At 49.6% G+C, this 144,179-nt stretch overlaps 2 protein-coding genes across 6 annotated transcripts; both read left to right on the forward strand.

Annotated features, from left to right (window-relative positions):
• The first annotated feature begins 17,232 nt into the window (after positions 1-17,232).
• On the forward strand, positions 17,233-22,284 carry LOC140069081 (guanylyl cyclase-activating protein 2-like). The gene is made up of 4 exons (XM_072114403.1): positions 17,233-17,555; positions 19,277-19,426; positions 19,596-19,704; positions 21,800-22,284. Exons 1-4 carry the CDS (start codon positions 17,361-17,363, stop codon positions 21,925-21,927), a joined length of 582 nt encoding a protein of 193 aa, XP_071970504.1. The 5' UTR covers positions 17,233-17,360; the 3' UTR covers positions 21,928-22,284.
• Positions 22,285-31,151: 8,867 nt separating this feature from the next.
• Positions 31,152-88,945, forward strand: LOC140071400 (uncharacterized). 5 transcript variants are annotated; one of them, XM_072119089.1, is made up of 30 exons: positions 31,152-31,334; positions 37,677-37,736; positions 37,817-37,963; positions 38,286-38,432; positions 39,234-39,356; positions 40,221-40,385; positions 40,702-40,878; positions 53,429-53,551; positions 54,214-54,327; positions 54,457-54,727; positions 55,640-55,749; positions 55,935-56,052; positions 56,859-56,950; positions 57,770-57,920; positions 63,696-63,805; positions 65,001-65,121; positions 66,468-66,604; positions 66,789-66,830; positions 68,217-68,326; positions 68,694-68,862; positions 69,363-69,467; positions 70,926-80,858; positions 81,493-81,644; positions 82,282-82,426; positions 82,510-82,647; positions 82,812-82,964; positions 83,734-83,831; positions 85,708-85,806; positions 86,840-86,951; positions 87,717-88,945. In XM_072119089.1, the coding sequence occupies exons 2-30, from the start codon at positions 37,692-37,694 to the stop codon at positions 87,873-87,875; spliced, it is 13,566 nt and encodes a 4,521-aa protein (XP_071975190.1). In that variant the 5' UTR covers positions 31,152-31,334; positions 37,677-37,691; the 3' UTR covers positions 87,876-88,945. The 5 variants fall into 5 exon arrangements, with proteins under 5 accessions (XP_071975190.1, XP_071975191.1, XP_071975194.1 ...); XM_072119090.1 differs by having other exon boundaries at positions 65,001-65,088; XM_072119093.1 differs by having other exon boundaries at positions 55,640-55,665.
• The last annotated feature ends 55,234 nt before the right edge of the window (positions 88,946-144,179 follow it).

Raw genomic sequence — 144,179 nt, forward strand, 5'->3', positions numbered from 1 at the left:
CCAACCACCGCAAAGATACAGACCCCAGACCCAAGCACCCCAAAGATACAGACCCCAGACCCAAGCACCCCAAAGATACAGACCCCAGACCCAAGCACCCCAAAGATACAGACCCCAGACCCAACCACCGCAAAGATACAGACCCCAGACCCAACCACCGCAAAGATACAGACCCAACCACCGCAAAGATACAGACCAAACCACCGCAAAGATACAGACCCCAGACCCAACCACCGCAAAGATACAGACCCCAGACCCAAGCACCCCAAAGATCCAGACCCAAGCACCCCAAAGATACAGACCCCAGACCAAAGCACCCCAAAGTTAGACCCCAGACCAAAGCGCCAAAAAGATACCGACCCCAGACCAAAGCGCCAAAAAGATACCGACCCCAGACCAAAGCGCCACAGAGATACAGACCCCAGACCAAAGCGCCACAGAGATACAGACCCTAGACCAAAGCGCCACAGAGATACAGACCCCAGACCAAAGCGCCACAGAGATACAGACCCCAGACCAAAGCGCCACAGAGATACAGACCCAAGACCCAAAGCGCCACAGAGATACAGACCCCAGACCAAAGCGCCACAGAGATACAGACCCCAGACCAAACTGCCACAAAGATATAGACCCCAGACCAAAGCGCCACAAAGATATAGACCCCAGACCAAACTACCACAAAGATACAGACCCCAGACCAAGCTCCTAACACATATAAAACAGCCATATCACATCTAAGACCAGGCTCCTAAATATATATATATATATATATAGAGCTCAGACCAAGCTTTCAAACAAAAACAGACCCCATATGGGACTCCCAAACAAATAAAGGGTCCTAAAGGTCTAATAGATGCAGACCTTTTTCAATGAAGTGGTTGAGTGACACGAGATTGTCGCTTAAGAGTTCCCTGCTTTTTACATCTCTATATTGGGGATCTTTGATGCAAGGAAACACCAGGCTGCTGCCGCCGAAGCGATCCAAGTTTGGTTGCAGCTGACCTCTATGGGTCAAGAGACTTTAGTTTTTGACTCCAAAGGGATGAGCAAAGATGTGGTCAGTGGACAAGCCAAGGTCAGGGCAGGAGCATATGTGGTATACAGGCAGGGGTCAGGGAAGGTATACATATGTGCTATACAGGCAGGGGTCAGGGCAGGAGCATATGTGGTATACAGGCAGGGGTCAGGGCAGGATGATAGGTGGTATACAGGCAGGGGTCAGGGCAGGATGATAGGTGGTATACAGGCAGGGGTCAGGGCAGGATCATATGTAGTATACAGGCAAGGCTCAGGGTATGATCATATGTAGTATACAGGCAGGGGTCAGGGCAGGATCATATGTAGTATACAGGCAAGGATCAGGGTATGATCATATGTGTTATACAGGCAGGGGTCAGGGCAGTATGATAGGTGGTATACAGGCAGGGGTCAGGGCAGTATGATAGGTGGTATACAGGCAGGGGTCAGGGCAGGAGCATATGTGGTATACAGGCAGGGGTCAGGGCAGGAGCATATGTGGTATACAGGCAGGGGTCAGGGCAGGATGATAGGTGGTATACAGGCAGGGGTCAGGGCAGGATGATAGGTGGTATACAGGCAGGGGTCAGGGCAGGATCATATGTAGTATACAGGCAGGGGTCAGGGCAGGATCATATGTGGTATACAGGCAGGGGTCAGGGCAGGATGATAGGTGGTATACAGGCAGGGGTCAGGGCAGGATCATATGTGGTATACAGGCAGGGGTCAGGGCAGGATGATATGTGGTATACAGGCAGGGGTCAGGGCAGGATCATATGTGGTATACAGGCAGGGATCAGGGCAGGATCATATGTGGTATACAGGCAGGGGTCAGGGCAGGATCATATGTAGTATACAGGCAGGGGTCAGGGCAGGATGATAGGTGGTATACAGGCAGGGGTCAGGGCAGGATCATATGTAGTATACAGGCAAGGCTCAGGGTATGATCATATGTAGTATACAGGCAGGGGTCAGGGCAGGATCATATGTGTTATACAGGCAGGGGTCAGGGCAGGATCATATGTGGTATACAGGCAGGGGTCAGGGCAGGATCATATGTGGTATACTGGCAGGGATCAGGGCAGGATCATATGTAGTATACAAGCCAAGGTCAGGGCAGGATCATTTGTGTTATACAGGCAGGAGTCAGGGCAGGATCATATGTGGTATACAGGCAAGGGTCAGGGCAGGATCATATGTGGTATACAGGCAGGGGTCAGGGCAGGATCATATGTGGTATACAGGTAGGGGTCAGGGCAGGATCATATGTGTTATACAGGTAGGGGTCAGGGCAGGATCATATGTGTTATACAGGCAGGGATCAGGGCAGGATCATATGTGGTATACAGGCAGGAGTCAGGGCAGGATCATATGTAGTATACAGGCAGGGGTCAGGGCAGGATCATATGTGTTATACAGGCAGGAGTCAGGGCAGGATCATATGTGGTATACAGGCAGGGGTCAGGGCAGGATCATATGTGGTATACAGGCAGGAGTCAGGGCAGGATCAGGCAGGGGTATACAGGCAGGGGTCAGGGCAGGATCATATGTGGTATACAGGTAGGGGTCAGGGCAGGATCATATGTGTTATACAGGTAGGGGTCAGGGCAGGGTCATATGTGGTATACTGGCAGGGGTCAGGGCAGGATCATATGTGGTATACAGGCAGGGGTCAGGGCAGGATCATATGTGGTATACAGGCAGGGGTCAGGGCAGGATCATATGTGGTATACAGGCAGGGGTCAGGGCAGGATCATATGTGGTATACAGGTAGGGGTCAGGGCAGGATCATATGTGGTATACAAGGAAGGGTCAGGGCAGGATCATATGTGTTATACAGGTAGGGGTCAGGGCAGGATCATATGTGTTATACAGGTAGGGGTCAGGGCAGGATCATATGTGGTATACAGGCAGGGGTCAGGGCAGGATTATATGTGTTATACAGGCAGGGGTCAGGGCAGGATCATATGTGTTATACAGGCAGGGGTCAGGGCAGGATCATATGTGTTATACAGGCAGGGGTCAGGGCAGGATCATATGTGGTATACAGGCAGGGGTCAGGGCAGGATCATATGTGGTATACAGGCAGGAGTCAGGGCAGGATCATATGTGGTATACAGGCAGGGGTCAGGGCAGGGTGATAGGTGGTAAACAGGCAGGGATCAGGGCAGGATGATAGGTGGTATACAGGCAGGGGTCAGGGCAGGATCATATGTGGTATACAGGCAGGGATCAGGGCAGGATCATATGTAGTATACAAGCCAAGGTCAGGGCAGGATCATATGTGGTATACAGGCAAGGGTCAGGGCAGGATCATATGTGGTATACAGGCAGGAGTCAGGGCAGGATCATATGTGGTATACAGGCAGGGGTCAGGGCAGGATCATATGTGGTATACAGGCAGGAGTCAGGGCAGGATCATATGTGGTATACAGGCAGGAGTCAGGGCAGGATCATATGTGGTATACAGGCAGGGGTCAGGGCAGGATCATATGTGGTATACAGGCAGGGGTCAGGGCAGGATCATATGTAGTATACAGGCAGGGATCAGGGCAGGATCATATGTAGTATACAAGCCAAGGTCAGGGCAGGATCATATGTAATTTACAGGTAGGTGTCAGGGCAGGATCATATGTGGTATACAGGCAGGAGTCAGGGCAGGATCATATGTGGTATACAGGCAGGGGTCAGGGCAGGATCATATGTGGTATACAGGCAGGAGTCAGGGCAGGATCATATGTGGTATACAGGCAGGGGTCAGGGCAGGATGATATGTGGTATACAGGCAGGAGTCAGGGCAGGATCATATGTGGTATACAGGCAGGGGTCAGGGCAGGATCATATGTAATTTACAGGTAGGTGTCAGGGCAGGATCATATGTGGTATACAGGCAGGAGTCAGGGCAGGATCATATGTGGTATACAGGCAGGGGTCAGGGCAGGATGATATGTGGTATACAGGCAGGAGTCAGGGCAGGATCATATGTGGTATACAGGCAGGGGTCAGGGCAGGATCATATGTGGTATACAGGCAGGAGTCAGGGCAGGATCATATGTGGTATACAGGCAGGGGTCAGGGCAGGATCTTATGTGGTATACAGGCAGGAGTCAGGGCAGGATCATATGTGGTATACAGGCAGGAGTCAGGGCAGGATATGTGGTATACAGGCAGGGGTCAGGGCAGGATCATAAGTGGTATACAGGCAGGGGTCAGGGCAGGATGATATGTGGTATACAGGCAGGGATCAGGGCAGGATCATATGTGGTAAACAGGCAGGGATCAGGGCAGGATTATATGTATTATACAGGTAGGTGTCAGGGCAGGATCATATGTGGTATACAGGCAGGAGTCAGGGCAGGATCATATGTGGTATACAGGCAGGGGTCAGGGCAGGATCATATGTGGTATACTGGCAAGGGTCAGGGCAGGATCATATGTGGTATACAGGCAGGGGTCAGGGCAGGATCATATGTGGTATACAGGCAGGGGTCAGGGCAGGATCATATTTGGTATACAGGCAGGGGTCAGGGCAGGATCATATGTGTTATACAGGCAGGAGTCAGGGCAGGATCATATGTGGTATACAGGCAGGGGTCAGGGCAGGATCATATGTGTTATACAGGCAGGAGTCAGGGCAGGATCATATGTGGTATACAGGCAGGAGTCAGGGCAGGATCATATGTGGTATACAGGCAGGGGTCAGGGCAGGATCATATTTGGTATACAGGCAGGGGTCAGGGCAGGATCATATGTGTTATACAGGCAGGAGTCAGGGCAGGATCATATGTGGTAAACAGGCAGGGATCAGGGCAGGATCATATGTGGTATACAGGCAGGGGTCAGGGCAGGATCATATGTGGTATACAGGCAGGGGTCAGGGCAGGATCATATGTGGTATACTGGCAGGGATCAGGGCAGGATCATATGTAGTATACTGGCAGGGATCAGGGCAGGATCATATGTAGTATACAGGCAGGGGTCAGGGCAGGATCATATGTGGTATACAGGCAGGAGTCAGGGCAGGATCATATGTGGTATACAGGCAGGAGTCAGGGCAGGATCATATGTGGTATACAGGCAGGGGTCAGGGCAGGATCATATGTGGTATACAGGCAGGAGTCAGGGCAGGATATGTGGTATACAGGCAGGGGTCAGGGCAGGATGATAGGTGGTATACAGGCAGGGGTCAGGGCAGGATCATATGTGGTATACAGGCAGGGGTCAGGGCAGGATCATATGTGGTATACTGGCAGGGATCAGGGCAGGATCACATGTAGTATACAAGCCAAGGTCAGGGCAGGATCATATGTGGTATACAGGCAAGGGTCAGGGCAGGATCATATGTGTTATACAGGCAGGGGTCAGGGCAGGATCATATGTGGTATACAGGCAGGGGTCAGGGCAGGATCATATGTGGTATACAGGCAGGGGTCAGGGCAGGATGATAGGTGGTATACAGGCAGGGGTCAGGGCAGGATGGTAAGTGGTATACAGGCAGGTGTCAGGGCAGGATGATATGTGGTATACAGGCAGGGGTCAGGGCAGGATCATATGTGGTATACAGGCAGGAGTCAGGGCAGGATCATATGTGGTATACAGGCAGGGGTCAGGGCAGGATCATATGTGGTATACAGGCAGGAGTCAGGGCAGGATCATATGTAGTATACAAGCCAAGGTCAGGGCAGGATCATATGTGGTATACAGGCAAGGGTCAGGGCAGGATCATATGTGGTATACAGGCAGGGGTCAGGGCAGGAACATATGTAGTATACAGGCAGGGGTCAGGGCAGGATCATATGTGGTATACAGGCAGGAGTCAGGGCAGGATCACATGTAGTATACAAGCTAAGGTCAGGGCAGGATCATATGTGGTATACTGGCAGGGATCAGGGCAGGATCATATGTAGTATACTGGCAGGGATCAGGGCAGGAACATATGTAGTATACAGGCAGGGGTCAGGGCAGGATGATATGTGGTATACAGGCAGGGGTCAGGGCAGGATCATATGTGGTATACAGGCAGGGGTCAGGGCAGGAACATATGTAGTATACAGGCAGGGGTCAGGGCAGGATGATATGTGGTATACAGGCAGGGGTCAGGGCAGGATCATATGTGTTATACAGGCAAGGGTCAGGGCAGGATGATAGGTGGTATACAGGCAGGGGTCAGGGCAGGATCATATGTGGTATACAGGCAGGGGTTAGGGCAGGATCATATGTGTTATACAGGCAGGGGTCAGGGCAGGATGATAGGTGGTATACAGGCAAGGGTCAGGGCAGGATCATATGTAGTATACAGGCAGGGGTCAGGGCAGGATCATATGTAGTATACAGGCAGGGGTCAGGGCATGATCATATGTGTTATACAGGCAGGGGTCAGGGCAGGAACATATGTAGTATACAGGCAGGGGTCAGGGCAGGATCATATGTGGTATATAGGCAGGGGTCAGGGCAGGATGGTAAGTGGTATACAGGCAGGGGTCAGGGCAGGATCATATGTGTTATACAGGCAGGGATCAGGGCAGGATCATATGTAGTATACAAGCCAAGGTCAGGGCAGGATCATATGTGTTATACAGGCAGGGGTCAGGGCAGGATGATAGGTGGTATACAGGCAAGGGTCAGGGCAGGAACATATGTAGTATACAGGCAGGGGTCAGGGCAGGATGGTAAGTGGTATACAGGCAGGAGTCAGGGCAGGATCATATGTGGTATACAGGCAGGAGTCAGGGCAGGATCATATGTGGTATACAGGCAGGGGTCAGGGCAGGATCATATGTGGTATACAGGCAGGGGTCAGGGCAGGATCATATGTGGTATACAGGCAGGGGTCAGGGCAGGATCATATGTGGTATACAGGCAGGAGTCAGGGCAGGATCATATGTGGTATACAGGCAGGGGTCAGGGCAGGATCATATGTGGTATATTGGAAAGGGTCAGGGTGTGATCATATGTGTTATACAGGCAGGGGTCAGGGCAGGATCATATGTGGTATATAGGCAGGGGTTAGGGCAGGATCATATGTGGTATACAGGCAGGGGTTAGGGCAGGATCATATGTGGTATACAGGCAGGGATCAGGGCAGGATCATATGTGGTATACAGGCAGGGGTCAGGGCAGGATCATATGTAGTATACAGGCAGGGGTCAGGGCAGGATCATATGTGGTATACAGGCAGGGGTTAGGGCAGGATCATATGTGTTATACAGGCAGGGGTCAGGGCAGGATGATAGGTGGTATACAGGCAAGGGTCAGGGCAGGATCATATGTAGTATACAGGCAGGGGTCAGGGCAGGATCATATGTGGTATACAGGCAGGGGTTAGGGCAGGATCATATGTGGTATACAGGCAAGGGTCAGGGCAGGATCATATGTAGTATACAGGCAGGGGTCAGGGCAGGATCATATGTAGTATACAGGCAGGGGTCAGGGCATGATCATATGTGTTATACAGGCAGGGGTCAGGGCAGGAACATATGTAGTATACAGGCAGGGGTCAGGGCAGGATGATATGTGGTATATAGGCAGGGGTCAGGGCAGGATGGTAAGTGGTATACAGGCAGGGGTCAGGGCAGGATGGTAAGTGGTATACAGGCAGGGGTCAGGGCAGGATCATATGTGTTATACAGGCAGGGATCAGGGCAGGATCATATGTAGTATACAAGCCAAGGTCAGGGCAGGATCATATGTGTTATACAGGCAGGGGTCAGGGCAGGATGATAGGTGGTATACAGGCAAGGGTCAGGGCAGGAACATATGTAGTATACAGGCAGGGGTCAGGGCAGGATGGTAAGTGGTATACAGGCAGGAGTCAGGGCAGGATCATATGTGGTATACAGGCAGGAGTCAGGGCAGGATCATATGTGGTATACAGGCAGGGGTCAGGGCAGGATCATATGTGGTATACAGGCAGGGGTCAGGGCAGGATCATATGTGGTATACAGGCAGGGGTCAGGGCAGGATCATATGTGGTATACAGGCAGGAGTCAGGGCAGGATCATATGTGGTATACAGGCAGGGGTCAGGGCAGGATCATATGTGTTATACAGGCAAGGGTCAGGGCAGGATGATAGGTGGTATACAGGCAGGGGTCAGGGCAGGATCATATGTGGTATACAGGCAGGGGTTAGGGCAGGATCATATGTGTTATACAGGCAGGGGTCAGGGCAGGATGATAGGTGGTATACAGGCAAGGGTCAGGGCAGGATCATATGTAGTATACAGGCAGGGGTCAGGGCAGGATCATATGTAGTATACAGGCAGGGGTCAGGGCATGATCATATGTGTTATACAGGCAGGGGTCAGGGCAGGAACATATGTAGTATACAGGCAGGGGTCAGGGCAGGATGATATGTGGTATATAGGCAGGGGTCAGGGCAGGATGGTAAGTGGTATACAGGCAGGGGTCAGGGCAGGATCATATGTGTTATACAGGCAGGGATCAGGGCAGGATCATATGTAGTATACAAGCCAAGGTCAGGGCAGGATCATATGTGTTATACAGGCAGGGGTCAGGGCAGGATGATAGGTGGTATACAGGCAAGGGTCAGGGCAGGAACATATGTAGTATACAGGCAGGGGTCAGGGCAGGATGGTAAGTGGTATACAGGCAGGAGTCAGGGCAGGATCATATGTGGTATACAGGCAGGAGTCAGGGCAGGATCATATGTGGTATACAGGCAGGGGTCAGGGCAGGATCATATGTGGTATACAGGCAGGGGTCAGGGCAGGATCATATGTGGTATACAGGCAGGGGTCAGGGCAGGATCATATGTGGTATACAGGCAGGGGTCAGGGCAGGATCATATGTGGTATACAGGCAGGAGTCAGGGCAGGATCATATGTGGTATACAGGCAGGGGTCAGGGCAGGATCATATGTGGTATATTGGAAAGGGTCAGGGTGTGATCATATGTGTTATACAGGCAGGAGTCAGGGCAGGATCATATGTGGTATATAGGCAGGGGTCAGGGCAGGATCATATGTGTTATACAGGCAGGGGTCAGGGCAGGATGATAGGTGGTATACAGGCAAGGGTCAGGGCAGGATCATATGTGGTATACAGGCAGGGGTTAGGGCAGGATCATATGTGTTATACAGGCAGGGGTCAGGGCAGGATGATAGGTGGTATACAGGCAAGGGTCAGGGCAGGATCATATGTAGTATACAGGCAGGGGTCAGGGCAGGATCATATGTGGTATACAGGCAGGGGTTAGGGCAGGATCATATGTGGTATACAGGCAGGGGTCAGGGCAGGATCATATGTGGTATACAGGCAGGGGTCAGGGCAGGATCATATGTGGTATACAGGCAGGGGTCAGGGCAGGATCATATGTGGTATACAGGCAGGGGTCAGGGCAGGATGATAGGTGGTATACAGGCAAGGGTCAGGGCAGGAACATATGTAGTATACAGGCAGGGGTCAGGGCAGGATCATATGTAGTATACAGGCAGGGGTCAGGGCAGGATGATAGGTGGTATACAGGCAGGGGTCAGGGCAGGAACATATGTAGTATACAGGCAGGGGTCAGGGCAGGATCATATGTAGTATACAGGCAGGGGTCAGGGCAGGATCATATGTGGTATACAGGCAGGGGTCAGGGCAGGATCATATGTGGTATACAGGCAGGGGTCAGGGCAGGATGGTAAGTGGTATACAGGCAGGGGTCAGGGCAGGATCATATGTGGTATACAGGCAGGGGTCAGGGCAGGATCATATGTAGTATACAGGCAGGGGTCAGGGCAGGATCATATGTGTTATACAGGCAGGGATCAGGGCAGGATCATATGTTGTATACAGGCAGGGGTCAGGGCAGGATCATATGTGTTATACAGGCAGGGGTCAGGGCAGGATCATATGTGTTATACAGGCAGGGGTCAGGGCAGGATCATATGTGGTATACAGGCAGGGGTCAGGGCAGGATCATATGTGTTATACAGGCAGGGGTCAGGGCAGGATCATATGTGTTATACAGGCAGGGGTCAGGGCAGGATCATATGTGGTATACAGGCAGGGGTCAGGGCAGGATCATATGTGGTATATTGGGGAAGGGTCAGGGTGTGATCATGTGTGTTGGGTCAGGGCATGCGGTGTAGATCCGGATATGAGTAACCAGGAAGAAGTTAAGAAATGATTAGATGAACTTTTGCAAGAATTTCGCTAATGCTCTTGGAAGAGCAACCACTTCCCCATTCGCCGCAGACCTTAATCCGGCCCCAGTTTCCCACGCGTCTCGCATAAGGGAGGTGGCCATTCACCTTAAGACGTATACAATGTAAACAGTGATACATTTATTGCCCAAGTTGTAAATGATTGATCTTGCTTCTTGTATCGCTGGATAATGTCTGGATTGTATATCATCTTCGACTTTGAGCTCTGCTGCCCACATTGCGCCATAAAAGTTCTCCTAACATGGTGACGCGTGAGGTCCGAGACTCGTGGAAAATCACCGGAATCTTCCAATTATCCCAAATGATGCCGAAAGTCTGGATATTCTTTATTCTTCAGAACTTTCTGTGACCAGTCAAGGCCCAAAGAGAGCCAAGGGCAGAAAAGAATTGGTTCTGAAAAGTTTACCCATCTACCGGTTTACACATTGGGGGTCATTTACTAAAGGCCCGATTCGTGTTTTCCCGACATGTTACCCGAATATTGCCGATTTGCGCCGATTTTCCCTGAATTGCCCCGGGATTTTGGCGCACGCGATCGGATTGTGGCGCATCGGCGCCGGTATGCAAGCGACGGAAATCGGGGGGCGTGGCCGAACGAAAACCCGACGGATTCGGAAAAACCGCCGCATTTAAAAAAAAAAATGTGTTGCGAAAATTGCACTTACCTTCACTCAGCCCGGCTCGGTGAACTCTAGCGCGTTCCGATGCTCTTCAGCGCAGCAGCGCCACCTGGTGGACGTCGGAGGAACTACCTTAGTACATCCTGACAGGACCCTAATCCAGCGCAGAGAATGCGCCGCTGGATCGCGAATGGACCGGGTAAGTAAATCTGCCCCAATATGTGATGCTTTCTGCCTCCAGACTGGCATTGAGCTTCCTAAATTGTAGAAATCGCTGACCAAAATCCTAAAACTTTTGATTGGCTCCAAACGTAATATTCTAAGATTATGCCAAATGTCAACCAGAATGTCTTCAATCATCAGTAAAGCAAATACATAGTTGTATCAACATTTGCTGGGATTCTCCAGTATCTTCAGTGACCGGTTCTGATCCGAAAGAGGGATGAGAGGGTTCGTTAATATGGTGGATAGGACGTGGTTATTGGGCAGGGCTTGTATGGTTTGTATCTGTGAGTAAATGCTGTAAATGTTCTACAGATTGTGTCATACTTTCTGGCTTTACCCGCCTCCAGACTGGCATTGAGCTGCCTAAATTGTAATAATGTTGCTACTAAAGAAGTTTTCATTTTGTATCTGTCCAGCCTCGAAAGGAAGTCATTTTGTGAGATGATGATTGTTATTGATATGGTTTATACGGCTTGTAAGGTCTCAGTGATTGTTATATACTGTGTATACGCAGCCTCTAGCGCAAGAGATCGTAAAACATGTCCTACCCTTCTGCAGTAAAACCCATCCCTATGGCCCGGCCAATCCCACAGGTCATAATATCCACCTTCTGTACACAGAATCAGGGGGGTAATGTAAAGCTCATGTACCCCCTAATAAAATCTGTATCAGGGACCCCCCCTACTATGTGTCATACAATAGAGTATGGGTCTATCCAATGCATAGAGAGTAAGACACGACATATGAAAAGGTGTCCATGATGTGGGATTAGCTCTTCATTAATCATTTTTATTAATTAGGGAAAACATAAATCCACATTCTTCCAAATACATCTCCGTCTTTAATCTTCCAGGTTAATATTAATACATAGACGCCAACCTGTTCTCCCGAATCCTGGAATAATCAGAGTAATGGGCTCAGCTTATCACTACGAGACAATAGCGAAGGTGAAGGAGATTAGTGATCCAAGGTTAATGAGCTGATGCCTAAGAGCCGAGCGGGAGTCATTCTTATCAACTTCTCCTGGAATATCATAAGGTCGAGCCGGACACACTACATTATTGTCTGCTCAACTCTTGTCTGATGGTCAATATTGGACAAAGGATCAGACTGATTGAGGAGGAGGACAGAGGAGTCTGGAGGAGGAAGACAGAGGGGTCTGGAGGAGGACAGAGGGGTCAGGAGGAGGAGGACAGAGGGGTCAGGAGGAGGAGGACAGAGGAGTCAGGAGGAGGAGGACAGAGGAGTCTGGAGGAGGAGGAGGACAGAGGAGTCTGGAGGAGGAGGACAGAGGAGTATGGAGGAGGAAGAGGACAGAGGGGTCTGGAGGAGGAGGAGGACAGAGGTGTCTGGAGGAGGAGGACAGAGGGGTCTGGAGGAGGAGGAGGACAGAGGGGTCTGGAGGAGGAGGACAGAGGAGTCTGGAGGAGGAGGACAGAGGAGTCTGGAGGAGGAAGACAGAGGGGTCTGGAGGAGGAGGAGGACAGAGGGGTCTGGAGGAGGAGGACAGAGGAGTCTGGAGGAGGAAGACAGAGGGGTCTGGAGGAGGACAGAGGAGTCTGGAGGAGGAGGAGGACAGAGGAGTCAGGAGGAGGAGGACAGAGGAGTCTGGAGGAGGACAGAGGAGTCTGGAGGAGGAGGACAGAGGAGTATGGAGGAGGAGGAGGACAGAGGAGTCTAGAGGAGGAGGAGGACAGAGGTGTCTGGAGGAGGAGGAGGACAGAGGAGTCTGGAGGAGGAGGAGGACAGAGGTGTCTGGAGGAGGAGGACAGAGGGGTCTGGAGGAGGAGGAGGACAGAGGTGTCTGGAGGAGGAGGACAGAGGGGTCTGGAGGAGGAGGAGGACAGAGGAGTATGGAGGAGGAGGAGGACAGAGGGGTCTGGAGGAGGAGGAGGACAGAGGAGTCTGGAGGAGGAGGAGGACAGAGGAGTCTGGAGGAGGAGGAGAGAGGAGTCTGGAGGAGGAGGACAGAGGAGACTGGAGGAGGAGGAGGACAGAGGAGTCTGGAGGAGGAGGAGGACAGAGGGGTCTGGAGGAGGAGGAGGACAGAGGAGTCTGGAGGAGGAGGACAGAGGAGTCTGGAGGAGGAGGACAGAGGAGTCTGGAGGAGGAGGAGGACAGAGGAGTCTGGAGGAGGAGGAGAGAGGAGTCTGGAGGAGGAGGACAGAGGAGACTGGAGGAGGAGGAGGACAGAGGAGTCTGGAGGAGGAGGAGGACAGAGGAGACTGGAGGAGGAGGAGAGAGGGGTTGGAGGAGGAGGAGGACAGAGGGGTCTGGAGGAGGAGGACAGAGGAGTCTAGAAGAGGAGGAGGACAGAGGAGTCAGGAGGAGGACAGAGGAGCCTAAAGTAGGAATACGAGGACAGAGGAGTCTGAAGGAGGAGGACAGAGGAGTCAGGAGGAGGACAGAGGAGCCTAAAGTAGGAATACGAGGACAGAGGGGTCTGGGGGAGGAGGACAGAGAGGTCTGGAGGATGAGGACAGAGGAGTCTGGAGGAGGAGGAGGACAGAGGGGTCTGTAGGAGGAGGAGAGAGGAGTCTGGAGGAGGAGGACAGAGGGGTCTGGAGGAGGAGGAGGACAGAGGAGTCTGGAGGAGGAGGACATAGGAGTCTGGAGGAGGAGGAGGACAGAGGAGTCAGGAGGAGGACAGAGGAGCCTAAAGTAGGAATACAAGGACAGAGGGGTCTGGGGGAGGAGGACAGAGGAGTCTGGAGGAGGAACAGGACAGAGGAGTCTGGAGGATGAGGACAGAGGGGTCTGGAGGAGGAACAGGACAGAGAGGTCTGGAGGATGAGGACAGAGGAGTCTGGAGGAGGAACAGGACAGAGGAGTCTGGAGGATGAGGACAGAGGGGTCTGGGGGAGGAGGACAGAGAGGTCTGGAGGATGAGGACAGAGGAGTCTGGAGGAGGAGGACAGAGGAGTCTGGAGGAGGAGGACAGAGGAGTCTGGAGGAGGAGGACAGAGGGGTCTGGAGGGTAGAAATTGGACTGAAGTCCTGAGTACTGGTTGTGATGAGGAACACTAGTGTCTAGAAGTCACAGTAGACTGTGGGGAGGTCAAAGGAGTCCAGGGAGGAGAGAGGGGGCAGAGGAGTCTCAATGGGGCAAAAGGGTCTGGAGAGGAGAGAAAAGTCTGGAAGGAACAAGAGTTTGGAGGGGACAGTGACATCTACAAGAGTCCAGAGAGACGTCTTTATTGGGACAGAGGAATGTGGAGGTGCAGAGGTGTGAGGAAGAGGATACAATACGACTTTATTGAACCCCTGGTTTAGGGAAATTATTTTGTACAAGTGTTCCAGGGGTTGGGGGGCCTAGTGTAAGGGGCTATCCAAGCTCTTTGTCCTACAGTAGAGGCCAATGCTCTGTTATACAGTTCCATTGTTTTGGGGATAAAGGAGATATGGACTCTGGCAGTGTGACAGAGGAGTCCAGTGGGTTCTGGATAGGGACAGAAGTTTATTTCAGGAGCACATACTTACCCACGCTAAGCAAGCATGTGTATGGGAAGGGCGATCATGGACTCACCAAACCTAAAGCGTTATCAGTACAGTCCATCCTGAGATATGGGGTTGGCAAGTCCTTTGGCTCAATCCAAATCACATATTACTATTACAATTGGAACCAGCATCCGCTTTGTTGGATATGGCAAGGTAAATCCTGTTAAATCCATGTTGGTTCCTGCAAATCTTGCCATGAGGTGCACCTTAAAACCCAATTTGAGTATTTTGACCCAAATTTTAAATACGCTATCTCTACCACCCCAGTATGAGATCTCCAGTTATTCCACTTCCTTAGTGATGTCTAAGCATCTCCAAATATAGCACCTAAGCCCCTTCATCCTAGACATCTGTGATGGACACTTCACAGAACATTAAGAGTCATTTTTCAAGAGTCATTATTCCCAATCAGGATGCCGGTTGGTGAAGCTTGGGACACCAATGTCTATTCTGAACCTACACAAGCCTTGAAGACGTCTTTGGAAGGTTCAAAGGTTCATAATAATAATAATAATAATAATAATAATAATAAACATCCAGAGCGGCTGCCCAAATTATGAAGAAACCCCGTCCACGGAAACCCTCGACCTCTGGGCGGACGCGTTACTCTATACAGTCACTATAGGCTACACATCTCTCCATCAACATCTCTTATCATACGGACAACCCAATGGACTGAGTACTAGACGCCCCCAGCCCACCGTGCTGCCGGATCTACCTCTCCACCTATTTCTAGTACTAGACGCCCCCAGCCCACCGTGCTGCCGGATCTACCTCTCCACCTATTTCTAGTACTAGACGCCCCCAGCCCACCGTGCTGCCGGGTCTACCTCTCCACCTATTTCTAGTACTAGACGCCCCCAGCCCACCGTGCTGCCGGATCTACCTCTCCACCTATTTCTAGTACTAGACGCCCCCGGCCCACCGTGCTGCCGGATCTACCTCTCCACCTATTTCTAGTACTAGACGCCCCCAGCCCACCGTGCTGCCGGATCTACCTCTCCACCTATTTCTAGTACTAGACGCCCCCAGCCCACTGCGCTGCCGGATCTACCTCTCCACCTATTTCTAGTACTAGACGCCCCCAGCCCACCGTGCTGCCGGATCTACCTCTCCACCTATTTCTAGTACTAGACGCCCCCAGCCCACCGTGCTGCCGGATCTACCTCTCCACCTATTTCTAGTATCAGGATATAAATACTTTACTGGCTACTAATTATATAGGGCAGTCTAAGCAGGAGAGGCGGCCATGCTGTCCCGCCCAAAACTGAAGACCCCACTTTCTAATCTGTAGCCTCTGTACCAGGTCCTGAGTAATGGTGAGTGGACCTGCACCCACTGGACCACCACGGACCATGACGTAAGTTGACACCTGGGACCGGAGTCTAAGTGGCAACTGGTTTTCACCAGAGCCCGCCGCATAGCAGGTTGTGGCGTGGTTCCACCAGGTACCACCAGGTCGCTCCACAGGCACGACTTTGTCTGCTGTGGTGGCCAAGGTGTAGTGCAATGTTGTAGGGCATGGTCGTGGTTGGGGACAGGCAGGAGGTCAGGACAGGCAGCACGGGATCAGAGTCGGGACGTAGCAGAAGGTCAGGACAGGCAGCACGGGATCAGAGTCGGGACGTAGCAGAAGGTCAGGACAGGCAGTGCGGGGTCAGAGTCGGGACGTAACAGAAGTTCAGGACAGGCAGCACAGAATCAAAGTCGGGATGTAGCAGAAGGTCAGGACAGGCAGCACAGGGTCAGATTCGGGGATGTAGCAGAAGGTCAGGAAAGGCAGCACAGGGTCAGATTCGGGACGGAGCAGAAGCTCAGGAAAGGCAGCACAGGGTTAGATTCAGGGATGTAGCAGAAGGTCAGGACAGGGAGCACGGGATCAGAGTCGGGACGTAGCAGAAGGTCAGGGCAGGCAGCACAGGATCAGAGTCAATAATGGAACCATGGTCACAACAGGAAATCACAATAACAGCACAGGGCATAGAAACACAGCTTTCTCTAGGGCACTAGGCACGAAGCTCCGGCAGGGTGTGCAGGGAGAGGCTGGTTTATATGGAATTCTGGGAAATGGCCGGCGCCATTTAACGATGCACCGGCCCCTTAAATCTTCTGAAGCCAACGTATGTGTCCTAGAAGACGGGGATGCGTGTGCGCGGCCAGAGGAGCAGGAACAGGAACAAGTAAGAGGTGTGGGCGCCATGCTTGCAAACAGAGAGGGGCACGGGTGAGCCAGAGTGTGTTCATGCTCACTACCGATTGGGAGTGTTAACTCTTTCAATGCTGGCAACACATCCCTGCCACCATTGTATCTAGGATTGTTGCTTCCCTGGACATCACAAGCGACGATCCATCTATTATAAGGGGCATCAATAACCCCATTAGTGCAGAATCCATGCCCAATATTGTGCCACCTATTTCTGGCCACGTCTATCACCATCAGTGACCACAGAGGGTCTAAAGGCTGAAGTCTTGGAGGATGTGGTGGGACACAGGTCCCTACATCTCAGGACACGGGTGCTGCCCCTGACACATATTGCAGAGACCCCGAGGATTGAAGCTGTAAATCTGAGTAATTTTTGTAAATGTCCTGAGCGGCGGCTAAGCCTCAGTCTCCAGGTAATGATGGAGGATGTGTAATCTCCGGGGGCAGATGCCTCCTACATCCCGGGATCACACAGGTAGGAGACGGGATTATGGGCAGATAATGGAATGAAGCTGGCCACGCGCACATGACACCCGATTGTCTCTATAATAGTCCTGTACCGGGAGGCCGCCGTGTATTAGAGGTCATGGCGGTCCGCAGAAACTGACCATCCTGAAACACAACAGAATGGGTCAGAACCAGAGCAGCGCCAGGGAGGAAATCGATATCGCGGACCTGCAAGAAATGTACAAGAAGTTTGTGACGGAGTGTCCCAGCGGCGCCCTCTATCTGCACGAGTTTAAGAGGTTTTTTGGTGTTTCGGTAAACAACGAGGCGTCGCAGTTTGTGGATCGAATGTTTACTTCATTTGACAGGAATGGGGTAAGTAAGAGGGGAATCTACAGGAGGGGCAAATGGTATACAGTATATACACTCAGGGGGTACCAGGGCTGAGGGGCAGGAACACAGGGGATAATACACTGCTCAGGATGGGGCAAAGAGTCTGCACCCCGAGATGGAAATCTTTCTATCTATTAATCCATCACCTCTTATCTAATATCTAATCCAGATTTATCTATCTATCTATCTCCTATCTATCTCCTATCTATCTATCTAATCCAGATTTATCTATCTATCTCCTATCTATCTCCTATCTATCTCCTATCTATTTATCTATCTATCTATCTCCTATCTATCTATCTATCTATCTCCTATCTATCTCCTATCTATCTATCTCCTATCTATTTATCTATCTATCCCCTATCTATCTATCTATCTATCTATCTATCTATCTCCTATCTATCTATCTATCTATCTATCTATCTATCTATCTCCTATCTATCTATCTATCTCCTATCTATCTATCTTCTATCTATTATCTATCTATCTATCTCCTATCTATCTATCTTCTATCTATTATCTATCTATCTATCTATCTATCTATCTATCTATCTCCTATCTATCTATCTCCTATCTATCTATCTCATATCTATCTATCTATCTATCTCCTATCTATCTATCTCCTATCTATCTATCTATCTCCTATCTATCTATCTCCTATCTATCTATCTATCTATCTCCTATCTATTTATCTATCTCATATCTTTCTATCTCATATCTATCTATCTATCTATCTATCTATCTATCTATCTATCTATCTATCTATCTATCTATCTATCTCCTATCTATCTCCTATCTATCTATCTATCTATCTATCTATCTCCTATCTATCTATCCATCTATCTATGTATCTATCTCCTATCTATCTATCTATCTATCTATCTATCTATTTATCTATCTCATATCTATCTCCTATCTATCTATCTCATATCTATCTCCTATCTATCTATCTATCTATCTATCTATCTATCTATCTCCTATCTATCTATCTATCTATCTATCCCATATCTATCTTCTATCTATCTATCTATCTATCTATCTATCTATCTATCTCCTATCTATCCATCTATCTCCTATCTATCTATCTATCTATCTATCTATCTATCTATCTATCTCCTATCTATCTATCTCCTATCTATTTATCTATCTATCTATCTATCTCCTATCTATCTATCTCCTATCTATTTATCTATCTATCCCCTATCTATCTATCTATCTATCTATCTATCTATCTATCTATCTATCTATCTCCTATCTATCTATCTATCTCCTATCTATCTCCTATCTATCTATCTATCTATCTATCTATCTATCTCCTATCTATTTATCTATCTCATATCTATCTATCTATCTATCTATCTCCTATCTATCTCCTATCTATCTATCTATCTATCTATCTATCTCCTATCTATCTATCCATCTATCTATGTATCTATCTCCTATCTATCTATCTATCTATTTATCTATCTCATATCTATCTCCTATCTATCTATCTCATATCTATCTCCTATCTATCTATCTATCTATCTATCTATCTATCTCCTATCTATCTCCTATCTATCTTCTATCTATCTATCTATCTATCTATCTCCTATCTATCCATCTATCTCCTATCTATCTATCTCCTATCTATCTATCTATCTATCTGAATATTGGTTATATAATATCTGTATCTCACTGTCATCTGGACTCTCCATTTGTAGGATAACACTATAGATTTTCTGGAATATGTGGCTGCCCTGAATCTTGCTCTCCGGGGGAAGCTGGAGCATAAGCTGAAGTGGTCCTTTAAAATCTACGACAAGGACGGCAATGGCTGCGTAGATAAACGGGAGCTGAGGGAGATCATACAGGTGAGGGGGGATAGTGATGATGGAGACCCCTCTGATCTCATTGTGTAGTCACTCACCCTGATGCCAGCGGGATGGGGTCCCTTCTCTTGTGGAGCCCATAGCAGCTGCCTGGTCCGCCTCTATGTGACATATGTCCTAGTTCACATGACCCATTTCCGTAATTTTTTAGTCTGTTTACAGTATCAAGAAAGACTGGAAAAGAGAAGCGGACGCATCACTGCTGAGCCCCGAGGAAGTGTGTGACAGGATCTTCCAACTCGTGGATGAGAACGGAGATGGTGAGTGTCATAGAGTGTATCCACAGCTCCGTACAAGATATAACCAGTAACTGCTTATAACCAGAGCTCATAAAGAACCTGTCAGCAGCTGTGACCATGCAAAATGTAGCCAGTGTTATCTATTGCCCCTGAAGATGTGTAATCACACCTCACACTGCTGTGCTCTGTGCTCTCTGCAGCCAGTGTTATGTATTGTCCCTGGAGAGATGTGTAATCAGACCTCACACTGCTGTGCTCTGTGCTCTCTGCAGACAGTGTTATGTATTGTCCCTGGAGAGATGTGTAATCAGACCTCACACTGCTGTGCTCTGTGCTCTCTGCAGCCAGTGTTATGTATTGTCCCTGGAGAGATGTGTAATCAGACCTCACACTGCTGTGCTCTGTGCTCTCTGCAGACAGTGTTATGTATTGTCCCTGGAGAGATGTGTAATCAGACCTCACACTGCTGTGCTCTGTGCTCTCTGCAGCCAGTGCTATGTATTGTCCCTGGAGAGATGTGTAATCAGACCTCACACTGCTGTTCTCTGTGCTCTCTGCAGCCAGTGTTATGTATTGTCCCTGGAGAGATGTGTAATCAGACCTCACACTGCTGTGCTCTGTGCTCTCTGCAGCCAGTGTTATGTATTGTCCCTGGAGAGATGTGTAATCAGACCTCACACTGCTGTGCTCTGTGCTCCCTGCAGCCAGTGTTATGTATTGTCCCTGGAGAGATGTGTAATCAGACCTCACACTGCTGTGCTCTGTGCTCTCTGCAGCCAGTGTTATGTATTGTCCCTGGAGAGATGTGTAATCAGACCTCACACTGCTGTGCTCTGTGCTCCCTGCAGCCAGTGTTATGTATTGTCCCTGGAGAGATGTGTAATCAGACCTCACACTGCTGTGCTCTGTGCTCTCTGCAGTCAATGTTATGTATTATCCCTGGAGAGATGTGTAATCAGACCTCACACTGCTGTGCTCTGTGCTCTCTGCAGCCAGTGTATATATACAGGTGGGTATATTCCCACCTAAATAGTCCAATGGCTGCACAATTGGACTATGATTTGTCAACCGTGGTTTGTCATACAAATTGAGACGTTTGTGTGTGAGAGTGATAATACTATTATGGAATCGTTAGATCTTGTGATGTGGCGCTGATAACAAAATGCATCATTTATGTCCTGGTACTAAAGTCCACGAGTCTCAGGAACATTCCTGCTAAGGTTAACATAACCTGTCTGTGACATCACAAGGTGTTATATATATGCGGGCGGCCGTATACTTGGCTTCCTGGATCCTCCACTTCATTTACGTCTCGGGGTGGAGGCTCGGCTATGGAGGTTAATAACCTCACGGTGGGAAGCCTTGGGGAAGAGTTTGGTCTCAAGAACTTGTTATGAAGCGGATACATAGGTGGCCATCAAGGTGGTCTAGGACCTCACCAAAGAGGTGGGCTGAACCCCGAAAGATAGAAGCATTACACCACCGCTGTGTGGTCCACTGGAACAAGTCTACTGGGGCTAAAGAGATCGGTGGCTCTGTTGGAGTCTCTGTTGGGACGGGTGAACACATCCTTCAAGAGGAGGCTGTAGAATCATGTAGGATCTAAAGAAGATTCTTGTGATGGACCACGAGACGGGTTGTCCCATTGGCTCGAACACTGACTCACACCTTAGAAAGTTCTTGGAAGACCAATCATTTAGTAGGCACCGTCCCGACACACTTCAAATCTCATATCTACTCCTCAACAATCCTGAGCAAAAGTGATAATAGTTTCAGCACCCAAAACGCTTATTAGAGTCCCTACTGTCAGGTGGGTGGTCCTAGACTACTCCACCCCAGTACTGTCCATTTGATAGTCCATTTGACTAATAACAATATTCGAAAATAACCCCAATCGGTGGGAGACAGCCAAAACAAATTTCAACTGCGCCCAAATCAGTGGAATGATGGTTATTCAAAGATGTATTTCTGTCTCGGAGCTCCTTGGGCAGTTCCTCAGACCTTATGATTCTCATGTGCTGTGAGATGTGGAGGTAGAGTTCCCCTTTAAGTAGCCTAATAAAAAAATAACGTTCTCTCATCTGTAGTAAATTCCTGCTTTCCTCTTTCCTTCCAGGTCAACTTACTCTACAGGAGATTTTAGAAGGGGCCAAAAAAGACCGATGGGTGTCGAAGATGCTACAGCTGGACACCAACCCCTGCAGTTGGGTGATGGAACAGAGGAGAAAGAGCGCCCTCTTCTAGACTGAAGACGTTGTCCTTGTGTTCTGTATTTCTGTAGGATTCCTCTATACATCTCCCAGGACTGTGCTCTACCCCTACAAGTCATAGACTCCTCACCATCTCCAAAACTCGTGTTAGGGGTCCGATTTACCGATTCTTAACATTTTCTCTAGCCCCCGCTGCTCCTGAGCCATCACTGCTTTTAGTTTTGGTACCTAATATGCTAATTTGGTTGTCTGTCTATTGGGTGGTCCAAGGTTTTATAGTCCTGACATTATGACTACCGTGGCACAATGTCGCTCTCTCACACCTCGAGGATTGGGTTGGGCAGAAACAAGATGTTCCCAGAACAAATAAATCAGCGGGATGTGATAGAAATGTGATCCGACTCCGATGACTTTATGGGGCAGATTTATCAAGCTGTCTGAAAGTCAGAATATTTCCAGTTGCCCATGGCAACCAATCGCAGCTCAGCTTTCATTTTACCAGTTCTCATGAATATTTTAAAGGGGAGCTGTGATTGGTTGCCATGGGCAACTAGAAATATTCTGACTTTCAGACAGATTGATAAATCTGCCCCTATGTGTATTCTCTGAACATGAGACAGGATATCATCTCCCCTTAACTCTTTTGTGACTGACCTACATAAACCTACATTCTTCTCTGTACATCTAGAGGCTGGAGGTTCCCCCATTCTTCTCTGTACATCTAGAGGCTGGAGGTTCCCCCATTCTTCTCTGTACATCTAGAGGCTGGAGGTTCCCCCATTCTTCTCTGTACATCTAGAGGCTGGAGGTTCCTCCATTCTTCTTTGTACATCTAGAGGCGGGAGGTTCCTCCATTCTTCTCTGTACATCTAGAGGCTGGAGGTTCCCCCCATTCTTCTCTGTACATCTAGAGGCTGGAGGTTCCTCCATTCATCTCTGTACATCTAGAGGCTGGAGGTTCCCCCCATTCTTCTCTGTACATCTAGAGGCTGGAGGTCCCCCCATTCTTCTCTGTACATCTAGAGGCTGGAGGTTCCTCCATTCTTCTCTGTACATCTAGAGGCTGGAGGTTCCTCCATTCTTCTCTGTACATCTAGAGGCTGGAGGTTCCCCCCATTCTTCTCTGTACATCTAGAGGCTGGAGGTTCCCCATTCTTCTTTGTACATCTAGAGGCTGGAGGTTCCCCCATTCTTCTCTGTACATCTAGAGGCTGGAGGTTCCCCCATTCTTCTCTGTACATCTAGAGGCTGGAGGTTCCCCATTCTTCTCTGTACATCTAGAGGCTGGAGGTTCCCCCATTCTTCTCTGTACATCTAGAGGCTGGAGGTTCCCCCATTCTTCTCTGTACATCTAGAGGCTGGAGGTTCCCCCATTCTTCTCTGTACATCTAGAGGCTGGAGGTTCCTCCATTCTTCTTTGTACATCTAGAGGCTGGAGGTTCCTCCATTCTTCTCTGTACATCTAGAGGCTGGAGGTTCCCCCATTCTTCTCTGTACATCTAGAGGCTGGAGGTTCCCCCATTCTTCTCTGTACATCTAGAGGCTGGAGGTTCCCCCATTCTTCTTTGTACATCTAGAGGCTGGAGGTTCCCCCATTCTTCTTTGTACATCTAGAGGCTGGAGGTTCCCCCATTCTTCTCTGTACATCTAGAGGCTGGAGGTTCCCCCATTCTTCTCTGTACATCTAGAGGCCGGAGGTTCCTCCATTCTTCTCTGTACATCTAGAGGCTGGAGGTTCCCCCATTCTTCTCTGTACATCTAGAGGCTGGAGGTCCCCCCATTCTTCTCTGTACATCTAGAGGCTGGAGGTTCCCCCATTCTTCTCTGTACATCTAGAGGCTGGAGGTCCCCCCCATTCTTCTCTGTACATCTAGAGGCTGGAGGTTCCCCCATTCTTCTCTGTACATCTAGAGGCTGGAGGTTCCCCCATTCTTCTCTGTACATCTAGAGGCTGGAGGTTCCCCCATTCTTCTCTGTACATCTAGAGGCTGGAGGTTCCCCCCATTCTTCTCTGTACATCTAGAGGCTGGAGGTCCCCCCATTCTTCTCTGTACATCTAGAGGCTGGAGGTTCCTCCATTCTTCTCTGTACATCTAGAGGCTGGAGGTTCCCCCATTCTTCTCTGTACATCTAGAGGCTGGAGGTTCCTCCATTCTTCTCTGTACATCTAGAGGCTGGAGGTTCTCCCCATTCTTCTCTGTACATCTAGAGGCTGGAGGTTCCCCCCATTCTTCTCTGTACATCTAGAGGCTGGAGGTTCCTCCATTCTTCTCTGTACATCTAGAGGCTGGAGGTTCCTCCATTCTTCTTTGTACATCTAGAGGCTGGAGGTTCCCCCCATTCTTCTCTGTACATCTAGAGGCTGGAGGTTCCCCCATTCTTCTCTGTACATCTAGAGGCTGGAGGTTCCTCCATTCTTCTCTGTACATCTAGAGGCTGGAGGTTCCTCCATTCTTCTCTGTACATCTAGAGGCTGGAGGTTCCCCCCATTCTTCTCTGTACATCTAGAGGCTGGAGGTTCCCCATTCTTCTTTGTACATCTAGAGGCTGGAGGTTCCCCCATTCTTCTCTGTACATCTAGAGGCTGGAGGTTCCCCCATTCTTCTCTGTACATCTAGAGGCTGGAGGTTCCCCATTCTTCTCTGTACATCTAGAGGCTGGAGGTTCCCCCATTCTTCTCTGTACATCTAGAGGCTGGAGGTTCCCCCATTCTTCTCTGTACATCTAGAGGCTGGAGGTTCCCCCATTCTTCTCTGTACATCTAGAGGCTGGAGGTTCCTCCATTCTTCTTTGTACATCTAGAGGCTGGAGGTTCCTCCATTCTTCTCTGTACATCTAGAGGCTGGAGGTTCCCCCATTCTTCTCTGTACATCTAGAGGCTGGAGGTTCCCCCATTCTTCTCTGTACATCTAGAGGCTGGAGGTTCCCCCATTCTTCTTTGTACATCTAGAGGCTGGAGGTTCCCCCATTCTTCTTTGTACATCTAGAGGCTGGAGGTTCCCCCATTCTTCTCTGTACATCTAGAGGCTGGAGGTTCCCCCATTCTTCTCTGTACATCTAGAGGCCGGAGGTTCCTCCATTCTTCTCTGTACATCTAGAGGCTGGAGGTTCCCCCATTCTTCTCTGTACATCTAGAGGCTGGAGGTCCCCCCATTCTTCTCTGTACATCTAGAGGCTGGAGGTTCCCCCATTCTTCTCTGTACATCTAGAGGCTGGAGGTCCCCCCCATTCTTCTCTGTACATCTAGAGGCTGGAGGTTCCCCCATTCTTCTCTGTACATCTAGAGGCTGGAGGTTCCCCCATTCTTCTCTGTACATCTAGAGGCTGGAGGTTCCCCCCATTCTTCTCTGTACATCTAGAGGCTGGAGGTCCCCCCATTCTTCTCTGTACATCTAGAGGCTGGAGGTTCCTCCATTCTTCTCTGTACATCTAGAGGCTGGAGGTTCCCCCATTCTTCTCTGTACATCTAGAGGCTGGAGGTTCCTCCATTCTTCTCTGTACATCTAGAGGCTGGAGGTTCTCCCCATTCTTCTCTGTACATCTAGAGGCTGGAGGTTCCCCCCATTCTTCTCTGTACATCTAGAGGCTGGAGGTTCCTCCATTCTTCTCTGTACATCTAGAGGCTGGAGGTTCCTCCATTCTTCTTTGTACATCTAGAGGCTGGAGGTTCCCCCCATTCTTCTCTGTACATCTAGAGGCTGGAGGTTCCCCCATTCTTCTCTGTACATCTAGAGGCTGGAGGTTCCTCCATTCTTCTCTGTACATCTAGAGGCTGGAGGTCCCCCCATTCTTCTCTGTACATCTAGAGGCAGGAGGTTCCCCCATTCTTCTCTGTACATCTAGAGGCTGGAGGTTCCTCCATTCTTCTTTGTACATCTAGAGGCTGGAGGTTCCCCCATTCTTCTCTGTACATCTAGAGGCTGGAGGTTCCTCCCATTCTTCTCTGTACATCTAGAGGCTGGAGGTTCCTCATTCTTCTCTGTACATCTAGAGGCTGGAGGTTCCCCCCATTCTTCTCTGTACATCTAGAGGCTGGAGGTTCCCCCCATTCTTCTCTGTACATCTAGAGGCTGGAGGTTCCCCCATTCTTCTCTGTACATCTAGAGGCTGGAGGTTCCCCCATTCTTCTCTGTACATCTAGAGGCTGGAGGTTCCTCCATTCTTCTCTGTACATCTAGAGGCTGGAAGTTCTCCCATTCTTCTCTGTACATCTAGAGGCTGGAGGTTCCCCCATTCTTCTCTGTACATCTAGAGGCTGGAGGTTCCTCCATTCTTCTCTGTACATCTAGAGGCTGGAGGTTCCTCCATTCTTCTTTGTACATCTAGAGGCTGGAGGTTCCCCCATTCTTCTCTGTACATCTAGAGGCTGGAGGTTCCCCCATTCTTCTCTGTACATCTAGAGGCTGGAGGTTCCCCCATTCTTCTCTGTACATCTAGAGGCTGGAGGTTCCTCCATTCTTCTCTGTACATCTAGAGGCTGGAGGTTCCCTCATTCTTCTTTGTACATCTAGAGGCTGGAGGTTCCCCCCATTCTTCTCTGTACATCTAGAGGCTGGAGGTTCCCCCATTCTTCTCTGTACATCTAGAGGCCGGAGGTTCCCCCATTCTTCTCTGTACATCTAGAGGCTGGAGGTTCCCCCATTCTTCTCTGTACATCTAGAGGCTGGAGGTTCCCCCATTCTTCTTTGTACATCTAGAGGCTGGAGGTTCCCCATTCTTCTTTGTACATCTAGAGGCTGGAGGTTCCCCCATTCTTCTTTGTACATCTAGAGGCTGGAGGTTCCCCATTCTTCTTTGTACATCTAGAGGCTGGAGGTTCCCCCATTCTTCTTTGTACATCTGCAGATTTGTGGTGGACAAGGGTCCCTGGATTTCTTGTCTGGGCTGTCACAAGGCAATGGTTACTGTCCGGGCGATACATTTCGGAGCAGGTCCTATTCCTGCCTGTGTCCGCGGATCAGTCCTGTCACCGCTGGGTCAGTGAACCACAGATCCCGTGTTTGTGCCCTGAGAGCAGTGGAAGGTGGTGAGCAGGTAGAGTTACAATACTAGAGCGCCACCTAGTGTTGTATAGAAGAACAGCCCAGGATGTGTGCGCTGCAGTCTGGCATAGTGTGTAATGTAAACCAGCACATTATAAGATAATTGCACACTGTAGACGCAGGTCACGGGGGGGGGGGGGAACCGAGGGCAGACGCAGGTCACGGGGGGGAAACCGAGGGCAGACGCAGGTCACGGGGGGGAAACCGAGGGCAGACGCAGGTCACGGGGGGGAAACCGAGGGCAGACGCAGGTCACGGGGGGGAAACCGAGGGCAGACGCAGGTCACGGGGGGGAAACCGAGGGCAGACGCAGGTCACGGGGGGGAAACCGAGGGCAGACGCAGGTCACGGGGGGGAAACCGAGGGCAGACGCAGGTCACGGGGGGGAAACCGAGGGCAGACGCAGGTCACGGGGGGGAAACCGAGGGCAGACGCAGGTCACGGGGGGGAAACCGAGGGCAGACGCAGGTCACGGGGGGGAAACCGAGGGCAGACGCAGGTCACGGGGGGAAACCGAGGGCAGACGCAGGTCACGGGGGGGAAACCGAGGGCAGACGCAGGTCACGGGGGGGAAACCGAGGGCAGACGCAGGTCACGGGGGGGAAACCGAGGGCAGACGCAGGTCACGGGGGGGAAACCGAGGGCAGACGCAGGTCACGGGGGGGAAACCGAGGGCAGACGCAGGTCACGGGGGGGAAACCGAGGGCAGACGCAGGTCACGGGGGGGAAACCGAGGGCAGACGCAGGTCACGGGGGGGAAACCGAGGGCAGACGCAGGTCACGGGGGGAAACCGAGGGCAGACGCAGGTCACGGGGGGGAAACCGAGGGCAGACGCAGGTCACGGGGGGGAAACCGAGGGCAGACGCAGGTCACGGGGGGGAAACCGAGGGCAGACGCAGGTCACGGGGGGGAAACCGAGGGCAGACGCAGGTCACGGGGGGGAAACCGAGGGCAGACGCAGGTCACGGGGGGGAAACCGAGGGCAGACGCAGGTCACGGGGGGGAAACCGAGGGCAGGCGCAGGTCACGGGGGGGAAACCGAGGGCAGGCGCAGGTCACGGGGGGGAAACCGAGGGCAGACGCAGGTCACGGGGGGGAAACCGAGGGCAGACGCAGGTCACGGGGGGGAAACCGAGGGCAGACGCAGGTCACGGGGGGGAAACCGAGGGCAGACGCAGGTCACGGGGGGGAAACCGAGGGCAGACGCAGGTCACGGGGGGGAAATCGAGGGCAGACGCAGGTCACGGGAGGGGAAACCGAGGGCAGACGCAGGTCACGGGAGGGGAAACCGAGGGCAGACGCAGGTCACGGGGGGGAAACCGAGGGCAGACGCAGGTCACGGGGGGGAAACCGAGGGCAGACGCAGGTCACGGGGGGGAAACCGAGGGCAGACGCAGGTCACGGGAGGGGAAACCGAGGGCAGACGCAGGTCACGGGAGGGGAAACCGAGGGCAGACGCAGGTCACGGGGGGGAAACCGAGGGCAGACGCAGGTCACGGGGGGGAAACCGAGGGCAGACGCAGGTCACGGGGGGGAAACCGAGGGCAGACGCAGGTCACGGGGGGGAAACCGAGGGCAGACGCAGGTCACAGGGGGAAACCAAGGGCAGACCAATGTCAGGGGGGGTGCAGAATTAAGCCACAGGGCCGAAAATCACGGATATATGCAAGTCACGGGGCTGAAAACCGCAGGCAGATGCAGGTCATGGGGGGAGAGGGAACTGTGGAAAGACGCAGGTCACGGGGAGGAAAACCATGGGCAGACGCAGGTAATGGAGGGGGTGGAAACGCAGGTCACAGGGTGAACCATGGGCAGACGCAGGTCACGGGGGGAACCACGGGCAGACGCAGGTCACGGGGGGAACCACGGGCAGACGCAGGTCACGGGGGGAACCACGGGCAGACGCAGGTCACGGGGGGAACCACGGGCAGACGCAGGTCACGGGGGGAACCACGGGCAGACGCAGGTCACGGGGGGAACCACGGGCAGACGCAGGTCACGGGGGGAACCACGGGCAGACGCAGGTCACGGGGGGAAACCAGGGGGAGACGCATGTCACGGTAGGAAACCACGGGGAGACACAGGTCACGGTAGGAAACCACGGGGAGACGCAGGTCACGGGGGGAAACCATGGGGAGACGCAGGTCACAGGGGCGGACCACGGGAAGACGCAGGTCACAGGGGGGGACCACGGGAAAACGCAGGTCACAGGGGGGGACCACGGGAAGACGCAGGTCACGGGGGGGGGGGGGACCACGGGAAGACGCAGGTCACGGGGGTTGACCACGGGAAGACGCAGGTCACAGTCACAGGGGACGACGACGGGAAGACGCAGGTCACAGGGGGGGACCACAGGAAGATGCAGGTCACAGGAGGAAACCATGGGGAGACGTAGGTCACGGGGGTAAACCACGGGGAGACGCAGGTCACGAGGGGAAACCACGGGGAGACGCAGGTCACGGTAGGAAACCACCGGGAGACGCAGGTCACGGTAGGAAACCACGGGGAGACGCAGGTCACGGGGGGAAACCACGGGGAGACGCAGGTCACAGGGGGGGACGACGGGAAGACGCAGGTCACAGGGGGGGACCATGGGAAGACGCAGGTCACAGGGGGGGACCACGGGAAGACGCAGGTCACAGGGGGGAAACCGCGGCCAGACGCAGGTCACGGGAGGAAACCGCGGCCAGACGCAGGTCACGGGAGGAAACCACGGGGAGACGCAGGTCACAGAGGGAAACCGCGGCCAGACGCAGGGCACGGGAGGAAACCACGGGGAGACGCAGGTCACGGGGGGAAACCACGGGGAGACGCAGGTCACGGGAGGAAACCACGGGGAGACGCAGGTCACGGGAGGAAACCACGGGGAGACGCAGGTCACGGGAGGAAACCACGGGGAGACGCAGGTCACGGGGGGAAACCACGGGGAGACGCAGGTCACGGGGGGAAACCACGGGGAGACGCAGGTCACGGGGGGAAACCACGGGGAGACGCAGGTCACGGGGGGAAACCACGGGGAGACGCAGGTCACGGGGGGAAACCACGGGAAAACGCAGGTCACAGGGGGGGACCACGGGAAGACGCAGGTCACGGGGGGGGGGGGGACCATGGGAAGACGCAGGTCACGGGGGTTGACCACGGGAAGACGCAGGTCACAGGGGACGACGACGGGAAGACGCAGGTCACAGGGGGGGACCACAGGAAGATGCAGGTCACAGGAGGAAACCATGGGGAGACGTAGGTCACGGGGGTAAACCACGGGGAGACGCAGGTCACGGGGGTAAACCATGGGGAGACGCAGGTCACGGTAGGAAACCACGGGGAGACGCAGGTCACGGTAGGAAACCACGGGGAGACGCAGGTCACGGGGGGAAACCACGGGGAGACGCAGGTCACAGGGGGGGACGACGGGAAGACGCAGGTCACAGGGGGGGACCATGGGAAGACGCAGGTCACAGGGGGGGACCACGGGAAGACGCAGGTCACAGGGGGGGACCACGGGAAGACGCAGGTCACAGGGGGGAAACCGCGGCCAGACGCAGGTCACGGGAGGAAACCACGGGGAGACGCAGGTCACGGGAGGAAACCACGGGGAGACGCAGGTCACAGAGGGAAACCGCGGCCAGACGCAGGGCACGGGAGGAAACCACGGGGAGACGCAGGTCACGGGGGGAAACCACGGGGAGACGCAGGTCACGGGAGGAAACCACGGGGAGACGCAGGTCACGGGGGGAAACCACAGGGAGACGCAGGTCACGGGGGGAAACCACAGGGAGACGCAGGTCACGGGGGGAAACCACGGGGAGACACAGGTCACGGGGGGAAACCACGGGGAGACGCAGGTCACGGGGGGAAACCACGGGGAGACGCAGGTCACGGGGGAAACCACGGTAAGACGCAGGTCACGGGGGAAACCACGGGAAGACGCAGGTCACGGGGGAAAACAATTCACAGGGTGGAACAACAAGCAGCTCAGGAGCGGAAACACGGAAAGACGTAGATCGTTAACCATATAAAACTTCAAGTACAGATAAATGCGGGTGTCAGCCTCTGGGCACATCCATCACCTCCTGTAATGAAACCTTCATACACATAAGGACCTGCAGCACAAATCTTCACCATAACAGGTGAGGGCAGCTCTGTGCGCCGCCATTTTGGGTCCTGGCAGCCAGCACACGTCATGGCCGCCGTAGAGCTGCGCAGCCTCGGCGTGTGACGTCAGCGCTCAGCTGTGCTGCGGATTATCCCACTCCAAGATGGCGGCCGGAGCATAGCTGCAGCCTGAGGGGAGCGAGTGTCATGGCAGCGGAGAGCCGGGGACTGAGGGCCTTACCGTGAGGACCCGGGGCGGAGGATGAACACCGGGGACGAGTGAAGAGACTGCGGCGCCTCATCCAGGTGCGGTACCGGGAGTGTCCCTCCCCCTCCATTCACACGTCACCCCCTGGTGCAGGTCACCTGTAGCGGCCAGACTACAAGTCCCAGCATCCCCTGCCCGCGCCGCCAATGCCAGGCATGCCGGGACTTGTAGTTCTTTTATGTTCTATGGCCAAATGCACTTTTTCCTTTACTTTTTCTATTATTTTCCAAAGTAAATGACCCCGAGTGATCAAAACTGAAGTAATTCTACAACTTTACAAACTATTTCTTAAAAACTTTCCATCATTATTCTTGACACAAATGGCAGTGATAAGACCCTGTTCACCCTGAGGCTTCATAAGTGTTTTCAGTCCTGAGCTGGGGATTAGAATGGGCCAGAAAGAAAGAAAAAAAAACAATAAAAATATTTGTTAGGTAAATGTACGTGACGTCTTGTGACGGGTTATCAGGTCATGTGACGTTGTCATGTGATTGTGGCGGGTTATCAGGTCATGTGACGTTGTCCTGTGATTGTGGCGGGTTAGTAGGTCACGTGACGTTGCGTTTCATGACCTCATTCTCCAAAATTTTGGAGGGGGACTCGATATACGATAATCCTGAACATCATATACTACGGATCCTCTACAAGGGGATAATTTCCGAAAGACTGCACACATCCATACCATCTGTGGGGTGTATAGAAGTCTGATGAGCGACCTCTTCCTCGAAGCTTAAAGGGGTTGTCCACAGGTTAAAAACATGGCTGCTTTCTTCCTAAAACAGCGCCGACCCTGGTCTGTGCTGGTACTACAGATGATTGGAGCTTAGTTGCGATACCACGCGCTATCTATGGTCAGGGGTGGCGCTGTTTTTGGAAGAAGGCAGCCATGTTTTACCCTCCTCCAGACGACCCCTTTAATTCAGCCATATTCAGTGAAATCCCTTTAATTCAGTGTCCGTTAGAGCAGACTGGAGTCAGTCTTGTCCTGGACACCAGTCACATGGACCACATTGCCTTAGATATTGTCACGTGGCCCCTGCCAGTGAATTAAACGTGAGATCCGGCGTTATTTTGTAAGTACGGCGCCGGATTATCAGATCTCTGGATTATCAGACGCACATCGGATCCTCTGGAATGTGGCGATGGCCATAATTAGACTCTTCTTGATGTAGCGGAGGTTATTCCTGCTCCTCGTGGCTTCCTCCATCCTTGTGTCCGGGCAGCTGCAGAATAATCCGCGTCCCCCAGGCTCCGCTCAGCTGTCGCTGCGGGGGAGAGGACGCTGCACGTGACTATACTACAGATCTGGGCTGGTGTCACCGTCCCTTTAAGTGCTGGTTCTGACCCAGAATCTATAGTGAATGTATAAGATGCCACTCTCTTCACCCGTGTGCAGTTACAGGGGCACCCATGGGTGTCCTAGTTTCCTCCAGCGTCCCTCCCTGTATGGATATAAGGTGCGCACACCGCCAGATACTCACATCCTGGAACTGGCAGCGCTGCTTCCTGCACTGACACAACTGGTCTGGTGACTTTCTTAAAGGGATTGTCTCAATCCTTCCCATTCCTTCCCCTGTGATGTCGGAGAAGTCTATGGCAGCGTCGCCCCCGTTACTTGTCACTACATGTACAGGCCTGGGAGCGGAGCATCCGGGTGCATTAAAGGGCTTGTCCAGTTTACAAGAGTAACGCACACATTGTTAGGGAAGGGGCGAGGACCCTCAGGTCAGACAAGGTCATATGGAGGTCTCTGTGCTGGAGGAGCTGCCCTGGATTATGCTGATGACCCACTGAAATTTGTTGGCAGGGTGTAATACTTTGTTTATGCTGTGGAGGCGCTGCAGGAAGACGAACATAAGGAGGGGTCAGATATCAAGTACTATTGTAACAGCGGCACTGCTGGGGCTACTTACAGCAGAATGCCCCCTCACCAGAGCACTTACCACAGTTCCCCCTCTGTACCCCAAAGGTCCGCTGTGCCCCTCCCCCACCCCTCTATACCCCAGAGGTCCGCTAGTGCTCCTCCCCACTGCTCTATACTGCAGAGGTCCGCTGTGCCCCTCCCCCACCCCTCTATACCCCAGAGGTCTGCTGGTGCCCCTCCCCCACCCCTCTATACCCCAGAGGTCCCCACTGCTCTATACTGCAGAGGTCTGCTGGTGCCCCTCCCCACTGCTCTATACTGCAGAGGTCTGCTAGTGCTCCTCCCCCTCCCTTGTATACCCAGAGGTCTGCTAGTGCTCCTCCCCCCACCCCTCTATACCCCAGAGGTCCGCTGGGGACAACCCCCCCCCCCGCCCTTCTATACCCCAGAGGTCCGCTGGGGACCCCCCCGCTTTTCTATACCCCAGAGGTCCGCTGGCTGCCCTCCCCCACCCCTCAATACCCCAGAGGTCCGCTGGCTGCCCACCTCCACCCCTCTATACCCCAGAGGTCCGCTGGTGCTCCTCCCCCACCCCTCTATACCCCAGAGGTCCGCTGGTGCTCCTCCCCCACCCCTCTATACCCCAGAGGTCCGCTGGTGCCCCTCCCCCACCCCTCTATACCCCAGAGGTCCGCTGGTGCCCCTCCCTCACCCCTCTATACCCCAGAGGTCCGCTGGTGCCCCTCCCTCACCCCTCTATACCCCAGAGGTCCGCTGGTGCCCCTCCCTCACCCCTCTATACCCCAGAGGTCCGCTGGTGCCCCTCCCTCACCCCTCTATACCCCAGAGGTCCGCTGGTGCCCCTCCCTCACCCCTCTATACCCCAGAGGTCCGCTGGTGCCCCTCCCTCACCCCTCTATACCCCAGAGGTCCGCTGGTGCCCCTCCCTCACCCCTCTATACCCCAGAGGTCCGCTGGTGCCCCTCCCTCACCCCTCTATACCCCAGAGGTCCGCTGGTGCCCCTCCCTCACCCCTCTATACCCCAGAGGTCCGCTGGTGCCCCTCCCTCACCCCTCTATACCCCAGAGGTCCGCTGGTGCCCCTCCCTCACCCCTCTATACCCCAGAGGTCCGCTGGTGCCCCTCCCTCACCCCTCTATACCCCAGAGGTCCGCTGGTGCCCCTCCCTCACCCCTCTATACCCCAGAGGTCCGCTGGTGCCCCTCCCTCACCCCTCTATACCCCAGAGGTCCGCTGGTGCCCCTCCCTCACCCCTCTATACCCCAGAGGTCCGCTGGTGCCCCTCCCTCACCCCTCTATACCCCAGAGGTCCGCTGGTGCCCCTCCCTCACCCCTCTATACCCCAGAGGTCCGCTGGTGCCCCTCCCTCACCCCTCTATACCCCAGAGGTCCGCTGGTGCCCCTCCCCCACCCCTCTATACCCCAGAGGTCCGCTGGTGCCCCTCCCCCACCCCTCTATACACCAGAGGTCCGCTGGTGCTCCTCCCCCACCCCTCTATACCCCAGAGGTCCGCTGGTGCCCCTCCCCCACCCCTCTATACCCCAGAGGTCCGCTGGTGCCCCTCCCTCACCCCTCTATACCCCAGAGGTCCGCTGGTGCCCCTCCCTCACCCATCTATACCCCAGAGGTCCGCTGGTGCCCCTCCCTCACCCCTCTATACCCCAGAGGTCCGCTGGTGCCCCTCCCTCACCCCTCTATACCCCAGAGGTCCGCTGGTGCCCCTCCCTCACCCCTCTATACCCCAGAGGTCCGCTGGTGCCCCTCCCTCACCCCTCTATACCCCAGAGGTCCGCTGGTGCCCCTCCCTCACCCCTCTATACCCCAGAGGTCCGCTGGTGCCCCTCCCTCACCCCTCTATACCCCAGAGGTCCGCTGGTGCCCCTCCCTCACCCCTCTATACCCCAGAGGTCCGCTGGTGCCCCTCCCTCACCCCTCTATACCCCAGAGGTCCGCTGGTGCCCCTCCCTCACCCCTCTATACCCCAGAGGTCCGCTGGTGCCCCTCCCTCACCCCTCTATACCCCAGAGGTCCGCTGGTGCCCCTCCCTCACCCCTCTATACCCCAGAGGTCCGCTGGTGCCCCTCCCCCACCCCTCTATACCCCAGAGGTCCGCTGGTGCCCCTCCCCCACCCCTCTATACCCCAGAGGTCCGCTGGTGCCCCTCCCCCACCCCTCTATACCCCAGAGGTCCGCTGGTGCCCCTCCCTCACCCCTCTATACCCCAGAGGTCCGCTGGTGCCCCTCCCTCACCCCTCTATACCCCAGAGGTCCGCTGGTGCCCCTCCCTCACCCCTCTATACCCCAGAGGTCCGCTGGTGCCCCTCCCTCACCCCTCTATACCCCAGAGGTCCGCTGGTGCCCCTCCCTCACCCCTCTATACCCCAGAGGTCCGCTGGTGCCCCTCCCTCACCCCTCTATACCCCAGAGGTCCGCTGGTGCCCCTCCCTCACCCCTCTATACCCCAGAGGTCCGCTGGTGCCCCTCCCTCACCCCTCTATACCCCAGAGGTCCGCTGGTGCCCCTCCCTCACCCCTCTATACCCCAGAGGTCCGCTGGTGCCCCTCCCTCACCCCTCTATACCCCAGAGGTCCGCTGGTTCCCCTCCCTCACCCCTCTATACCCCAGAGGTCCGCTGGTTCCCCTCCCTCACCCCTCTATACCCCAGAGGTCCGCTGGTGCCCCTCCCTCACCCCTCTATACCCCAGAGGTCCGCTGGTGCCCCTCCCTCACCCCTCTATACCCCAGAGGTCCGCTGGTGCCCCTCCCTCACCCCTCTATACCCCAGAGGTCCGCTGGTGCCCCTCCCTCACCCCTCTATACCCCAGAGGTCCGCTGGTGCCCCTCCCTCACCCCTCTATACCCCAGAGGTCCGCTGGTGCCCCTCCCTCACCCCTCTATACCCCAGAGGTCCGCTGGTGCCCCTCCCTCACCCCTCTATACCCCAGAGGTCCGCTGGTGCCCCTCCCTCACCCCTCTATACCCCAGAGGTCCGCTGGTGCCCCTCCCTCACCCCTCTATACCCCAGAGGTCCGCTGGTGCCCCTCCCTCACCCCTCTATACCCCAGAGGTCCGCTGGTGCCCCTCCCTCACCCCTCTATACCCCAGAGGTCCGCTGGTGCCCCTCCCTCACCCCTCTATACCCCAGAGGTCCGCTGGTGCCCCTCCCTCACCCCTCTATACCCCAGAGGTCCGCTGGTGCCCCTCCCTCACCCCTCTATACCCCAGAGGTCCGCTGGTGCCCCTCCCTCACCCCTCTATACCCCAGAGGTCCGCTGGTGCCCCTCCCTCACCCCTCTATACCCCAGAGGTCCGCTGGTGCCCCTCCCTCACCCCTCTATACCCCAGAGGTCCGCTGGTGCCCCTCCCTCACCCCTCTATACCCCAGAGGTCCGCTGGTGCCCCTCCCTCACCCCTCTATACCCCAGAGGTCCGCTGGTGCCCCTCCCTCACCCCTCTATACCCCAGAGGTCCGCTGGTGCCCCTCCCTCACCCCTCTATACCCCAGAGGTCCGCTGGTGCCCCTCCCTCACCCCTCTATACCCCAGAGGTCCGCTGGTGCCCCTCCCTCACCCCTCTATACCCCAGAGGTCCGCTGGTGCCCCTCCCCCACCCCTCTATACACCAGAGGTCCGCTGGTTCCCCTCCCCCACCCCTCTATACCCCAGAGGTCCGCTGGTGCCCCTCCCTCACCCCTCTATACCCCAGAGGTCCGCTGGTGCCCCTCCCTCACCCCTCTATACCCCAGAGGTCCGCTGGTGCCCCTCCCTCACCCCTCTATACCCCAGAGGTCCGCTGGTGCCCCTCCCTCACCCCTCTATACCCCAGAGGTCCGCTGGTGCCCCTCCCTCACCCCTCTATACCCCAGAGGTCCGCTGGTGCCCCTCCCTCACCCCTCTATACCCCAGAGGTCCGCTGGTGCCCCTCCCTCACCCCTCTATACCCCAGAGGTCCGCTGGTTCCCCTCCCCCACCCCTCTATACCCCAGAGGTCCGCTGGTTCCCCTCCCCCACCCCTCTATACCCCAGAGGTCCGCTGGTGCCCCTCCCCCACCCCTCTATACCCCAGAGGTCCGCTGGTGCCCCTCCCCCACCCCTCTATACCCCAGAGGTCCGCTGGTGCCCCTCCCTCACCCCTCTATACCCCAGAGGTCCGCTGGTGCCCCTCCCTCACCCCTCTATACCCCAGAGGTCCGCTGGTGCCCCTCCCTCACCCCTCTATACCCCAGAGGTCCGCTGGTTCCCCTCCCCCACCCCTCTATAACCCAGAGGTCCCAGCAGTTCCTTTCTTAGCAGTACCTTGGCGCTCGGTGGTAAGTAGGGGGCTGCAGGTACTTTTGGGTAATTGGAGGGATGTACAGGGAGTAGGGGGCTCTGCAGGGGGAAAGGGATAGGCCATCATTGGAAGGTTGGGTGCACTGTTTTGGGGAATCGGTACTGGGAGGTGAGTACCGGAACACACATTGTATTGACCACATGCCCTCTACTCGCCTTGCAGTGCCCGTCTGACACCATGTGGAATTGGTATTCGGGGGACGAGTCCCAGCCCTCCGGAGCAGTGAGTACCTGGTATCCCCTTAATCCCTTATATTTTCTATACTCAGAGAATTGTCGTCTGATTGCGTCTTGTCTTTTCAGGCTCCTGCAACCCAGGGGGGCTCTGGCGCCATGTCAGTGGCGGATCTGACGGAGCAGCTGGCGCACACTCAGCAGCTGGTGGCACAGCTTAAAGATCTCATCCGAGAGAAAGACAATGAGCTACGCAAGAAAGATCAAGATCTCAAGGTCTGTAGAAACACTTGTATTGACATGTCCTTGGCTGCTCTAGGGTCCTGCACATGGCTCCTGGTGCCAGCCTTGTGCGGCTGCAGGGCCTGTGGTTCTGGCAGTGCCAGGCTCTTTGCACTGTGCATGCCCAAGAATGGCCCTGGTGCATGTGCAGTGTAAACCCAATCCACAGCCTTGTATCTACTACTCCAGGGGAGCCGGAGACCTCCTGCTCTCTTAGAGGGTCCTAGAAGTAGAACTGTCTGTCTACTTCCAGCAGTGTCTTCACCTGGACTCCTCGGGTTGTTCTTATCTTTTGAATTATTCAATGACTTTGCAGGAAGAAAAAGAATCTTCGGAATCCAAGATCTCGAAAGCCAAACTCCAGAACAAGGCCAAGATTGCGTCACTAACGTCTCAGCTGGAGGACCTGAAGAAGCAGCTGGGGTCCTCCGGTGCTCAAGTCAAGAAGCCTGAGAGCAAGAAGGTAAATGTCCGCCCAGAGCGTCACCTGTTCTGTGGGGCCCAACCTTATCTGCGATGTTCTGCAGCAGAGGTGCAGCCCTCGCTGGATTACATTAAGTACTTTGTCAGACTACCGCCATGTCGTAGTCTGATGGGCGTATTCACACACACAATGTTTGTTGCAGGAAGTAAAAAACAAATTCATCATCATCACATGAGTAAAAACTGAAAAAATCAATAGTTCTGAATTGGAAAACGATGCTGAATTGGCTTGAATTTTTTTGTTATCACTCCAAAATAATGCAGATTAGGGGTTAGGATTTCTCAGAAACAACAGCGCCCCGCAACTCAGCAGGTTGTGCCTTGTATTACAGCGCAGTTTCATTTAAACCGATGCAGCTGAGCTGCAATACCTGACACAACCAGTGTGCAGGTTTGGTGCCGTTTCTGTAATAAAGAAGTTATATTTTTGTAACAATGACTATAGACAATCGGACACGATGTTTACAATCGGGTTCGGCGCTCGCCGCCCGGACATATCGCCGGATCGAAGCCTCCAGCTACGAGCCATGGCTATTATTGGCCAGGGTGCTAGTTGCCAGGGGTGTCAGTTTGCTGCATTGGCTGTTCGGTCGCAAATCTGACAATATATTTGGGTCGTTCAGACTGAACCCGAATGGAAACCTTGGGTCGGCTCCTCTATAGGACACTCTGCCGTGTTCAGTGTACACATTGCACAGACTGGGATACAGGGTCGTCTCCATTTATAGCTGCATTGTGCTGCTCTGTGACCTGCACCCCCTGACCCTGCCTTTCATTTCAGGGTTCAGGAGATGTCGACCAGGAGAATGCGTCTGCAAACCGAGGCAAAATTCTGGTACTGAGAAAACGTGTGGAAGAATTGGAATCACAGTTATCACTGAGGAATGAGGAACTCAAGAAAAAGGTACAATGTACACTGTCAGGGTTATAGGGGGTCACGGGGGAGGCAGCAATGGCCTGTACCCTGCATAGTAATCCTCCAGGGTTAATCCCGTCTGCCTCCGCTGTGACTGCTCCTTTGTCTGTGTGGAATGCAGGAGAGACGCTTACACAGAAGCTTTCATTACAGTCTATTGTTCTGTTATAATTATCTTCTTTACAATATCTCTGCTTGTTGAGGGTTTGCAACTCTATAACATAAAATAGAATAATACTCACTTTAAGAATTACTTGCTGACCCCTTGCCGACACTTCCTGGTCCCCCCCACCTGCCTCTGCGGTGTCATATCACCTTGAGGCTGTGACCTCCTTGGTGTGTGTCCCCACTACAGGCAGTCTTTGGCTGCAGCATTTAGGTGGCATAGCACCAGGTCATTGCTGGGGACCAGGAAAGCTTGGCAGAGGATTTGTATAGGGAGTGTATCAGTGTAAGGCTACATTCACATGAAAGTGTACACGTGGTACTGTAGCATGTCGGGCACACGTCGCCGCCCGAGAGAGGAGGAGGGGTGGGAGCTGCTCGCCCCCACCCCTCTCCATAGCGATGTATGGCACACGGTGACGTATTCCGGGGAAAGATAGGACATGTCCTATCTTTCTCCCGGCTACGGGATGGTACAGTGCCGCACGGCTTTGTGCACCAATTGCCGTCTACGGGGGTTGTATATACATTCCCCGTATGGTCGTATGAATGCAGCCTTATACAGTAGTGCTTATATAGATATTTTACATATGCATGAAGCTGCTTAGAGTCCCGTCCAGACGGATGGGCCTGCCTACCGCATGGGGCTTTGCCTCTGGTTTGAGCATGTGACTACTTACTTTCCAGGAGGTGGAGCTGGAAGCTCAGCGGCTGCGCGGCTCTGAACTGGACGTCATGCTCGCCGAAAAAGAAGAGAAACTGGTGAAAAAAGAGGCTTACATTAAAGATCTGCAAATGTCATCTGCATCCAACACCCCAGGACAGACCACCAGTGCCGAAGCAGCAGCTAAGGTACCTCAATGAGATCACACATTACATGGATTATTAGAGTGTCGTGTGAATTGTGATGTGGATCCTCCCAGCTTCCCTATGATATGAATGATAATATCTGAGTTTAGAACCTGAAGTTTTGTCTTGGAATGGAACAGAAATGTAATAGATCAGCCCCCCCCCCCCCCCTCCTTTGCTGTGTGCATTGTAGGGGACATAACGCTGAGTATATAATCAGTCACATGGGTCCCAGTGAAGTGGTCTGGGGTCTTCTATATACTGGGGTCTCCTATACATCAGGAGCAGCAGTGAGTATTTTTTGTTTTTGTTGACTTAGACGAGCGCACATGATACAACCCAGGACCTGCAGGTTATAATCCAGCATCTGACCAGGAAAGTAGAACAAAGCGAAGAGAAGTACAGCCTCCTCCACGAACAGACCGAGAGCCTGAAAGCCTTTCTAACCAAGGAGAAGAGCGGCTTCCAGGAGAAGGAAGCCATGTATACAGAAAACGTGAGTCTCCCCCCCCATTGCAGAACAAACAGCTGCAGAAATCATTGATCTGCTGCCTACAACCCGCAGCACAAGTCACTCTGCTCTGTAGCTTTGTGCTCTCTCTGCCTATAAAGACCCAGGGGACGTGTCATACTGTGTGTGTGTGTGTGTCATACTGTGTGTGTGTGTGTCATACTGTGTGTGTGTGTGTGTCATACTGTGTGTGTGTGTGTGTCATACTGTGTGTGTGTGTGTGTCATACTGTGTGTGTGTGTGTGTCATACTGTGTGTGTGTGTGTGTCATACTGTGTGTGTGTGTGTGTGTCATACTGTGTGTGTGTGTGTGTGTCATACTGTGTGTGTGTGTGTGTGTCATACTGTGTGTGTGTGTGTGTGTCATACTGTGTGTGTGTGTGTGTGTCATACTGTGTGTGTGTGTGTGTGTGTCATACTGTGTGTGTGTGTGTGTGTCATACTGTGTGTGTGTGTGTGTGTCATACTGTGTGTGTGTGTGTGTGTGTCATACTGTGTGTGTGTGTGTGTGTGTGTCATACTGTGTGTGTGTGTGTGTGTCATACTGTGTGTGTGTGTGTGTGTCATACTGTGTGTGTGTGTGTGTGTCATACTGTGTGTGTGTGTGTGTGTCATACTGTGTGTGTGTGTCATACTGTGTGTGTGTGTGTGTGTCATACTGTGTGTGTGTGTGTGTGTGTGTGTGTCATACTGTGTGTGTGTGTGTGTCATACTGTGTGTGTGTGTGTCATACTGTGTGTGTGTGTGTGTCATACTGTGTGTGTGTGTGTGTGTGTCATACTGTGTGTGTGTGTGTGTGTCATACTGTGTGTGTGTGTGTGTGTCATACTGTGTGTGTGTGTGTGTGTCATACTGTGTGTGTGTGTGTGTCATACTGTGTGTGTGTGTCATACTGTGTGTGTGTGTCATACTGTGTGTGTCATACTGTGTGTGTGTGTGTGTGGCATACTGTGTGTGTGTGTGTGTGGCATACTGTGTGTGTGTGTCATACTGTGTGTGTGTGTGTCATACTGTGTGTGTGTGTGTGTGTGTCATACTGTGTGTGTGTGTGTGTGTCATACTGTGTGTGTGTGTGTGTGTCATACTGTGTGTGTGTGTGTGTGTCATACTGTGTGTGTGTGTGTGTGTCATACTGTGTGTGTGTGTGTGTCATACTGTGTGTGTGTGTGTCATACTGTGTGTGTGTGTGTGTGTGTCATACTGTGTGTGTGTGTGTGTCATACTGTGTGTGTGTGTGTGTCATACTGTGTGTGTGTGTGTGTCATACTGTGTGTGTGTGTGTGTGTCATACTGTGTGTGTGTGTGTGTCATACTGTGTGTGTGTGTGTGTGTCATACTGTGTGTGTGTGTGTGTGTGTGTGTCATACTGTGTGTGTGTGTGTGTGTCATACTGTGTGTGTGTGTGTGTGTCATACTGTGTGTGTGTGTGTCATACTGTGTGTGTGTGTGTGTGTGTCATACTGTGTGTGTGTGTGTCATACTGTGTGTGTGTGTGTGTGTGTCATACTGTGTGTGTGTGTGTCATACTGTGTGTGTGTGTGTGTGTCATACTGTGTGTGTGTGTGTGTGTGTGTCATACTGTGTGTGTGTGTGTGTCATACTGTGTGTGTGTGTGTGTCATACTGTGTGTGTGTGTGTGTGTCATACTGTGTGTGTGTGTGTCATACTGTGTGTGTGTGTGTGTCATACTGTGTGTGTGTGTGTGTGTCATACTGTGTGTGTGTGTCATACTGTGTGTGTGTGTCATACTGTGTGTGTGTGTGTGTGTCATACTGTGTGTGTGTGTGTGTGTGTGTCATACTGTGTGTGTGTGTGTGTGTGTGTGTGTCATACTGTGTGTGTGTGTGTGTGTGTCATACTGTGTGTGTGTGTCATACTGTGTGTGTGTGTGTGTGTGTCATACTGTGTGTGTGTGTCATACTGTGTGTGTGTGTGTGTGTGTCATACTGTGTGTGTGTGTCATACTGTGTGTGTGTGTGTGTGTGTCATACTGTGTGTGTGTGTCATACTGTGTGTGTGTGTGTGTGTGTCATACTGTGTGTGTGTGTGTGTGGCATACTGTGTGTGTGTGTGTGGCATACTGTGTGTGTGTGTGTGGCATACTGTGTGTGTGTGTGTGTGTCATACTGTGTGTGTGTGTGTCATACTGTGTGTGTGTGTGTGTGTCATACTGTGTGTGTGTGTCATACTGTGTGTGTGTGTGTGTGGCATACTGTGTGTGTGTGTGTGGCATACTGTGTGTGTGTGTGTGTGTCATACTGTGTGTGTGTGTGTCATACTGTGTGTGTGTGTGTGTGTGTGTCATACTGTGTGTGTGTGTGTGTGTGTGTGTGTGTGTGTGTGTCATACTGTGTGTGTGTGTGTCATACTGTGTGTGTGTGTGTGTCATACTGTGTGTGTGTGTGTCATACTGTGTGTGTCATACTGTGTGTGTGTGTGTGTGTCATACTGTGTGTGTGTGTGTGTGTCATACTGTGTGTGTGTGTGTGTGTGTCATACTGTGTGTGTGTGTGTGTGTCATACTGTGTGTGTGTGTGTGTGTCATACTGTGTGTGTGTGTGTGTGTCATACTGTGTGTGTGTGTCATACTGTGTGTGTGTGTCATACTGTGTGTGTGTGTCATACTGTGTGTGTGTGTGTGTCATACTGTGTGTGTGTGTGTGGCATACTGTGTGTGTGTGTGTGTCATACTGTGTGTGTGTGTCATACTGTGTGTGTGTGTGTGTGTGTCATACTGTGTGTGTGTGTGTGTGTGTCATACTGTGTGTGTGTGTGTGTGTGTCATACTGTGTGTGTGTGTGTGTGTGTCATACTGTGTGTGTGTGTGTGTGTGTGTGTGTGTGTGTCATACTGTGTGTGTGTGTGTGTGTGTGTGTCATACTGTGTGTGTGTGTGTGTGTGTGTGTCATACTGTGTGTGTGTGTGTGTCATACTGTGTGTGTGTGTGTGTGTCATACTGTGTGTGTGTGTGTGTGTCATAGTGTGTGTGTGTGTGTGTGTCATACTGTGTGTGTGTGTGTGTGTCATAGTGTGTGTGTGTGTGTGTGTCATAGTGTGTGTGTGTGTGTGTGTCATACTGTGTGTGTGTGTGTGTGTGTGTGTGTCATACTGTGTGTGTGTGTGTGTGTGTCATACTGTGTGTGTGTGTGTGTGTCATACTGTGTGTGTGTGTGTGTGTCATACTGTGTGTGTGTGTGTGTGTCATACTGTGTGTGTGTGTGTCATACTGTGTGTGTGTGTGTGTGTCATACTGTGTGTGTGTGTGTGTGTCATACTGTGTGTGTGTGTGTCATACTGTGTGTGTGTGTGTGTGTGTGTGTCATACTGTGTGTGTGTGTGTGTGTGTCATACTGTGTGTGTGTGTGTCATACTGTGTGTGTGTGTGTGTGTCATACTGTGTGTGTGTGTGTGTGTCATACTGTGTGTGTGTGTGTGTGTGTGTGTGTGTGTCATACTGTGTGTGTGTGTGTCATACTGTGTGTGTGTGTGTGTCATACTGTGTGTGTGTGTCATACTGTGTGTGTGTGTCATACTGTGTGTGTGTGTGTCATACTGTGTGTGTGTGTGTCATACTGTGTGTGTGTGTGTGTGTCATACTGTGTGTGTGTGTGTGTGTCATACTGTGTGTGTGTGTGTGTGTCATACTGTGTGTGTGTGTGTGTGTCATACTGTGTGTGTGTGTGTGTGTCATACTGTGTGTGTGTGTCATACTGTGTGTGTGTGTCATACTGTGTGTGTGTGTCATACTGTGTGTGTGTGTGTCATACTGTGTGTGTGTGTGTGTCATACTGTGTGTGTGTGTGTGTCATACTGTGTGTGTGTGTGTGTGGCATACTGTGTGTGTGTGTCATACTGTGTGTGTGTGTGTGTGTGTCATACTGTGTGTGTGTGTGTGTGTGTCATAGTGTGTGTGTGTGTGTGGCATACTGTGTGTGTGTGTGTGGCATACTGTGTGTGTGTGTGTGTCATACTGTGTGTGTGTGTCATACTGTGTGTGTGTGTGTGTGTGTGTCATACTGTGTGTGTGTGTGTGTGTGTCATACTGTGTGTGTGTGTGTGTGTGTGTCATACTGTGTGTGTGTGTGTCATACTGTGTGTGTGTGTGTGTGTCATACTGTGTGTGTGTGTGTGTGTCATACTGTGTGTGTGTGTGTGTGTCATACTGTGTGTGTGTGTGTGTCATACTGTGTGTGTGTGTCATACTGTGTGTGTGTGTCATACTGTGTGTGTGTGTCATACTGTGTGTGTGTGTGTGTGTCATACTGTGTGTGTGTGTGTGTGTCATACTGTGTGTGTGTGTGTGTGTGTGTGTCATACTGTGTGTGTGTGTGTGTGTCATACTGTGTGTGTGTGTGTGTGTGTGTGTCATACTGTGTGTGTGTGTGTGTGTGTGTGTCATACTGTGTGTGTGTGTGTGTGTGTGTCATACTGTGTGTGTGTGTCATACTGTGTGTGTGTGTGTGTCATACTGTGTGTGTGTGTGTGTCATACTGTGTGTGTGTGTGTGTCATACTGTGTGTGTGTGTGTGGCATACTGTGTGTGTGTGTGTGGCATACTGTGTGTGTGTGTGTGTCATACTGTGTGTGTGTGTGGCATACTGTGTGTGTGTGTGTGGCATACTGTGTGTGTGTGTGTGTCATACTGTGTGTGTGTGTGTCATACTGTGTGTGTGTGTGTCATACTGTGTGTGTGTGTGTGTGTCATACTGTGTGTGTGTGTGTCATACTGTGTGTGTGTGTGTCATACTGTGTGTGTGTGTGTGTGTGTCATACTGTGTGTGTGTGTGTGTGTGTGTGTGTGTGTCATACTGTGTGTGTGTGTGTGTGTGTGTGTGTGTGTCATACTGTGTGTGTGTGTCATACTGTGTGTGTGTGTGTGTGTGTCATACTGTGTGTGTGTGTCATACTGTGTGTGTGTGTGTGTGTGTCATACTGTGTGTGTGTGTGTGTGTCATACTGTGTGTGTGTGTGTGTGTGTCATACTGTGTGTGTGTGTGTGTGTCATACTGTGTGTGTGTGTCATACTGTGTGTGTGTGTCATACTGTGTGTGTGTGTGTCATACTGTGTGTGTGTGTGTGTCATACTGTGTGTGTGTGTGTGGCATACTGTGTGTGTGTGTGTGTCATACTGTGTGTGTGTGTCATACTGTGTGTGTGTGTGTGTGTGTCATACTGTGTGTGTGTGTGTGTGTGTGTCATACTGTGTGTGTGTGTGTCATACTGTGTGTGTGTGTGTGTGTCATACTGTGTGTGTGTGTGTGTGTCATACTGTGTGTGTGTGTGTGTCATACTGTGTGTGTGTGTGTGTCATACTGTGTGTGTGTGTGTGTCATACTGTGTGTGTGTGTCATACTGTGTGTGTGTGTCATACTGTGTGTGTGTGTGTGTGTCATACTGTGTGTGTGTGTGTGTGTGTGTGTCATACTGTGTGTGTGTGTGTGTGTCATACTGTGTGTGTGTGTGTGTGTGTGTGTGTCATACTGTGTGTGTGTGTGTGTGTGTCATACTGTGTGTGTGTGTGTGTGTGTCATACTGTGTGTGTGTGTGTGTGTCATACTGTGTGTGTGTGTCATACTGTGTGTGTGTGTCATACTGTGTGTGTGTGTCATACTGTGTGTGTGTGTGTGTCATACTGTGTGTGTGTGTGTGGCATACTGTGTGTGTGTGTGTGTCATACTGTGTGTGTGTGTCATACTGTGTGTGTGTGTGTGTGTGTCATACTGTGTGTGTGTGTGTGTGTGTCATACTGTGTGTGTGTGTGTGTGTGTGTCATACTGTGTGTGTGTGTGTCATACTGTGTGTGTGTGTGTGTGTCATACTGTGTGTGTGTGTGTGTGTCATACTGTGTGTGTGTGTCATACTGTGTGTGTGTGTCATACTGTGTGTGTGTGTCATACTGTGTGTGTGTGTCATACTGTGTGTGTGTGTCATACTGTGTGTGTGTGTGTGTGTCATACTGTGTGTGTGTGTGTGTGTGTGTGTCATACTGTGTGTGTGTGTGTGTGTCATACTGTGTGTGTGTGTGTGTGTGTGTGTGTGTGTCATACTGTGTGTGTGTGTGTGTGTGTCATACTGTGTGTGTGTGTGTGTGTGTGTCATACTGTGTGTGTGTGTCATACTGTGTGTGTGTGTGTGTCATACTGTGTGTGTGTGTGTGTCATACTGTGTGTGTGTGTGTGTCATACTGTGTGTGTGTGTGTGGCATACTGTGTGTGTGTGTGTGTGGCATACTGTGTGTGTGTGTGTGTCATACTGTGTGTGTGTGTGTGTGTGTGTGTCATACTGTGTGTGTGTGTGTCATACTGTGTGTGTGTGTGTGTCATACTGTGTGTGTGTGTGTGTGTGTCATACTGTGTGTGTGTGTGTCATACTGTGTGTGTGTGTGTGTCATACTGTGTGTGTGTGTGTCATACTGTGTGTGTGTGTGTCATACTGTGTGTGTGTGTGTGTGTCATACTGTGTGTGTGTGTGTGTGTCATACTGTGTGTGTGTGTGTGTGTCATACTGTGTGTGTGTGTGTGTGTCATACTGTGTGTGTGTGTGTGTGTGTCATACTGTGTGTGTGTGTGTGTGTCATACTGTGTGTGTGTGTGTGTGTCATACTGTGTGTGTGTGTGTGTCATACTGTGTGTGTGTGTGTGTGTCATACTGTGTGTGTGTGTGTGTGTCATACTGTGTGTGTGTGTGTGTGTCATACTGTGTGTGTGTGTGTGTGTCATACTGTGTGTGTGTGTGTCATACTGTGTGTGTGTGTGTGTGTCATACTGTGTGTGTGTGTGTCATACTGTGTGTGTGTGTGTGTCATACTGTGTGTGTGTGTGTGTCATACTGTGTGTGTGTGTGTGTGTCATACTGTGTGTGTGTCATACTGTGTGTGTGTCATACTGTGTGTGTGTGTCATACTGTGTGTGTGTGTGTGTCATACTGTGTGTGTGTGTGTGTGTCATACTGTGTGTGTGTGTGTGTCATACTGTGTGTGTGTGTGTGTGTCATACTGTGTGTGTGTGTGTGTGTCATACTGTGTGTGTGTGTGTGTGTCATACTGTGTGTGTGTGTGTGTGTCATACTGTGTGTGTGTGTGTGTGTCATACTGTGTGTGTGTGTGTGTGTCATACTGTGTGTGTGTGTGTGTGTCATACTGTGTGTGTGTGTGTGTCATACTGTGTGTGTGTGTCATACTGTGTGTGTGTGTCATACTGTGTGTGTGTGTCATACTGTGTGTGTGTGTGTGTGTGTGTGTGTGTGTGTGTGTCATACTGTGTGTGTGTGTCATACTGTGTGTGTGTGTCATACTGTGTGTGTGTGTCATACTGTGTGTGTGTGTCATACTGTGTGTGTGTGTCATACTGTGTGTGTGTGTCATACTGTGTGTGTGTGTGTGTGTGTGTCATACTGTGTGTGTGTGTGTGTGTCATACTGTGTGTGTGTGTGTGTGTCATACTGTGTGTGTGTGTGTCATACTGTGTGTGTGTGTGTGTCATACTGTGTGTGTGTGTGTGTCATACTGTGTGTGTGTGTGTGTGTCATACTGTGTGTGTGTGTGTGTGTCATACTGTGTGTGTGTGTGTGTGTGTGTGTGTGTCATACTGTGTGTGTGTGTGTGTGTGTGTCATACTGTGTGTGTGTGTGTGTGTGTGTCATACACTGTGTGTGTGTGTGTGTGTGTGTCATACACTGTGTGTGTGTGTGTGTGTGTGTCATACACTGTGTGTGTGTGTGTGTGTGTGTCATACACTGTGTGTGTGTGTGTGTGTGTGTCATACACTGTGTGTGTGTGTGTGTGTGTGTCATACACTGTGTGTGTGTGTGTGTGTGTGTCATACAGTGTGTGTGTGTGTGTGTGTGTGTGTCATACACTGTGTGTGTGTGTGTGTGTGTGTGTGTCATACACTGTGTGTGTGTGTGTGTGTGTGTGTGTCATACACTGTGTGTGTGTGTGTGTGTGTGTGTGTCATACTGTGTGTGTGTGTGTGTGTGTGTCATACTGTGTGTGTGTGTGTCATACTGTGTGTGTGTGTGTCATACTGTGTGTGTGTGTGTCATACTGTGTGTGTGTGTGTCATACTGTGTGTGTGTGTGTCATACTGTGTGTGTGTGTGTCATACTGTGTGTGTGTCATACTGTGTGTGTGTGTGTGTCATACTGTGTGTGTGTGTGTGTGTCATACTGTGTGTGTGTGTGTGTGTGTGTCATACTGTGTGTGTGTGTGTGTGTCATACTGTGTGTGTGTGTGTGTCATACTGTGTGTGTGTGTCATACTGTGTGTGTGTGTGTCATACTGTGTGTGTGTGTGTGTGTCATACTGTGTGTGTGTGTGTCATACTGTGTGTGTGTGTGTCATACTGTGTGTGTGTGTGTCATACTGTGTGTGTGTGTGTGTGTGTCATACTGTGTGTGTGTGTGTGTGTGTGTGTGTGTGTCATACTGTGTGTGTGTGTGTGTGTCATACTGTGTGTGTGTGTGTGTGTGTGTGTGTGTGTGTGTCATACTGTGTGTGTGTGTGTGTGTCATACTGTGTGTGTGTGTGTGTGTGTCATACTGTGTGTGTGTGTGTGTGTGTGTGTGTGTGTGTGTGTGTGTGTCATACTGTGTGTGTGTGTGTGTGTGTCATACTGTGTGTGTGTGTGTCATACTGTGTGTGTGTGTGTGTGTGTCATACTGTGTGTGTGTGTGTGTGTGTCATACTGTGTGTGTGTGTGTGTGTGTCATACTGTGTGTGTGTGTGTGTGTCATACTGTGTGTGTGTGTGTGTGTCATACTGTGTGTGTGTGTGTGTGTCATACTGTGTGTGTGTGTGTGTGTCATACTGTGTGTGTGTGTGTGTGTCATACTGTGTGTGTGTGTGTGTGTCATACTGTGTGTGTGTGTGTGTGTCATACTGTGTGTGTGTGTGTGTCATACTGTGTGTGTGTGTGTGTCATACTGTGTGTGTGTGTGTGTGTGTGTCATACTGTGTGTGTGTGTGTGTGTGTGTCATACTGTGTGTGTGTGTGTGTGTGTCATACTGTGTGTGTGTGTGTGTGTGTGTGTGTGTGTGTCATACTGTGTGTGTGTGTGTGTGTCATACTGTGTGTGTGTGTGTGTGTGTGTGTCATACTGTGTGTGTGTGTGTGTCATACTGTGTGTGTGTGTGTGTGTGTGTGTCATACTGTGTGTGTGTGTGTGTGTGTGTGTGTGTGTCATACTGTGTGTGTGTGTGTGTGTGTGTCATACTGTGTGTGTGTGTGTGTCATACTGTGTGTGTGTGTGTGTGTGTGTGTCATACTGTGTGTGTGTGTGTGTGTGTGTCATACTGTGTGTGTGTGTGTGTGTGTGTCATACTGTGTGTGTGTGTGTGTGTGTGTCATACTGTGTGTGTGTGTGTGTGTGTGTCATACTGTGTGTGTGTGTGTGTGTGTCATACTGTGTGTGTGTGTGTGTGTGTCATACTGTGTGTGTGTGTGTGTGTGTCATACTGTGTGTGTGTGTGTGTGTGTCATACTGTGTGTGTGTGTGTGTCATACTGTGTGTGTGTGTGTGTGTGTGTGTCATACTGTGTGTGTGTGTGTGTGTGTGTGTGTGTGTGTGTGTGTCATACTGTGTGTGTGTGTGTGTGTGTGTCATACTGTGTGTGTGTGTGTGTGTGTGTCATACTGTGTGTGTGTGTGTCATACTGTGTGTGTGTGTGTCATACTGTGTGTGTGTGTGTCATACTGTGTGTGTGTGTGTGTGTGTGTCATACTGTGTGTGTGTGTGTGTGTGTGTGTGTGTCATACTGTGTGTGTGTGTGTGTGTGTGTCATACTGTGTGTGTGTGTGTGTGTGTCATACTGTGTGTGTGTGTGTGTGTGTGTGTGTCATACTGTGTGTGTGTGTGTGTGTGTGTGTGTGTGTCATACTGTGTGTGTGTGTGTGTCATACTGTGTGTGTGTGTGTGTGTGTCATACTGTGTGTGTGTGTGTGTGTGTGTCATACTGTGTGTGTGTGTGTGTGTGTGTCATACTGTGTGTGTGTGTGTGTGTGTGTGTGTGTGTGTGTCATACTGTGTGTGTGTGTGTCATACTGTGTGTGTGTGTGTGTCATACTGTGTGTGTGTGTGTCATACTGTGTGTGTGTGTGTGTCATACTGTGTGTGTGTCATACTGTGTGTGTGTGTGTCATACTGTGTGTGTGTGTGTGTGTCATACTGTGTGTGTGTGTGTGTGTGTGTGTGTGTGTCATACTGTGTGTGTGTGTGTGTGTGTGTGTCATACTGTGTGTGTGTGTCATACTGTGTGTGTGTGTGTGTCATACTGTGTGTGTGTGTGTGTGTGTGTCATACTGTGTGTGTGTGTGTGTGTGTGTCATACTGTGTGTGTGTGTGTGTCATACTGTGTGTGTGTGTGTGTGTGTGTCATACTGTGTGTGTGTGTGTGTGTGTCATACTGTGTGTGTGTGTGTGTGTGTGTCATACTGTGTGTGTGTGTGTGTGTGTGTGTCATACTGTGTGTGTGTGTGTGTGTCATACTGTGTGTGTGTGTGTGTGTCATACTGTGTGTGTGTGTGTGTGTCATACTGTGTGTGTGTGTGTGTGTCATACTGTGTGTGTGTGTGTGTGTCATACTGTGTGTGTGTGTGTGTGTCATACTGTGTGTGTGTGTGTGTGTCATACTGTGTGTGTGTGTGTGTGTCATACTGTGTGTGTGTGTGTGTGTCATACTGTGTGTGTGTGTGTGTGTCATACTGTGTGTGTGTGTGTCATACTGTGTGTGTGTGTGTCATACTGTGTGTGTGTGTGTCATACTGTGTGTGTGTGTGTGTGTCATACTGTGTGTGTGTGTGTGTCATACTGTGTGTGTGTGTGTGTCATACTGTGTGTGTGTGTGTGTCATACTGTGTGTGTGTGTGTGTCATACTGTGTGTGTGTGTGTGTCATACTGTGTGTGTGTGTGTGTCATACTGTGTGTGTGTGTGTGTGTGTGTCATACTGTGTGTGTGTGTGTGTCATACTGTGTGTGTGTGTGTGTGTGTGTCATACTGTGTGTGTGTGTTTGTGTCATACTGTGTGTGTGTGTGTGTGTCATACTGTGTGTGTGTGTGTGTGTGTGTCATACTGTGTGTGTGTGTGTGTCATACTGTGTGTGTGTGTGTGTGTCATACTGTGTGTGTGTGTGTGTGTCATACTGTGTGTGTGTGTGTGTCATACTGTGTGTGTGTGTGTGTGTCATACTGTGTGTGTGTGTGTGTGTCATACTGTGTGTGTGTGTGTGTGTCATACTGTGTGTGTGTGTGTGTGTCATACTGTGTGTGTGTGTGTGTGTCATACTGTGTGTGTGTGTGTGTCATACTGTGTGTGTGTGTGTGTCATACTGTGTGTGTGTGTGTGTCATACTGTGTGTGTGTGTGTGTGTCATACTGTGTGTGTGTGTGTGTCATACTGTGTGTGTGTGTGTGTGTGTGTCATACTGTGTGTGTGTGTGTGTGTGTCATACTGTGTGTGTGTGTGTCATACTGTGTGTGTGTGTGTGTGTCATACTGTGTGTGTGTGTGTGTGTGTGTGTGTGTGTGTGTCATACTGTGTGTGTGTGTGTGTGTGTGTGTCATACTGTGTGTGTGTGTGTGTCATACTGTGTGTGTGTCATACTGTGTGTGTGTCATACTGTGTGTGTGTCATACTGTGTGTGTGTGTCATACTGTGTGTGTGTGTGTGTGTGTGTGTCATACTGTGTGTGTGTGTGTGTGTGTCATACTGTGTGTGTGTGTGTGTCATACTGTGTGTGTGTGTGTGTCATACTGTGTGTGTGTGTGTGTGTGTCATACTGTGTGTGTGTGTGTGTCATACTGTGTGTGTGTGTGTGTCATACTGTGTGTGTGTGTGTGTGTCATACTGTGTGTGTGTGTGTGTCATACTGTGTGTGTGTGTGTGTCATACTGTGTGTGTGTGTGTGTCATACTGTGTGTGTGTGTGTGTCATACTGTGTGTGTGTGTGTGTCATACTGTGTGTGTGTGTGTGTCATACTGTGTGTGTGTGTGTGTGTGTCATACTGTGTGTGTGTGTGTCATACTGTGTGTGTGTGTGTGTCATACTGTGTGTGTGTGTGTGTCATACTGTGTGTGTGTGTGTGTCATACTGTGTGTGTGTGTGTGTCATACTGTGTGTGTGTGTGTGTGTGTCATACTGTGTGTGTGTGTGTGTGTGTGTCATACTGTGTGTGTGTGTGTGTGTGTGTCATACTGTGTGTGTGTGTGTGTGTGTCATACTGTGTGTGTGTCATACTGTGTGTGTGTGTCATACTGTGTGTGTGTGTGTTATACTGTGTGTGTGTGTGTCATACTGTGTGTGTGTGTGTCATACTGTGTGTGTGTGTGTCATACTGTGTGTGTGTGTGTCATACTGTGTGTGTGTGTGTCATACTGTGTGTGTGTGTGTCATACTGTGTGTGTGTGTGTCATACTGTGTGTGTGTGTGTGACATGTGCCCAAACCTATTGTAGTGTAAGGCTGCGGGTCCTGCTGCAGCACAGACTAATGGATCCAGGTCATGGTCCTTCTGTAATATATTACTTCTTTCCTATAGATCCGTGTCTATCAGAATATGATTTTGGAGAAGGACAAGGAGATGAAATTGCTGGCCGAGAAACACGACCAGGAGCTCTTTAAAATTGCAGCCAAGTCAGATTCCACTGCGGAGCTTCACCAGGTAACAGAGAAAGAGAGGGAAACCTACCATCCTACAATCCTTCATGATCCAGGCATTGGGACTTTAATTTGTTATCCATAGCCTCCTTCGTTCTAAAATCAACTTTTAAAACTTTGCCAATTGATCATAGAGCCTCAACAAGGGCGTTACCTCTGTGATTCAGATTCACAGGCTGTTACACTGTGCTGGAACATTCCCTTAACTTGTTAGATTTAATCAGGCAGGGGGAGGAAGTGACAGTGTAATAGCTTGTGAAGCTGCAGCATGTAAGGGCTCTGGTAATGCCCTTCTGGCTCACTAGCATAATTGTAAATTGTAAAAGTTAATTTTAAGAAGTAAGGAGACGATTATTACAGTCACAGAGCCTGGATCTGTGAGTGTCCCTGGTTTATCATGATGGTATCCGTTGTATCTGCTGTGACTTCGCCTTCCTGTTTCATTCTATCGCTTCTTCCTATCATGTTTCACTAAAACTTTGGGGTAAGGAGCCTGCAGCTGCATCCCCCTCCTTCCCCTCACTGAACAGTAGTTGCAGTTTTACACCAGGTTCTTGATCCTGTGCTGCTGTTAGTACATATATTGGCAGGAAAAGGGGGTTACTGGTTGCAGGATTAACTCATTTGCCACTAAAACATAAACTTTTCCTACCTCTTTATTTCCAGCTTCTAAAAGCCCTGAAGCAGAAGCTTCACGAAGACGAAGAAGTTTTGTCGGGAAAGAATCAAGTGATTGACATCTTGCAGAAGGAGCTGGATAATAAAGATCAGCAGATCACCGTAAGTTACTACATGCTGAGGATCAAGCGCAGGATCAGACTACACACGGCGTTTGTAGTCTGTAACCATGGAGACGCATAGATCTTCTGGTACAATTTTTTTTTTAAAGAATTTTTTTCCTTTCTGCAGGAAGTGGCTGAGAAATGTCGGCTGCTCCAGTCTGAAAAACAGAACCTGCTGTCAAAGCTGGAAGCGGAGAAGCATGTGATGAGAGCGCAGCTGAAAGATATGATGGAGAAACACCAGAGCGTGATGCAGGAGGTTCAGCAGCAGCATGAGGGGGAGATGCAGAAGAAATCTCAGACTATACTACAGCTTCAGAGCCAACTACAAGGCCTGGCGAGCCCCGGAGACGCCAGGGACACGTCTGCCACAGACCCTGCAGTGACTAAATTACAAGGTAATAAAGTGACCCGTACGGGGTGTGAGCACAACCATCATTCTGAGACATAAGGGCTGCGAAAATGTGTCCATATGACTCCCAATGATGCCGTCCTGGGAATACCAGATGTGACAATGATGGAGATAGTTGTACAATAATCCAGCATGGGGACAGGGATCACTATAGGGGTTGTATTCACTTATACAATTTATGCACTATCATCATGATTGGCGGTGGTGGGACCTGATCATGACAATTAGGTGTCCCACTTCTCCCTCTTCACTATGAATTATTACTCAGCAATCTCTAGCAGTCCCATAGAGGAGACTGGATCTTTGTTCTTGTGATCAGTGAGGGTCCATCTCTCCACAGGTGAGCTGCAGGGGGATTCTCCATCATCAGGGGATCAGGGAGTGTTCAGTGCAAACATGCTGCACCTATACATGCCAGCAGAGGGCGCTCTAAGAATGTCACATAGCTGGTGCTGGCTGATGACATAAGATGCACAATTAGATCAGTATTATGCATCAGTACAGGCGGTCCCCTACTTAAGGACACCCGACTTACAGTCGACCCATAGTTAAAGACGGACCCCTCTGACCTCTGGTGACCTCTCTGGATGTTACTATAGTCCCAGGCTGCAATGATCAGCTGTAAGGTGACTGTAATGAAGCTTTATGGATAATCCTTGGTCCAATTACAGCAAAAAATTTTGAAACAAACTTAAGAACAAACCTTATGGGAGCCTATCTTGTACGTAACCCGGGGACTGCCTGTATAGGAACATCCGGGGATATAGTAGCTGTACACGTTTTGCAGTAGCTGCAAAGAAGTAAATTATAACTCTGCACCGATGCGTTGTGGTGTTCAGTGCACGCACTTGTCGTGTCGCCTAATATTTGATTATAATGAATCATTTCTTTCTTTCAGATCAAGTGAAGTTGAAAACCGAAGAGGCAAGTAAATCCGAGGCGAAATTCCTAAAAATGAAGGCTTGGTCAAAATCCAGAATCAGGCAGTTGGAAGAAGAACTAAAAATTGTACAAGTACCGCTCTCCTACCGCCTGTCTCTGACCGCTCTCCTGCCTGATTCTACACAATGGCTATCCTCTAATTTCCTGCCTCTGCCTGTCCATCTGTCTTCCATCATTGTCTGGGGGATCAGAGAATCCACGTACATCTTCTCTTTCCTGTCTAATGTTTGCATTATTCTCTTTTTTTGTAGTCTGAGGCAAAGAATCAGGAGCTTTCCGCCTTAACCGCACGCGTCTCTGAGCTGGAAGAGGAGAAGAAAGATCTGGAGATGAAGCTGGAAGCGGTTGCAGATTTGCAGTCTATTAATGGTAAAAAGCGGCGGCTTTGTCACAGTGTCACGTAATGAAGGGTTAAAAAATATCAGAACCATCTCAGAGATAAGTCGCCCCGATTCTCACATCCACTAATTTAGTCTAAAAATGCCAGGTATGTGAAATGAACCGAGATGGATATGGTTAGGAAAGTGCAACTATGCAGCGAAAGGTCACAGGCCCCTTGAATAATACTTAATGGGTTTGTCTGACCCCACATACTGATGACCTATACTCAGGATAGGTCATTAGTATGTGATCAGTAGGGGGTCACTATGGGGTCCGACAGTCTCCAGGTGCAGAAGTCAAGCAGTCCCTGTAACTCGTAGCTGAACTGAAACTGCTAAAACAGCGGGTCAGTGCAAAAATAGGGTGTTGGACCCCCTGATCACAAACATGACCTATCCTGAGGATAGGGGTCTGACAACTAATGAATAGGGCAATCTAAATCTGTTTTATACCTCTGTGTCTCTATGATGTCATCCGAAAAGTGACCTCATCAGGCGGTACCTTCTCCTGTTCAAAATTTGAGCTCCTGCTTACTCGGCACCAGTGTAGTAAGGAATTGCAGGCAATTTTCGCCCAGCAATAAGAACTTAGTGCTTTAACCCTTTTGCTGCCATATTAGTTTTCCCAAATTAAAATAAAAATTAAATCTTTTTTCCCTTGGCCATAGGCAGACACTCGCTACAGTGTGAGAATGTCAATCGTGTCGTTTGTCAGTGAAGTGAATGGTTGTCTAATGGGTGGAAATGACTCTGCAAAATGACGATTTTTTTTCTTATGTTCTTGCCTCTTTGTAGAACAACTGCTGACCAAGCTAGTGGTGTATGAAGAGCAGCAGAGGATACTGCAGGCCGATCTGGAGCAGGTCGCCAAAAGAGCTGATTCACAGGTAAACACCATCCCATAAACTGCTTATACACTACTAGGCAAAGTGCACACACACATATACTGCAGCGTCCTACTACGGAAGCTGCCGCAGCAGACATTTGTCTTTTGGTGATTCCTGCTGCATCACATCTGTAGACATCACTGCAATGCTCCTGCAGCTTCTCACACCCATAGTAGTAACAACATAGAATTGCTCTTATCAGGTCGTTTGCAACAAAGACATAATGGTCTATCAGTCCTACATAACGGTGCATCCTGAGAAGGAAGCGGCTACAATGGTCATTTCATGCAGTGATCATTGTAGTTCTGTATCACCTAGAACAGTGGTGGCGAACCTACGGCACGGGTGCCAGAGGCGGCACTCCAAGCTCTTTATGTGGGCACCCGGGTCATCACCCCAGCACACCAGACAGGACTCAAAGAAATTTCCTGCATTTCAAGCAACTTAAAAGATGCTGTAGAATGTGTAGAATTATCTTTGGAGGACCTCCCGCTGGCCCCATGATTCTCTGTGTACAGAGGGACACTGGAAAGAAGCTACAATGATGCAAAGTTTCCCTCCCTCTTTCTACTGTGTTGATGTCCTAAGGAGGCCAACATGATTGAACGTTGTTGAAGAACAGGAAGCAATATGTTACTGCTATAATTTTTGGTTGGCACCTCGTGATAAATGAGGGGGTTTTGGGGTTGGCACTCGGTCTCTAAAAGGTTCGCCATCACTGGCCTAGAAACATGCTGGAAGTTTAGTGGGTAAAAACCTGATGACATGTTCTTCTGAATTCCTCGCTCTTTAAACATAACCCTTGTGCTATGCTTTCAGACCAGTGAATCCGGCAGCGTGGATGAGCTGCAGAACCCTCTCCTGGAATGGAGCGAGATGAGCCAGGAGACGGACCTACCTCCGGATCAGGAGAGAGGGGACACCTCCAGCATGGCCATGAGGATGGCACAGATAGAAGAGGAAAGAGAAGGTAAGTTCTCCTGTTACCATCAGCAGATGATATGTCTCATTACAGCGTCTGGCATGGCGCCACGCACTCTCATTATCTGGGGTTGGCATTGTGCTGGGTATTGAGTTCACTATGAGACTTCCAATCAGCTAATTGTAGAGAGGAATCATCTGCAAGTAGCTGTAAGGGAAGTGAATGTGCACCCTGGCAGCACTAAGAACATGCACTAAGCACCCGCCAGTCATAATGATGGCATTTAAAGGGGTACTCCAACATTTACAAAGTATCCCGTATCCTCTGGATAAATGATGTGCTCTTTGCAGTCTTTATGGTCCAACCTGCTGACTGGTTCCATATGCAACGTGAGGCCCCTGATACTTGTTTCTTGTGACTGTCGCATTGCCGCCCCTTGAGGGGTCCCTTATTATGGACATGCAATGTGGGGGCACCCCACCCTCTTTTATGCATTTCCAAGAGGGGGTCACTTAATGACATGTTCAAGTGGCTTCTTTTGTCATGAACATTTCTACGTTCTGCTGTTGCACAATGGGATTTGCTTTTATTGACCAATTTTAACTCACAAATATAAATCATTGGTGGTGGGGGCGTCACGGTCAGGGGTTTGATCGGTGGGAGGTCTATCTAATCACAGTAACATCCTCCAGACCAGTTACTTGGGGATGGTTACCCTCTGCTTGGTTTCTCTCTGCATGGATTAGGGGGAGCCCTTTAATTAGGCACTAACCATATAGAGAGACCTTGAGGGGTCCTTGTATTATAGTGAGCGACGTGTAATCTAATGACTGACGGTCACTGCAGATTCATCCCCTCTCAATGAGAAATCAGTGAATGTGAATTTGATGTGGATTTCGGTGCAGATACCATCCGGACCTTGAGTCTGACGCCCTTTTTACACTGCGTAAGAGCTGTTTAGACACTAGAAAAACGTATATTTTTCCCTCTTTAGGCTCGGGCCACGCAGTAACATGTGGATTTCCTATGGCGGTGGCAGCTGTGACCACATACGTTATCATTTCTTAGTCAGGCCACACTTACTCGGTCCCCACTCTGGCCACTGAGGCCTCCCATATAGTCCAGCTTGCCTGGAGGGAGTCAGTGTAAGGGCTCTTTTGCACAATCATGTAAATGTGCCGTATGGTGGTCCGTTCCCATATACATAATATAGACTGTTACTGTTCCATCACGGTTGTTTGGCCGGCAGACGGGTCATCCTTGCATTGTATTTCCATATAAAGCGGATACACCTATCCACTGTACTATGTGTACGGCCTGTCTCCACGGGCTGCACGCTTTCGTGTGAAAGAGCCCGCTTGTCTATAGGGACCACACTTGATCAGTGCGATAGACTCCCCCCCCACCTAAGTCCTGTTGGAGGCCTCCCTTACGCTATACAGTCCTGCTCTCCTATAGTGACCCCCGCTGCAGTCTTGTTGTTTCCGTTGTGCTCGGAGCATGATCCCGTTTTTCTTCCTTTTGTTTCTCTCCGCCATGCGATGAGCTGTCCGCGCTCGGCGCTCCTCCCCATCACTCCTCACACTGCGATTCGATCAGCCACGAGAACATAGTTTCCCATCAGTTTTGTGCATGCAGGTTCCTTTGTGCCGGTCTGATCCGTACCGCTGCCTCGTCCCTTTCCGGAGCTTTATCCTGCGCTGGGAACAGGCAGCGGTAGGGTCCTGTCCGGATTTAGATTTTCTGGTTTCCTTTTTTTTTTTTTTTTTTTTTTTAACATGGTAACCCATTTCATGCTTTTTTCATAATTTTGCCCTTAATTCTGATTTAACCCACTCATCCCTCCTGTTTCTGTGCCTGATCCGAACCTGCTGAGAGAAGAGAACGAGCTAATATTATACACAATGAAGTCACAAGGAACTGACCATGTCACGTTGGGTATCCGTAATATATCTGTATAGCCGAAACAATGACCATGGGGCAAAAAATAAGGCAAACCCGTTAGTATAGCTACATAGCAATATGACTGCGTTCACACATGGAGAAGCTTGGGGCTACAGAGGAGAGTGTAACTACACACTACCCCCCCTTAATAACTGGGTTTTATTAAGGCCATATGATAGAACTGTATACAGACAGGCTTGAAGCGCCCCCCTGTGGCGACTGTCAGTTTTTATCACTGTTCTAAATGGGTTGATAGTTGCCCAAACATGGTGCTAGGCTGTATTCTGCCATCCCATAGGCTCTTGATATAGGACATTGTGTCCCCAGTGATCAGATCCCCATCTTCTATACTGGTGTTATCGAGACCCCATAATCTTTTAGGGGGTCCTGATTTATAGACCACGTGTGATGCTACTTGTCATACGTGACGTCATCGGTTCCTTTTGATTTCATGGCTTGTATTGTGTGTGAATGTCTCCTGCACTGGATATAGGGAACATGCAACAAGTGCAAAGTGCATGTTCTCTCCAGATCTTCTAATATAAGAATCAGATATTAAAGGGTCACACATCAGTATAATCTGTGGTGGCTTCTAGACCTGATTGTACTAAACCAAGCTTTGTACTAGAGATGCAGACTGATTCTTCTATCTCTAAGCAAAAGTGAGAGCATCCTAAAAACCAAGGCCAGAAAGAGAATAGTGAGTGCAGCTCTGGGGTATAATACAGGATGTAACTCAGGATCAGTACAGGATAAGTAATGTCATGTATGTACACAGTGACTGCACCAGCAGCAGAATAGTGAGTGCAGCTCTGGGGTATAATACAGGATGTAACTCAGGATCAGTACAGGATAAGTAATGTCATGTATGTACACAGTGACTGCACCAGCAGCAGAATAGTGAGTGCAGCTCTGGGGTATAATACAGGATGTAACTCAGGATCAGTACAGGATAAGTAATGTCATGTATGTACACAGTGACTGCACCAGCAGCAGAATAGTGAGTGCAGCTCTGGGGTATAATACAGGATGTAACTCAGAATCAGTACAGGATAAGTAATGTCATGTATGTACACAGTGACTGCACCAGCAGCAGAATAGTGAGTGCAGCTCTGGGGTATAATACAGGATGTAACTCAGGATCAGTACAGGATAAGTAATGTCATGTATGTACACAGTGACTGCACCAGCAGCAGAATAGTGAGTGCAGCTCTGGGGTATCAGGATCAGTACAGGATAAGTAATGTCATGTATGTACACAGTGACTGCACCAGCAGCAGAATAGTGAGTGCAGCTCTGGGGTATAATACAGGATGTAACTCAGGATCAGTACAGGATAAGTAATGTCATGTATGTACACAGTGTCTGCACCAGCAGCAGAATAGTGAGTGCAGCTCTGGAGTATAATACAGGATGTAACTCAGGATCAGTACAGGATAAGTAATGTCATGTATGTACACAGTGACTGCACCAGCAGAATAGTGAGTGCAGCTCTGGAGTATAATACAGGATGTAACTCAGGATCAATACAGGATAAGTAATGTCATGTATGTACACAGTGACTGCACCAGCAGCAGAATAGTGAGTGCAGCTCTGGGGTATAATACAGGATGTAACTCAGGATCAGTACAGGATAAGTAATGTCATGTATGTACACAGTGACTGCACCAGCAGCAGAATAGTGAGTGCAGCTCTGGAGTATAATACAGGATGTAACTCAGGATCAGTACAGGATAAGTAATGTCATGTATGTACACAGTGACTGCACCAGCAGCAGAATAGTGAGTGCAGCTCTGGAGTATAATACAGGATGTAACTCAGGATCAGTACAGGATAAGTAATGTCATGTATGTACACAGTGACTGCACCAGCAGCAGAATAGTGAGTGCAGCTCTGGAGTATAATACAGGATGTAACTCAGGATCAGTACAGGATAAGTAATGTCATGTATGTACACAGTGACTGCACCAGCAGCAGAATAGTGAGTGCAGCTCTGGGGTATAATACAGGATGTAACTCAGGATCAGTACAGGATAAGTAATGTCATGTATGTACACAGTGACTGCACCAGCAGCAGAATAGTGAGTGCAGCTCTGGGGTATAATACAGGATGTAACTCAGGATCAGTACAGGATAAGTAATGTCATGTATGTACACAGTGACTGCACCAGCAGCAGAATAGTGAGTGCAGCTCTGGGGTATAATACAGGATGTAACTCAGGATCAGTACAGGATAAGTAATGTCATGTATGTACACAGTGACTGCACCAGCAGAATAGTGAGTGCAGATCTGGAGTATAATACAGGATGTAACTCAGGATCAGTACAGGATAAGTAATGTCATGTATGTACACAGTGACTGCACCAGCAGCAGAATAGTGAGTGCAGCTCTGGGGTATAATACAGGATGTAACTCAGGATCAGTACAGGATAAGTAATGTCATGTATGTACACAGTGACTGCACCAGCAGCAGAATAGTGAGTGCAGCTCTGGAGTATAATACAGGATGTAACTCAGGATCAGTACAGGATAAGTAATGTCATGTATGTACACAGTGACTGCACCAGCAGCAGAATAGTGAGTGCAGCTCTGGGGTATAATACAGGATGTAACTCAGGATCAGTACAGGATAAGTAATGTCATGTATGTACACAGTGACTGCACCAGCAGCAGAATAGTGAGTGCAGCTCTGGGGTATAATACAGGATGTAACTCAGGATCAGTACAGGATAAGTAATGTCATGTATGTACACAGTGACTGCACCAGCAGCAGAATAGTGAGTACAGCTCTGGGGTATAATACAGGATGTAACTCAGGATCAGTACAGGATAAGTAATGTCATGTATGTACACAGTGACTACTCCAGCAGCAGAATAGTGAGTGCAGCTCTGGAGTATAATACAGGATGTTACTCAGGATCAGTACAGGATAAGTAATGTCATGTATGTACACAGTGACTGCACCAGCAGCAGAATAGTGAGTGCAGCTGTGGGGTATAATACAGGATGTAACTCAGGATCAGTACAGGATAAGTAATGTCATGTATGTACACAGTGACTGCACCAGCAGCAGAATAGTGAGTGCAGCTCTGGGGTATAATACAGGATGTAACTCAGGATCAGTACAGGATAAGTAATGTCATGTATGTACACAATGACTGCACCAGCAGCAGAATAGTGAGTGCAGCTCTGGGGTATAATACAGGATGTAACTCAGGATCAGTACAGGATAAGTAATGTCATGTATGTACACAGTGACTGCACCAGCAGCAGAATAGTGAGTGCAGCTCTGGGGTATAATACAGGATGTAACTCAGGATCAGTACAGGATAAGTAATGTCATGTATGTACACAGTGACTGCACCAGCAGCAGAATAGTGAGTGCAGCCATTACTTGTAGTATTATTGCTCTCACTTCTGCTCCGGTCCTCGCTCTCCTCTTTGCATGATAACAATCGCTGGATCTTTGTGTCAGATCACAAAACCGATGGGAATGCTCTTCCTCCTTGTGTAGCGATGATCTCCTGTGATGTTGTATCCTGTGGCTGTACATGATCTTCCCTCCAGTGGTCGGAGATTTCCCGGTGTCTCCCGCACTAAACCTCGATGCTTCCGTCTACATCCTGGCTGTGTAATTCCCTGTATTGATCTCTTGCGCCCCCTTTAAATTGATGATTAACTTGCACGTTGTAACATTGTATAACACGGACCCCCTGGTCCCAGTTTGGGATCACTCCGGTCTTGTTTAGGGTTTTCCTGTATATTTGGGGGGGGGGGGGGTGTATGTGGTGGTTTGGTGGAGCTTTTATGTAAACTGCTTTCCTGTGGCACAAAACTGATTGAGGATGACTGGTTCTTTCCTGGCTGCTCCGATCCAGCCATGGACTCAGGGCAGGTGGAACTGGAGGAGGAGCTGAGCGCAGCTCGAGGACTGGGGAAGCTGAGGAGCGCCCGGAGGAAGGGGAGCAGAGGAGCCGCCAAAGTACAGGTCAGTGCACATACACCATCACTCCGTCTCTTATACCCAAATGCAAGGTATTCCATTATAATCCATTCCTTTAGCAGGGGACAGTAGTCAGAACCCAGAAAGCCATAAAAATTCTCCCCCAAATTGAGGCAAATGTGACTTTCAGATGACAGAAGTCAAATTTAGAGGCTGCAAGTGTAGCATCACTTAAGAAGCCTCCATCTTTGGTTCTGTAGCACCAATGGTGTTTTATTAAAGATAAGGATCTCATCTTTCAGAACACATCAGGCTTATGGCTTTAGGAGCTACAGAACTAGAGATAAAAGCCGCGACAGACATAGTTTGAAATGCACGATGCAGATAAAGATCCAGTTCCTTGACCAATATTTAACTATGTGCAGGTCTGTAGCTTATAGAATAATAAGTCGTCTGATTCTAATCTTTAATATGACACCAGCACCATGTTTCTAGGTGCTATAGGACAGCATGTAGGTGCATATGAAGGGACCCTCTAAACTTGACTCATGGGGAAATTAGCTGAGAAGAGTCATATTTGCCTGACTTTTGGGGGAGATTTTTTACATATAAACAGGTGAGATTTCACATTAAACAAGGAATTCTAGATATTTCATTCCCGATCTGAGGGGCATTAGTGGGGTAAGATTCTCTTTAAAGGGTATTCCTTTAGTATAGTGTCTCCACTCTTGTGGTCTCGGCCATGACGTTCAGGGGAGTCCTGTCTCTCTGCTGCGCTGCAGATGTTGCACTAGGCTTCTCCTGTGTGACTGAGCCCCAGTGAGATGGAGCTACACAGGACCTTCATACTAGCGATCACTGGTCATGGGGGTGATCGGACCTCTAGATATCGGACACCAATATTATATATAATGTATTCTTTATAGGAGAACTTATGAGAAAGTTATGACCTCATTGAAGGGCCCTAAGCACTAAGGTTCTGTCCCTTGGTATTGGATTGGGTTTGCTTGGTACTGAGGCTGCAGTTTTTAGATCCATATGCAGTCTGTACATATCACTGGCGACTCTCTCCAGAGAGCGAAGCTGCACGACGTAAGAATATTCAGCGTCCGCCACATGCAAGGCTTAAGGGATTGATGGAAGCCGCAGGACTACGGCACATTTAGGATTATGGTCCATTTGCTACTTGTGGTACCGGTGCAGGTAACCGTCTGATCTCCCCCCATTATGTTCCCACCAGGATGCGTTCAGCTACAGCGACAAGAGCTACGAAGAGCAAAACCTGGCGTCGGAGAGCAGCGAAATAATAGAGGGCGAGAACATGGGAGGTTGGTGGCCTGAATTCGGGTCTTCGAGCTCAGGTGTGACCCCACTAGACAGTTTATGGACCCCCCCTGCCTGATCCGCCCGGCAGACAAGGGGTGAAGCATGCACTGCATCACATTTTGCTCCCATCTTTTGTGCCACAATTTTTTCGTTCTCCCTCCAGGCACCATTGTTGGCTCCTTACACGTGGATGACGTATTATTTGTCCCTCATTTGTACTCATCTGTGTGTTTTTTTTATGTTTTTGAGGCATGTGCAAGCTGGATGAACTGCCTAGTGCTGCGCTTGGGCTTTGTGCACCCGGTGTTGTGTCACCTTTGCTATTTATATATGTGTAATGCTCCCCTTTAAGGCCGGGGATACTGGTGTCCGGGCTGCTGCAGGGTTTCTGTAGGGGATGTTCTGCAGCAGACCGGACCCCATCATTTCATTCTCTGCATTGCAATGGATCTAGGCTGCAGCAATAGTTCACGACCCACAGGGGGCGCCATGTTCCAGGTTTTTTTTTTTAGTTATTCCTTGCAGTCTCTACCCCGTGATGACTCGACACTCGTGTCCCCGGCCTTGGGGATTTTTTCATCAACACTTCACCTTTATATATATGCATCAGTAAGACACTGGGGCAGATTTACTTACCCGGTCCAGTCACGATCCCGCAGCGCGTTGTCCGACGCTGATTCGGGTGTGCCAGGATTCACTAAGGTCCGTGCCCCCGATATCCAGCAGGTGTCGCTGCTGCGCCGAGGTCCGCCGGAGTTCACCTTCTTCGTCCTGGTGCATGTGAGTGCTGATCTTGCGACACAAATTCTTTTTTTAGTTTTTCCGAATCCGTCTGGTTGCCCGACGGCCATGACCCCCGATTTCTGTCGCGTGAAAGCCGGCCCCGATGCACCAAAATCCGTTCGCGGTTTAATTTGGAGCAAAACGGAAACCAACAGGAAACCCGACAAAAGTGCGCGATTCGGACACTTAGTAAATGAGCCCCATTGACATCATAGGGGGGCGGGATACAGCCAGATCAGGAAGCAAACCCTTCCATATAGATTAGTAATTCCATTGGGGCTTACAATTTGGGGGATATTTACTATGCAATCTCCAGCGAATGTATTATAAGCCCCATCTCCACCAGGGTGGGCAGAAGGCGGCCGAATGTCCTGGTCCGTTGTGTCTACTAACCGGCATAGACCATGACTAAACAGATCCGACCAGGCAGAGATCTCCTCCGGATCTACTCATATTGCAGGACACATTTTGAGAACGTTGGATGCATGCAAATCATTCACCACATCTTTAATGCCGGAATTTTTTGTGCAAATGCAAAGTTACCGCTACACGTGTTATTGTAACGCCATCGCATTGACTCTCTCTCTGATACATTCAGGAATGGGGTTACGAGCGGTGGTGGATGAGCTGGAGATGGAGAGGAATCAGCTGCAGGAGCAGATCATGAGCCTGGAGGAGCGATGTCAGGAGCTGGAGGATCGCCTGCAGCTGCAGCTCCGCATCGAGTCCTTGCAGGTTTGTCTTTCCCATGTATTGCTGGGCACCGGGGTGATTGCAGGGCACTGGGGGCATGTAGTATATTAACTGCTATTAATCATCCAGCACTTGTACAGGGCGCTGATCTGTGCATAGTAGTTATGATGATGTATGACACATTATGCTCCATTATCGGGTCTTGTAACCGAGCCTTTTAACACAGGTAACATTTGATGTAGATGAAGAGTCTCCGTCCTATCCCCAGGTGTGTGCGGCTTGTTGAGGGTCACTCACGTGTGAGGTTTGATCCCGGGGGGGGGGGGGGGGTATAACACTGCTGTGCTGTGTTACTTACATCTTACTGTCGTGTTTGAGGTGTCTCTAACATAATTATTATTACTTGATAGTCAGAAGGGAACTAGCGCAGGCTTATAACCCTGAGATCATGATGCTGCGGAGCTGGTGATCACAACATCATAGACCACCATCACCCACTATCATGCTGCGAGGACATGGCTGCAGAGCTGCACTCGGTCACTATCATGATGTGAGGACATGGCTGCAGAGCTGCACTCGGTCACTATCATGCTGTGAGGATGTGGCTGCAGAGCTGCACTCGCTGACTATCCTGCTGCGAGGACGTGGCTGTAAAGCTGCACTCGGTCACTATCCTGCTGTGAGGACGTGGCTGCAGAGCTGCACTCGCTGACTATCCTGCTGCGAGGACGTGGCTGTAAAGCTGCACTCGGTCACTATCCTGCTGTGAGGACGTGGCTGCAGAGCTGCACTCGCTCACTATCATGCTGTGAGGATGTGGCTGCAGAGCTGCATTTGGCCACTATCATGCTGTGAGGATGTGGCTGCAGAGCTGCACTCGCTCACTATCCTGCTGTGAGGATGTGGCTACAGAGCTGCACTCGGTCACTATCCTGCTGTGAGGATGTGGCTGCAGAGCTGCACTCGCTCACTATCATGCTGTGAGGACGTAGCTGCAGAGCTGCACTCGCTCACTATCATGCTGCGAGGACATGGCTGCAGAGCTGCACTCGCTCACTATCATGCTGTGAGGACATGGCTGCAGAGCTGCACTCGCTCACTATCATGCTGCGAGGAAGTGGCTGCAGAGCTGCACTCGCTCACTATCATGCTGTGAGGACGTGGCTGCAGAGCTGCACTCAGGCTGGTCACAGAATCATAAGTGGACTATTATGCAGTGAGGTTACATGATAGTGGATAAATATCTGAACACAAAGGGTCCGGCTGTTAAAACAACCTTTCCTATGCGGTACGGAGACTTCTGGGGTCAGCCATCCCAGAGTTCCTATAATAATTACAATGGGAATTTGGGAATTGCTTACAAGACGGCTGATCATCTTTCCCGTGTTATGCCTGGTGTATTATAGAGCATGATACAGATGCAGAACATCACCCAGTACATGAGTCTCCTGGACTCTGCCCCTTTACTTTATCTTCATGACAATCCAAATGCTTTTGTCTCACATTGGTGATGGATTTCGCCTGTACATCACACCCTCCCCATTACATAGTTGCCCCGTGCAGCACCGGTTGGTGATGTGTGTTAGAGTTTTGGAGCAACAACTTAGTGGGTTTTTATTTTACTGAGATGTTTTCCCGTGATCCTTTGTTACAGAGTGAAAATGAGCGGCTCCAGACCCAGATGGCCCAGATCCGTCAGCAGCAGAGCCAAGAGGCTGAGAAACACCAGGACCTCATGTCCACCCTGAACGATCAACTTAAAGGGTATTGTCTGCATCCAGATAACAGGGGAGGGGTTAAATGGGATATTTATTCGGGTTGAGGGCGGCCACGTGTCCGATACACACTGGACAGAGCCGTCTGCTTATACCCTCTGTATCCATAGTGTGACAGCCCCCTGATATAACTGCAGGGCCGCTGGGGAGTGCATTGTGCACCCCCCACCATAGATATTCTGTGCTCATTAATAGGAGAGGAGGGAATGGCCAGGGAGCTGCGGGTCCTGTATGTATCCCATACTGGAGGGGGCAGATATTTGGACCTCACTGCAGTCCATTCTATGGGATTCCTGGGAGAATCGTATGTGTAAAATTTGACGCTCACCGCCATTGGTCTGTCCCACATTTCACAGCTTGACAAACAGAAACGCTTTTCTTGAAAATTCGATTGTGGAAAAGGAGGAAACGATCCTGGAGGTAACGGAGAAGCTGGAGAAGCTGAGGAGAGTCTCCAAAACCCTGCAGGAGAAGGAGGCCCAGAACAAGGAGCTGCTGGAGAAACTGGATCAGTACGAGCATCAGGTCAGTACGCCAGCCATCTATACAGGGTGACCTCATCACAAGAGCTTACAATCTAGCAGTAGATGGGGGGGGGGCACAAAAGGAGTGAGGGTCCTGATCACAAGAGCTTACAATCTATGGGGGGGGCAGAGGAGAGAAGCCATGCACTCCTTCTGTCTCTCTATCTATGAGGAGATAGAGACAGAAGGAGTGCATGGCTTCTCTCCTCTGCCCCCCCCCATAGATTGTAAGCTCTTGTGATCAGGGCCTTCCCTCGTCTTGTGCCTTCCATATTTCCTAATAGATTGTAAGCAAGCGCTAACAGTTTATGAGGATATAGAGGGACACAAGAGGATTGAGGACCATTAACCGATAACAAAGTAGGTTCAGAATAGGGAGGATGTTAGACCCAGATATAGTTGGTGTAGGAGATGCAGACGTGTGTGTAGAGCTTTAGTATCTATCAGGATATATAGTGTAACAACATGTTCTCATTGCTGTGTTTTATGTTCTGTTTGTAGCTGGAAGAAGTCACAAAGAAGCAGCAGGCGTCGGAGTCTGAGAACGCGGCACTGAAAGTGAGCAACGCCGAGCTGTCCGAGAAGGTGTCCGCGTTCAAAGAGAGGGTAAGTCAGACTTATACAGAGACATCAGTGATATCTACAGGATATATCTCATCCTCATCTCCCCCACCTCCTGGATGGGATTGTGGACCCTCATTGCTGTAAGTAGACAGGTCCTCGTGCTTCCCGGTGGTTTTCAGAACTCTCTTTGAAGTATAGAGAGTCACGTGTGCCTGGCTCTCTCTCCATTCACATCCCTTGTTTCCGTCCCCCGTCTCCCCCGTGTCCCTCGTCTCCCCGTGTCCCTCGTCTCCCCGTGTCCCTCGTCTCCCCGTGTCCCTCGTCTCCCCGTGTCCCTCGTCTCCCCGTGTCCCTCGTCTCCCCGTGTCCCTCGTCTCCCCGTGTCCCTCGTCTCCCCGTGTCCCTCGTCTCCCCGTGTCCCTCGTCTCCCCGTGTCCCTCGTCTCCCCGTGTCCCTCGTCTCCCCGTGTCCCTCGTCTCCCCGTGTCCCTCGTGTCCCTCGTCTCCCCGTGTCCCTCGTCTCCCTCGTCTCCCCGTGTCCCTCGTCTCCCCGTGTCCCTCGTCTCCCCGTGTCCCTCGTCTCCCCGTGTCCCTCGTCTCCCCGTGTCCCTCGTCTCCCCGTGTCCCTCGTCTCCCCGTGTCCCTCGTCTCCCCGTGTCCCTCGTCTCCCCGTGTCCCTCGTCTCCCCGTGTCCCTCGTCTCCCCGTGTCCCTCGTCTCCCCGTGTCCCTCGTCTCCCCGTGTCCCTCGTCTCCCCGTGTCCTCCCCTGTAATATTCTGGGTATACCATGACATCTAAAGATTGGTGGACTGTCATGTATCTTGTTCAGACTCGTCATTTATCTGAGCTGATATTGTATTATTTAGCAGTGATGACAGATGTGCAGACTGTAACACAATTATATCTGAAGCCACTAAACCTATTACAAGGTTATCTGGACGGATCACGATCTGATGTATGGAGGGGTCTGAGGCCTACAAGGTGACCGCTGGAGTCTGTGGTGGATAATAAGATGTGGGGTTTATAATTAGATTAGCATATTCGGCTCTTTTCAATGAGCCTCTGCCTTTATAAGATACAAAATGTCAATATTTTTGTACACCTACATTTCCCAGCATGCTTTGAAGACCTACTACTATGGGGTTCTAGTTTTGTATCGTTTAGTATTAAAAAGAAATCTGCCTAAATAGGACAAAAATACTTATCCTTCTTCTTATCCCTCATAAACAAAAATTTTTTTAGGGGAATATATTTGTGTTGGATTTTTCATTTGAAAAATAAAATTTGTGCAATTTTTCTTCTGGATTTGCTACTTGATGAGCCTTGTTCATTTTGCATGTTGGTTTCCACCTCAGTAAGGGACTTGCCACTTTTGCACCCCCTTCTTTTGAAAACTTATATTAGAGATAGATTTCAATAAGCATAAGACTAAACATAACTTAAAGATCCTGTATTCTGGCATCTCAAATATCTGTAATATTCATGCTTTCCTCTCCTACAGGTATCTGCCCAAGATTCCTCTTTGGAAAAGCTCCAAGTGGACCTCGACCAGACGAATGACGATCTGGATCGTCTTAACACGGATCATCTGGAGAAGCAGGCGCAACTTCTTCACGACTTGCAGAGATGTGAGAGGGAAATAGATGTCCTTAAGGAGCTGTTACAGGAAAAGGACAAAGAAATGTCCTCACTCTCAGCAAGTCTGACGGAATATTCGGAGCAGGTCACGATCTTAAAGGAGACGATCGACTTCAAGGAACAGCAGATGAGCGAGATGTCCAACGCACTCGTTAAAATGGAGAGAGATCTGCACCACCTGAGAGAAGCACAAACCTTAGACGTCCAGGAAAGCGGCACCAAGATCTCTTCTCTGTCGGAGCAACTTGGCGAGATGGAAGCGGAGTTAAGAGAAGCGAAACTTGTCAACGAGAGTAAAAGTAAAGAAGCCGAAGAGCTAATTAGACAGATAAACGAGAACGACACGACAGTCAAAAACCTCCGTCTGGAGATCCAAGCGCAGGCAGTAACTCACAATAATCACCTTACTGAATGCTCGGCACAGATTGCGTCCCTTAAAGAGCATTTGAATGCATCTGTTGCGAGACTCGACGAGACAGAAATGAAGTACAGAAAAGAACTTGAGAGCTTAAAATTACAGTTAGAGGAAGATCGCTCGGAAAAACAGAGGCTTTCCGTTTCGTTGGAAGAAAAGAGCTCTCAGGGGCAGAGCTTCCAAGACGAGCTGAAAACCACAAAGGAACAATACAACAAATTGGTATCCGAAGTGTCCAAAAAGGACGAAGATATACGGGCACTGTCACATCAGCTCTCAGAACACAAAGACCGGATCGGCCAACTGGACAAAGAGCTGAGCACTAAGAACGAGGAATTGTCAACTGCGCAACTTCAATTTGCAGCTCTGACAAAGAGTAAGGAAGATGCAGTGAAAAATTTGGAAGAGAAGACGGGAGGATTTCAGAAACAAATAGATAAAAAAACAAAAATCATAAATACCCTGCGTTTAGAAACAGAAGCGCTCCGAGCACAAACCAAAGATTTGGAAACGTCTCTAGCGGAAAAAGAGACTTCTCTGAAGTCCGTGATGAGTTCTGTCGAGGAACTTGAAAGAAAAGTTCACGGCCTGGAGGACCAAAACAAGCATCTATCCAACGAAAAGGAAAATTTACTTACTCAAGTTACCCAAAAAGAATCTGAAATATCGTCTCTGGCGCAGACCCTGCAAGATTACCAGAAAAGGTTATCCGACAAAGAACTGGAGCTGTCCGATCTCCAGAAGACCACAAGCAGCCTTGAACGTGAGAAGGAAGATCTTCAGAAGAAAATTGAGTTAATCTCTGCCCAAAGTGTGCAGAGTAATAATACAACCACTGCTCAGTTAGAAGAGAAGACTAAAGAGTGCCACAACCTAGAGACTCTACTACGAGAAGAGCAAGAAGCTGGCCAAAAGTTACAGACTCGTATTCAGTCTCTGGAAGAGGATTTGAAGGATTCCAGGGTTGTGGAGCAGCAGAAAGATGAGGCCCTCAAGTCACGGACCTCTGAGTATGATGCGGCATGTGAACAGTTACGACAGCATGAGGAGAAGAATCTGGCATTGCAAAAGCAACTGGAAGAGTTGCATGAATTGGTAAAGAGCGAAAAACGGGTAATGGATGAGAAAGAGACCCTTCTTACGACCCAGGCTGCTCAGATTGAGGATATGAGGAGCAATCTAGAGAAGTTGCAGAGTGATGGACAGGCTCTTAGAGAGGTCAATCTAAACCTGACGGAAAAGGTAGAAAAATTAAACATGGATCTCGGAAAAATGCAGCAGGATTTTGATAAGAAAGTTGAAGAAAATAACACTTTGAGGGGGACAATAGAGGTCAGTAGTCAAGAAATTGAAAGGTTAACTCATGAGAGGGAGTCCTGCTTGCTATCTATATCTAATTTAGAAACTCAGCGAGAGTCGCTCCAGTCCCAAGTGATGCAAAGTCAGTCAGCGGTCGACTCCTTAGGTCAGCAGCTCAACATGTTAACGACGGAAAAGGAAAAATTGAGTTCTGATATCGAGCTGCTGAAGACCACGTTGTCCAGCAAGGCTGAAGAAGTCGATGTTCTGAGCTCTCACTCGTCACAACAGGGTCACACTATTTTGTCTTTGAAGGATCAGATGGATTTACTACAAGTGGAGAGACGTGATCTGCTTCGTAGCGTGGAGGAGAAGGACACCCTTCTTCTCCAGAAAGAAGAACTTATTCGACAAACTGAGAAGAAGTTAGAAGGAGAAGGATACTATCTCCAGACTATTTCTGCCCTTCAGAATGAGTTGCAAAGCTCGATTTCCGACTGTACTCAACAGCGGCAAAGAATCGAGGACCAGGAGCAACAAGTGCAGAAGTTGAGTCAGGAGATGCAGTTATTGAAAAATAAAAGCGAGGAAGCCGAGTTATTGAAAACTCAATTAGCAGAACACGTGGTAATCATTTCTGATCTCCATTCCCAGCTCAATAACTTGAAGGACAACGTAGAAGAACTGAATACGTCTTTGGCCAACAAAGATGAATGTCTGAAGGAGAAGGTTGACGGTTACGCAAATCTGAAGGCTCAGTTGTCCGAACTTGAAGACTCTTTAGACGAGCAGAGGAAGACTATCCACCTATTGCAGCGTGATAATGCTCAATATAAGGCTGCTGTATCCGAAAAAGATTCAACCATCAGGAATTCCTTGTCGGAATTAGAAGAGCTTAAGGTGAAACTCCAAAGCAAGGAAGAGCAGTGCAATGTGGTGGTAACACAAGTGACGGCTTTAGAGGAGACTAATACGAACCATCTTGCCTACATACAGACATTGACTGCTTCCTTGAAAGAGCAAGAAACTTTACATGGTAAGAAGGAGGAAGCCCTGAATGCTGAATTAGAGAAAAACAGAAGTTTAATTTCTGATTTTCAGAAATCTGTGGATGATTTAAGTAATAAAGTTCTTGCTTTGGAGCAGTCTGTCTTGGAAAAAGAAAACACGGTGCAAAATCTCCAGGAGAAGTATGCCACGCTCTACGAGCAAAAGCAGGAGCTGGCGGAGTCTTATAGTCTTAAAGAAGTAGAACTTTCCAAACTTTTGAGCTCGGCAAGTGAAAAAGACTCCAAGCTTCAAATGTTGGAGAGCAACGTTCAAGCTTTTAGCAGCGAGGTTAATCTTCTAAGGGAAGAACTAGACAAAGGTAACTCCGATGTCCAAAACATATCCGAGGCATTGACACTAAAGGACGATGTCATATCTCAGCATCGGAACACAGAAGAGGCTTTAAGGACTGAACTGCAGACTCTTAAGGTGGAGTATCAGGAGAAAGATGTCCAGCTGAAAACGTTGATAGCAGGACGAGAAGAGGCTAAAGCCCTGGTTCAGAACCTACAGGATAGTTGTACGTCGCAAAATCAATACATTGAAAATCTGAAGCAAGAGATGGACAAGTTAAATTCAAGATTATTGCAGGACCAGCAGACTTTTGCACTCGACAAACAACAGATAAGCCAACAATTAGAATCCGCCGTTCAGGAAAAGTTGCAACTTGCAACATTTTTGCAAACGTTACAGGGAGACCGAGACGCCGCCATGGCCACCCTGCAAAACGAGTTGATGGATAAAATCACGGTTATAGGAAATCTCCAACGTCAAGTCCAGGAAGCAGAAGTGCGTATTTCCTCCGACGCTCAAAGCCTGAATGTATTGGAAGCCCAGAACGCTGATCTTCAGAAGCAGGTTAGTGCTCAAGCTGAGGAAAACTCCGCTTTGAAAATAAATATAGAAAATCTAAGGCTCAATCTTAGCGAACTGCAGCAGAAATCTGAAAAACAGGTTACGCAATTGAACGAGGAATATGGGAAGCTTAGAGAACAGACTGAAAGGTTAGACCATGAACTTAAAGTAAAGGAAGAAGTGCTGCAAAGTTTGCGGAAAGACTTGCATTTTGTAGATAATCGGTTATGTGCGTTGTGTGATGAGAATTTCTCCGAATGGGAGGAATCTGACCTGCAGGATGGTTATAGGAGCAAGTTAGAGAAGTTCTCATCCATGCTGTGTGTAGCATTGGACTACAAGTCAAAAGTAGCGGAGTTAAAGGAAGTTCTGGTGCGGAAAGACAGAGAAGTAGAAGAGAAGACTGAAGCGGTTCTGTCTTTCGAGAAAGAGAGAGACCTTATGATTAACGAGTTACAGAAGGTCAAAGAACAAATGACAGGTAATGAATCATTAATGGAAGAACTTGAAACCTCGAAAGTAGCCTGTTCTCATGTCCAAAGCGTCTTGCAAGAAAAAGAAAATGCTGTTATTGAGTTGAACACACGTGTATCGGTCCTGGAAGAAGAATTACTAGTGTCTAGAGAAGATCTACAAACAACCCATACATTGCTGAACGAAGAGAGAACGAAGATCGCCGAACTTGTAGAAGATGCTAAAAACAAAGATTCTCTTGCCCAAGAACTTGCAGTTCAGCTGAGTCAGCAGAAAGAGTTAATATCCACCCTTGGCGATCAAGTAAAAGACAAAGATGCTTCTCTGATGCAGGTCATGGAGTCTATGTCAAGTGAAATGGTTAAGTTTTCTGAAGCTAAAAATCGGTTGAGCTCAGAAATATCTGAACTATCTGAGAAACTTGAGGCCTGTGAGAAGAAATTACAGCTATCGGAAGAGGCATTGATCGAGAAGGAGACCCATGTCAGCAAATTGACCAATGAGAAAGATCTCCAATCGGAGAAATTCAGTAAAGAAAGGGAGAACTTGAAGAGGAAACTTCAGGCGGCCTTAGTGATTCGAAAAGATTTGATGAAAAAAATCGACAAACTCGAACAGAATAGACAAGACGAGTTGAATGAGGAGCAGCTGAAAACCTCTGAACTTGGAAGAACGGTGGAAGACTTGAATGCCAAATTAGAATCCTTAAGGATGGAGAATGAGGAATTGCAGTCTTCTGTACACATCGCTAAGAAAGATTTACTTGAGAAGGAGGCAAAGATAAGTGATCTCTGCAGTGCTCTCACCGAGAAGGAACAGCACCTGGTACAGCTCCAGAATAACGTGTCTGAACTGCAACAAAGCTTCTCCGAGAAGGACAGCATGTGCCAGGAATATTCAAGAAGCATTCAGGAAAAAGAACAAAATCTGCAGCAGACCAAAAATACACTCAAGGAGAAGGTAAAGAGTCTCGAAGAAGAAAATCTACACTTGTTGGAAAATCTCGAAAACCTGAAAATATGCCTTGAGAAGGTCCGAGGTCAGGCGGGCTCCACATCCAACGTAGAACTCGATTCGACTTCTACTGAAGCTTCATTTTCCCAAGCCGAAAACTCTATTGTTCATAATAACGTCCATGCTTCGCTTTTATGCAGCCAAGGAAATTCCGAGAATACGGAAAAACATGGCGGACTTTTACAAAGCCTTAGTAAAAGCATCAAAGAGCTTGAGCTTCTACAGAAGGCACATTTAGACTTGCAACACTCGTACAGTGCGATACGTGCCGAATATGAGCAACAAAGAGAACAATTGGATACTCTGCAGCAGCAAATCCAAGCACAGCAAGAACTTCTGTTCCAGAAGGAGTCTGAGCTGAATAGTAAAGAGCTGGAAGTAGAAGATTATAAAAAGAGGTCGGAAGAAATCGCATACGAATTGAAGGAGCACAAAAAAGTTACTTCCGACTTGACCACTTCTATCAACGAGAAGGAAGCTGAGCTTTCGAGACTAAACTCTGATCACTCGCAGTTACTTAGTGAAATGCAGTTATTGAAAGGCGAGAGAGAAAACTTGTCGAGGGATATTCAACATAATCTAGAGCAAATCCACTCTCTGAATAGTGTGGTAGCATCTAAGTCATTGGAGCTAGAACATTGCGGAAGCAAGATTTCCTCATTGCAGAAAGAGGTGGCTGCAGCTCAAACCATGATCGAAAGTAGCCAAGCGTCCATTCAGCAGTTAGCCAAAGAAAAAGATTCGTTTTTAGAAACCTGTAAGGTTGGTCAGACAGAAATTTCCGAGCTGAAGCACCGCCTTGAGCTAAAAGTGTTTGAATTGTTAGAAAAGGATAAAGAAATTGCTGCGTTGAAAGATTCCCTTCAATTGAATGAAAAAAGCCATAAAGAAGACATGGAGAAGATGCTTCGCCAAGTAAGAGGGTATGAAGAAGAATCCGATCAGATGAAGGCCGATTATAAGCAAATCAAAAAAGACCTCGAAGAATCTTTGTCGAAATTAGAAAAAGCTGAAACTGAACTATCGGAGTTTAGAATAAAGTTCAGAGACTCCAGAAAAGATGAAACCTTGATGGTTCAAACAAATGGCCAACCTTTGCACAGCCCTGGTCTTAACCAAGTGGTTCCTGAAGCCAAATTAGCTTTTGACAATCTTCAAGGAGAAAGTTGCGAGAGTCCGTCGGTTTGTTTACCTTGTTCAAAGAAGCAGGCCGTGATTGAGGATCTTGAGAAGAAAATTGTAAGCGCTAGCAAAGCAATCGAGCAGCTCAAGGAGGACCATGAGAGGAAAGTCTCAGAAGAAAGCAGCTCTAAAGAGCAACTTCAGAGAAAGCTGCAGGCGGCTCTTGTATCGCGTAAAGATTTGATCAAGGAAAACAAAATGCTAAAACAAAACATTGAATCCTTAACTCTGGAAACGGAAGACCTTAAAAGTTCACTTTCTGAAATCCGGGAAAACCAACTCTCGGAGATCTCATTGCTCACGGAGAAGAATAACGATCTCCATTCGGAGAAAGAACGCCTTTTACTCGTCAACGAAAATCTTTCTGCGGCTTGTGAAAGCCTGAAATCTACAATGGAATCTATTGTCCAGGAAAAAGAAGCATTTTCTTTCCAGTTGAATTCCTTGCAGGATTCCCAGACGGTTGAATTGACCGGATGGAAAGCCAAGCACGGCGAATTGAATAAAGAGTACGAGTCCCTCCTTCAAGCGTATGAAAACATTAGCGATGAAATTGATAAGATGCGACATGTCATAGAATTGACGAAGAAGGAAAAAAGTGATGTTTTAATGAAGTATCATGACCTTCAGACTGAAAATCGAGGCCTGGTGAAGCAAATTGAAGAGAGTGACGCAGAGATGGACCAACTTAGGACAACGCTGGAATCTAAAGAGACTGAGATACAGAAATTAAAATTAGAAGCCGAGGGGCTCATGGATACGGTGGAGAAAGCTTCTCTTTATGCTGAACTCTCCAGCGAAAACGTGAAGTTATCAGAAGAAAATACACGCCTCCGAGTAATGTGTGAGAACCTGAAGATCACACTTGAGAGTAAAGAGAAGGAAAACAATAGCATATCTGTCATTAAAACGGCACTGGATAAGTTGCAGGTGGATATGAGTATGTACAAGTCTGACATGGAGGTGAAAATGTCCAGGCTGAGCTCCGAAAATGAGACTCTGTCCAAAAATGTAACGGAGTTAGAAGCCAAGGTTTGCGAGACGGATCAAAACTTGGAGAAGAGTGAAATGGAACGGCTTAACATCTTAGACAAATTAAATAGTTCGGACAAGTTTCTAAAACAGGAAAAGACAACGGTTCTGAAATTAGAGTCTGACATCAGCAGCATCGAACGAGAAAAGATGAACTTGAATGAAAAAGTGAAGATTTTGGAGGATGATAAAGCCCTTCTTCAAGAGGAGATGGAAAATATACAAGAGCAATTCTGCAAAGTGAAAAACGAGAGGGAGAACTTGGAGATGGAGTTACTTAAGGTTGTCAAAAACAACAGCTTGCTCTCCGACAAATTTAAGACGCTCCAAGCTCAGACCAATACCCTAAGCCAACAAGTAGAGGCTCTCCGGGCAGAGAAGAACACCATCGTGCGTGAAAAGGAAGAACATCAGTTACAAGTTCTTAGGGATTTAGAAGAAAGAATTAAATTTGCTCGAGATGATAGCAGAGGAACCAAGACCAAATCCAAAGAGTTGCAAGAACTGCTCAAAGAGAAGCAGCAGGAGATCAATCAGCTTCAGCGCGATTCCATAAGATTTCAAGAGCTCATATTGGACCTTGAAGGAGCCATGAAGGAATCAAGTAGCCAAAATGAAAGTGTTAAAAAAGAGCTTGACCACACATCCACTCAACTCGCCCAAGCAAGAAGTGACATATCGATTTTGAATGAGAGAATTGCAGAGATAAAGGGTAAGAAGCAGATGGATCGAAAGCCCTCGTCCCCCAATGACTTCGTTAATAGAGGGTCACACAACGAGTTACCACAAAGTATAAGAGATGAAAGAAATGGCATAGAGAGTTACAAACTTAAAGAAATTGAACCGAGTTATCGAGCCAAAGAAGTAGCACTACAGAATATGAGTTCGGAAGAGTGGTCTCATCCGGATCTCTCCAAACGCCCTACAGATGTAGAGCTGAAGGCGTTAAAGGACATAATAACAGAAAATGAGCAGGAGATCCAAAAACTAAAATTGGAAAGTGAAAAAGTCAGAGCCGATATACAGAAGCAGGTCACTCTGTCTCAGCATATGAAACAAATAATTGACAGCAAAGACAAGGAGATTTCATTGTTAATCTCCTCCAAAGATGGAGAAATATCAAGCTACTTGGAACAAATACAAAGTCAGTATCGAAAACGAGAGGAAGATTACGAGCATCGTCTTTCTTCTGCTGAGGCTGAGAAGACAAAGTTTGATTTGCAATATCGAAATATTGAGAGAGAATATCAAGACCTTAAAGCGAAGTATAAAAAAGCAGTAGACGAGAAGGCTTTGATGTCTAGTGAAGTCGAGGCCTTCAGGAAATCAATGTCTTCACTGCAAACCGATCGAGATCAACTTAGTTCAGAACTGCAAACAATCCATCAGCGCAACGAACGGGTCCACGGCCAAAAAGACACCATCATCATCTCTGCCGTCAATGAGAATGGAAGCCTCAAAGAAGAACTCAGGAACGCCTTAAATAAAATCGATGACCTCAATGCTGAAAACGCCATGTTGGGCGCACAACTCATCCGTTATCGAGAAGATCTGAACCAAGTGCTGTCTCTGAAAGACGAACAGTTGAAAGAATTACTCAAACAGAAACTGGAGCTAATTAAAAATCTTGAGCAACAAAAATGTGACCTCGAGAAGCAGTGCAGGGAAATGCAAAGCATCAACATAACCCTACAGAAGTCGACGGAAGCTGTAGACCTGGAGAACCAGAAGCTAAAGTCTAAGGTTAAAGATCAAGAAGATCTCATTGCTGCCATCAACAAAGAAAAGATATTTGCTGAATCCAGGAAGAAGGAGGACAAGGACGATTTGCTGAAATCCGATGAGGATCTGATGAGTTTCGAACAGATTGACGATGAGGGGGGCAGTGACGACAATAAAGCAGAAGAAAACTCTGACGCAGCTTATTGGAGCCTTTTCCTTGAGAATAAGCAGCTGAAATCCCAAAATGTGTCTTTCGGGAAAGCAATGGCGGCCCTACAGGACAATAGGGACTCCTTGATCGATGATTTTAAAGAACTGCAATGGCGGTACGCATCTGAGCTGAAAACTGAGAAGATCCGGGGAGATGATCTTGAAAGACAGCTAGGCAGCTTCAAATCCCAGATCTATAGTACGCTCAAGAACAACTCCCTGCTCAGCGAGCATCTCCTAACCATCGTAGACCAGGTCACTGTGGAGCAGCTGGTTCTCGCAATAGACTCTTTATGCAATTCCTTAACCAACAAAGGTTTGGAGGTCACCAGCCTCTCCTCCGAGTGCGCAACTTACGCTCAACAGATCGATGCCATCTCCAAAGCCATGGCAAGCCTGCAGCATGACCGTGAGAGATTACTCCAGATGCTTAAGGAAGGAACTGTAGTGGAAAAGTCCAAGCATGGTGGCACTTCCATCCAGAAGGTCATCACCGAGCATGAGCTTGACTTGAGTTTCTCACAGCCAGACAAATTAACACAGGTATGTTTTATCTCTGGGCATGTACAAATCATGTTTCATGCATGGACTGCGGATGAAATTGTGCATAACCATAAGGCAGAAGTAAAGCTGTCCAACATCATCCGCCAACATCCACTGGTAGATAAGGGACCTACAAGATATACCGTAATGACAGTAGTGATAGACTATATCAGGTCAGAGTTAGTTCTGGCTCTTGGCCCCCTCCACCTATCAAGGTTTGAAGGCCCTTAAATGGCATTGACTATGCATATAGTCTCAGCTTGTGTCCGGTTAAAATACGTGTATCCAAACAAGAGCGTTCCTCAGATATCGATTGCAGTGAAGGTTCACGTAGATGTCTTTAGCCGAGTTTCATCTAACGTGTATGGGCAGCTTTAGGATCTGCACACATCAGTAATGCAACATCTTTCATACATTGTATATCATAAAATATGGTCACGGTGCATTGATTTCTGGCATGTTGCAAAGCCTTCCGTGGTGCACGTCTATGGAGTCTGTACTGGTTGATGATGGTGTCCCGTCTGGTTGAATGTATCTTGGTGTCATCTTCACGCATGGTCCCGTCTAGAAGTTTCTGTGTTTCACCCAATGAGGATCTGCTATTCATGGGACATTTTTCTTTTCGTTTTGCAAGGTAACAGAACTGATCAACAATTCGGCATCCGAATCCCTAAAACTGAGGACAAGGATCCAGGAGTTGGAGAAATTACTCGTTGAAGCCAAAGCCACACAGGAGAAGCTGGAGAAAGACATCACGGGATACCAGTATGAACTGTCAGAGCTCAGGTATGTGTCATACGTGTACGAGACATGGATACATGTACATTAGAGTGTCGGGTGAGGGTGCATGTCCTAGGAGGAGTCATTGCACTTTAGGGGCTCATTCTATGTGGTTTTCTGATGAGAGAAGCTGTGACTTTTTTAAGCACCAAGGACTACAAAGTGGGTCCTGGGCTGTATAGATCTGGTGTCCACGTGGTTAATGAACCATTGGGGAGGTCCACCTGAGGACTTTGTGGTTGAGGACCCCTTTAAAGTAGTTATATTAAGATGAATGTGGATCCCCTATGTACAGACTGTCAGGGCTGCAGAACATTGGACTGCATGACCCCTGGCCCATACCAGTAGATGCTCCAGACCATCGATGAGCTGCTATGGAAGTCCTATAGACGTCAACGGAGAACAGAATGGGGCTGTGTCCTACACTCCATTGGCTTCTATGGGTTTCAGATGTCCCACAGGTATGAAGCAAGTTAGGGGAACCTGTGGTTCTCTGTTTTGGGGATTGAGAGGGGGTCCTGGCTGTTGGACCCCCTTTGAACATACATTTATCTCCTATCCAGTGGATAGGGGTTAATGCTGCTCTTATGACTATATAGTAGTAGATCGCTTGAGTTTTTGCCTTTACAATTTCTATGTTAAGGTCCGAAAAGAACGTCCTTGTGTCTGAGTCCCAAGCTCTTCGACATCAGTTCAGCGCGGTCATCGCAGAGAAGGAGCGACAGATTGGAGAACTGCAGAGAATCCAGGAAACAGTAAAGCGGAGCGACACATTGTATGGAGAGAAGGTGAGGATGGAGGATATGATGTTACCTATGGCCAGGGATGTCCTATCGGAGAAGGCTTGACTTCTGTCTCATCCGTTACTTAGGGAGTGGAGAGAATGGCGCTGGTGGGGGGTCCGGTGCCCACGACTGTGGGAGATAAAGAAGAGATGAAGAATGAAACGCAGAGATACCTTCATGAAATCCGACAGCGAGACCTGATGATACAACAGCTGAACACGAAGGTGAGAGCACGGAGGACCGTGGGGCTGCTGTGCGGATGGGGGGGGGGCCTCATTCCCGGGGTGTGACGTCCGCTGCCCGGCCTCCATAGACACCCCGGAGCTGTAATCCTTCTCCACTGTCTGCAGGGGTCTCCCTTTCCCAATGCATTGTGTCTTCTCTTTAGGCCATGGAATCCGTGGAGACGAATGCTGCGTTGTCTGCGCAGCTCAAGAGCGTATCGCAAGGACTGAAGGATACACAGATGAGATACACAGAACTACAGAACCAGTACTATAAGATCCAGAGAGACCTGCAGGTGACACGGGTCTCCAGACAGGTGCGATCTCATTACACACATCATATCCCGCACTCCGTTACTAGTCACCTACCTTATATAACCACTGCTGCCTGTAAGTGACAACCTACAGATGTCAGTGGCTCAATAGAGGAGGTAAATTAACACCATCTCGGCATTCACATTTACTTGATTTAATCTCCCCTACATATACATTTCTTTAATTGCATGTTATTAAAAAAAAAAATATGTTCCTGTGAAGATAAATTCCCATAAAAGTGGCCATGTTGTCCTTTAGAAACGCGATAGCTGTCCTTGGATACGACCATCCCACACTCTTCCAGTAGTGGCCAGGCTTGCACTATTGATGCTTTCCAGACCACCTGGATTCAGCGTTCATTACCACCGGACGGCCGGGGAACTGCAGAAGCTTCTAGGTATATCATATGCAAAATCAATTAGTCTCTTTGTGCAATCACTCCAGCAATGGTGGTTGTATCCAAGGACAACAATCTTGTCTCTAAGGGACAACATGACTACATTGATCATATATATGAGTAAAATTAGATAAGCGGGAGGTGAGCTGCAGTAACCCCTTCCTAAGTATAGGTCTTTAATAACCATGTCCCGGACCTCCCCTTTAAGCAGTGTATTTCTTTGTTGCTTGTATTGTGTCTAGTAATGGCTGCGTCTGTCCTCCAGTGCGTTCATTCCCTTCCCTATAGATAAATGGAGGAGCAGCGTCTATTGATTTCCGCCTCCTCGGGCCGCTGTGTCTTGTGAATCGCTAACCTCTCCCTGTCTCCTGCAGAATGACATCTTGACTGAGGTTCCCCCCGGAGCCCCCCAGGAGAGGGCCAACGTTCTGGTAGAAATCGACAACGCTGAACTGTCCGACCTGCGGAGAAGGTTTGTTAATGTCTCCGGAGAGACTCCTTATTGTAGCAGTCGCTGCGCCGTCCTTGAGAAGGATAAGGTCCTGTCAGGAGGCTCCTGGAGAGATGAGAGGAGGGGTCCGGCCTCTTCCCGGGAGATTCCGGCAGGAGAGAGATTTCCATTTAGACATGGAGAGAGGGACGCGGCAGATAATGGCCGGGGCCTGCGGGGGACATGGAGAGACAATGGTCTTGCTGTGACACGAGATTTCCTAACCAGATAGTGTAGAGCACGAACATCCCGGCAGGACATGGACCTGTACACTGAGTATCACGCCCCCGCAGCTTCTGCCCCCCTTTGTCGCCGCAGCTTGTGCCCCCCTTTGTCGCCGCAGCTTGTGCCCCCCTTTGTCGCCGCAGCTTGTGCCCCCCTTTGTCGCCGCAGCTTGTGCCCCCCTTTGTCGCCGCAGCTTGTGCCCCCCTTTGTCGCCGCAGCTTGTGCCCCCCTTTGTCGCCGCAGCTTGTGCCCCCCTTTGTCGCCGCAGCTTGTGCCCCCCTTTGTCGCCGCAGCTTGTGCCCCCCTTTGTCGCCGCAGCTTGTGCCCCCCTTTGTCGCCGCAGCTTGTGCCCCCCTTTGTCGCCGCAGCTTGTGCCCCCCTTTGTCGCCGCAGCTTGTGCCCCCCTTTGTCGCCGCAGCTTGTGCCCCCCTTTGTCGCCGCAGCTTGTGCCCCCCTTTGTCGCCGCAGCTTGTGCCCCCCTTTGTCGCCGCAGCTTGTGCCCCCCTTTGTCGCCGCAGCTTGTGCCCCCCTTTGTCGCCGCAGCTTGTGCCCCCCTTTGTCGCCGCAGCTTGTGCCCCCCTTTGTCGCCGCAGCTTGTGCCCCCCTTTGTCGCCGCAGCTTGTGCCCCCCTTTGTCGCCGCAGCTTGTGCCCCCCTTTGTCGCCGCAGCTTGTGCCCCCCTTTGTCGCCGCAGCTTGTGCCCCCCTTTGTCGCCGCAGCTTGTGCCCCCCTTTGTCGCCGCAGCTTGTGCCCCCCTTTGTCGCCGCAGCTTGTGCCCCCCTTTGTCGCCGCAGCTTGTGCCCCCCTTTGTCGCCGCAGCTTGTGCCCCCCTTTGTCGCCGCAGCTTGTGCCCCCCTTTGTCGCCGCAGCTTGTGCCCCCCTTTGTCGCCGCAGCTTGTGCCCCCCTTTGTCGCCGCAGCTTGTGCCCCCCTTTGTCGCCGCAGCTTGTGCCCCCCTTTGTCGCCGCTGCTTGTGCCCCCCTCTGTCGCCGCTGCTTGTGCCCCCCTCTGTCGCCGCTGCTTGTGCCCCCCTCTGTCGCCGCTGCTTGTGCCCCCCTCTGTCGCCGCTGCTTGTGCCCCCCTCTGTCGCCGCTGCTTGTGCCCCCCTCTGTCGCCGCTGCTTGTGCCCCCCTCTGTCGCCGCTGCTTGTGCCCCCCTCTGTCGCCGCTGCTTGTGCCCCCCTCTGTCGCCGCTGCTTGTGCCCCCCTCTGTCGCCGCTGCTTGTGCCCCCCTCTGTCGCCGCTGCTTGTGCCCCCCTCTGTCGCCGCTGCTTGTGCCCCCCTCTGTCGCCGCAGCTTGTGCCCCCCTTTGTCGCCGCAGCTTGTGCCCCCCTCTGTCGCCGCAGCTTGTGCCCCCCTTTGTCGCCGCAGCTTGTGCCCCCCTTTGTCTCCGCAGCTTGTGCCCCCCTTTGTCGCCGCAGCTTGTGCCCCCCTTTGTCGCCGCAGCTTGTGCCCCCCTTTGTCGCCGCAGCTTGTGCCCCCCTTTGTCGCCGCTGCTTGTGCCCCCCTTTGTCGCCGCTGCTTGTGCCCCCCTTTGTCGCCGCTGCTTGTGCCCCCCTTTGTCGCCGCTGCTTGTGCCCCCCTTTGTCGCCGCTGCTTGTACCCCTCTCTAATAAAATGATTCTTTGTCTTTTAGGCTCACGGAGGCCGAGCTCCGGCTCAGCGCCACACAGCGGGAACTGGCGGAGGAGAAGACCCAGCGCGAGGCTGCGGAGGAGGCGCTACACCATAAGAGGTGAGAGGTCCCAGCAGGAGGACGCTCTGCCGCACCAGGGCGGGGGATACCTCTGCACTATAGCAGTCGCTTTTTTATTGCTTCATTGCATCTAAACTACAAGAAAGAAAAAAGCCTCATCTCCGTAAAAAAAAAAATATATATGTCCTGTCGCTTTGTGTACGCAGCTCCTGTGCACGTCATCTGCCTGACACCTGTAGTCAGATCTGCAGACCTACATGGTGCACAGGAGCTGCGTACATCAGGCATTAGGTAGTCAAGACTATCGCTGAACCTTTCTTTTGTATCGCTGGATCTCAGCAGGATCTGGTGTTACATCCTATGTGACCCCTACACCCCAGCACCAGCTGAGATACATCACATGTGACCACCACACTGTATCTCATCTGGTGTTACATCCTATGTGACCTCCGACCCCCCCCCACCACCACCACCAGCCCCCTGCACCAGCTGAGATGCATGACATTGAACTCCTACTCTGTGATACAGTGTGGTGGTCACATGTGATGTATCACAGAGTAGGTGTTACATGTCATGTATCTCAGCTGGTGTCAGAGTGGGGGTTACATGTCGTGTATCTCAGCAGTGTATCTCTGTGGGGGGCCACGTGTGATGTATCTCGGCAGTGTATCTCTGTGGGGGGCCACGTGTGATGTATCTCAGCAGTGTATCTCTGTGGGGGGCCACGTGTGATGTATGTCAGCAGTGTATCTCTGTGGGGGCCACGTGTGATGTATCTCAGCAGTGTATCTCAGCAGTGTATCTCAGCAGTGTATCTCAGCAGTGTATCTCAGCAGTGTATCTCAGCAGTGTATCTCAGCAGTGTATCTCAGCAGTGTATCTCAGCAGTGTATCTCAGCAGTGTATCTCAGCAGTGTATCTCAGCAGTGTATCTCAGCAGTGTATCTCAGCAGTGGCCACGTGTGATGTATCTTTGCTCTCCGTCTGCTCCGTCGTTCTGTGTTTTCCTCCCTATTATCGGTGCTGGCAGAGCTGGAATCACTCCCCGCCATGTTGTGTCTGTCTCCTGCAGGCTGGAGGCAAAGTCTTCTCCCGGAGACTACGAGTTTTCTCTCCAGATGGAGTCTGAGGATGAGAGAGAAGCCTTAATCATCGATCCCACTCAGAACATCGCGCTGCGCACAGTAAGTGTCCAGGAACCTACAGTGTTCTCCGTCTATGGGGTGGGGTCTCCACGGCCTGCACATGGGGCCGGTGTACGGAGCAGGGGTCCCTCGGGCCCGGTATATGGGGTGGGGGTCTCCCGGCCTGCACATGGGGCCGGTGTAAGGAGCAGGGGTCCCTCGGGCCCGGTATATGGGGTGGGGGTCTCCCGGCCTGCACATGGGGCCGGTGTACGGAGCAGGGGTCCCTCGGGCCCGGTATATGGGGTGGGGGTCTCCCGGCCTGCACATGGGGCCGGTGTAAGGAGCAGGGGTCCCTAGGGCCCGGTATATGGGGTGGGGTCTCCCGGCCTGCACATGGGGCCGGTGTAAGGAGCAGGGGTCCCTCGGGCCCGGTATATGGGGTGGGGGTCTCCCGGCCTGCACATGGGGCCGGTGTACGGAGCAGGGGTCCCTCGGGCCCGGTATATGGGGTGGGGGTCTCCCGGCCTGCACATGGGGCCGGTGTACGGAGCAGGGGTCCCTCGGGCCCGGTATATGGGGTGGGGTCTCCCGGCCTGCACATGGGGCCGGTGTACGGAGCAGGGGTCCCTCGGGCCCAGTATATGGGGTGGGGTCTCCCGGCCTGCACATGGGGCCGGTGTACGGAGCAGGGGTCCCCCCGGCCTGGAATGTGGGGTAGGGGTCCCCCCGGGTCCGGTGTCGGGGGTGGGGTCGGCAGTTAGCAGCACTGGGTGCCAGGATATCCTCGGACCTTACTACTTCCTGTCTCTTCTCCTCTCACAGATGAAGGGATGTAACGTGGCCGTACGTCGGTGGCTGCACGGCCGGAGCCTTTACTGCTCGAAGCTGCTGACCTCCAGGTCGAAGTCTCGCTACTTGTTCCTCGCATACCTGTTAGGGCTCCACGTCCTCACACTGCTGTGCCTGAGCGGAGCCCTATAGCAGGAGGAGGAGTCATAGACTGACATGGGAGCAGCAGGTGATGAGGAGGGTCTGGAGACCTGTATACTCCACCTTGTATACGGCCGGTGATGTAAGGACATAGGAGGACTGTGCACTGTCATAAAGCGAGGTCCTCGTAGACTGGGTGCATGTCCAGATGCCCATAAATGTGTCGCTACTACTGAGCCCCCATCATACCCCCGGAGTAACACTGGTAATGGGCGAGATATAATGTGGCTGGGGTGGTCCGGCGTCCTGCTGTATGGGGGGATCCCGGGGTAGGTACCTGCACCCTCCACTGGCTGCACTCGGCACTGATATATGTAATAACTGTACATAAATATTATATATGACACTAAGAGGAAGACGCTGAAGAGCCAAGAAGCCTGATGGTTGCTGACTACATACATACCTGCAGGCAGAGGGTGCAGATAAGGAACCTGTCAGCAGCTGTGACCACACAGACTGCAGCCAGTGTTATGTATGGGCCCTGGAGACTTGTGTCCTCACACTGCTGTGCTCTGTGCAGCCAGTGTTATGTATTGTCCGTGGTTTGATGTGTAATTGGACCTTTTGGGTATGTTAGTAGCAGCGGGACTGTGATATATGGGGGGTAGGGGGGGGTCGGGTATACTCACACTGCTGTACATTGTGCTCTCTGATCCAGAACAAAGAAAATGGCAGTAGGGCGTGTGCTGCAGCTTAGTGTAGAGACCTAAGAGCACAGCAGTGTAAGTACACGCTCCTGGTGTATAGTACTGCTAATAACTTCCTTGAGAGATGCGTATGAACGGGACTTTACACTGGCTGCACAGAGAACAGAAGTGTGAGGACACACACACCAAGTGTAGTGGAAGAAGCTTCAATTCTGGAATATAGATCCGTATATCACAGTCCTGCTGCTACTAACAACATACACGAAGGTCTGATTACACATCTCACCAGGGACATTACAGAACACTGCCTGCAGAGAGCACAGAGCACAGCAGTGTGAGGTCTGATTACACATCTCTCCAGGGACAATACATAACACTGGCTGCAGAGAGCACAGAGCACAGCAGTGTGAGGTCTGATTACACATCTCTCCAGGGACAATACATAACACTGGCTGCAGAGAGCACAGAGCACAGCAGTGTGAGGTCTGATTACACATCTCTCCAGGGACAATACATAACACTGGCTGCAGAGAGTACAGAGCACAGCAGTGTGAGGTCTGATTACACATCTCTCCAGGGACAATACATAACACTGGCTGCAGAGAGCACAGAGCACAGCAGTGTGAGGTCTGATTACACATCTCTCCAAGGACAATACATAACACTGGCTGCAGAGAGCACAGAGCACAGCAGTGTGAGGTCTGATTACACATCTCTCCAGGGACAATACATAACACTGGCTGCAGAGAGCACAGAGCACAGCAGTGTGAGGTCTGATTACACATCTCTCCAGGGACAATACATAACACTGGCTGCAGAGAGCACAGAGCACAGCAGTGTGAGGTCTGATTACACATATCTCCAGGGACAATACATAACACTGGCTGCAGAGAGCACAGAGCACAGCAGTGTGAGGTCTGATTACACATCTCTCCAGGGGTAATTCATAACACTGGCTGCAGGGAGCACAGAGCACAGCAGTGTGAGGTCTGATTACACATCTCTCCAGGGACAATACATAACACTGGCTGCAGAGAGCACAGAGCACAGCAGTGTGAGGTCTGATTACACATCTCTCCAGGGACAATACATAACACTGGCTGCAGAGAGCACAGAGCACAGCAGTGTGAGGTCTGATTACACATCTCTCCAGGGACAATACATAACACTGGCTGCAGAGAGCACAGAGCACAGCAGTGTGAGGTATGATTACACATCTCTCCAGGGACAATACATAACACTGGCTGCAGAGAGCACAGAGCACAGCAGTGTGAGGTCTGATTACACATCTCTCCAGGGACAATACATAACACTGGCTGCAGAGAGCACAGAGCACAGAAGTGTGAGGTCTGATTACACATCTCTCCAGGGACAATACATAACACTGGCTGCAGAGAGCACAGAGCACAGCAGTGTGAGGTCTGATTACACATCTCTCCAGGGACAATACATAACACTGGCTGCAGAGAGCACAGCAGTGTGAGGTCTGATTACACATCCCCCCAGGGACAATACATAACACTGGCTGCAGAGAGCACAGAGCACAGCAGTGTGAGGTCTGATTACACGTCTCTCCAGGGACAATACATAACACTGGCTGCAGAGAGCACAGCAGTGTGAGGTCTGATTACACATCTCTCCAGGGACAATCCATAACACTGGCTGCAGAGAGCACAGAGCACAGCAGTGTGAGGTCTGATTACACATCTCTCCAGGGACAATACATAACACTGGCTGCAGAGAGCATAGAGCACAGCAGTGTGAGGTCTGATTACACATCTCTCCAGGGACAATACATAACACTGGCTGCAGAGAGCACAGAGCACAGCAGTGTGAGGTCTGATTACACATCTCTCCAGGGACAATACATAGCACTGGCTGCAGAGAGCACAGAGCACAGCAGTGTGAGGTCTGATTACACATCTCTCCAGGGACAATACATAACACTGGCTGCAGAGAGCACAGAGCACAGCAGTGTGAGGTCTGATTACACATCTCTCCAGGGACAATACATAACACTGGCTGCAGAGAGCACAGAGCACAGCAGTGTGAGGTTACAGCCCCCAGTGGACTTGGAGAAGCTACACTCCTGGAATATAAATCCATATATCACAGTCCTGCTGCTACTTACAACATACACAAAGGTCTGATTACACAACTCTCGAGAGACAACTCATAACACTGGCTGCACAGGGCACAGCAGTGTGAGGACAGATCTCTCCAGGGACAATACGTAACACTGGCTGCTGACAGGTTCCATATAAGACAGGCAGGGCTGCTGTGTTGCTGCTGTTGTGTACAAACCCGGGGCCGGTCTATACTGTATATTGTGTTGGTTGTGTAATATAAGGATATGATATATTTTCTTCCTGTATATTTCCCGCTGCTGCAGATGATTATCCGCGATGGAGACTTGAATTGCTGTAAATTGGGGTCTTTTCTATGGAGATGTTATTTTATCAGTTTGGGTCGTGTAGCGTCGTCCTGCGCTTCATGGGGTGTGGAAGCTTTAAGTGCAATAAATGAATGCAATACTCATGGTGGCTCCTTACCTCCGGGGTCATACTTACCCCCGCAGTCTTCCTACCAAGCTCACTACATGGATGTGCTGCTAGCACCAAGCTCACTACATGTATAGGGTGCCTGCACCAAGCTCACTACATGCATAGGGTGCCAGCGCCAAGCTCACTACATGCATAGGGTGCCAGCGCCAAGCTCACTACATGCATAGGGTGCCAGCGCCAAGCTCACTACATGCATAGGGTGCCAGCGCCAAGCTCACTACATGCATAGGGTGCCAGCGCCAAGCTCACTACATGCATAGGGTGCCAGCGCCAAGCTCACTACATGCATAGGGTGCCAGCGCCAAGCTCACTACATGCATAGGGTGCCAGCGCCAAGCTCACTACATGCATAGGGTGCCAGCGCCAAGCTCACTACATGCATAGGGTGCCAGCGCCAAGCTCACTACATGCATAGGGTGCCTGCACCAAGCTCACTACATGCATAGGGCGCCAGCACCAAGCTCACTACATGCATAGGGTGCCAGCACCAAGCTCACCACATGCATAGGGTGCCAGCACCAAGCTCACCACATGCATAGGGTGCCAGCACCAAGCTCACCACATGCATAGGGTGCCAGCACCAAGCTCACCACATGCATAGGGGGCCAGCACAAAGCTCACCACATGCATAGGGTGCCAGCACCAAGCTCACCACATGCATAGGGTGCCAGCACCAAGCTCACCACATGCATAGGGTGCCTGCACCAAGCTCACCACATGCATAGGGTGCCTGCACCAAGCTCACTACATGCATAGGGTGCCTGCACCAAGCTCACTACATGCATAGGGTGCCTGCACCAAGCTCACTACATGCATAGGGTGCCTGCACCAAGCTCACTACATGCATAGGGCGCCAGCACCAAGCTCACTACATGCATAGGGCGCCAGCACCAAGCTCACTACTTGCATAGGGCGCCAGCACCAAGCTCACTACTTGCATAGGGCGCCAGCACCAAGCTCACTACTTGCATAGGGCGCCAGCACCAAGCTCACTACTTGCATAGGGCGCCAGCACCAAGCTCACTACTTGCATAGGGCGCCAGCACCAAGCTCACTACTTGCATAGGGCGCCAGCACCAAGCTCACTACTTGCATAGGGCGCCAGCACCAAGCTCACTACATACTGTGCAGATACTAAGCTTACTTACTTCGATATCGTACCAAGACCAAGCTTAATCCAATTATATATTACAAGCACAAAGCTCACTATATAGATACAATGCCAGCACCAAGCAGCCTGGAATCTCTTCTGATGGATCAGAACAAGAGATATTCATCAGCCGTGTGACCAAGCCCAAAAGTAACAATGTCTCCAATGGAAAACACCAGAAAGATGCTCCTCACACAAATTCCTCATTTGGATCTTCCGGGCCGGCGCTGACAAACTTTTGGGTTCTTTGGAATTTTCCCATTAAAATCAATAGGCCGTGGATGGTGCGGTACAAGGTCAGTGGATGTTGACCCTTTGTCGTACATACGTGTCATACGTGGCCGACTACTGTCCTGTATAATCACACACTCGGCTCTGCTACATCTTGTATAATCACACACAATGCGCTGCTCTCTCTATCACACACTCGGCTCTGCTACATCTTGTAAAATTACACACAATGCGCTGCTCTCTCTATCACACACTCGGCCCTGCTACATCTTGTAAAATTACACACAATGCGCTGCTCTCTCTATCACACACTCGGCTCTGCTACATCTTGTAAAATTACACACAATGCGCTGCTCTCTCTATCACGCACTCGGCTCTGCTACATCTTGTATAATGACACACAATGCGCTGTTCTCTCTATCACGCACTCGGCTCTGCTACATCTTGTATAATCACACACTATGCGCTGCTCTCTCTATCACGCACTCGGCTCTGCTACATCTTGTATAATGACACACAATGCGCTGCTCTCTCTATCACGCACTCGGCTCTGCTACATCTTGTATAATGACACACAATGCGCTGCTCTCTCTATCACGCACTCGGCTCTGCTACATCTTGTATAATGACACACAATGCGCTGCTCTCTCTATCACACACTCGGCTCTGCTACATCCTGTATAATCACACACAATGCGCCGCTCTCTCTATCACGCACTCGGCTCTGCTACATCTTGTATAATGACACACAATGCGCTGCTCTCTCTATCACACACTCGGCTCTGCTACATCTTGTATAATCACACACAATGCGCTGCTCTCTCTATCACGCACTCGGCTCTGCTACATCTTGTATAATGACACACAATGCGCTGATCTATCACGCACTCGGCTCTGCTACATCTTGTATAATGACACACAATGCGCTGATCTATCACGCACTCGGCTCTGCTACATCTTGTATAATGACACACAATGCGCTGATCTATCACGCACTCGGTTCTGCTACATCTTGTATAATGACACACAATGCGCTGATCTATCACGCACTCGGCTCTGCTACATCTTGTATAATGACACACAATGCGCTGATCTATCACGCACTCGGCTCTGCTACATCTTGTATAATGACACACAATGCGCTGATCTATCACGCACTCGGCTCTGCTCCATCCTGTATAATGACACACAATGCGCTGATCTATCACGCACTCGGCTCTGCTACATCTTGTATAATGACACACAATGCGCTGATCTATCACGCACTCGGCTCTGCTCCATCCTGTATAATGACACACAATGCGCTGCTCTCTCTATCACGCACTCGGCTCTGCTACATCTTGTATAATGACACACAATGCGCCGCTCTCTCTATCATGCACTCGGCACTGCTACATCTTGTATAATGACACACAATGCGCTGATCTATCACGCACTCGGCTCTGCTACATCTTCCTCGCTCTCCTTTAAACACCAGAGGCGAAGCTTAGGTATTGATCATGAAAGATTAAACAATTTCTTACTACAATTACCAGCACATGTCGCTGCGTCCTTCCCGCCCCCGGAGCCTGAATTATTTAGGGGGTCCTTCTGACGGCGCTTTCATTAGATGTTCCTTTAACCCTTTAATACCTGCAGACATTTCCCCCGACTGCTGGAAGATGAGAAGAAGACGTTTCCTTTCATGTTGTTTCTCCTGACCATCCCATTGTCTTCTCGCAGCAAGGGGATGTCCACTTGCAGACACTATGTTGTTTTGTGATATAAACCTTGTCTGTCGATACATTTTATATTATATTTTTAAAGGGAGCTTTTCGTCACGTTTTACCCCACTAAATTACTATTCCCATCAGGTATACTATGAAATGTCCTTTCTAGAATTACCTGTTTTATGTTTATTCTCATCCATTTACCTATAAAAAAATAAAATCTCTCCCAAAGGCAGGCAAATATGACTCTTCTCACCTCATTTTATCATGAGACGAGTCAATTTTTAGTGGTTGCAGGAGTAGTGTTACTTCAGAAGCCCCCTATCTCCCGTTCTATAGCACCTAGAAACATGCTGGTGTCATATTAAAGTGAACTTGTCACCAGGAGCCCTTTTTCTGCCTCCCCCCGTGTCCCCATAGAGAATAGTGTGCACGTTGCCAAATAAATTTTTTCCGATAAAAAGAAAAGTTAGATGAAAGTTGCCTTTCCAACTATGTGTTAAGCTGCCAGTATCTCTGGGGTTGTATATCACAAAGCCATAAGCCTGAGGTAATCTGAAAGATGAGATCTGTATCTTTAATATGACACCAGCATCATGTTTCTAAGTGCTATAGAGAAGGAGCTAGGGGGCTTCTGAAGTGACACTACTCCTATAACTGCTAAACTTGACTCCACTCATGTGAAAATGAGAATTTGCCCGACTTTAGGGGAGAGTTTTTATAGGTAAACGGGTGAGATTTCACATAAAAGAGGGAATTCTAGAATTGCCCGATCTGAGGGGGCTGGTAGTTTAGTTGGGGTTTATATGGTGCTAGAAATAAAGTATGTGAAACTCTACTCAGCCAGTTAGTCCCGAAGAGGAAAATCTTAAATGCCAACTTCCGTCTGCTCTGTAATATCTTCACTGCTCTCCTGGTGACGTGGCAGCTCACTGCAGATGGTCTCTCCCTCCGTGCAAAGAGAGCATGTAGGAGTGGGGAGGATGCACGGAGGGAGAAACCATCTGCAGTGAGCTGCCACGTCACCAGGAGAGCAGTGAAGATATTACAGAGCAGACGGAAGTTGGCATTTAAGATTTTCCTCTCCGGGACTCAGGCTGAGGCATCTGGCCGGGAGCTGGGTACTTTATTTCCAACACTATATATATATAATATAGATACTTTTTATAAAAGTAACACACTGCTGACAGGTTCCCTTAAAAACTTTCTTCCGATCCTTTGCAGAACCAAAAATTCTGTTTTCCTGTAGCCATCACTAGGGGGAGCTTTAGAGTATTACGTGTACGAGCCCAAAGTTTTGCTAACATCCCAGGAGTGCAGACATCCAGTGCCTATAGATGACGCCTCCTTTTCTTCTCCTGCGCCCCTGGCCACCATTATGGCTTCTCCGGATAAACGCGTAAGGTCTTTGCCTGTCACGCCCGTAGCTGTGCCCGTCTCTGGTCACACTGGGTGCATGGACAGTGAGTGGAGGCGTCCGCCATCGCATGAGCGCTTGGTATCCGCAGTCTATGACCACAGACTGTATGGCCGCCGGAGCCTCATCGGAGAAGCTTCTGGAATAATATGCTCCATGGAATGAATCCGGAGAATTGTGTAGAGATTAATATATTCATATAAAGTCCTTCTTCCTCCATCCCCCCCCCCCCCCAGCAGGGGCTCGCAGTCGCGGGGCACCTCGTGTTCCTGAAGTCTTCGCCCCGCGTCCCCCTCCCCCACTCTAAGTAATGGATATTGACCTTGTGACATTCTAAGAAGCGGCCGCAGAGGAGGAATCAATGGCTCCTGCCTGGTCCAATCCTATAAGCAGCGGGATGGGAGCAGCGGACGCCGAGGTCTGGGCTGTTCCCGCTCCGCCGCCGGATCACCGATCCAATGTTCCATTTACGCTGGCGCTTGTTTTTCTCGGCACTGAGCAGCTTTATGGGGGGGGGGGGGAGTAAAACTTCAACTTTCGCAACATTTCATTGCGGTAAATGGTTGATTTATCGAGTGTTACATAATGCGATTATTTATCGGAAGTTCTTCTCCAGGATGTGATGGGCTCCAGAAAGGTCTCGGATATGGATCCTCATGGTTTGGGTTTGTTTTCTGTTAAAGGTTACATGAACCTTGTAGGAAGCTGTCCCAATGACCCCAGGGGTTCTAGGAAATCCAAACGGTAAGCGGGTCAAAGCAATGACTCTCTTTATCCTAAAAAAATTGACTCTGTTCTGCGACAGTAACAACTGGGAATTCCACAACCTTTGTCCTAGAACATTGAGTGTCTAAAACATTTAACCTTGTTTTTTATAACATTGATGTTTTAGATTATCGGGATTAAGAAGTTCAAGAAAATTGCAGGGTAATTATTTGCGTTTGGTGCCGGATTTTAGCGCCGATTCTGGACTGCATCGTGTGTGCGGCTTTGTATATTGTGCACAAGAAGAGAAATGGTGTTCGCCAACAACTCGCCACATTCGGGTCTAGAAGTTGATAGACTTGATTATCTAAAATTGCGCCAAAAAAAGAAGTCGGGAAATTAGGAAGGCAGGAAAAGTGTTGGAAGCAAAAAATTGAGAGACAGAAAAGTGAGTTTTTTTTTTGTGGCGCCGACGCTCTGTAAATCTGTCTGCAGAGGCGCAAAACAAAAGACCCCGACAGAAAATGGGAGCTAAAGCTTCAATACTTTCCCCCAGGGACACGGAATTGTTTCCTTTGAACATTAACACTTGGATGTTCAAGAATATTGAAACTTTGTATCCTAGAACATCGATTCTTTCTAGGAATTCACAATTCACAGGTGATGTCATAGAATATTGGGGCTCATTCACTAAGGGAGTCCGTCGGACGCATTTTCGTCGGGTTTCCCAACGATTTCCATTTTGTGGCGAATTGCCGTGGGATTTTGCGCTTTCTTGCACGCGACACGAATCGTGGGCGGCCTGGCCATCGGACAACCCAACAGATTCGGACAACGCGCAGGATACATCATTTAGACACGAACTTACAAGCACCGGGAAAAAGAAGGTTAACTCCGGCGGACCTCGGCGCAGAAGCGACTGATGCAGGAACTCGGGCGCACGACCTTAGTGAATCGCGGCAGAACCCGAATCCTTGTCCTACAACGCACCGCGGGATCGCGACAGGACCGGGTAAGTTAATCTGCCCCATTGACTCTTGGGAATTCTAGAACGTTTAACAATCCACATTCTAAAATATTGACAATTGGAGTTCACAAACATTCTAGAACACTGGAAATCTATGTTCTAGAGCTTTAGAATTTGTGGCATCTGGAACATTTTACAGTCTGGGGGATATTTATTAATTCGTGGCGCTTGGTCAGTTTTCCTGGGTCCTTAATTTTTTTGAGGTAGTTGAAGATTTTTTGAGGCTGTTTTGCCCTGTAAATTTACATTAATGTGCACGATGCTGGAAACATAAGCTGCGGCCAAATTGAGAGAAAAAACGCTGTGTGTGGCTGAAAAAAAAAAACGTTTTTTCGCGACGACTTTCTGTAAATCTGTTGGAACAGACACAAACTAAAGCAGCGTGTGACAAAAACAGATGCAGAAACGTCGATACCCAACCCCTGTCTCCAACAACATTGATTTTAGTGGGTTCTAAAGCTTTGACAGTCCATGTTCTAGAATATTGTTAGGATTCTCAATGTATTTTTTAACAATGATGAATAAAAGTTCATTTTTCTAAAGCTTTTTCTGTCCTGTCCGTCAGTACCAGGAGGGATTTGCTGAACACTGACCTGTGGGGCACATTCTCAATTTTAGAGTTTCTAGAACATGGATAATGTTGCAATTTGTGGATTCTAGAACATTATAACAAGAACACCGACTACTATAATAGCACCAGGTGTAGACTTGTTCCTGCTGGTTCTGGGTCCAGTTGAGCGGTTCTGACATGATGGATAGTCTGTATGGGCTGTAGACTTGTGGATATATGGGGGGACATTACTTATTTACTGCTTACAAATTGCGCCCGTCCTCATCTATAATGAACGGGTAGTAAAAGCGCGAGCGCTCCACGTGTTATTTATAAGAACCTTAAATATTGCATTTGTACAGCCTTGTATTTTTTATGATTAGAGTAGTGATGTTTAGTGACCTTAGCGCTCGCCTACGTGAGTGCAGCCCTTCCAGCGCATGCGCGGCCGCACGATTCCAGTAGGTTTGAGACCCAGAGCAGGGATATTTTTTAAGGTGCTGATCACATGGGTGCGTGTTTGTGTTTAGACATCCTAGTCTTAAGAATAGGTCATTAGTATCAGATTGGAAGGGAGGACAGGGGTTCAATACTGAAATATTACGCATGAACCGGACAAGTTAGGTGCTATAGTGTACTGGGGACTCCCTAGAGGAGTCAGGGGTCCACTTATAAAATCTTGCACATGCACCTAATAAGGAGCATGCACTATACTGTACAACAGGGCAGAGGAGGGGGAGTCTGGGTTCAGCTACTGATATATTGCGCATGCGCCTAACAAGAGAAATATGTCTCATGCATATACTGTGCTGGGAGTTAGGGCAGCAGAGGGGGAGTCTGGGTTCGGCTACTCATATGTTGTGCATGCGCCTAACAAGTGGAACATGACTCATGCATAAACTGTAGTGGACGGCATAGAAGAGGAGGGGGAGCCTGGGATCCACTACTGAAATATTGTGCATGCGCCTAACAAATGAAATATGTCTCATGCATATACTGTGCTGGGGGTTAGGGCGGCAGAGGTGGAGTCTGGGTTCGGCTACTCATATATTGTGCATGCGCCTAACAAGTGGACAGCATAGAAGAGGAGGGGGAGTCTGGGGTCCACCACTGATATATTGCGCATGCGCCTAACAAGTGCAATATGTCTCATGCATATACTGTGCTGGGGGTTAGGGCAGCGGAAGGAGAGCCTGGGGTCGGCTACTGATATATTGCGCATGCGCATGCGCCTAACAAGTGGAATAAGATGCATGTGTTATATTGTACCAGAGGTCAGTGCACAGGAGGGGAAGGGATAATAAAGCGGGAACGCTGCGCTCTGCTTCTTGTTAGGAAGAGACCTATAATGACCACCCAGGGGTGTATTCCCCTCTCTGTCCACTGGTGGCGCTATGCCATATGATGAGATAGTGACATATCACTTGGCTGTTCATTCACAAGAAGAATCTCATGCGGATTTTCCACGGTAGAATCTCCATGTTGCGCTTTCCATGGCGGATCTTGACCCGTATTCCGTATATTTTTAGGACGGTCCACGCGGAATATCCGGATTGTCACTTGAAGTCAACAGGAGGTCGATTTTCCGGCCACAAAATCCTCATTTTCTGCTTTCCCTAAGCATAAGTTTTCCTCCCCCTTCGCCTCCGCGCACACAATGTATTTAATGTATTGTTACGTTTTTCTGCTGTGACTATTGTTTCCCATTAACATTTCATTACATTTTTACACATAAAACCCGAACAATGGACAAAACAAAAACCTCAATAAACCCCAACATACAACATTCAGCAAATAATAAAGACCAAATCCCTGCGACTATCGACCGAAAAACAAAGAAGGTTCTGAGAAAAGATTTTTATGCTTCAGAAAAGAAGGAAAAACTATAAACCATTCCCAAAACGTACAAAACTGGTAAAATATAGAATTATACAGCGCGGAGGAGGGGAGTCATCATAGCCAGGGACTGACCGACTGGGAAAGATGGAGAGATAGAAAGAGGTAGGTGGATGGATATGAGAAAGATAGATAGGAGATAGAGGAGATAGATAGATAGGAGATAGATAGATAGGAGATAGACAGATAGGAGATAGATAGATAGATAGATAGATAGATAGATAGATAGGAGATAGATAGATAGGAGATAGATAGATAGATAGGAGATAGATAGGAGATAGATAGATAGATAGGAAATAGAGAGATAGATAGGAAATAGATAGATAGATAGGAGATAGGTAGATAGGAGATAGATAGATAGATAGATAGATAGATAGGAGATAGATAGAGAGATAGATAGATAGGAGATAGAGAGATAGATAGAGAGATAGATAGAGAGATAGATAGGAGATAAATAGATAGATAGGAGATAGATAGGAGATAGATAGATAGATAGATATGAGATAGATAGACAGATAGATAGATAGATAGGAGATAGATAGATAGGAGATAGATAGATAGATAGATAGATAGATAGATAGATAGGAGATAGATAGATAGATAGGAGATAGATAGATAGATAGATAGATAGATAGATAGATAGGAGATAGATAGATAGATAGATAGGAGATAGATAGATAGGAGATAGATAGATAGATAGATAGATAGATAGGAGATAGATAGATAGATAGGAGATAGATAGATAGATAGGAGATAGATAGATAGGAGATAGATAGATAGATAGGAGATAGATAGATAGGAGATAGATAGATAGATAGATAGGAGATAGATAGATAGATAGGAGATAGATAGATAGATAGATGTGTAAGTTCCCTTGGATTTCTCTCCCCTGATATCCGAGGTTTCTCTCCACCTTCCCGGTGTCTTTCTGTCTTTCCGCCATTAGTCTGTCCCCGGTAGCGCCAGGCGGGCGGCGGTGTGGACAGAGCTGATGACAGGCGTCCTCCGCCTCTGCTCTGCCAGTGACAGCTCATGTTTTATTCTGTGTTTTCAGGATCTCTCACTATTCTGAGTCGCTGGCACACAGCGACGCATCTCAGCTGTGTGTAGTTGTCTCCCTGATAGAGGACCCCTGAAATTAATGATGATTAAAGGGGAAGGGACAGAGCACTTGTTACTGCTGCAGCTGCTCCGTATCCACCCACCAAGGTGATGGGAAGAAGCCACCATCTTCCTGTCAATCACTGTCACTCAGAGACATCACAAATATATTTCTGGAGGAATTTTTTATAGGATATATTTTTATAGGAAGTCACATCTGAATACAGGTAATTTATAGAAGAGCAGAGCGATGGGATCTTACAGGATGAAGAGAGCATCTTAAAGGGATAGTATTACCTGTATCTAGTGACCTACACTACTAGGGATATTAGGCTTGTGGGTGAGATTTCATCATGACCCTAGAATGCCCTCTAACCTGTCATGTGAACTTAATGTGACCTTAAACGTTTGACCGATATCCAACTCTTCAATGTTCCGTAAATTTTTGCTCAACTTCCCGACAGGTGTTTGAGCCATGAATCAACCCACTAAATCTCCAGGCTCAATTAGAATTGGTATTTAGACAGTCCTCCTCATCATGCTGTTCACGTTCTGACATCATGAGACTAAGATGCCTTAGAACTAATCAGCAGGACCGCACCATGGTGAGACTTCAAGCAGAATGTTCTCAGGTGGAAGAGAGACAGAAAGATATCCAGTGTATGTACCGGAGATACAAAGACAGGAACAGATTCTTCTGTGTATCAATGGTTAAAGGTCCAGGTTCAACTATGTATCAATGGTTAAAGGTCCAGGTTCAACTATGTATCAATGGTTAAAGGTCCAGGTTCACCTATGTATCAAAGGTTAAAGGTCCAGGTTCAACTATGTATCAATGGTTAAAGGTCCAGGTTCACCTATCTATCAATGGTTAAAGGTCCAGGTTCAACTATGTATCAATGGTTAAAGGTCCAGGTTCACCTATCAATGGTTAAAGGTCCAGGTTCAGCTATGTATCAATGGTTAAAGGTCCAGGTTCAACTATGTATCAATGGTTAAAGGTCCAGGTTCACCTATCTATCAATGGTTAAAGGTCCAGGTTCAGCTATGTATCAATAGTTAAAGGTCCAGGTTCACCTATGTATCATTGGTTAAAGGTCCAGGTTCACCTATGTATCATTGCTTAAAGGTCCAGGTTCAGCTATGTATCAATGGTTAAAGGTCAAGGTTCAGCTATGTATCCATGGTTAAAGGTCCAGGTTCAGCTATGTATCAATGGATAAAGGTCCAGGTTCAGCTATGTATCAATGGTTAAAGGTCCAGGTTCAGCTATGTATCAATGGTTAAAGGTCCAGGTTCAGCTATGTGTCAATGGTAAAAGGTCCAGGTTCACCTATGTGTCAATGGTTAAAGGTCCAGGTTCACCTATCTATCAATGGTTAAAGGTCCAGGTTCAGCTATGTATCAATGGTTAAAGGTCCAGGTTCACCTATGTATCATTGGTTAAAGGTCCAGGTTCACCTATGTATCATTGGTTAAAGGTCCAGGTTCAGCTATGTATCAATGGTTAAAGGTCCAGGTTCAGCTATGTATCAATGGATAAAGGTCCAGGTTCAGCTATGTATCAATGGTTAAAGGTCCAGGTTCAGCTATGTATCAATGGTTAAAGGTCCAGGTTCAGCTATGTGTCAATGGTAAAAGGTCCAGGTTCAGCTATGTGTCAATGGTAAAAGGTCCAGGTTCAGCTATGTGTCAATGGTAAAAGGTCCAGGTTCACCTATGTGTCAATGGTTAAAGGTCCAGGTTCACCTATGTATCATTGGTTAAAGGTCCAGGTTCACCTATGTATCATTGGTTAAAGGTCCAGGTTCAGCTATGTATCAATGGTTAAAGGTCCAGGTTCAGCTATGTATCAATGGTTAAAGGTCCAGGTTCAGCTATGTATCAATGGATAAAGGTCCAGGTTCAGCTATGTATCAATGGTTAAAGGTCCAGGTTCAGCTATGTGTCAATGGTTAAAGGTCCAGGTTCAGCTATGTGTCAATGGTAAAAGGTCCAGGTTCACCTATGTGTCAATGGTTAAAGGTCCAGGTTCAACTATGTGTCAATGGTAAAAGGTCCAGGTTCAACTATGTATCAATGGTTAAAGGTCCAGGTTCAGCTATGTATCAATGGTTAAAGGTCCAGGTTCAGCTATGTATCAATGGTTAAAGGTCCAGGTTCAGCTATGTATCAATGGTTAAAGGTCCAGGTTCACCTAAGTGTCAATGGTTAAAGGTCCAGGTTCACCTAAGTGTCAATGGTTAAAGGTCCAGGTTCAGCTATGTGTCAATGGTTAAAGGTCCAGGTTCAGCTATGTGTCAATGGCTAAAGGTCCAGGTTCAGCTATGTGTCAATGGTTAAAGGTCCAGGTTCAGCTATGTATCAATGGTTAAAGGTCCAGGTTCAGCTATGTATCAATGGTTAAAGGTCCAGGTTCAGCTATGTATCAATGGTTAAAGGTCCAGGTTCACCTAAGTGTCAATGGTTAAAGGTCCAGGTTCACCTAAGTGTCAATGGTTAAAGGTCCAGGTTCAGCTATGTGTCAATGGTTAAAGGTCCAGGTTCAGCTATGTGTCAATGGCTAAAGGTCCAGGTTCAGCTATGTGTCAATGGTTAAAGGTCCAGGTTCAGCTATGTATCAATGGTTAAAGGTCCAGGTTCAGCTATGTGTCAATGGTTAAAGGTCCAGGTTCAACTATGTGTCAATGGTTAAAGGTCCAGGTTCAGCTATGTGTCAATGGTTAAAGGTCCAGGTTCAACTATGTATCAATGGTTAAAGGTCCAGGTTCAACTATGTATCAATGGTTAAAGGTCGAGGTTCAACTATGTATCAATGGTTAAAGGTCCAGGTTCACCTATGTATCAAAGGTTAAAGGTCCAGGTTCAACTATGTATCAATGGTTAAAGGTCCAGGTTCACCTATCAATGGTTAAAGGTCCAGGTTCAACTATGTATCAATGGTTAAAGGTCCAGGTTCACCTATCAATGGTTAAAGGTCCAGGTTCAACTATGTATGTATGTAAAGGTCCAGGTTCAGCTATGTATCAATGGTTAAAGGTCCAGGTTCAGCTATGTATCAATGGTTAAAGGTCCAGGTTCAGCTATGTATCAATGGTTAAAGGTCCAGGTTCAGCTATGTGTCAATGGTTAAAGGTCCAGGTTCATCTATGTGTCAATGGTTAAAGGTCCAGGTTCATCTATGTGTCAATGGTTAAATGTCCAGGTTCAGCTATGTGTCAATGGTTAAATGTCCAGGTTCAGCTATGTGTCAATGGTTAAAGGTCCAGGTTCACCTAAGTATCAATGGTTAAAGGTCCAGGTTCACCTATCTATCAATGGTTAAAGGTCCAGGTTCACCTATCTATCAATGGTTAAAGGTCCAGGTTCACCTATCTATCAATGGTTAAAGGTCCAGGTTCAGCTATGTATCAATTGTTAAAGGTCCAGGTTCAGCTATGTGTCAATGGTTAAAGGTCCAGGTTCAGCTATGTGTCAATGGTTAAAGGTCCAGGTTCAGCTATGTGTCAATGGTTAAAGGTCCAGGTTCAGCTATGTGTCAATGGTTAAAGGTCCAGGTTCAGCTATGTGTCAATGGTTAAAGGTCCAGGTTCAGCTATGTGTCAATGGTTAAAGGTCCAGGTTCAGCTATGTGTCAATGGTTAAAGGTCCAGGTTCTGCTATGTGTCAATGGTTAAAGGTCCAGGTTCAACTATGGGGCAGATTTACTTACCCGGCCCATTCGCGATCCAGCGGCGCGTTCTCTGCACAGGATTCGGGTCCGGCCGGGATTCACTAAGGTAGTTCCTCCGCCGTCCACCAGGTGGCGCTGCTGCGCTGAAAATCATCTGAACGCGCCGGAATGCACCACCTCGGACCAGTCGAAGGTATGCGCTTCCCAAGCGACACTTTTTCGGTTTTTAAATGCGGCGGTTTTTCCGAATACGTCGGGTTTTCGTTCGGCCACGCCCCCCGATTTCCGTCGCGTGCAAGCCGGTGCCGATGCGCCACAATCCGATCGCGTGCGCCAAAATCCCGGGGCAATTCAGGTACAATCGGCGCAAATCGGAAATATTCGGGTAACACGTCGGGAAAAACGCGAATCGGGCCCTTAGTAAATGACCCCCTATGTGTCAATGGTTAAAGGTCCAGGTTCAGCTATGTATCAATGGTTAAAGGTCCAGGTTCAGCTATGTGTCAGTGGTTAAAGGTCCAGGTTCAGCTATGTGTCAGTGGTTAAAGGTCCAGGTTCACCTATGTGTCAATGGTTAAAGGTCCAGGTTCAGCTATGTGTCAATGGTTAAAGGTCCAGGTTCACCTATGTGTCAATGGTTAAAGGTCCAGGTTCACCTATGTGTCAATGGTTAAAGGTCCAGGTTCAACTATCTATCAATGGTTAAAGGTCCAGGTTCAACTATGTATCAATGGTTAAAGATACAGGGTCACCTATCTATCAATGGTTAAAGGTCCAAGTTCAGGGGAGGAGCAGTGCAGAAAACTGAATGATGAAGCCTCTATCTTGACTGGGTCTCTTAAAGGGAAGGTCTATAGGGGAAATGTCTCCCGCAGTGGGGTTATATATGAGACATAGATTAGAATAGTAACATCCTGATAAATAATTGATAGCATTTTGTTGCTTCTTATACAATCAGTCGCTGAATTACAACCAATTCTGCAGAATACTTTCCATTGCCTGGAGGTGAGGGGACAGGAGCCGGGGGTGAGGAGTAGCCTGCGGCCTCATCTGAGGGGATACAATGTGTTCTCCACCATAGGTGCAGGAGAAATCCTGAGCTATGTCATATCCCGAGCTGTCACCAGTGTCCTGGAGGAAGGGGTCATATAACTAAGGAAGTGTCACATGTAAGGGTTAACTGTCATGTGGTGCAGATAGAGGCTTCATCATTCAGTGTCCTGCACTGCTCCTCCCCTGAACCTGGACCTTTAACCATTGATACATAGGTGACCCTGGACCTTTAACCATTGACACATAGGTGAACCTGGACCTTTAACCATTGACACATAGGTGAACCTGGACCTTTAACCATTGACACATAGGTGAACCTGGACCTTTAAGCATTGACACGTAGGTGAACCTGGACCTTTAACCATTGACACACAGGTGAACCTGGACCTTTAACCATTGACACACAGGTGAACTTGGACCTTTAACCATTGACACATAGGTGAACCTGGACCTTTAACCATTGACACATAGGTGAACCTGGACCTTTAAGCATTGACACATAGGTGAACCTGGACCTTTAACCATTGACACATAGGTGAACCTGGACCTTTAACCATTGACACGTAGGTGAACCTGGACCTTTAACCATTGACACGTAGGTGAACCTGGACCTTTAACCATTGACACATAGAGGTGAACCTGGACCTTTAAGCATTGACACGTAGGTGAACCTGGACCTTTAACCATTGACACACAGGTGAACCTGGACCTTTAAGCATTGACACACAGGTGAACCTGGACCCCAACCCTGCTACACTACTGTTCAAGGCAGGTCCCCTGCAACACTTGTGGCTTAGTACTGCTACACCACTGGACCAGCTCTGCTACACTGCCGATCCACTACTCTACGGATGTTCTACACTTAGAGCTTCACACTGCTGCACCAGCTCTGCTACATCATGCTCAGCAAACCCCACTACATCACCACTGCCTCCTGTACATGTCTCTTCAAGCTTAGCCAGAATTATCATAAAATACTTAGCAGATCTAACAATCTGTGTGAACAGAGCAGAAATAAAGAACAAAATTAAAGGGGTTGTACTGTGCTGTGCTGGTATATACAGGATAGGAGTAGTAGTACTGTGCTGTGCCCATATATACAGGATAGGAGTAGTAGGATAGGAGTAGTAGTACTGTGCTGTGCTGGTATATACAGGATAGGAGTAGTAGTACTGTGCTGTGCTGGTATATACAGGATAGGAGTAGTAGTACTGTGCTGTGCCCATATATACAGGATAGGAGTAGTAGTACTGTGCTGTGCCCATATATACAGGATAGGAGTAGTAGTACTGTGCTGTGCCTATATATACAGGATAGGAGTAGTAGTACTGTGCTGTGCCCAGATATACCGGATAGGAGTAGTAGTACTGTGCTGTGCCCAGATATACAGGATAGGAGTAGTAGTACTGTGCTGTGCTGGTATATACAGGATAGGAGTAGTAGTACTGTGCTGTGCCCATATGTACAGGATAGGAGTAGTAGTACTGTGCTGTGCCCATATGTACAGGATAGGAGTAGTAGTACTGTGCTGTGCTCGTATATACAGGATAGGAGTAGTAGTACTGTGCTGTGCCCATATATACAGGATAGGAGTAGTAGTACTGTACTGTGCTCGTATATACAGGCTAGGAGTAGTAGTACTGTGCTGTGCCCAGATATACAGGATAGGAGTAGTAGTACTGTGCTGTGCCCAGATATACAGGATAGGAGTAGTAGTACTGTGCTGTGCCCAGATATACAGGATAGGAGTAGTAGTACTGTGCTGTGCCCAGATATACAGGATAGGAGTAGTAGTACTGTGCTGTGCTGGTATATACAGGATAGGAGTAGTAGTACTGTGCTGTGCTCGTATATACAGGATAGGAGTAGTAGTACTGTGCTGTGCTCGTATATACAGGATAGGAGTAGTAGTACTGTGCTGTGCCCATATATACAGGATAGGAGTAGTAGTAAGGGACTGTGCTCATATATACAGGATAGGAGTAGTAGTACTGTGCTGTGCCCATATATACAGGATAGGAGTAGTAGTACTGTGCTGTGCCCAGATATACAGGATAGGGGTAGTAGTACTGTGCTGTGCCCAGATATACAGGATAGGAGTAGTAGTACTGTGCTGTGCTCATTTATACAGGATAGGAGTAGTAGTACTGTGCTGTGCCCATATATACAGGATAGGAGTAGTAGTACTGTGCTGTGCCCAGATATACAGGATAGGAGTAGTAGTACTGTGCTGTGCTCATATATACAGGATAGGAGTAGTAGTACTGTGCTGTGTCTATATACAGGATAGGAGTAGTAGTACTGTGCTGTGCTCGTATATACAGTATAGGAGTAGTAGTACTGTGCTGTGTCCATATATACAGTATAGGAGTAGTAGTACTGTGCTGTGCCCATATATACAGGATAGGAGTAGTAGTACTGTGCTGTACCCATATATACAGGATAGGAGAAGTAGTACTGTGCTGTGCTCATATATACAGGATAGGAGTAGTAGTACTGTGCTGTGCCCATATATACAGGATAGGAGTAGTAGTACTGTGCTTTGCTCATATATACAGGATAGGAGTAGTAGTACTGTGCTGTGCCCATATATACAGGATAGGAGTAGTAGTACTGTGCTTTGCTCATATATACAGGATAGGAGAAGTAGTACTGTGCTGTGTCCATATATGCAGCATAGGAGTAGTAGTACTGTGCTGTACACATATATACATGATAGGAGTAGTAGTACTGTGCTGTGCCCATATATACAGGATAGGAGTAGTAGTACTGTGCTGTGCTCATATATACAGGACTTGAGTAGTAGTACTGTGCTGTGCCCATATATACAGGATAGGAGTAGTAGTACTGTGCTGTGCTCATATATACAGGATAGGAGTAGTAGTACTGTGCTGTGCCCATATATACAGGATAGGAGTAGTAGTACTGTGCTGTGCCCATATATGCAGGATAGGAGAAGTACTACTGTGCTGTGTCCATATATACAGGATAGGAGTAGTAGTACTGTGCTGTGCCCATATATACAGGATAGGAGTAGTAGTACTGTGCTGTGCTCATATATACAGGACTTGAGTAGTAGTACTGTGCTGTGCCCATATATGCAGGATAGGAGAAGTAGTACTGTGCTGTGTCCATATATGCAGGATAGGAGTAGTAGTACTGTGCTGTGCCCATATATACAGGATAGGAGTAGTAGTACTGTGCTGTGCTCATATATACAGGATAGGAGTAGTAGTACTGTGCTGTGCCCATGTATACAGGATAGGAGTAGTAGTACTGTGCTGTGCCCATATATACATGATAGGAGTAGTAGTGCTGTGCTGTGCCCATATATACAGGATAGGAGTAGTAGTACTGTGCTGTGCTCATATATACAGGATAGGAGTAGTAGTACTGTGCTGTGCCCATATATACATGATAGGAGTAGTAGTACTGTGCTGTGCCCATATATACAGATAGGAGTAGTAGTACTGTGCTGTGCCCATATATACAGGATAGGAGTAGTAGTACTGTGCTGTGCCCATATATACAGGATAGGAGTAGTAGTACTGTGCTGTGCCCATATATGCAGGATAGGAGTAGTAGTACTGTGCTGTGTCCATATATACAGGATAGGAGTAGTAGTTTTGTGCTGTGCCCATATATACAGGATAGGAGCAGTAGTACTGTGCTGTGCCCATATATACAGGATAGGAGCAGTAGTACTGTGCTGTGCCCATATATACAGGATAGGAGCAGTAGTACTGTGCTGTGCCCATATATACAGGATAGGAGTAGTAGTACTGTGCTGTGCCCATATATACAGGATAGGAGTAGTAGTACTGTGCTGTGCCCATATATGCAGGATAGGAGAAGTAGTACTGTGCTGTGTCCATATATGCAGCATAGGAGTAGTAGTACTGTGCTGTGCCCATATATACAGGATAGGAGTAGTAGTACTGTGCTTTGCTCATATATACAGGATAGGAGTAGTAGTACTGTGCTGCGCCCATATATACAGGATAGGAGTAGTAGTACTGTGCTGCGCCCATATATACAGGATAGGAGTAGTAGTACTGTGTTGTGCTCATATATACAGGATAGTAGTACTGTGCCCGTATATAGAGGATAGGAGTTGTAGTATTGTGCTACATCCATATTTACAGCATATGAGCAGTTGTACTCTTTGCACTATGGGTTACACAGTTCTGGTGCTGGAGCTTGGACCTACATATCTCAGGAGCTGGATCCTTCAACCTCATTCTTGCTGTTGCAGTGAGGGATGAGCAGCTTTTGCATTTATTCATTCACTTTCATGGAAGTTCCAAAAATATCCAATACTCCCTGGGAATAATATACATTCCAAAACTTATTCTTATGTACTCACCAGTAGGGGGAGCTCAGGATCCTCCCATGGTTACAGGACAAGCATGGTGAATGGTAGGGAATAGGCTACAAACTGCAGTCACCACTAGAGGGAGCCCAGAGGTTCTGTATGCACCTGAGCTCCCCCTAGTGGCGTCTGCATGGAACCAATATGTTGTTATTAAAGGGGAAAAGTAAATATCTTCCACAGAGTTCATGTTTTTCTGACCTTGTACAACCCCTTTAACCTCTGTCGCCCCTGGGCTGCTATAACCATGTCACGCAGGTAATGGTGTGATCTGTGACAGGTGCAGACGCTGGAGACCCCGTCACATATCAGCCCATTCCTTTTACTCCGCCGGATTGGAGAATTAATGAAGCTTGAAATTAAGATAATCGATCCTCGCGCTAAAGAGAAACTTGTTACAGCGGGAAATGGAAAAACATCATGTGTGTGATGTGTATCTAAGACAAGAAGGAAGAGGCAACGCACCTCTATTACATCATAGAGAGACCTTAAAGGGGCCTTAAAGGGGATTTTTCATTATTTTGAAATTTTTAAAATAATCCTAAAATCATGCAGTTTATAGGTGATGTACACACTGCTCCCTGTTCTGTAGAGATCACAGTAGAGGGTCATCTGCTTCCTGTTCTGTAGAGATCACAGTAGAGGGTCATCTGCTTCCTGTTCTGCAGAGATCACAGTAGAGGGCCATCTGCTTCCTGTTCTGCAGAGATCACAGTAGAGGGCCATCTGCTTCCTGTTCTGCAGAGATCACAGTGGAGGGTCATCTGCTTCCTGTTCTGCAGAGATCACAGTAGAGGGTCATCTGCTTCCTGTTCTGCAGAGATCACAGTGGAGGGTCATCTGCTCCTTGTTCTGCAGAGATCACAGTGGATGGTCATCTGCTTCCTGTTCTGCAGAGATCACAGTAGAGGGTCATCTGCTTCCTGTTCTGTAGAGATCACAGTAGAGGGTCATCTGCTTCCTTTCTGCAGAGATCACAGTAGAGGGCCATCTGCTTCCTGTTCTGCAGAGATCACAGTAGAGGGCCATCTGCTTCCTGTTCTGCAGAGATCACAGTGGAGAGTCATCTGCTTCCTGTTCTGCAGAGATCACAGTAGAGAGTCATCTGCTTCCTGTTCTGCAGAGATCACAGTAGAGGGTCAACTGCTCCTTGTTCTGCAGAGATCACAGTGGAGGGTCATCTGCTTCCTGTTCTGCATAGATCACAGTAGAGGGTCATCTGCTTCCTGTTCTGTAGAGATCACAGTAGGGGGGCCATCTGCTTCCTGTTTTGCAGAGATCACAGTAGAGGGTCATCTGCTTCCTGTTCTGCAGAGATCACAGTGGAGGGTCATCTGCTCCTTGTTCTGCAGAGATCACAGTAGAGGGCCATCTGCTTCCTGTTCTGTAGAGATCACAATGGAGGGTCATCTGCTTCCTGTTCTGCAGAGATCACAGTAGAGGGTCATCTGCTTCCTGTTCTGCAGAGATCACAGTAGAGGGCCATCTGCTTCCTGTTCTGCAGAGATCACAGCAGAGGGCCATCTGCTTCCTGTTCTGCAGAGATCACAGTGGAGGGTCATCTGCTTCCTTTCTGCAGAGATCACAGTAGAGGGCCATCTGCTTCCTGTTCTGCAGAGATCACAGTAGAGGGCCATCTGCTTCCTGTTCTGCAGAGATCACAGTAGAGGGCCATCTGCTTCCTGTTCTGCAGAGATCACAGTGGAGGGTCATCTGCTTCCTGTTCTGCAGAGATCACAGTGGAGGGTCATCTGCTTCCTGTTCTGCAGAGATCACAGTGGAGGGTCATCTGCTCCTTGTTCTGCAGAGATCACAGTGGAGGATCATCTGCTTCCTGTTCTGCAGAGATCACAGTAGAGGGTTATCTGCTTCCTGTTCTGTAGAGATCACAGTAGAGGGTCATCTGCTTCCTGTTCTGCAGAGATCACAGTAGAGGGCCATCTGCTTCCTGTTCTGCAGAGATCACAGTAGAGGGCCATCTGCTTCCTGTTCTGCAGAGATCACAGTGGAGAGTCATCTGCTTCCTGTTCTGCAGAGATCACAGTAGAGGGTCATCTGCTTCCTGTTCTGCAGAGATCACAGTAGAGGGCCATCTGCTTCCTGTTCTGCAGAGATCACAGTAGAGGGCCATCTGCTTCCTGTTCTGCAGAGATCACAGTAGAGGGTCATCTGCTTCCTGTTCTGCAGAGATCACAGTAGAGGGTCATCTGCTTCCTGTTCTGCAGAGATCACAGTAGAGGGTCATCTGCTTCCTGTTCTGCAGAGATCACAGTAGAGGGCCATCTGCTTCCTGTTCTGCAGAGATCACAGTAGAGGGCCATCTGCTTCCTGTTCTGCAGAGATCACAGTAGAGGGCCATCTGCTTCCTGTTCTGCAGAGATCACAGTAGAGGGTCATCTGCTTCCTGTTCTGCAGAGATCACAGTAGAGGGCCATCTGCTTCCTGTTCTGCAGAGATCACAGTAGAGGGCCATCTGCTTCCTGTTCTGCAGAGATCACAGTGGAGAGTCATCTGCTTCCTGTTCTGCAGAGATCACAGTAGAGGGTCATCTGCTCCCTGTTCTGCAGAGATCACAGTGGAGGGTCATCTGCTTCCTGTTCTGCAGAGATCACAGTAGAGGGCCATCTGCTTCCTGTTCTAAAGAGATCACAGTATAGGGTCATCTGCTCCCTGTTCTGCAGAGATCACAGTAGAGGGCCATCTGCTTCCTGTTCTCAAGAGATCACAGTAGAGGGCCATCTGCTTCCTGTTCTGTAGAGATCACAGTAGAGGGCCATCTGCTTCCTGTTTTGCAGAGATCACAGTAGAGGGTCATCTGCTTCCTGTTCTGTAGAGATCACAGTTGGGGGGTCACCATTAGAGCAGGCAGGATAAAACCTATATATATAACACATAATCCACAATAATCTCATCTTTCCTTCTCTTTCTCCCCCTCTCTGCACAATGACCTATGCACCTGTTACGGAGCATGCCCACAATCCCCTCCAATAGTAGCCAATAGGTGACGGACACGCCCCCCTTCTCCCTCTTCGCACCACAGAGCATGACCTCACTCCCATATAAAGGTTTTACTGTACTTTAAAAAATCCTTTTAAGCTGCAATACCAGTCATAGCCTACGGATAGTGGAGGCGCTGTTTCCAGAAAAAATTGTTGTCATTGTGTTGTGTTATTATTATCTTTATCCATAATTCAGTCCATTTGGACAAATCCTGAACGCATCCAAGCAGATACCCAGGGCGGAGGATTCCCTTCCCATCTTCGCTACTTAATGACTTCATTTACACTTCCAAGGAGATGGCCGGGAGCAAGACGTCTTCCAGGAAGACAAAATATGCAATTCCACAAATATTATCAAATCAAATAAAGTGTTTGTGTCGGAGCATGTTGGAACGGCTGCGCGCCCGCTGGATGAGTTTAATACATGAATGAGGGGCGAGCGACCGGGCGAGGTGGGGGGGAGGACACGAAAATGGGAAAAAAAATCAAAGAATGGATGTGACCTTGACGCCATTAACACTTTCTCCATATATTATAGGGGATTCGAATAAAAAAAAAAATGAAGGGGCAGCTGTGTAAAAGGGGGGAGATTCTCATGGGCAGGACACAGTCTGATACTTACTGTTCTTACTGTACTGTGCACAGTCTGAATTTTACCTCTGCTGCCGGTACCTTTGCTCCTGACGCACCTGCCATTCCAGCGCTGTCACTGCATTCGAGATATGTTTTCCGATAGTGTTAGGGACCTAGACTTCGCTCACCTTCCTGTAATTGAATAATATAATGTCGGGGGGCATCATTGTGATTGCTGGGGACATCGCAGTGTCTACTGGCTACTGGGTGCATCTCTGTGACAACTGGGGACATCACTGTAGCTACTGGGTGCATCACAGTGACTACTGGGGATATCACTGAGACGACTGGCTACTGAGTGCATCACTGTGACTACTGGCTGCTGGGGGTATCACTGTGACTGCTAGGGACATCAATGTGACTGCTGGCTGCTAGGGGCATCACTGTGACTACTGGCTACTGGGGACATCACTGTGACTGCTGGTTACTGGGGCAATCACTGTGGCTACTGGGGACATCACTGTGACTTCTGGCTACTGGGGACATCACTGTGACTGCTGGGGATATCACTGGGACTACTGGCTACTGAGTGCATCGCTGTGACTACTGGTTGCTGGGGGTATCACTGTGACTGCTAGGGACATCAGTGTGACTGCTGGCTACTGGGGGCATCACTGTGACTACTGGGGACATCAGTGTGACTTCTGGCTACTGGGGACATCACTGTGACTACTGGGGATATCACTGGGACTACTGGCTACTGAGTGCATCGCTGTGACTACTGGCTGCTGGGGGTATCACTGTGACTGCTAGGGACATCAGTGTGACTGCTGGCTACTGGGGATATCACTGTGACTGCTGGCTACTGGGGCCATCGCTGTGGCTACTGGGGACATCAGTGTGACTTCTGGCTACTGATGACATCACTGTGACTACTGACTACCGGGGGCATCACTGTGACTACTGAGGACATCACTGGGACGACTGGCTACAGAGTGCATTACTTTGACTACTGGCTGCTGGGGGTATCACTGTAACTACTGGGTGCATCACAGTGACTACTGGGGATATCAATAGGACTACTGGCCACTGGGGATATCACTGTGACTGCTGGCTACTGGGGCCATCACTGTGGCTAATGGGGACATCACTGTAACTGCTGGCTACTGGGGCCATCACTGTGACTGCTGGCTACATCACTGTGACTTATGGCTACTGGGGATATCACTGTGACTGCTGGCTACTTGGGACACCACTGTGACTACTGGCTACTGGGGGTATCACTGTGAGTGCTGTCTACTGGGGGACATCACTGTGACTACTGACTACCGGGGGCATCACTGTGACTACTGGGGATATCACTGTAGTTACTGGGTGCATCACAGTGACTACTGGTACTGAGTGCATCACTGTGACTACTGGCTGCTGGGGGTATCACTGTAACTACTGGGGACATCACTTTGGCTACTGGGTGCATCACAGTGACTACTGGGGATATGACTGGGACTACTGGCTACTGATTGAATCACTGTAACTACTGGCTGCTGGGGGTATCACTGTGACTGCTAGGGACATCACTGTGACTGCTGGCTACTGGGGGCATCACTATGACTACTTTGGACATCACTGTGACTACTGCCTACTGGGGACATCACTGTGACTACTGGCTACTGGGGATATCACTGTGACTGCTGGCTACTGGGGCCATCACTGTGGCTACTGGGGACATCACTGAGACTACTGGGGATATCACTGGGACTGCTAGCTACTAAGTGCATCACTGTGACTACTGGCTGCTGGGGGTATCACTGTGACTGCTAGGGACATCACTGTGACTGCTGGCTACTGGGGGCATCACTGTGACTACTAGGGACATCACTGTGACTACTGGCTACTGGGGACATCACTGTGACTGCTGGCTACTGGGGCCATCACTGTGGCTACTGGGGACATCAGTGTGACTACTGGCTACAAAGTACATCACTGTGACTACTGGCTGCTGGGGGTATCACTGTAACTACTGGGGACACCACTGTGACTACTGACTAGCGGGGCATCACTGTGACTACTGACTACTGGGGACATCACTGTGACTACTGGCTACTGGGGGAATCACTGTGACTACTGGGGACATCACTGTGACTGCTGGATACTGGGGATATCACTGTGAGTGCTGGCTACTGCGGGACATCACTGTGACTACTGACTACCGGGGGCATCACTGTGACTACTGACTACTGGGGGCATCATTGTGACTGCTGGCTACTGGGGACATCACTGTGACAGCTGGCTACTGGGGGAATCACTGTGACTACTGGCTACTGGGGACATCACTGTGACAGCTGGCTACTGGGGATATCACTGTGACTGCTGACTACTGGCTACTGGGGGAATCACTGTGACTACAGTCTACTGGGCACATCACTGTGACTACTGACTACTGGGGATATCACTGTGACTGCTGGCTACTGGGGACATCACTGTGGCTACTGGGGACATCACTGTGGCTACTGGCTACTCGGGAGATCACTGTGACTACTGGCTACTCGGGACATCACTGTGACTACTTGCTACTGGGGGCATCACTGTGACTACTGGCTACTAGGGAGATCACTGTGACTACTGACTACTCGGGACATCACTGTGACTACTTGCTACTGGGGATATCTCTGTGACTACAGGCTATTGGGGATATCACTGTGACTGCTGGCTACTGGGGCCATCACTGTGGCTACTGGGGACATCACTGTGACGTCTGGCTACTGGGGACATCACTGTGACTGCTGGCTACTAGGGATATCACTGTGACTTCTGGCTACTGGGGACATCACTGTGGCTACTGGGGACATCACTGTGACTTCTGGCTACTGGGGACATCACTGTGACTGCTGGCTACTGGGGACACCACTGTGACTACTGACTAGCGGGGCATCACTGTGACTACTGACTACTGGGGGAATCACTGTGACTACTGGGGATATCACTGGGACTGCTAGCTACTAAGTGCATCACTGTGACTACTGGCTACTGGGGGAATCACTGTGACTACTGGGGATATCACTGGGACTGCTAGCTACTAAGTGCATCACTGTGACTACTGGCTACTGGGGTTATCACTGTGACTGCTAGGGACATCACTGTGACTGCTGGCTACTGGGGGCATCACTGTGACTACTAGGGACATCACTGTGACTACTGGCTACTGGGGACATCACTGTGACTGCTGGCTACTGGGGATATCACTGTGACTGCTGGCTACTGGGGCCATCACTGTGGCTACTGGGGACATCAGTGCGACTTCTGGCTACTGATAACATCACTGTGACTACTGACTACAAAGTGCATCACTGTGACTACTGGCTGCTGGGGGTATCACTGTAACTGCTGGGGACATCACTGTGGCTACTGGGTGCATCACAGTGACCACTGGGGATATCACTGGGACTACTGGCTATTGAGTGCATCACTGTTACTACTGGCTGCTGGGAGTATCACTGTGATTGATAGGGACATCACTGTGACTACTGGCTGCTGGGGGTATCACTGTAACTACTGGGACATCACTGTGGCTACTGGGTGCATCACAGTGACTACTGGGGATATCACTGGGACTACTGGCTACTGAGTGCATCACTGTGACTACTGGCTACTGGGGGCATCATTGTGACTACTGGCAACTGGGGACATCACTGTGACTACTGGCTACTGGGGACATCACTGTGACTACTGGCTACTGGGAATATCACTGTGACTGCTGGCTACTGGGGCCATCACTGTGGCTACTGGGGACATCACTGTGACTTCTGGCTACTGGAGACATCACTGTGACTGCTGGCTACTGGGGACACCACTGTGACTACTGACTAGCGGGGCATCACTGTGACTACTGACTACTGGGGACATCACTGTGACTACTGGCTACTGGGGGAATCACTGTGGCTACTGGGGACATCACTGTGACTTCTGGCTACTGGGGGACATCACTGTGACTACTGACTACCGGGGGCATCATTGTGACAACTGGCTACTGGGGACATCACTGTGACAGCTGGCTACTGGGGGAATCACTGTGACTACTGGCTACTGGGGACATCACTGTGACTGCTGGCTACAGGGGATATCACTGTGACTGCTGACTACTGGCTACTGGGGGAATCACTGTGACTACAGTCTACTGGGCACATCACTGTGACTACTGGCTACTGGGGATATCACTTTGACTACTGACTACTGGGGATATCACTGTGACTGCTGGCTACTGGGGACATCACTGTGGCTACTGGGGACATCACTGTGGCTACTGGCTACTCGGGAGATCACTGTGACTACTGGCTACTCGGGACATCACTGTGACTACTTGCTACTTGGGGCATCACTGTGACTACCGGCTACTCGGGAGATCACTGTGACTACTGGCTTCCTCGGGACATCACTGTGACTAATTGCTACTGGGGGCATCTCTGTGACTACTGGCTATTGGGGATATCACTGTGACTACTGGGTACTGGGGCCATCACTGTGGCTACTGGGGACATCACTGTGACGTCTGGCTACTGGGGACATCACTGTGACTGCTGGCTACTGGGGATATCACTGTGACTGCTGGCTACTGGGGCCATCACTGTGGCTACTGGGGACATCACTGTGACTTCTGGCTACTGGGGACATCACTGTGACTGCTGGCTACTGGGGACACCACTGTGACTACTGACTAGCGGGGCATCACTGTGACTACTGACTACTGGGGACATCACTGTGACTACTGGGGACATCACTGTAACTGCTGGCTACTGGGGGTATCACTGTGAGTGCTGGCTACTGGGGGACATCACCTTGACTACTGACTACCGGGGGCATCACTGTGACTACTGACTACTGGGGGCATCATTGTGACAACTGGCTACTGGGGACATCACTGTGACAGCTGGCTACTGGGGGAATCACTGTGACTACTGGCTACTGGGGACATCACTGTGACTGCTGGCTACTGGGGATATCACTGTGACTGCTGACTACTGGCTACTGGGGGAATCACTGTGACTACAGTCTACTTGGCACATCACTGTGACTACTGGCTACAGGGGATATCACTTTGACTACTGACTACTGGAGATATCACTGTGACTGCTGGCTACTGGGGACATCACTTTGGCTACTGGGGACATCACTGTGGCTACTGGCTACTCGGGACATCACTGTGACTACTTGCTACTGGGGGCATCACTGTGACTACTGGCTACTCGGGAGATCACTGTGACTGCTGGCTACTGGGGACACCACTGTGACTACTGACTAGCGGGGCATCACTGTGACTACTGACTACTGGGGACATCACTGTGACTACTGGCTACTGGGGGAATCACTGTGGCTACTGGGGACATCACTGTGACTTCTGGCTACTGGGGGACATCACTGTGACTACTGACTACCGGGGGCATCACTGTGACTACTGACTACTGGGGGCATCATTGTGACAACTGGCTACTGGGGACATCACTGTGACAGCTGGCTACTGGGGGAATCACTGTGACTACTGGCTACTGGGGACATCACTGTGACTGCTGACTACTGGGGATATCACTGTGACTGCTGACTACTGGCTACTGGGGGAATCACTGTGACTACAGTCTACTGGGCACATCACTGTGACTACTGGCTACTGGGGATATCACTTTGACTACTGACTACTGGGGATATCACTGTGACTGCTGGCTACTGGGGACATCACTGTGGCTACTGGGGACATCACTGTGGCTACTGGCTACTCGGGAGATCACTGTGACTACTGGCTACTCGGGACATCACTGTGACTACTTGCTACTTGGGGCATCACTGTGACTACTGGCTACTCGGGACATCACTGTGACTAATTGCTACTGGGGGCATCTCTGTGACTACTGGCTATTGGGGATATCACTGTGACTGCTGGCTACTGGGGCCATCACTGTGGCTACTGGGGACATCACTGTGACGTCTGGCTACTGGGGGCATCATTGTGACAACTGGCTACTGAGGACATCACTGTGACAGCTGGCTACTGGGGGAATCACTGTGACTACTGGCTACTGGGGACATCACTGTGACTGCTGGCTACTGGGGATATCACTGTGACTGCTGACTACTGGCTACTGGGGGAATCACTGTGACTACAGTCTACTGGGCACATCACTGTGACTACTGGCTACTGGGGATTTCACTTTGACTACTAACTACTGGGGATATCACTGTGACTGCTGGCTACTGGGGACATCACTGTGGCTACTGGGGACATCACTGTGGCTACTGGCTACTCGGGAGATTACTGTGACTACTGGCTACTCGGGACATCACTGTGACTACTTGCTACTTGGGGCATCACTGTGACTACTGGCTACTCGGGAGATCACTGTGACTACTGGCTTCCACGGGACATCACTGTGACTATTTGCTACTGGGGGCATCTCTGTGACTACTGGCTATTGGGGATATCACTGTGACTGCTGGCTACTGGGGCCATCACTGTGGCTACTGGGGACATCACTGTGACGTCTGGCTACTGGGGACATCACTGTGACTGCTGGCTACTAGGGATATCACTGTGACTGCTGGCTACTGGGGCCATCACTGTGGCTACTGGGGACATCACTGTGACTTCTGGCTACTGGGGACATCACTGTGACTGCTGGCTACTGGGGACACCACTGTGACTACTGACTAGCGGGGCATCACTGTGACTACTGACTACTGGGGACATCACTGTGACTACTGGCTACTGGGGGAATCACTGTGACTACTGGGGACATCACTGTAACTGCTGGCTACTGGGGGTATCACTGTGAGTGCTGGCTACTGGGGGACATCACTTTGACTACTGACTACCGGGGGCATCACTGTGACTACTGACTACTGGGGGCATCATTGTGACAACTGGCTACTGGGGACATCACTGTGACAGCTGGCTACTGGGGGAATCACTGTGACTACTGGCTACTGGGGACATCACTGTGACTGCTGGCTACTGGGGATATCACTGTGACTGCTGGCTACTGGGGGAATCACTGTGACTACAGTCTACTTGGCACATCACTGTGACTACTGGCTACTGGGGATATCACTTTGACTACTGACTACTGGAGATATCACTGTGACTGCTGGCTACTGGGGACATCACTTTGGCTACTGGGGAAATCACTGTGGCTACTCGCTACTCGGGAGATCACTGTGACTACTGGCTACTCGGGACATCACTGTGACTACTTGCTACTGGGGGCATCACTGTGACTACTGGCTACTCGGGAGATCACTGTGACTGCTGGCTACTGGGGACACCACTGTGACTACTGACTAGCGGGGCATCACTGTGACTACTGACTACTGGGGACATCACTGTGACTACTGGCTACTGGGGGAATCACTGTGGCTACTGGGGACATCACTGTGACTTCTGGCTACTGGGGGACATCACTGTGACTACTGACTACCGGGGGCATCACTGTGACTACTGACTACTGGGGGCATCATTGTGACAACTGGCTACTGGGGACATCACTGTGACAGCTGGCTACTGGGGGAATCACTGTGACTACTGGCTACTGGGGACATCACTGTGACTGCTGGCTACTGGGGATATCACTGTGACTGCTGACTACTGGCTACTGGGGGAATCACTGTGACTACAGTCTACTGGGCACATCACTGTGACTACTGGCTACTGGGGATATCACTTTGACTACTGACTACTGGGGATATCACTGTGACTGCTGGCTACTGGGGACATCACTGTGGCTACTGGGGACATCACTGTGGCTACTGGCTACTCGGGAGATCACTGTGACTACTGGCTACTCGGGACATCACTGTGACTACTTGCTACTTGGGGCATCACTGTGACTACTGGCTACTCGGGACATCACTGTGACTAATTGGTACTGGGGGCATCTCTGTGACTACTGGCTATTGGGGATATCACTGTGACTGCTGGCTACTGGGGCCATCACTGTGACGTCTGGCTACTGGGGGCATCATTGTGACAACTGGCTACTGGGGACATCACTGTGACAGCTGGCTACTGGGGGAATCACTGTGACTACTGGCTACTGGGGACATCACTGTGACTGCTGGCTACTGGGGATATCACTGTGACTGCTGACTACTGGCTACTGGGGGAATCACTGTGACTACAGTCTACTGGGCACATCACTATGACTACTGGCTACTGGGGATTTCACTTTGACTACTAACTACTGGGGATATCACTGTGACTGCTTGCTACTGGGGACATCACTGCGGCTACTGGGGACATCACTGTGGCTACTGGCTACTCGGGAGATCACTGTGACTACTGGCTACTCGGGACATCACTGTGACTACTTGCGGCATCACTGTGACTACTGGCTACTCGGGAGATCACTGTGACTACTGGCTTCCTCGGGACATCACTGTGACTATTTGCTACTGGGGGCATCTCTGTGACTACTGGCTATTGGGGATATCACTGTGACTGCTGGCTACTGGGGATATCACTGTGGCTACTGGGGACATCACTGTGACGTCTGGCTACTGGGGACATCACTGTGACTGCTGGCTACTGGGGACATCACTGTGACTGCTGGCTACTGGGGCCATCACTGTGGCTACTGGGGACATCACTGTGACTTCTGGCTACTGGGGACATCACTGTGACTGCTGGCTACTGGGGACACCACTGTGACTACTGACTAGCGGGGCATCACTGTGACTACTGACTACTGGGGACATCACTGTGACTACTGGCTACTGGGGGAATCACTGTGACTACTGGAGACATCACTGTAACTGCTGGCTACTGGGGGTATCACTGTGAGTGCTGGCTACTGGGGGACATCACTTTGACTACTGACTACCGGGGGCATCACTGTAACTACTGACTACTGGGGGCATCATTGTGACAACTGGCTACTGGGGACATCACTGTGACAGCTGGCTACTGGGGGAATCACTGTGACTACTGGCTACTGGGGACATCACTGTGACTGCTGGCTACTGGGGATATTACTGTGACTGCTGACTACTGGCTACTGGGGGAATCACTGTGACTACAGTCTACTTGGCACATCACTGTGACTACTGGCTACTGGGGATATCACTTTGACTACTGACTACTGGAGATATCACTGTGACTGCTGGCTACTGGGGACATCACTTTGGCTACTGGGGACATCACTGTGGCTACTCGCTACTCGGGAGATCACTGTGACTACTGGCTACTCGGGACATCACTGTGACTACTTGCTACTGGGGGCATCACTGTGACTACTGGCTACTCGGGAGATCACTGTGACTGCTGGCTACTGGGGACACCACTGTGACTACTGACTAGCGGGGCATCACTGTGACTACTGACTACTGGGGGCATCACTGTGACTACTGGCTACTGGGGGAATCACTGTGGCTACTGGGGACATCACTGTGACTTCTGGCTACTGGGGGACATCACTGTGACTACTGACTACCGGGGGCATCACTGTGACTACTGACTACTGGGGGCATCATTGTGACAACTGGCTACTGGGGACATCACTGTGACAGCTGGCTACTGGGGGAATCACTGTGACTACTGGCTACTGGGGACATCACTGTGACTGCTGGCTACTGGGGATATCACTGTGACTGCTGACTACTGGCTACTGGGGGAATCACTGTGACTACAGTCTACTTGGCACATCACTGTGACTACTGGCTACTGGGGATATCACTTTGACTACTGACTACTGGAGATATCACTGTGACTGCTGGCTACTGGGGACATCACTTTGGCTACTGGGGACATCACTGTGGCTACTCGCTACTCGGGAGATCACTGTGACTACTGGCTACTCGGGACATCACTGTGACCACTTGCTACTGGGGGCATCACTGTGACTACTGGCTACTCGGGAGATCACTGTGACTGCTGGCTACTGGGGACACCACTTTGACTACTGACTAGCGGGGCATCACTGTGACTACTGACTACTGGGGACATCACTGTGACTACTGGCTACTGGGGGAATCACTGTGGCTACTGGGGACATCACTGTGACTTCTGGCTACTGGGGGACATCACTGTGACTACTGACTACCGGGGGCATCACTGTGACTACTGACTACTGGGGGCATCATTGTGACAACTGGCTACTGGGGACATCACTGTGACAGCTGGCTACTGGGGGAATCACTGTGACTACTGGCTACTGGGGACATCACTGTGACTGCTGGCTACTGGGGATATCACTGTGACTGCTGACTACTGGCTACTGGGGGAATCACTGTGACTACAGTCTACTGGGCACATCACTGTGACTACTGGCTACTGGGGATATCACTTTGACTACTGACTACTGGGGATATCACTGTGACTGCTGGCTACTGGGGACATCACTGTGGCTACTGGGGACATCACTTTGGCTACTGGCTACTCGGGAGATCACTGTGACTACTGGCTACTCGGGACATCACTGTGACTACTTGCTACTTGGGGCATCACTGTGACTACTGGCTACTCGGGACATCACTGGGACTAATTGGTACTGGGGGCATCTCTGTGACTACTGGCTATTGGGGATATCACTGTGACTGCTGGCTACTGGGGCCATCACTGTGGCTACTGGGGACATCACTGTGACGTCTGGCTACTGGGGACATCACTGTGACTGCTGGCTACTGGGGACACCACTGTGACTACTGACTAGCGGGGCATCACTGTGACTACTGACTACTGGGGACATCACTGTGACTACTGGCTACTGGGGGAATCACTGTGACTACTGGGGACATCACTGTAACTGCTGGCTACTGGGGGTATCACTGTGAGTGCTGGCTACTGGGGGACATCACTTTGACTACTGACTACTGGGGGCATCATTGTGACAACTGGCTACTGGGGACATCACTGTGACAGCTGGCTACTGGGGGAATCACTGTGACTACTGGCTACTGGGGACATCACTGTGACTGCTGGCTACTGGGGATATTACTGTGACTGCTGACTACTGGCTACAGGGGGAATCACTGTGACTACAGTCTACTTGGCACATCACTGTGACTACTGACTACTGGGGATATCACTGTGACTACTGGCTACTGGGGATATCACTTTGACTACTGACTACTGGAGATATCACTGTGACTGCTGGCTACTGGGGACATCACTTTGGCTACTGGGGACATTACTGTGGCTACTGGCTACTCGGGAGATCACTGTGACTACTGGCTACTCGGCACATCACTGTGACTACTGGCTACTCGGGACATCACTGTGACTACTTGCTACTGGGGGCATCTCTGTGACTACTGGCTATTGGGTATATCACTGTGACTGCTGGGTACTGGGGCCATCACTGTGGCTACTGGGGACATCACTGTGACGTCTGGCTACTGGGGACATCACTGTGACTGCTGGCTACTGGGGACACCACTGTGACTACTGACTAGCAGAAGCATCACTACTGACTACTGACTAGTGGGTGCATCACTGTGACTACTGGCTACTCGGGACATCACTGTGACTACTGACTAGCAGAAGCATCACTACTGACTAGTGGGTGCATCACTGTGACTACTGGCTACTGGGGGAATCACTGTGACTACTGGTTACTGGGGACATCACTGTAACTACTGGCTACTGGGGGAATCAGTGTGACTACTGGCTACTGGAGACATCACTGTGACTACGGGCTACTGGGAATATCACTGTGACTACTGACTACTGGTGGTATCACTGTGACTACTGACTACTGGGGATATCACTATGACTACTGACTACTGGGGATATCACTGTGACTGCTGGCTACTGGGGACATCATTGTGGCTACTGGGGACATCATTGTGACTTCTGGCTAGTGGGGACATCACTGTGACTACTGGCTAGTGGGGACATCACTGTGACTCCTGGCTACTGGGGGCATCAATGTGACTACTGGCTACTGGGAACCTCACTGTGACTTCTGGCTACTGGGGGCATCACTGTGACTACTGGCTACTTGGGACATCACTGTGACTACTGGCTAGTGGGGGCATAACAGTAGAAAATGACATTTATGAAGTAGCAACAAAAGTAATATTATGTTTAGGGTCACCAGAACATGAGGAACTGTATAAAGGGGCGGCGTCATTAGGAAGGTATTTTTGTCAAAACGCCCCTTTAAATGGCCACTATGTAACACATCCTTCTCCTGTGTCGCTTTGTCGGTGACCCGGCGTCACCACACGGCAGCCGCAGGTTGTTCAGTGTTTACCTCCTCCGAGCGTGCGGAAACCCCGGCTTTGCCCTTCCATTATCCCGGGATTGCCGGATCTTGTATCCGTCAGATCTGCGGAGGAGATCAGGGACAGTGAGCGGATCCTTCACCTGGTTGTATGGAGGAGTAATTAGGCGTCACGTTCAGCAATGACTACAGGTGTTGCGCTATATTTATACAAGGAGGACAATGCGGTCAGGGAGGAATATCTGAGCGTAGCATCCGGGAGGGGGGAGGCGCTCCGCAGGCTGCTCCATTATCAGGGAGATATAAATAGATGGAAGATGTTCGTCTTCTACCCTGGAAAAGTCAATCTCCGTCTAATCCGTGATATAATTTTTGAGCCCAAAATGTTGATTAATTTATCTTTATTGTAATCTCCTGCATTCTGCAGTCACCACTAGAGGGAGCTCAGCATTTCACTGTATGCTGTCTTATCATAGAGATCCAACTATTACATGTCTACAGTCTGCTCCTGAGCGCCCTCTAGTGCAGGCAGCTGTATTATTTATAGGTGACATTGCAGCCGTGTTATGTATAGTCCCAGGAGTCATGTGTAATCACACCTCACACTGCTGTGCTCTGTGCTCTCTGTAACCAGTGTTATGTGACATGATCTCTCTAGGGAGCACAGAACACAGCAGTGTGAGGACATGTGCACTTGGAGAAGCTACAAACTAGAATATAAATCCATATATCACAGTCCTGCTGCTACTAACAACATACACAAAGGTCTGATTACACATCTCTCCAAGGACAATACATAACACTGGCTGCAGAGAGCACAGAGCACAGCAGTGTGAGGTCTGATTACACATCTCTCCAGGGACAATACATAACACTGGCTGCAGAGAGCTCAGAGCACAGCAGTGTGAGGTCTGATTACACATCTCTCCAGGGACAATACATAACACTGGCTGCAGAGAGCACAGAGCACAGCAGTGTGAGGTCTGATTACACATCTCTCCAGGGACAATACATAACACTGGCTGCAGAGAGCACAGAGCACAGCAGTGTAAGGTCTGATTACACATCTCTCCAGGGACAATACATAACACTGGCTGCAGAGAGCACAGAGCACAGCAGTGTGAGGTCTGATTACACATCTCTCCAAGGACAATACATAACACTGGCTGCAGAGAGCACAGAGCACAGCAGTGTGAGGTCTGATTACACATCTATCCAGGGACAATACATAACACTGGCTGCAGAGAGCACAGAGCACAGCAGTGTGAGGTCTGATTACACATCTCTCCAGGGACCATACATAACACTGGCTGCAGAGAGCACAGAGCACAGCAGTGTGAGGTCTGATTACACATCTCTCCAGGGACAATACATAACACTGGCTGCAGAGAGCACAGAGCACAGCAGTGTAAGGTCTGATCACACATCTCTCTAGGGACAATACATAACACTGGCTGCAGAGAGCACAGAGCACAGCAGTGTGAGGTCTGATTACACATCTCTCCAGGGACAATACATAACACTGGCTGCAGAGAGCACAGAGCACAGCAGTGTGAGGTCTGATTACACATCTCTCCAGGGACAATACATAACACTGGCTGCAGAGAGCACAGCAGTGTGAGGTGTGATTACACATCTCTCCAGGGACAGTACATAACACTGGCTGCGGAGAGCACAGAGCACAGCAGTGTGAGGTCTGATTACACATCTCTCCAGGGACAATGCATAACACTGGCTGCAGAGAGCACAGAGCACAGCAGTGTGAGGTGTGATTACACATCTCTCCAGGGACAATACATAACACTGGCTGCAGAGAGCACAGAGCACAGCAGTGTGAGGTCTGATTACACATCTCTCCAGGGACAATACATAACACTGGCTGCAGAGAGCACAGAGCACAGCAGTGTGAGGTCTGATTACACATCTCTCCAGGGACAATACATAACACTGGCTGCAGAGAGCACAGAGCACAGCAGTGTGAGGTCTGATTACACATCCCCCCAGGGACAATACATAACACTGGCTGCAGAGAGCAAAGATCACAGCAGTGTGAGGTCTGATTACACATCTCTCCAGGGACCATACATAACACTGGCTGCAGAGAGCACAGAGCACAGCAGTGTGAGGTCTGATTACACATCTCTCCAGGGACAATACATATCACTGGCTGCAGAGAGCACAGAGCACAGCAGTGTGAGGTCTGATTACACATCTCTCCAGGGACAATACATAACACTGGCTGCAGAGAGCACAGAGCACAGCAGTGTGAGGTCTGATTACACATCTCTCCAGGGACAATACATAACACTGGCTGCAGAGAGCACAGAGCACAGCAGTGTGAGGTCTGATTACACATCTCTCCAGGGACAGTACATAACACTGGCTGCAGAGAGCACAGAGCACAGCAGTGTGAGGTCTGTTACACATCTCTCCAGGGACAATACCTATAACTACAATTCCTCCTTTCTGCAGTCACCACTAGGGGGAAATGCAGGAGCTGACACTGCACATCACATTATGGAGAGCAACGTATAAACTGTCTGCAGTCAACTCTCGAGCTCCCCCTTGTGGATGCCAGTGCACAGATATTATTTCATCATTGAGATTTATGGCTGTGCAGGGGATTTGGTGCTTTGTGCCAGGAATAAGAAATCTGTCAGCTGTAAAATATATGAAGAATTTTAATTAAAACAAGATATTGAACCAATTTAAGTAAAAAAATAGAAAAATCATTTTAAGCCTGAATGACAAAGTCCTGTGACGCAACATGGCTCATTATATGTGACTTATTATATGACATAGCGTTTCCCGGGCACATAATTCACCGGATCAATGGAGCATTTACTGGGAAAAATAATTGCTTCATCCCATCAGCTCCTGCATAATACAGTCAGCGATGGATTTCTCCTTCCATTGTGAAGAATAGAACAAAGTGGGACATATAATATTGCAGTAGAATACAGTACATGGTCTTCTGATTTGTAGAAACAGCGCCCCTCTGATCTCGAGGTTGCTTTAGGTATTGCAGTTCAGACTTAGGCTGCAGTACCGGGAATAACTTATAGAAGAAATGGGGTGCTGTACTCCCATACCCATATAAGCTTCTAGAACTTTACCAGTGACCCGGGTTAGACATGTTATACCCGCAGCCATATTTACTACTGTATCTAACATGTCCGACTGTGGAAAAGTAAATTCAGGAGCAGGATTTTTTTTTTATAGACCCTCCAATGGAGGGACACTGTGTCCTAAATCTTAGAATGGGTGGCTGGGAGACATTTTTTATAGGAATGAGCTTACAGTTGGGAAAGTATATAGAATTAGGATCACAGTGGGGGAAAGTATATAGGAATAGGATCACAGTGGGGAATAGATTTTAAAAGTGGCGTAACAGCGGATCATAGTATGTAGGATTAGGATCGCAGTGGGGTAATGTTTATAAGAATAGGATCACAGTGGGGCATAGATGATAGGAGTAGTATAACAGGGGATCATAGTATATAGGATTAGGATCACAGTGGGGCATATATTATAGGAGTGTCATAGTATATAACATGAGGATCATAGTGGGAGAAAGTATATAGCAATAGGATCACAGTGGAGCATGGACTAAAGGAATGGGATAACGGGTGGCATAAAATATAGGATTAGGATCACAGTGGGGGAATGTTTGTGAGAATAGGATCACGGTGGGGCATATATTATAGGAGTAGTATAACAGGGGATTATAGTATATAAAATTAGGATCGCAGTCAGGGAATGTTAATAAGAATAGTGAGACATATATTATAGGAGTGGCATAACAGGGGGTGATAGTATATAAGATTATGATCGTAGTGGGAGAAAGTATGTAGGAACAGGATCACGGTGGGGCATAGACTATAGGAATGGGATAATGGGAGGTATAAAATATAGGAGTGGCATAACAGGGGATCATAGTATATAGTTTTAGGATCTCAGTGGGGGAATTTTTATAAGAATAGGATAACAGTGGAGCATAGATCATAGGAGTAGTTTAACAGGGGGTTATAGTATATAGGATTAGGATCACAGTGGGGCATGGACTAAAGGAATGGGATAATGGGTGGCATAAAATATAGGATTAGGATCACAGTGGGGGAATGTTTGTGAGAATAGGATCAGGGTGGGGCAATATATAGGGATAGGATTGGAGTTGGGACACAGTGAGGTTATTGTTTATAGGGGGCACAGGTGGTAATAGTTATTAGGGGGCACAAGGGATCAGAGTGTATAAGTGTATAGGAATATAGGGTAATAGTCTATAGGAATGGAGGCACAGAGGAGGTCAAGCAATATACAGTATATTACACTGGGGGGCACAGGTTAATGGTATATATGGGTACAGATGGAGCCATTGGGCATGGTGCCAGTGCAGTGGCAGGGATGGCGTTAGTGCCTGTGTACGCCGAAGCGGCTCCGATGGGAATATCCCCTGCGCTTGTATTGTAAGTGCATAAAAGGATGAAATAAATGAACATGCATTACACAACGAGGACTGAATTATTCATGGATCGTCATTGTGCACAGATCCGACGGGTCCTCAAGGGTCGGATAATATGGAATATACCTGGGTGGCACGAGGGGAGTATTTATAGCCGCGGTGTCTGGTGATATATAGATATGTACTGTATGGATGTATATATCTCTATACACATGTCCCTGTTTCTATGGAAACCTTGGATTATTTATTCCGGATCGGATTCTCTGTAAGCAGTGACAGGTCCTAGGTATATACCGGAGGATACAGGTACAGCGGGTGCAGGGGTACAGGCTTATATATCTGGGGGTCCCTGATACTCAGGATTAGAGATGAGGACTAGGGCGGCACGGTGGCGGAGTGAGTAGCACTTCTGCCTTGCAGCACTGGGGGTCCTGGGTTTGAATCCCACTCAGGTCAACATCTGCAAAGAGTTTGTATGTTCTCTCCGTGTTTGCGTGGGTTTCCTCCGGGTACTCCGGTTTCCTCCCACACTCCAAAACATACTGTTAGGCTGTTTAGATTGTGAGCCCCATGGGGACAGGGACCAATTTGACATGCTTGTGCAGCGCTGCGTAATCTGTGTGCGCTATATAAATAAAGAATTATTATTATTAGACTATTTAAGGGATCAGTAAAATAGTAAATGTATTCAGGAGACATGTTCTCACACTGCTGTACTGTGTGCACTGAACTCATCCAAAGCCCCTCCCCTGTGCTCTGAGTAACTGCTCAGAAGCCAGGAACCTGGTACAACTTTCACTAAGAAGAGAGCGTCTGTTGAGCAGTTGTCGTCACAGAGCACAGCAGTGTGAGGACACATAACCAATACATACATATGGAGTGGTGGACATGTCAGCACTCTGCATTGCTACTTTACATCCCCTTTTTCTCCTGTTCTGGTTACATACTGCAGCAGTCACTCATAGGGGAGGTGCTGTGGAGCAGCTCAATGCAGAGCGCTAAGAGCACAGCAGTGTGAGGACACATAACCAATACATATGGAGTGGTGGACGTGTCCTCACACTGCTGTGCTCTCAGCACTCTGCATTGCTACTTTACATCCCCTTCTTCTCCTGTTCTGGCTACATACTGCAGCAGTCACTCATATGGGAGGTGCTGTGGAGCAGCCCAATGCAGAGCGCTAAGAGCACAGCAGTGTGAGGCCATGTATCCAGCCCCACAATTCAGATCATAGGACCCCTAATCTCAGTAAGAAGTGGGGATTATATGCTATCACTCATATCCTCTACATGTATCACATGGTTGGATGACAGCAGAAGCCGCGTCACATCTGATTGTGCCCCCTGACCTTATCGTTCCATGTCTGTAGCACCTCTGCTTGCTTATGTGCAGAACAAGGGGGGCTATTACCCCCTCCTCTGCCCCCCCCCCCTCTCCCCCCCATGCAGGGAATTTCATAGGACTTAGGGACAGCCCCACAAATGTAACATCGTCTCCTGGATCCGTTTGGCTGAAGAGCTGACACTTCATTGGAGCGAAGGGTTAATAATGGAGTCCTCCGCAGCCCAGGAGTGACTTCTCCTTCAGTGCGGATTATACAAACCTCTGGCACAAGACGAATGAAGGTCGTCCCATCAGAGGTGATGATTAATTGCTGCCCCAGAACCGCAGCCTGAAATTGGGACATTCTCCTCCCGGAGCTGCGAGCGGCGAACATCTGGACTCCCAGGACGGGGACGACGTGCTGCCATATACCTGCCCATCACCGGACCGACCCCCCTCCAAAATAATCCACATATTTATAGAGCAGCAGGAAAGATACATGATAGCGCACAATATAATAATACACAAAGGGGAACTACATATCCCAGAAGTCTGTGTGTGATTCACAATCACAACATGAACCAGGGACGGATATGTCTACATAATATAATGCCGCACACCATATAAATAATACCGCCATCCAGTGCCCGTATTACAGTACATTATGGTACCATTACAATGGCCACATGGGTCAGCACTGTAATGTATGTATACTCCACCAGCAGCATATAATAATACAGCCACATAGTGTCAGTCTCATATATAATACCGCCATCCAGTGCAGGTACTATAGTACATTATGGTACCAATACAATGGCCACAAGGGGCAGCACTGTAATGTATGTATACTCCACCAGCAGCGTATAATAATACAGCCACATAGTGTCAGTCTCATATATAATACCGCCATCCAGTGCAGGTACTATAGTACATTATGGTACCATTACAATGGCCACAAGGGGCAGCACTGTAATGTATGTATACTCCACCAGCAGCGTATAATAATACAGCCACATAGTATCCACATCTACTCTGGGTGCGGATCCTTACATTAGGTAGGAGAGTTGTACTGAAGGTGTAATCTAGTCCTGAAGCAGAGCTGCTTTATAATGATATGTGGTTCTTAGTTACAACATCCTGCACTGAATAACTTATATCTGCATAGAGAGTCTGATAATAAAATAAAAGTCCATGTGGCTGCCACTAGGGGAGCTCCGGAGCTGACTGCATACTGGTATAGCATTCATCTCTATGTATAAGCAGTCTGCAGGCATCTCCTCAGCTCCCCCTAGTGGAGGATCCAGGCAGCTAGGATCTGCACAGCACGTGGGATCTATATCTGAAGAAATGTAGCTCACACTGTTATATGCTACAAATTTTTGCAAGTGTATATCCATGAAGATCCTAGGACCTTCTTTGCAAACTATTGCAATAAAAAAGTAGGCAGCAATTTGTCTTTGACTTTTCCCTCTTGACTACTGACTCACAGATCAAGTATATACAAGACTTCTATGCATCTATATCCCACCGTTTATCTCATTTAGTAGCACTGGTTTGCAGCTATTTGGGCAAGGGGGAGTGGTTTGGTAAAAAGAGGCGTGGCTTACACTAAGCGTTAAGTGTTGCAGAATTTAAGAAAATTAGAAATATAATCCAGATTTAAGAAAACTTGGCCGATCTCTGCCAAAACCAGCGCCACACCTTGTCTGCTGGTCGTATGTGGTATTGCAGCTCAGCTCTATTCACGGCAATCACGTTCTAATGTGTCATAAAAAGATGAATTTTGTATCAACTCTGCAACAATTAGATACTTTTTCTTAAGAATCCAAAAGAGTTGATACAAAGATTCCTTTAAACTATAATCCTGGTCCATTAGATTTTGGGGCTCTCAGATGCCGGATGTGGGGGACCCCTCCTCTCAGATGCCGGATGTGGGGGACCCCTCCTCTCAGATGCCGGATGTGGGGGACCCCTCCTCTCAGATGCCGGATGTGGGGGACCCCTCCTCTCACTATGCCGGATGTGGGGGACCCCTCCTCTCACTATGCCGGATGTGGGGGACCCCTCCTCTCAGATGCCGGATGTGGGGGACCCCTCCTCTCACTATGCCGGATGTGGGGGACCCCTCCTCTCAGATGCCGGATGTGGTGGACCCCTCCTCTCAGATGCCAGATGTGGGGGACCCCTCCTCTCAGATGCCAGATGTGGGGGACCCCTCCTCTCAGATGCCAGATGTGGGGGACCCCTCCTCTCAGATGCCGGATGTGGGGGACCCCTCCTCTCAGATGCCGGATGTGGGGGACCCCTTCTCTCAGATGCCGCATGTGGGGAACCCCTCCTCTCCTGATGCCGGATGTGGGGGACCCCTCCTCTCAGATGCCGGATGTGGGGGACCCCTCCTCTCAGATGCCAGATGTGGGGGACCCCTCCTCTCAGATGCCGGATGTGGGGGACCCCTCCTCTCAGATGCCGGATGTGGGGGACCCCTCCTCTCAGATGCCGGATGTGGGTGACCCCTCCTCTCAGATGCCGGATGTGGGGGACCCCTCCTCTCAGATGCCAGATGTGGGGAACCCCTCCTCTCCCGATGCCGGATGTGGGGGACCCCTCCTCTCAGATGCCGGATGTGGGGCACCCCTCCTCTCAGATGCCAGATGTGGGGGACCCCTCCTCTCAGATGCCGGATGTGGGGGACCCCTCCTCTCAGATGCCGGATGTGGGGGACCCCTCCTCTCAGATGCCGGATGTGGGGGACCCCTCCTCTCACTATGCCGGATGTGGGGGACCCCTCCTCTCACTATGCCGGATGTGGGGGACCCCTCCTCTCAGATGCCGGATGTGGGGGACCCCTCCTCTCACTATGCCGGATGTGGGGGACCCCTCCTCTCAGATGCCGGATGTGGTGGACCCCTCCTCTCAGATGCCAGATGTGGGGGACCCCTCCTCTCAGATGCCAGATGTGGGGGACCCCTCCTCTCAGATGCCAGATGTGGGGGACCCCTCCTCTCAGATGCCGGATGTGGGGGACCCCTCCTCTCAGATGCCGGATGTGGGGGACCCCTTCTCTCAGATGCCGCATGTGGGGAACCCCTCCTCTCCCGATGCCGGATGTGGGGGACCCCTCCTCTCAGATGCCGGATGTGGGGGACCCCTCCTCTCAGATGCCGGATGTGGGGGACCCCTCCTCTCAGATGCCGGATGTGGGGGACCCCTCCTCTCAGATGCCGGATGTGGGGGACCCCTCCTCTCAGATGCCGGATGTGGGGGACCCCTCCTCTCAGATGCCGGATGTGGGTGACCCCTCCTCTCAGATGCCGGATGTGGGGGACCCCTCCTCTCAGATGCCAGATGTGGGGAACCCCTCCTCTCCCGATGCCGGATGTGGGGGACCCCTCCTCTCAGATGCCGGATGTGGGGCACCCCTCCTCTCAGATGCCAGATGTGGGGGACCCCTCCTCTCAGATGCCGGATGTGGGGGACCCCTCCTCTCAGATGCCGGATGTGGGGGACCCCTCCTCTCAGATGCCGGATGTGGGGGACCCCTCCTCTCAGATGCCGGATGTGGGGGACCCCTCCTCTCAGATGCCGGATGTGGGGGACCCCTCCTCTCAGATGCCGGATGTGGGGGACCCCTCCTCTCAGATGCCGGATGTGGGGGACCCCTCCTCTCAGATGCCGGATGTGGGGGACCCCTCCTCTCAGATGCCGGATGTGGGGGACCCCTCCTCTCAGATGCCGGATGTGGGGGACCCCTCCTCTCAGATGCCGGATGTGGGGGACCCCTCCTCTCAGATGCCGGATGTGGGGAACCCCTCCTCGCCCGATGCCGGTTGTGGGGGACCCCTCCTCTCAGATGCCGGATGTGGGGGACCCCTCCTCTCAGATGCCGGATGTGGGGGACCCCTCCTCTCAGATGCCGGATGTGGGGGACCCCTCCTCTTACGATGCCGTCCACCAATTTTTTTAAATATAAATTGATCATTTTGTGAGATTTCATTGAGAAAAACGACAAGAACGGCAGAGGTGTATCTGTCCCTGTGATGCTCTGTATACAGGCTGAGTACAGGATGACAGTCGCTGTGGGGGGCTCCGCGCTCTATGGGGGGTCCTGTCAGACACATCGCTGATTATGTGCAGCACATGTTGTATCCTGTCCTAATAATATACAGGCCCCTCGATGTGATGGGGTGAGGGGTCCGTCCCACCTCCTCCATGACACTGACCCTGAATACAAACTATAGAAAATGTTGGACCCCGGGCGCCGCAGCCCCCCCAACCCATTCTTCATGCTGGTTACCGTAGTTTCCGTTGCCTTGGTTACCTTGTGAATGGATGGATGTGCGGAGATGGTTAATGAGCAAAGTGACAGAAAACGACCCGGTTTGGGGGGAAAAAATGCATTAAGTGAGGAAAAAAAAGATAAAAGACCCTCATCAGTCCCTGGGGATCAGGAAAGGGTTAAGATGAAAGGAACCAATGAGAATGCTCCGCGCTGCCCATGAATGGCATTAGTATAGGACCCCCCGCAGAGCCGGCGGCGCTCCTGTACAAGGAAATCCTCAAGGTCTCGCCACAGCAACGACTCAATTATTACATCCGATATTTAAGTCGCGACCGGAATAAAGTTTCGGAATGATATGAACTCGTCATTGTTCTGTCCCTGTGTCCTTCTTCCTGGAAATACATCAAGTACCAAATGGGCGTTTTCATTTACTCGGACAAAGGGGTGTGTCCCTTTATTACTGTCCAATCAGTGTGGAGCGTTTAGTGATATAATGGGGCTCATTTACTTACCCGGTCCATTCGCGATCCAGCGGCGCGTTCTCCGTCGAGGATTCGGGTCTTCCGGCGATTCACTAAGGTAGTGCGCCCGTTGTCCACCAGGTGTCGCTGCTGCGCTGAAGTCCGTCAGAGTTCACTGGAGTTCACCAAGCTATCCTTGGTGCAGGTAAGTGCGTGTCAAGTGACACATTTTTTTTTTTTTTTAAATACCGCAATTTTTCCGAATCTGTCGGGTTTTCCAACAGCCACGCCCCCAATTTCCGTTGCATGCATGCCGGCGCCAATGCAACACAATCTGATCGCGTCTACTAAAAACCCGGGGCAATTTGGCGTTAATCGGTAAAAAAAACGATTCGGGCCCTTAGTAAATGACCCCCATTGCGCCCTCTGGATGCTTCACGTTGACAAAACACATACTTTCGGAGTGACAATCCCCGATTTGGGATTTTGTCCTGCTGTCCCCCGGATGCACACAGTTATATATATAATGGTGGATCAGGGAGCCGTTGGCTGCCCGCTCCACCATTCCATCCCCAGCTCTGAGGCCGGGAGGTGATGCTGGAGAACAAGAAGAGGGAAGTGTTTTCAAATCAGAGGACACGGGGTACAATAAGAGGACGTTATAAGTTGGGGAGCATTATAAGTGTTTTGGGGGGGATGCGACACTATAGAAGGTTATTAAGATGTGGAGGACCATATTAGGGGGTATGATAAGTGGGGGGCACAGGAAGGAGGGTAAATATACAGTGTGGGTGCTAGGGGGACGGAAGTAATTATATAGGGTGGGTGGGCAAGAGGGGATTATACAGTGTGGGGGTGATAGGAAGGGGGTATCCTACAGACGGGGGTCCCACTAAGGGGGGGGGGGGGTTATAGTGTGGTGACAACTAAGTCACATATTACAATGTGAGGACACATGGTGCTGGGGTTAGGGACACAGTTGTATACTATAGTATTTTACATATCCAGTGTGTTATGGGGGCCGCGGGAGAAGCGCAGTGACTGATGGATCTCATTGTAGATATGTGACTCATGTGTCACCCGCTCTTTGTCCTGGTCACATCCATGATGTTATACGGACACCGGGAAAGGTTACGCAGCGGCAGGCGCAATGTGGCGATCCGAGATAAGGTCAGATATTTAATGCTCTGAGATCGGAGAGGAAGATTATACGAGATCAGAGCAACAACGTAACAAAGGCAACGGCGACAAAGTATCAGCAGCGAGACAGATGTGACGGACGCGGAGGACACAGTCCAGGGATCGGCTCAGTGCTCACGAAAGATTGAAGGGCAAGAAACATCGCCGAAACCAATGCGCTCCTCCACAGAGATGTGAAAGGGTTTTTTTTTAATTCCCCTCTTAAATTAAAAAATCTGCTACTTCAAGGATTGGAAAACAACTTCCTATAATAATCCAACCAGGGACATACTCATAGATCCAGGCACCGTGATATATGTTATGCACGGCCTCCTCCCTTCTAAAATCAACTTTTATAATTATGAGCCAGGAGGGTTACCAGAGCCCAACCGTACTGTAGCTTCAGAGGCTGTTACACTGTGCTGGAGTACTTTCCCCCCTCCACCTTTTGTAAGATTACAGCAGAGGGAGGGGAGGTGCTAAGGGGGAGACAGTGTAACAGTCTATGAAGCTATAGCATAGAGGGGCTCTGGTAACACCACTCTGACTCATTTTCAAACATAGGGCAGTACATTGTATTGAAGAGACAAAACCAGGTCGAAATATTGCTGTCTACAGTTCTGGAATGCTGGTTTGGCTTTAATCCGACATGAAGTCATTAGGCTTCCTGAAGGTCATGCCTGATGGTAAGGGGATAGCTTTGCATGGTAGCCAAATAGGCATGGTTATCCTTGTCCCATCTCGGAAGACCTGTTTGCATATATCGCAGCCATGAGGATGATGGATTTCTGAGGATTCAAGGTGATCCCTGGGCCGTACACAGCAAAGTGACCGATGTGGATGAGTGTCCCAGCAGGAAGGTGACATTACATCCGCCCTCCCCGGGGTCCAGGCACAGACTATGGCCGAGTATCCTGGTTATTATAAGATGTATCACTCCCTGCACTGATGTGAATTAATGTGAATTTATATTCCAGGATTGTAGCTTCTCCGAGTGCATTGGGGCCATGTCCTCACACTGCTGTGCTCTGTGCTCACTGCAAGCAGAGTTCAGTATTATCCCTAACACTGGCTGCGGTCTACTTGGTCACACATGATGACAGGATCCCTTTAAGAACATCCAACCTGTGGGAAGCTTCAATAACAAAGAAAGACGTATCCGGGATACAATGTATCGATCATCGCTCTGGATATTGATCTCTTTATTATCTGAGCAAGAACAATGTATATAATACATAATGTGGAGCGCGCTGGGCAATACACCGGACCCTGCAAAGACGAGCAAAATGGGTAAAAAATCCATAATCTGCAGGAAATCTGCCGCTCGATACTCGTCCCCATCCGTCTTATATCAAAACTTCCTTCTTCTCATTCGTCTCCAGACTCCGGGGCAGATTCACTAAACCTGCACAATGGGGGTCATTTACTAAGGGCCCGATTCGCGTTTTCCCGACGTGTTACCCGAATATTTCCGATTTGCGCCGATTGTACCTGAATTGCCCCGCGATTGGATTGTGGCGCATCGGAGCCGGCATACGCGCGACGGAAATCGGGGGGCGTGGCCGAACGAAAACCCGACGGATTCGGAAAAACTGCCGCATTTAAAAAAAAATTTGTGTTGCGAAAATTTCACTCACCTTCATCCTGGATAGGCCGGTGTATTTCGAGGCATTCCAGCGGACTTCAGCGCAGCAGCGCCACCTGGTGGACGTCAGAGGAACTACCATCATAAATCCCGGCCGGACCCGAATCCAGCGCAGAGAACGCGCCGCTGGATCGCGAACGGACCGGGTAAGTAAATCTGCCCCAATGTCTCCAGCCAGACAGGGGCAAAAGCAATTTTGTTTTTTTTTTGGCTCATCTCAATGTTGATTAAAATGTTATGTCTTCCCTGAAGGGGGTGTGGCTTTGGAAAAGAGGGTGTGGTCTTACATTAAAGGGGAGAGGCTTCAGATTCTCACATTGTGCCAACTTAATATTAAAAAATTCCACCAAACTTGTTAAGAAGTGGAAGAACTTTAGCCAGAAACCCATCTAAGTAAATGGGAGGCATTGTTGGATTATAAGCCACACTTGTCTAATGAGTGGGGAAAAAAGTTTGTATAACGCCTATTGTTTGTATATGGAGCTGGGAAAAACACAGGTTAGGGGTCACAGTAGTCTGTTTGTGAGTGAAGGGCCGTGATTGTGGCTTTGTCCGTTAAACTTTATCACAGTTGGAATGAGCTCCCCCTAGTGGTGGCAGCAGGAAGCCAAAATTAGTATTTCTATGTGTGAGAAGCTTTCTCTATATTAGATAAATAATGAATTTAGGAATTCAGAACCCTGATAACTAAACACTGAGCTCATCATGTGTTACTATCCGGCAAATATCGGAATTATAGCTCTTTCAGTTTTCCTATAGCTATAAATAGATCACAAGTTACAATACACCGGGAACAATGGAAGACTCGCTGACAAAGCTGAAGAAATCAGGATAATAGAGGCCGTAGCGATTCTCTGCTGGGAATTACTCCACATTGAAGAAGAAGAAGGGACAGAAACTAATGATATCTTATTTTTGTCCGGTTCACTGATTGTTATTTATTTTATGGATACATTTTATCATCTTCTGCTTGCCAGGGGGTTACTATAAGTGACCGCTCTGTCCTCAAATATAGATATATAACACACAATAAATCACCAGCAGAATAGTGAGTGCAGCTCTAGAATATCATACAGGATGTAACTCAAGATCAGTACAAGATAAGTAATGTCATGTATGTACACAGTGACTGCACCAGCAGCAGAATAGTGAGTGCAGCTCTAGAATATCATACAGGATGTAACTCAGGATCAGTACAGGATAAGTAATGTCATGTATGTGCACAGTGACTGCACCAGCAGCAGAATAGTGAGTGCTGCTCTGGGGTATAATACAGGATGTAACTCAGGATCAGTACAGGATAAGTAATGTCATGTATGTACACAGTGACTGCACCAGCAGCAGAATAGTGAGTGCAGCTCTGGGGTATAATACAGGATGTAACTCAGGATCAGTACAGGATAAGTAACGTCATGTATGTACACAGTGACTGCACCAGCAGCAGAATAGTTCGTGCTGGCTCATTCCCCTGTGAACTGCTGAAGGGTGTGGTTGTCTGTGACTGAGCTCCTGCACCACCTGGTGGAAGACCAATCCACCCAGGCCTGCTCTCTCCTCCCCAGGGAGGGAGTAGGTTTCTGGGATGAGTGAGCCAGGAAAATCCCAGGCTTCTGCCTCCCGGACCAGGCCGGCGGGGGGCAGGAGAAGCCAGTTGCCGGCCAAAGCGGAGGGGGTGAGAAGATCTGCCCGGAGCCAAGGACGCAGCGATGTGACCTCGGCTGCCACCCCCAAGACCCAGGGAAGCTGCAAGGTCTCCAGATCACAGAAGATCAAGGCAAGTAACATCAGCCTGAGTGCTCCTCCTGGAAAGCTGAGTGACTGTGCGGGAAAGCTGGGTGGTTCAGCTGAAAAGCTGGGTGCTCACGGAGGTGTGCAAAAGGCATGGGGTGATCTTAAGGCCCGGGAGTCTGCTACCATCTATGGCTCCCGGATTGCTGAGCACCTCCGTGAGTACGAGGAAGCTGGCAAGGCGCTGAGGAGGCTCCAGGAGGAGATACGGGAGACCTTGGCCCTAGCGGGGGTGGCTACGCAGAGAAAGAAAAAGTCTGATCTTCTTACCACCATAGACAGACTAAAAGCCGAGGTCACCGCTCTGCAGGAGAAGCGACATCTAATCCGCGAGCACAGCGGTCCGTTCCGCGAAAAGTTGGAAAACGACGCCCGGTTTGAGGAAATGCGCCAGGAGCAGTTAAGAAAGCAAAAGGGGCTTGAGATCCAGGCGGATGATGGCGATGATGAGGAGGATGAGGAAGACCTGCCGTGTCCGTCTGGTGGCCTGCACCAACACCAGCAGGCCTCGCACGACAGCCTGCCTGCGGAGCAAGCGCCATTACCATCAGGCTGCGGCTCTGCCAACCCGGAGGAGGAAAGTGATGACAGCGGCCAGGGGGGGGCGCTAATGGCTCAGATCCGTCAGCTTGAGTCCCCAGTTCACCTCCAGAACTTCTCCTTCGGCGATGATTTGCCAGATGACGACCTAAAGAGAAAGAAGAGAGCCAGGAAGACCAAGGCGTCTCAGGAGGTGAATCTGGTGTTTCGTCCCCTCCCTGTTCCCTCCGGGCGGGCAGCAGTGCCAGCCTGTCGTGTAGGCCCCGTTACCCAGCCCAGCACGAATCCTGCAGTGGACTCGGTGCCAGGGTGCGGGGAGATTGCAAAGCCACGTTCTATCATGGCGCAGAGCACCAGCCTTGTTTGTAGTAGCAAGGATGGTGCAGGGAAGGCATCGGCCGAAAGGCCGGACAGTGAGGGCGATCCAGCAAGTCCTGGTACTGTGCGCTGCCCCCCAGTGGGAGGGGGGGGTGGCCCAGTGCCAGGGGCAGTGGCGGTGGCTCCTGTAGTCCCTAGCGCTGTGGCTGCTGCTAGGTCCGGTGAGCGGCGGCAGTGTGATGGGGCTGCTGGGGCTTGTGGTGCGGCGCCTCCCAAGCGTCCTGTGCAGCCTGCGGGAAAGGGCGCAGGAAAGGTTTTATTTTGTATTGGCTCATCTGACCCTGGAGATGGCACAAAGAGACTGTCCGGAGTAAATAAAGACAGGAGGCCTCTTTCATCCAGCGAGCAGCGATGCTCCAACCTTAGAAAAACTGCGGGACAACAAGGGGTTAATGCCAATGAGGCAGAGGGCACAAGTAAGATCGGGGTTGGAGCTGCCTCTTCTCAGGCTGAATCAGCTATGGAGGTGGCTCTACCCCCAGTGCCCAGTGACGCTGAGGCAACCCCAGGTCCTCCTGGCCCAGCTGGTGTGAGTGATGCAAGGAAGCGAGGGAAGCGAGACAGTAATGTACATAGTGTGGTGAGTGTGGGAGTGGTGGATGGTGGTGAGGGGGTTAATCATGTGGTTTGTGCTGATCCATCTGCACCCCCAGTGGTGGCCGCTCCCATAAGGAGCTATGCGAGTGTCACCGCTGGGGCAAGTGGGGTTAACTCCTTGTCTCCTGGCTCTGGGAACAGCGTTTTGCAAAGGCGTCTTCTGGAGGCTCTCAGGAGAGGGGAAAAGTCAATCAATGTAGAGGGGAGAGAGGTTGATCTGTCCTTCTGGACAGACAGGCATGGCCTGGCAGCCTTCCAAGAGAAAAGGGGGGGAGAGACTGTATGGTCTTTACCCACAACTGGGCCCGGAGCTTCCCGTAGGAATGTGGTTCGTCTTCGCTGGAGGGGCAGTGACGCATGCCCACCCAGGTCAAGGGTGGTGGAGCTCCTCCTGAAGATGAACTTCAGGGCTAGTGACATCTTTGCCCTGATACATCCTTATGGTACTCCGGAGTTTGATGTCAGCTTTGTCCGGCCGGAGGGCTTAGAGCTCTTCTGGTCGAATTATGAGCTGGCAAAGAACGAGCCTGGCTGGCGAGACTTTGCTGTGCAAGCAGTGTCTCGCCAAAACACAGTCAAGAAGGTGACCGTTTTGACCCGTAACGAGTCACTTTCTTGCATGGACATCATGACGTGGCTCAGTCGTTATGGTGAGGTTGTACAGGTACCGCAGAAAAACCGTGATGAATTTGGCATTTGGTCTGGGGCCTGGACCTTCATGATGAAGTTGAAGTGTTCAGGCGGCACAGTCGCCCACATTCCCTCTTCAGCCTTTCTTGGGCGGGACAGAATCCTGATTTTCTACCAGGGGCAGCCGAAGGTCTGTCACAGGTGCGGTGACCCCACACACTTTAGCGCCAGCTGCCAAGTGCAGAAGTGCGCTTTGTGTGGTGGGCTAGGTCATCTCGCTGCATCCTGTAAGGACATTAGGTGTAACCTGTGTGGTGAGCTCGGTCACCCTTTCAGCCGTTGTCCTCGCTCCTTTGCCAATGCGGTTGTGACCCCAGTGGAGGAGAGCCATGAGGTTGCTTCTGCTGGGGAAGGTACCAGCAGAGGTGGAGGAGCTGAGGGGCCTGTGAAGAAAAGCAAGAATAAGTCACCTTCTCAGTTGAGGCGGCTTGAAGCCAGACAAAAAGGGAGAGAACTGGGGAAGCCTCAGGTTGCTGGGGTGACCCTTGGTCCTTCCTCAGAGGCTGGTCATGCTACTGAGGCCCTGAGGGATGATGAGTTGGATGAGGAGGTCAGGAGGATGGAGCACGAGAAAGGTGCCATGTCCTCCACGTCCTCCCATTATGAGAGTATGGATGAGGATAACAGGATTTGGCTAGAAAATAAGCGCAAGCAGAAAAAGAAAAAACGCGGCGTATCTAAGGTACCTAAGGAAGGGAAAACTTCCTCCCCTCTGGTTGAGCTTTCCAACCGGTTCCTCACCCTCGATGAGATCGCCTCCTCGGAAGGAGAGGCTGAGGGTGGGGTTCTGGAGGTGGCGGCGGAGCAGCCTGCAGGGGGCGCCGAGTCTCTATCCTCTGGGGAAGCCGGGTCCTCAGAGTGGGAGACTGACTCAGAGTCAGGAGACAAGGACGAAGGAGAGGGTGGTCCGGGTGGGTCCTTGGGGGCCAGTAATAACATGGACACCTCAATTTCGTTAAAAAGAAGTTGCCCCAATTCTGAAGGGAAAAGGGAAAAGGCATCATCTTCAGAGGAGAGTCGGGGGAAGGGAAATAGTAAGAAAAAAGCCGTCTAACTTAATCACTCATGATGGCGGCACCC

This window comes from Engystomops pustulosus, chromosome 7, assembly GCF_040894005.1.
Source record: "Engystomops pustulosus chromosome 7, aEngPut4.maternal, whole genome shotgun sequence".
NCBI classification, from domain to species: Eukaryota; Metazoa; Chordata; class Amphibia; order Anura; family Leptodactylidae; genus Engystomops; species Engystomops pustulosus.

Coding starts and splice junctions, on each gene's coding strand:
- LOC140071400 (XM_072119089.1), top strand. CDS start 37,692: ATGTGGAATTGGTATTCGGGGGACGAGTCCCAGCCCTCCGGAGCA. Junction 38,433..39,233: donor AGAAGCCTGAGAGCAAGAAG/GTAAATGTCCGC, acceptor CTTTCATTTCAG/GGTTCAGGAGATGTCGACCA. Junction 66,831..68,216: donor AGTCTCCGTCCTATCCCCAG/GTGTGTGCGGCT, acceptor CCTTTGTTACAG/AGTGAAAATGAGCGGCTCCA.
- LOC140069081 (XM_072114403.1), top strand. CDS start 17,361: ATGGGTCAGAACCAGAGCAGCGCCAGGGAGGAAATCGATATCGCGGAC. Junction 17,556..19,276: donor CTTCATTTGACAGGAATGGG/GTAAGTAAGAGG, acceptor CTCCATTTGTAG/GATAACACTATAGATTTTCT. Junction 19,427..19,595: donor AGCTGAGGGAGATCATACAG/GTGAGGGGGGAT, acceptor GTAATTTTTTAG/TCTGTTTACAGTATCAAGAA.